Source organism: Centruroides sculpturatus, unplaced genomic scaffold (genome assembly GCF_000671375.1).
Source record: "Centruroides sculpturatus isolate CEXI.00-Female unplaced genomic scaffold, Cexi_2.0 scaffold268, whole genome shotgun sequence".
Classification (NCBI taxonomy): Eukaryota; Metazoa; Arthropoda; class Arachnida; order Scorpiones; family Buthidae; genus Centruroides; species Centruroides sculpturatus.
The window spans coordinates 122713-249276 of record NW_019384499.1 but is presented as its reverse complement, the minus strand read 5'-3'; the positions used below and the strand labels follow the sequence as shown (position 1 = coordinate 249276).

Here is a 126564-nt window from a genome sequence, read left to right as displayed (position 1 = left end):
AATGGACACTAAGAAGGGATTTTTCTAAATTCTCCCGCGGGGGGAGAGGGAGAGGATTAAGCTTAACCGGAAGAACGGCTTCTACTGTACTATTTTAGATGCGATTTTTTGTTTTCAACTACGTTTAGTCTTCATTGAGTACTTAGGTGTATTAAATTGATAACATTTCAGACATTGTTATAAGTATTTTTATCTATTTCAATTTTAAAAATGTTCGAACCGTTTTAAATTCGAATTTGTTATTGCATATTGGTTCGATTTTAAAACGATTGTAAACGTTCCAGAAAATTGATCAAATTGAAAATAGTTCGTTTGATTCTCGGCAATTCTCTTCAGCGGCAGGTGTTATATAACAATTACTATGGTTATTGAAATATTGAATGTAAATGGGATTTGCTTACAAAACCTCCGCGGACGAAGTCGCGGGTAACAGCTAGTGAACAGATAAAATTGTATTTGTTTTGAATGACAAAAAGCATAGTAGTATCCATAGGATGTGTAACAGGCTTTTAATATTTTTTTAACTTGGGATAATTTCAGAATAGTAGTTTCTTGTTATGGAAGTCGACATACACTTCACAAATTATTATAAATTCTGTCCATAAATAAACATTTCAGTAACATCGATAATTCGTAAATCAGCATTATTTGAATATAATTAAATTGCAATCAGTAAAGAACTACCGGCATATAATAAGATAAAATTAATAATAATAAGTCCATTTTGAATCATGTAGTAGAATAATATAACAAAGAGAACAGCAATTACATATTGTGACTTGTGTACCAAATATTTTCATTAAATAATAATTAAATATTGGATACACAGAGTGATCACAAAGTCACTATACATAAGACCCTGTTCTGATCTCGCAATTAGAGAATATTTTGACAAATTGATTAGAGAATAGATTGGACGTGAATCTGATATGGCTTCCTCCAAGTGGTGGTTCGTTTTGCGTATTGTAAAAGTGAAAATTTTTAACCCTCATCTGAAAACAGTCGAAACTCTAAAAAGAGCTTAAAAGAGAGAATAGTTTCCAGAAGTGAAACATTAGCATTTATTTAGAGAATGGAAAAATATAGGCCAGGGATGGAGAACGTTTTTGAGCCCGTGTGCCAAGTAGTAAGATGTTTATGCGTGCCAAAGTTTTAGACTTCATATAACAATATTGAAAGAAATTAAATGAATATGCTTTAATTAGAATAAATGTAAAAACTCTGATTGAAAAAAAAGGATAATCATGTGATAAACTAATAGGATGATTGAAAAAGACAGATGACAAATCGAAATCGTATGATATGTTATGTGCCAGATGATAAGTTCGCAACCCCTGATGCAGGTTATACAGATAACTTCAACATGAATTACTTTGTGGCATTTTGTAGAACGAGCGGAACGATTAAGGTGACAACAGACCCTCCCTAAACAGTCGCCCCATTATGGGCAGGGTCGAACTCATAATGGTCTTACTAAGAAAAAGCTCTCTTACTGCCCACAGGACAGAATTCAAAAAAGTATTCTGCCCCGATTATTTCGGATAATTGGCATTCTATTGTAATCCGATTTTGTACTAAGTTATTTATTTATTTATAAAAAAGTTATTTGTAGGATTAAATATTATAATAAATTCATTTTTGTTTTATATAAAACAAAAAAATTTTTAAATAATTTCTACTTTAAAACTTAATTGAACGAAATTATTTTTTATTTCGTATTTTAATATTCTTTAAGTATGAATTTTCATTTTATAACTTCTGAATGAAAGAAAATATAAAGTTATTATTTTTAACTCTAGATCAAGTAACGAAATTTATCGTCATATTAAATAAATTAAGTACATTTATACTGTACATGATTCCCTGTAAATGTATATTTGACATCAAATAATCCGTTTATTTTGTAATATTTTGAAGAAATACCGGGTGATTAATTAAGCCCTATTTGTCCCTATGTAGATCCGCCCCTGAACAAATGCAACTGTTTGTAAGTGTAATAAGTGATGAAAATGAAAACTGTAAATTCATAGTACTATAGCTTCAGGGGTGCTATGATGGCTACGCCTCTCAGCTTAGTAGCGCCCATATGTATATATAATATATACTTTATCTTTTATCACGTGAAATTAGGCTATTGTTATCTTTTTAACATTTGGACTGTAATAAGTCTAGTGCTGGCTGGAAAAGAGGAAAATAACAGTCGTAATTTTTTCAGCTTGCCCCTCTAGCACCCAATGTTTTACTTCTGCTGCAGGACTAATTTGTGTCATTTTCTCTCTAAAACACTTCAAATCTCACTTAAGTAATGATGGACACTAACTATATAAAAAGTAGTTAACTAGAATAATTAACTAATATAAAAGGTAATGTAGCTGATGTCCCAGAATACAAAGTTTTCAAATATTTTATCCGACATTCTTCATTGTATAGGTGTTAACATTTGTCCCGGCAAGGAAAACATGTTCCACTGCACTTCAATACTACTGCCCAGAGTAGTTATATTTTTGTATTTTAAATATCATTCTTTACGTGCAAGCAGTTGTGTAACATCCTGAAACATTAAGAATAGATTAGACTGATTGTTTAAGGCAACGCAACAAATGGACAATCAATCTGTCAAGAGCAGAATACCTCTCGGGAGGACGTTTATAATTAGACACGTGAAGAAAATCCGAAAAACTCCAGTGCCTTGGTGAAGCACGAATCTGCAACCGAGTGTTCACTGGTGGGTTGCACTCAAACTAAACATTGTTGTTTTCCACGACCATTGTTTTTTTTTTTTTTTTGGTCAAAAACAAGTTGTGCCTCTCTGTGTGGGGTCTGACTAAAAATCATAAATTTAGTTTTGTTTGCATTTATTTTGAGACCGGCATCAATTCCTGCTTAGTTAATTTTGTTTAGTAGTACCTGTAAGCCTTCTAGGCTGTCGCATATGATTAGTGTATCATCAGCATATCTAATGACGTTAAGAATTACGCCGTTGATTTTAATCCCATAATTTGAGTTTTCTAAGGCATTTTTGAAGATTTTGTCTGAGTACAGATTAAACAATAAGGGCGAAAGAATGCAGCCCTGCCGGACTCCTCTCTGTATTTCAATTTCTGCTGTTTTCATTGTTCCTAACTTGACTTCTGCTGTTTGACCCCAGTATAAATTTTGAATTATTCTGATGTCCTTGCCATCTAATTGAACTTGGTGTAGGATCTCTATTAATTTGGAGTGTTTCACACTATCGAAAGCCTTTTCATAGTCGATGAAACAAGCAAATATGTCTTTTTGTTGTTCACGACATCTCTGGAGAAGGACGTTGATACTAAACAACGCTTCTCTTGTTCCAAAAGCATTTCTGAATCCAAATTGAGTTTCCTCGAGATCAATTTCACATTTTTTATATATCCTGGCGTGTATAATATGTAGAAATATCTTCAGAACATGGCACATGAGACTAATGAGTCTGTAGTCGCTACAACTTTTAGGATGACTTGTTTTAGGGATTGTTACAAAGGTTGATTTTAACCAGTCTTTTGGTATTGTGCCAGTATTGTAGATCCGATTGAATAATCCAGTAATTAGTTTAATATGATTTGATGTACTGAATTGTAAAATTAAATTATATATTAACTTCTCTAATAATTGAAAACATTTACAACATTAAATCGATTATTCTTACTATTTTCGTATCGATTTTGAATATATAATTGAATATTCTTTTATTCGAAAAATCAATCGTACGTACGTTTTGATAGATTATTCTCGTTTACGCTAATTGAAAGTCGACAAGTTCAATACATCTATCAGAAGGACATTCGATCAATCATACGAACGAGCACAAAAAAGCAATTATCTCACAGTTTGCCAAGTTTCCTTTCTGAACTTTAGTCATAATTACTTTAATTCTTAAGTTTTATATTACTGTGAAATTTATAAAAATGGATTGAATGTTTTAAGGGATTTACAACGAGAAATTCTTTAGAACATCTTAAAATGTAAATTAGCTGCCAAATGTTTTTCCTCGAAATTTTCTTTTGAAAAATATATATATTCAATTCCTAATATAATAAAGGTAGACTACATTAAAAAATATATTTCGGATTTAAATTCAGTTGTGGAATTAAGTCCATTCTTGACTTAATTTCAATAAGTCAAAAATGACAGAATGGTCTATTTTCGCTTATTTCGGCCATTTTGTGTATATCTTGTGAATGTCTAGGTCTATCGGAATCAGAACTTTCAAGATTTATTGAGAATACATATATATAGTCCAAATTCTGATTGTCATGATTTATATTTCGAAAATTGAGTTGTGGAATTGTATTTCTACTGTTAAAAGTTAATTTTTAAAATTTATATTATATGTATAAGAAGTTTCCCTTCTACAATGAGAAAATTTCATTCGTACATGAATTCATTTTTAGGTGCATTCTAGTTGAAATTTCTAGGAACTTTTAAAGGACGGCAGATTGGGAATGATCACTCTACTAAGGAACCCAACGTCAAGTCTGGAAGAGCAATCTCAGGAATTTTTTGTGAGTGGTCCTTCCCAATTATATTGAGCTTTGTCTTTCACCACTCGGCCATCTCTGTTATGAGCCTATAGGAACCAATAATGGACATTGAAAAAGACCCTCTCAGTGTGCACGGGACGAAAAAAGTATGAAAAAAATGAACAATATATTTTATTTTATGATTATTATTAATTAAATGCATTTTAGTTTTCTATTTAAAACTCTTTAATTACGAATATTCATAACAAACTTTTTAAATAAATGGCGCCATTTATTTAAAAAATTGAAAAATCCGAATCACTTCTATCGAAAACATGATTTTTAACTATATTAATATCGTAACTTATTTTTATAATATTAAAATAATTAAACGAATATAAGAAAATTAATATTATTATATATAAAATATTCAGAAAAAAATATACAAAGACGGGACATGTGATTTTTATTAAAGCTCCACTCGACAGACGAAAATTAAAATAAAATTGTCATCGTTTTTGAGCATGCGCATTAGCCCCACCCCGACCGAGCAGCCATTTTGTTGTTGGTGCTATCTGTCACTGTTTGTGTTTGATTATAATCAGTTTTTCCCGTATAAATAAAAGGTATGTAAATATCTAACGTGTTCCTAATTACTCCTAATCGCTAAATATCTACGAATTATTAAATAATAAGTTAAAAATGTATTAATTAGTAATTTTAAATTATAAATGCCTTTAGTTGAATGAAAATTATATTAAGAAGAGAGTGTAATGAGTTTATATACAATTTATTAAATTCTATATAATATAATATTACAGAGGCTAATTGTCTTTGACCTGAAACTTTGATAATGAAGTTTTGTTTGCTGAGTTAATTAACTTTAAAGCTTTAAAACTAAATTATATTTCATTATTATTCTGTTTTAAATGTAAAGAAAGATGCTAGCGTTTGTGAAATTGTTTTAAATTATTATTTTCTACTATAATAGCAATTTTATAAAATAAATGTTTGTATAAATGAATAAATCTTTCTTACTTACTTTATTATTATTCTAGCAGAGTGTATATAATCTTGTTCTTCCATATTAAAAACAAATGCAATTTCAAACTAGACAATATAACTAAAAAAAAAACTGAAAGAATCTTTACAATCCGACATTTAATTTTCTCAAGAATCCAATGTTTTTGGCTAATTAGCAGACTTTGTGTTCTTTCTACAAATAACGATGGGATTCCAGAATGTTGGTTCAAAATAATTCCCACATAGTGCATGTTGTATTAAAAGTGTTATTTTTTGCACTTTTACACTTTAATAAATACATATGTGTCTCTTTATTAAAGTGTGTGTGTATATACAGTAATATCTCTGTTTTCATTGACTTTGGTTATTATCAGTTTCGGTTTTTTTTTTAATGGAAAATTTGTCACTGATTTCTTGGCACGACCAAGTCACCTCTTGCTAATTTTGCAAAAATATAGGAATACCCACGCATTTTCCTGCTTGGTGTGGTGCAGTTTCTCGTTGTGTGAGCATTAGCCCACTTATCTAGCCAAACAATTCCATTGCATTCCTTTTCTTTTAGCTCCATCGTGGGACTGAAGAAAGTTTCCAGAGCCAGCAGCCTAGGAATGCCATGTTAAATGCTACGTTTAATGTTCATTTATTCTTTACATCAGTTTGTAAAGAATAAATTATTTTGTATTCATTTTATATTAATTTCTTTATTTTTTGTATTAAATGCAATATTTATTCTCTATAAAATGTGATCTTGGTATTTTGGAGTGTCTAGAATGAATTAATTGGATTTGCATTGATTTGTATGGAAATAATTACCTCTGTTTTTGTCAGTTTCGGATTTTGCCAATTGTTTTTGGACGGATTATTGATGAAAACCGAAGTCTCGCTGTATAATGTAACTAATTATTTCTCTTGTTTCTCATGTTTTTGTTGACAGATTTGTTGATTCTTCCCGACTTTTTCGTATAAGATGGAAAGCGGCTTTATTGAACTATGATAAATCCGCTTTTCAACATAAAACACTTGCTAATATTAATTTTGTTTTTACAAGTTTATTTTGCCTACTTTTATTCTAAGTAGAGCCTTTAATTTTATTATTATATAATATAATTCAAAACTTAATGCTTTATATTATTAATTCAAAATAAGTACCATTATAATAAGTACATTCTAAAGAAATGTGATCAGTTTTTGAAGATGATTTTTTTCTCAAATGACTTTTTAAAGTAATTATTAAAGTGTATTAGAAAAAAATATATATTTATTGTAAATTTTATAAATTTGAATGAGTAATAAAATTTTATTTTTAATTTTAATTTAAAATTATTAGATATTTAAATAGCTAAAACAACAATAGAATTTATTTTCAACATATTTAGTTATGAATGATTAGAATGGCAACTGATTTTATAAGTTACATTTTCAATAATGTTATTTATCGATAAGTATTTTTAAAACACACATTAACATAAATAGAAAAATAGTAATTGTGTATAGCTTAATGCAAGATTATGAATTTATGGTTTTGAGAGTTAATTTTAGTACACTTTTAGTAATTATATTAATGAGTTAACATAAGTTTATTAAATTAAAATAAAATTACTTGTATTGTATTATAAATGCATTAATTAGATTGTTTATCCATTACAACTGCTTACATTTGTTTTATTCAAAATCTGATAAATATTTGAATTAAAAGGATCATATAATAGTAAAGTAGATATGATAGCTACATGTACTGTACTTTTAAGAAATACTTTATTAGAAATTTATTTGCAAAAATAATAAAATTCTCTCATTATATTTCTATGAAAGTTGCTGTTATAAATATAATTATCAAATAATAAAATATGTTAAGGAATTAAAAACTTTTATCATCATAATAAACACTAAATTTTAATAATTATATATAAAAATTTAAGATTTACATAAATTGGATAATGTATTATTGAAAGTGAACCAGAATAAAAATAAAATTTTCTGACTTTTTACTCCTAATTATCATGTTAAAATGTTTTTGCATATATTATCCTAAAAGTTTGAGGCAAAAAGATCTAAGATTTGTATCAAAATAAAATTCCTTCTTGTATGACAATTATTTAATTATATAATTTAAAAGTTTTTTTAATATTATGTATTATAACATAACTGAATAGACTGTGATTAAATCAGACTGAAATCTAAATTTATTATTTACATATTTGATATTTCATTTTTCAATAATCAAGAGTGGTTATGGTTAAAACTTCAATAATGCTAAAATAAAATATTACTAAATTAATGAAAGTGAGTTAGTGTTACTAATAAATTTTCATTTTTATGCAAAATGTTTAAAAGGAAAGTATTTTCATAAACAGTTTCCTTCAAATACAAGGATAGCGATTCAAATTTGTAATTAAATGATGATTTATACATGTAGGAAGTTTAATTTGTAGTTTTTTACAGAGAGAAACTACTATAAAAACTAAAAAAGGTATTGAATCTCTGCCAATTATATGGAAATATCTTATCAAATAACATTTTCATCATTTTATATATTAGAAGATATCCTAAACATTCATATTTTATTACTACTTTATTTGGTTTATTTTGTAATACTGTGTTGTTCATATTTTATATTCCTAACATTTTGTTTTATTCTTCTGAATTTTTGTTCAATTCTATTTAAATTTTTTCATTTCAAAACTTGATTATTGACATTTTTAGTTATATAATATATATCAAAACTTTCAACTGGTTTAAAAGGGTATGATTGATTATTAGGATTTTAAACTATTTAAAACTAATGAATTGTATAAAAGCATTTTTTAGAATAAAATACTATATTATGATGATATAAGTTTTGTTGCAACAAATATAATGATTTTTAGTGTTTAGAACTTTGTTCTTCTCTGTCTGTATACAGAACCAATTGTTAAACCAGTAATGATCATGCAGATGACCTTGATGGAGGCTACATAACCACTGATTTTTTAATTATAGAATATATGGGAAGAATTCAAATTAGAAGTTTTAAAATGAAATCATTTTTAAAATCAGTTATTCATCAAACCAGCATTTTCAAATGATTGAGTGTGATAAGAGAATAAAAAAATAGGAGTGATGTAATTCTATGAAATTTAAGTTTCTATTCAGTTTAACTCTGAGAAAAATAATTAAAATTCTGTTTGCGTCACTTGTGCTGTAGCAAAAATATGTATTGAAACAATAGCTAACTTTTTGGACAGTTTTACCAATTCTTGTTTACTATGATTTATAGAAGGAAACAAATCTAATATTAAAACTGTGCACCACATGACATTTTCTTATCACTAATTTTAGTTTAATTTTTAACTTTTTTTAAAGTAAGAGTAAAACCCAAAAAGTTCTGGCCACATTCGTTATCCGTCATCAGGTGTACATGTAGAACAAAAAATAAAATGAATGGTTGAATGTGTAAATTTGATTTAACATATGTTTCCATTTAAACTGAATGATTACTAAGAGTAATTGATAGCTTAACAAATATACAAAGCATGATTACATATCACAATATATATGTAACTGTTACATGTGCAATCGTTAAACTCATTTAGGCCAACTGTGTAATGATTATTTTTTTAACTTTGTATATTTATTAAATCATCAACTAGTTTTAGTAATTGTTTAAGTAAATGTAAACATTTTAAATTGGATATACATGTGATACTACATCCTGTAATCACTCATTGATTTTTGCTGTGTATTTAAACCCTAAAGACAGCTATTAAATGCAATTGAGTATATTTAAGTTTTAATTTCTTAATGCTTTGCAGGATTAAGGGTTGTTGATTTCTACATTCTAGACATCTATGTTTTACAGTCCTAGCTTTTTTTAAAAATTAGTTTAAGTATAATAAAAAGAACTGCCTAAAAAGTAAATAAGACACTTGTAACCTTTTCAAGCAGCAAAAACTATTTAATAGCTAATGTTTTTGGTCTTTTAATAAGACCAAAAATATTAGTTATGAAACTTTTTGCTGCTTAAAATTGTCTTTGCATAGCTTTTACATATTTTTGAAAATTTAACATTATTTGCATTTCATTTTTTTGCCTTCATAATTTTTATATAATTTTTTTCTATATATATATTTCCTACATATATGTACACATACACAATTTGTTAAACAGTTTCGTCTTACTGGTGAAGAATGACATTAAAATTTTTAAATGTTTGTCCCCTTTTAACTTTGTTTAAATGGTTTATTCTGTAGATGAAACCATGCTATTTTGGAAATGTTTAATTAAAAATATGGTTTTCAAAAGGTATTACAGTAGATCCCCCTATAAGACGGTAGATACGTNTAAGTTTCTACTTTCAGAAATAAATATAGTAGTAGTCAGTATTGTATATATGTGTAGTGTGGAGAAAAAATATACATCATTTAATAATGGAAAGGTTAGATGTAGTTCACAAGAAATAGGTAATTTATAAATTTTGGAAGAGAATTTCATTGACATAGTATTATTCTCTTAACTCCTGGAAACATCAGTTATAAACATTATCTGAAATTTGATTTTATAAATTGTCTTCCTTGAAAATTAATCATCTAAAAATAAGATAATTAGCAAAATGTTTCTTTGTACTTGTAGAAAAACTGAAACATTATCAAGAATACATCTTCTGCATGTATATTTTCAACTAGTTAGTTAGAATAGCTACATATTTATATAATATGTCAAGGCAATATATAAAAAAAAGTTTAATATTTATTGATTTTTGTGAAATCTTAAAGAGCAACCTAACTTTTAGAGGTTTATTTATAGCTAAAAAGTAAACGTTTTATGGAATGTGACAAGATAAGCAGTTAACAATGCAACGAACTAAATATTAAAGATTGTTAACTTTATAACGAATTATGACTTTTTCAATGATTATGAAATATTCAAGATCCTAGTTACATATAATTTTTTTTTATGATAGACTTACACTAAATAAATTGAAAGATCATTTATAGGGGGATCTACTGTATATAGAAAAAAAATTGTTGTCTTAACAATTTTTAATAAGTTTGGCTACCTATAAAAATAAATCAATTCTTATTCCAGTTTGTAGAATTTTGTAATTTAATTTTTATTATGTTTATTATGATTGAGAAGTTAGACTGCTTGACCTCTAAAAATTAGGTCAAGACGGTCATTATTGGATTTTGATTATTAAGTAAGTAATCACATTCACATTTTTGAATTTACATTTTTATAGATTTTGATCAATACAAAACCTTCCTCACTTATTTCTAGCCATTTATACACGAGTACATTTGTGGCACTGCTATATCATTACATCTGTGATAAGTTTGTATTTGGATTAAGAGTGTCATAGAATTTAGTTTTTTTTTCTTCCAGGAAATATGTTTTATTTTAATTATATATTTTCCTACAAATCCTGTTTTATCATATTTTATTGAAAAATTTGTAAGTAATTTCATAATTGTGCACTGTAGAGATCTGTTGTGTTCTGAGCTAAATGTAATAAAGACAAACATTAATATTAAAATCGTATTTAAAAGTTTGGCTATTTTAAGTTGGGCAGTTATGGGTGTATCTTCTAGTGTATATATATATATATATATAGGTTTAATCTAAAAATCTATCTGTATTATAATTTCATAGTATCTCTCACTTTTTGGCTAGTAGTAAACTGGCCTTGTCCTTTTGTCATTATGGTTTATTTTGTCCTGTTTTGTTCTAAATTTATTTGGTTTTCTTTATTCAGTTCTTGATCTTAGCTTCCTTCTTAGTTCTGTATTATTTATATTATTGATGCATTTGTGCCAAATTATCTAGTCTGATATTTTCTTTTATTCTTTATTCTCTTAGAGCAGAGAGCGATTCAAATCCTTTCTACTTCTCATTGAAGAAAGAAGAAGAAATTTTTTCACCTCACAAATTTTTATGATTTTTGGAAAAATTTATTTAAATAATTATCAATAAAATTTATAATAGTTCCTAAATGAGAGAGTTTTTAATTACAGTAGAACCTCCATTATCCGGACCTCCATTATCCGGATTTTCGATTATCCGGATTGTTCAAAATAAACAAAAATTTTACGAATTTGCTGATTTGCACTTGGCGAATTACGACACTGTTTATGTACGTGATGGAATGCATAACTTTTTTTGTTTCAACAACGTCTCACCCAGCACAGTGGTCGTAAACTCTTAAATATATTTTACGTAGTAATAAAAATATAACTTGACATACGTATTTATAAATAATTTATATTCAAATTACATCATTTCTATGACCAAGGGCGGCGTAAGGCATGGACGACGTGGGCCACCGCCTATGCCTCGCGGTCCGAAGGGCCTCGCGCCTCGAAGGTTTATGCATTACTTAAAAGCCGCGAACGCGACGAAAAAATTTTACTCGTCATAAAACGATAAATAGTTTGTCAAATTTTTATTCATAAAAATGCAGTTTCAACTGCTTTTTATTTTATAAAATCCGTCTTCTTGCGCCACCAGAGGGCCTTTTAAACAATAGGTAGTCTGTTAGCGTTGGTCAGTAGTAGTCCAAATTCAATACGAACGTTTGTTTCTTGAAAATTTGATCACGATTTAAATACAGTATTTACTTTTAATATTACCAATATGTCATCGAAAAGAAAACGTGTTGTATTATCATTAAAAGACAAATTAAAGTATCTATTTCGATTATCCGGATTTTTCCTTATCCGGACTACCTTCATCCCCAATTAGTCCGGATAATCGAGGTTCTACTGTATTTGAAATTAATTTTGAAAAGCTTTTCTAGACATTAATAAGTTTCTACTTTCAGAAATAAATATAGTAGTAGTCAGTATTGTATATATGTGTAGTGTGGAGAAAAAATATACATCATTTAATAATGGAAAGGTTAGATGTAGTTCACAAGAAATAGGTAATTTATAAATTATGGAAGAGAATTTCATTGACATAGTATTATTCTCTTAACTCCTGGAAACATCAGTTATAAACATTATCTGAAATTTGATTTATAAATTGTCTTCCTTGAAAATTAATCATCTAAAAATAAGATAATTAGCAAAATGTTTCTTTGTACTTGTAGAAAAACTGAAACATTATCAAGAATACATCTTCTGCATGTATATTTTCAACTAGTTAGTTAGAATAGCTACATATTTATATAATATGTCAAGGCAATATATAAAAAAAAGTTTAATATTTATTGATTTTTGTGAAATCTTAAAGAGCAACCTAACTTTTAGAGGTTTATTTATAGCTAAAAAGTAAACGTTTTATGGAATGTGACAAGATAAGCAGTTAACAATGCAACGAACTAAATATTAAAGATTGTTAACTTTATAACGAATTATGACTTTTTCAATGATTATGAAATATTCAAGATCCTAGTTACATATAATCTTTTTTTATGATAGACTTACACTAAATAAATTGAAAGATCATTCCTATAAATATAATATTTTTTATTGATATTTTATATATCATGCTTGCATTTAATTAATAAATCTTAAAAATTAGTTTTAACTTACATTTAAATTTTTTGTTAACCTTAAAGAATGTTTTTGTGGAAAATTTATGATTATTATCATTAAATTTGTGGCAGTTGATAAGAAATAACATGTTGATAAATAAAAAATTTAAAACTTCCGTGCATGAAGTTTTTAGAATGACAGTGATGATATAAAATTTTATTGCTGATTATTTAAAAAAAAAACTTGTAAATTACATTAAAATCTTGGCAAATTTTTAAAGTTGTTTTCATATTTGATAATGGTTGCTCTATTTACACACTACCTGCATTATGCAGAAATATGATATTGAGTGATTGAAGTTAATACAGAGTTTAAGCTTAAACAGTGTTTTTTTTTCCTTTATTTAATTGAAAATGTTTAACAAAGCTAATATTTATTAGAAATTGATAAAAATCATATTAGTGTATATATTACTTGATAAAGTATCAAAGTTAAAATAACATTATTTTTTTTTTCATTTTTGATAAAGAAAAAAAATAGCATTTTATAACTTATCAACTATTTCATGATTTATGTACATTTAGATATGTTTTAAATGAGTTTTTTATATAATAAACTTGTCAAGATTTAGATAATCTCAACATTGATAAAATGCCATATCATGATTATTTTACGAATTAATCTTCAAAATTTCAGATTCATTGTTAATTTATTGGGAAATACTTTGTATTTATCATAATTTTAATATTTATGAAGGAAGCCTTATTTCAGAAATTTTTTTAGACTTTTTTGTAAAGATAATTAGACTTGGATATGTTTATGAATATTTAATGCTTAAGTTGCTGAGCTTATCAAAATATGAATAGAAAAACTTAAATTTATTTTTGAAAAGTTGCAGTTATTCAGTACAGATTTTATGTTGCTATATAAATTTTAATTTTTAAATATTAGAGAAAAGGAACTAAAAATTTAATATTTATATGTGAAGTCACATTTTCACAAATATAAAATTTAAATATTTAAGTACTTTAGTCATTATAAGTGAATTATAAAGTATTCTATATTTTGGCTGAATTTTAATAAATACTTAAAAAATAATTTTATTTTATATAAAATAAAAGTTTCAGAAAGGAAAAATTACAAAAATAAGAATATTATTAAATTAACAAGTGATACTCACAGTATTTATATTTATACGATTGCCAAATATTGCACAAGTTGTATACGATATTGCCAAATATTGCACGAATCTAATGGTTAGATTCGTGCAATATTTGGCTTATCTACTTAACTTTGTATGCATTCTCTATGGAGAATTGGCTTAGACCTATCTATTTTAAATTTTATTTATCATACATATAAATTATAAAGATCCAAACAAAAACATCTGAGATGTAAAAAAATTTCAAAATGGTACCAAGATTTTACCTGATTAATGTTTTTTGCATTTTGCTTCAAAGTGCTAAGCTTACCTTTATCAAAGAAAAACTTCTAAAAAAAAAATTTGACTGTCATCTAAATCGTCATAATTTTTGACTGTCAAAAATTGTCATTATTTGGTGCAATTTTTTGTTTGGATATCAGTTGTTTTTTGATTAATTATTGTGTTATTACATCAAGACCATTAGGGATTTCTAACCTTTTTCAAATATCAGTTTCTTTAAGAAATTTTCTTTTTCCATCAATTATATTTGCAAAGTTTTATCAACTTCTAAGGATTCTATACTAATTCTGTTTGGGCAGCCCTGCCTAAGATGATGACATTGTACAGTTTGGCCAATGCTTGGCAATGTGATGGCTGCCAATCAAATGCTTTCAATACGCTATCAGTAAAATCATTATAAAAAGTTTTAACTTGCATAAATATGAGCTTTTGCTGTTCTGGATAACATTTTGAATGAAAATCATTTGTTTCAATCCATATGGGCATGAAATTAAGTGATAAAAGTAAAATTCAACTTGGAAGTTTCACCAGTCCCTCACTGATAACAAGAAATGCTTAAATTTAAAATTTGAGCTTTCTAGACCCAGTAGTTTTTTCATCTAGGAGTGTCTGCAGTGCCAGATGAAGAAAAGAAAAAAATACAGCTTTTTAGACAATCTTTCGACTTTTCAACTGCTTATACTTTTGGCAATTCTTTTATAGAAAAATTTAAAATTTTGTGCACTACCAAAGAAAAAGTCTGTTTCAAATGAGGTATTCATAATTCTGTAGGCATTTGGGGGCAGAGAAATCAACCCCTGAAAATTGGCAACTCTGATTCATGTATATGTAGTCAGTCAGTGACTTTTTTCATTTGGCACCTCCTCCTGTGACACTTAGAGCTTTTTTTTTTTCTTTTAAATGCCAATAATATGTGAAAATTCAATTTAAAAAAATTAAATAATTAGATTTTATAAAAAAAATTACAAGAATTTTATAAAAAATTAACTCAATAATATGGAGAGTTAGGTTCTATACTTCCATCTAAAATCAAAACACTGCATTTATTTTTATTTCCCTTACCCCCTTACACACACAAGCCTAAAAACATACCATTATTTACGCTATCATTTATTAAATGTATAGTAGTGCAAGGTCTAAACAAAGATTTAAAAGAAAAAGTAATAAAGCAAAACTCAACATCCCTTTTAAGAATAAGATAAGTGCTGAAAAATAATAAACATGAATATAATTGAAAAGTGCCATTTTAGTGAAGCACTGTAAATTGAATCATTTTAAACTGAGTTACACTTATAAGGCTAGTAAGATATTTACTAAAAATAATTTAAATTTTTTCATAGTGTATGATTTTTCTATTAAAATTTAACTTTTTTAGTAGTTTTATAGAAACTACATGCATACATAAAACATGCCAAATTTTACAAGTAAAAAAAATTTTTCTGAGTTAATTTTCTGAAATAACTGAGAAAACACAGAAATATATATATAATTAAAATCGTATTTGTTAGTACTTTCAATAGAGTTCCAAATTCATCTTCAGACAGAGAGAACAAATTGGATAAAGATTTTTTTTTTGTATATGAATAATGTAGCACCTAATTAAAATCAGAGATAGGAAAAAAACAAATAGATAATGGAGCACAAGCAAGTACTTTTAATAAAAATACATGAATATAAAAGTTGCAAGAAGTAGAACAGTAGAAATGGTATGAGAGAGAAATATATTCAATAGAAGTTAGATGAAACTTGGTTGAGATTTTGGAGGAGGATAAAAAAAAGTAATTGTTAGTAGAAACAGTTGAAGAGTTTTTGAAATGTAGGACTCTGGCAAGTTTTTCTAAATGAAATGAACAGCACTTAGAAATGAACAGCAAAAAAATCCAAAAATTTTTTTCTAATGAAGGAAAAGTTTTGGAAAAGATATTTAATGTAATTTTAAAATAAATTAATAAAAGTAAATATAACTTTATAAATGAATATTTGATATGTAGCTTCTTTTAAAGCTAAACTTGTAATTTCTTATTTGAATAAAAGTTTCATCTCCATGAAATTACTGGTATAAGGCAATAAAAATATGCAATTACTGACAAACCAGCATGGAGTAGATTTAATTAAATGAAAAACAAATGTTTTCTTCCGTTTTTAATGGTCATCCTCAGGTTTACACCAGGTAGAACTAATAGAATGCATGTTTTTAAAAAGAACAGAGATTTAAAAGTTTTTTGAATATTGTGTATTTTTTATTTGAAGAATTATATATTTTTCAAATAAAAAATAAATAATTTGTTAGTTTTTGAAGTCTCTAGTATATTTGTATTAATATACTAGAGACTTCAATTTGTATAATAATCCAAGTCATTTTAATAAGCATCAGTATGATAAGAATTATGAAATCTAATACTAATAGTAATAATGAGAATGATTAAAAAATTTAATTAGATATATGTGGTGGTTAAATTTTTAATTTGATGAAAAAAACTTTATCAGTTTCAGATAAACTAAAAATATTAAATTTGTATAGAAAATGAAATAAGATGAAACTCAAATATATGTAAGTTTTCAATTACCAGAATATAAATTCACACTTCAGAAATCAACTCCAGTGAAAAGTTTAATGAAACAAAAATGTTTTCACTCTAATTTGATTGGTCATTTACGGCAGTTGTGGGTGTATTTGCTTAATATATAGGGTTTTGATTGTGTATGTTTGATTTGGTCTTTGTCAGTATTTCACAATAGAACATATTTGAATTTTCTGACATTCCCTTCAATTTCTGTATTTTGTTACATTGCACTTACCAGATTGTAGAGAATTATACCATATGCTACTTATTATAATATTCACTGTAGTATATGACCCAAAAATATTTTAGAAACTATAAATCATAAGCCAGTGTGATTTTTAATCTTTCATCAATAAATGAGTTTGTTTATCTTAAAAAAAAAGCATAACAACTTTATTTTCTTCTTAACTCATTTGTACAAACCACTATTTTCTAATACAGTAAGACCCTGCTTGACATGTGATACATTCCTAGATGACAAAGTGCTGAATGAAACAGCATTAAACGAGACCATTTTAACATAGAGTAAATAGGGAAAGGGGAACATGAAACCAAAAATAAACAAATTTTACTTTAATTTTAAGTTATTGACAAGACTGTCTTGTTTATAAAATCATATTGCCTGCTGTGTTACCAGCTTAGAGGTATGAAGGAGTACATGTCGGGAGTTGCAATTTGGCACAGAGTATTAGGTGCCCAAATCATGCGCACATAAAAAATACCAGACTTGTAGGTACTCGGGACCGAGAACCGAGTCAAGATAAAGTACAAAATGGCGACACTCTACAAACAGGCAAACTGATTTCAGGTGGTGATAGTATCACCCATGGTTGTCCTAGGAAGTGGACTCTGTCCCTAGGACTGAACACGTATTTTCTTTGTTAAATAAAATTTGTAATCTAATTTTATAAAATTTGGGAGTGCTTCAAATATGACATTAAAACAGGGTTTTATGTTGTCACAGCAGGTTTTTTTAACATTATCTAGTGTAGTAAAATTACGGAATTGATTAAAATTTGACGTTATATTAGGGTTGTCATTACATCCGATACCGTTTATAATCAGGTTAAACTGTATATTGTTTGTGCAAAATAAAAAAATAATTTCGGAAGATACAATAGCCATGATTATTTTTTCAAATTAGGGAAATTTTCGTTATGCATTGACAAAAATTCAACTCGGGCCAACATGCAACGGAGAGAAATTTCGAAATTGGATAGGTTAATTTCATCAAAAATGCATCGCTTAGTAGTGAGTCTTCAAGACATAGTCTTGTCCCAAATATGGTTTTGTCGTTTTACTTGTTTTTGTATCAATTTGATGATAATGTGTGTTAAATAACTTCTTCCACACTTCATTTATGCATTTATCAGTTAATTCTTGTCAATATTACCTATTGCACACATAATGATATATCTTTCCCAAAAAAAAAAATTTTTTTTTAGGCTTTCAGCAGACTACATTATATAGAATCGGCATTAAGTGGGGACTTACTGTAAAACAATAAATTTTTTCATTAATTAGACTCTTGCTAATTTATAAAATGAATGTGTATCTTTATCTCCTAAACATGAGTTGTCATTTGTTTTAATGGTGAAGGAAGTTTCTTTTTAATAAAGGAATAATGATTAATCAAAATTTGATTGCTGAGATGTGATCAGAGTAATATTTATCTGTGATTCTAAACTATATCTATAAAACAAAAGACGATAATTGAGTTGTCTATTATAATTTTTAACAATCTGGATGTTATATTCTATATATTGTATTAACAAGCTTATCTCTATATTTTGTCAAACTTTAATTAACATTAATTCAAAATTCAAAGAACTTATTTTGAATTCATTTTGATATATATTAACACAATCTTTATTTTTTATTGGATTGTTTTCAGGCTATAATTAAGTTAACTATTAATTAGATTCAAATTTTATAATTAATGCTAGACCATTAGGCTGCCATCATTTGCTAGGAATGATAGTTATTTTCTGACTGGTTTTTTTCTATTTCCTATTGTAAATGTCTGAAATGATAATTTTAATATTATTAAAGATCTTGTGAAAAATGTATGTTTTTATTTTTTAATAAATTTGTTGTTGTTACCTTTAAAAGCTTCTATTAATCTTTGATATTCAGTAGTTTATTCAGTGTCTATTATGGTATTTTGTGTGTTCTTAAGATTTCACAATTTACTTAGTATGCATTTTATAACTTGCAGTTAAACAAAGCTATATTAAAATAAACATCCATGTCTATAGGTGTGATGGTAATGTCTTATGATGCAGAAAGTAAACAAAGCTATATGCTTTGACAATGGTTCTGAAGTTTTGTTGTCTTAAATATGTCTTTGTTGATTATAGTTATGAACAAAATCTAAGAAGAATTTAAGTGAACAGTACTGTCTGAAAAGACCAGAAATTTTTGTTAAGTTTACCTTTACTTCAATTGCTTATAGCAGGGATGCACAACCTTTTCTGAAGAAGGGCCAAATTAGGATTAAGTTTACTGACTGGGGGCCGGACCTCCAAGTGATTAATGCGATGTCTGATGCAATTTGCGAGATTCTTTGTTGTATCGTCATGTGGTTAAGACTGATTGTTTGAAAACACTGTCTTCTCAGGACACATCTCACTTGCGATGATAAGACACTTTTTTATCATATCGCCATCTGTGAAAGGTTTCCCATTCTTGGCTATTAAAGCAGATATTTCTAGGCTGGCTTCAACAGCCGCATCCAATTCTCCAGATTGTTTCTTGAACACATTTTGTTGGCTGATTAGTGATCGTCGTAACGATTCGATTTTCCGTTTGCGTTCCGTACCTTGCAGAAGGAAATCCTTGTGTTGGCTTTCATGATGTCGCTTCAGGTTGAATTCTTTTGGCACTGCTATTGTTCCATTGCACAAAAGGCAAATAATGCTGTTGTTCTGTTGCACAAAACAGTACTTGTTAGTCCACACTTCCACTTCTTGAAACTGATGATTCTCGCGATTGACCTTGCGTTTAATGCCCGGCGCCATACTGTTCACTCTGCAAAACAATGTCTCATTGTGCCGAAAATTCTGAGGCCCGCAACAAATCATGTTTGAGATAAGGCAAGCTAGACTACCACGTGCTTTGTTCTGTATCCACTCTGACCAAAGACTAAAGAGGCGGGGACAGAAGACTATTACGCACACGTGGCCAGGCAGGTCTTAATTCGTTCGACCCCTGTCCGGGCGTCTCCACCATTTCTCAGAATTTGTGAGTCAGATCGTCAACATGCCAGGTGCAGGACACTAATCCATCATAAATGTGGTTACCATTCTTACCTAAATTATATTTATGGCCCGTCAGTTTTACCCCCGTGTTCAGAAATGAATCAAAAGTGATTAACACAGTGCAGTGGAAAATCTGAATATTTTAAATATAATTATTAAAATTGCGATATCTCGTTTCAAATTGGCGCTAGAATCAATTTTTTTTTTTTTCTGTCCTAAATATATCACAGTTTACGACTGTTAAATTTCAAATAAAATAAAAATTAAAAATAATAATTTAATTTTAAATTTACGAAAAAAAGAATGTAAAAATAAAAGTAAATAAAAAGTTCCAATTAATTTACTACTTAAATAACCTAAATATATCTGTTTTCTTTCAAACAAAAAAAACCGCAGCTTTCTAGCTACACGGAATCATTTTACAACCCTCTTTGTTGACAAGTTTATGGCTTGACGCGGTTTGTAATAATTATTAAATCCAAAATATTTTAATGCAAATGGCTTCCTTTTAGTCGTAATGACTCTATTCCAACTACAGTATTAATTTTCTTGGTCCAACTTAATAATAATAAATTTGATGTGAAAAATTTTTTTTCTATTCTTTGTCTATGGAGAGATATTGTTGTAAATTATTGGTTTTATAGCTTTTTGTACATTCCTTTTTGAACTCTGGTTAGTTTTTTTCTAGTTTGAATGACATTAGGTTGACGAATAAGCGTCTTTTCAGAAAAGATTGATTCAAATTCGACTATACCAATCAGAATCTAGAATGTAAACAAATGCTAAAAAATCGTTATTTTCATGGTTTTTCAGCGCTATTTTCACTTATTTTTGTTATTTGACGCTATTTAGACGAATAGGCAAGTTTTCCGAAGCATAAAATTGAAGATTTCCCGCCAAAATAGAAACTTCCCGATAACATCGGAAATGACGTTCTAACATCATTTTAAAATATTCGATATCTAAACCAGAAAGTGTTAGCTAGAAATAGACTTATTTATAGAACAATCCCCCATTTCTCACCTCAGGGAAAGTCATAAAACAGTTGGGTGCTAATGACTTTGTGAAAGGGAAAAAGTTCTACACTTAGAAACTTCGAAAGAAGGGATTTGGCCTGTACCGTCCGCGGGCCGCATAAACATTGATAGGGGGCCGTATGTGGCCCGCGGGCCGCAGGTTGTGCACCCCTGCTTATAGTATGAAATATTAGTGGTTTATTTACCTTGGTGAATCACACTGTCAACTAATTAAAATGAACTTTATTCTTAAAAAATCCCATTTTTTAACTATATCTCCAACTGCACTTACTGCAATACGTCAAAAATGCTCCAACCAACCTTTAAAATTCAGCTTATTTTGCTAAAATACCGAATGTTTTTGGTCAGCTTCACTGACTTTCTTCAGGCTTGAACAAAAAAGTTTATTTCAAACTGAAAATTCTTTTGCCAGACTGAAATTCTAAATGCTTTTTTTAAAAGACAAACTATCATAGATTCGAATGCACAAGCCCAGTTTGCTCTTTTAAACTTGCAAAGCCGCTGTTTTCCATGTCAATAGTAGTTTATACTATTCCCGAAAATTTATAGATTGCCCTTTTTCATTGTACTTATTAATATCCCATGCTTCTGCACTTTAGATGCTGTCTGCTTGCAACTTTTTGTATAAGTTCTGCTTTATCCCAATTAACTGAAGCCTCCATTGGTTCTGCGATCACATAATTTGCTAACACCGTGACTGGTTGCTCATATCTAATATTCCTTTTGTGCTCTTTCAACCTTTCAGTAAGTGATTGTTTTGTGGCCCCTATATAATACATTTCCTTTTGGTACCTTTTATCATGTAATGGGTATTCTGTAAATCCCTGGAACCAATTTTTTGTCTAAGGGTGCTTTGTCATTTCTTAACATCTGAAATATTGTAGGGTTTCTCTTATAGGCTATTTTCTTATTACTTGCTATTCCTATTTTCTTGTATATGCTGGTTAACAGTGCCTTGTATTCCATTACGTGAACTCCTCCTCTTTCCTCTTCTCCTTGTGTTCAATATCTCTTTTTTTTTTGTGCTTTCTGTATTAAATCTTTTATTTTACTTTGCTTTATTCCTGTCTCTCTTGCTAGCTTTGCAATGTATTCAACTTTTCTTGTGTCTTGAATCTTGCTATAGTGCATGTATGCCCTTTTAAACAGTGTTCTAAATGCTGCTAGCTTGTAGTTTGCCAGGTTATGGGAGCCCAATGGTATCAGCTCCAGAACGTACGTTGGCTTTTGATATACATTATTAGCAATTTTTCCTTCTTCTATATCTTCCTCTATATTCAAGAAATGTATCCTTTTTTGGCCTTGCTGCTCCAGCTCTAGTTCCAGGCCATGTTTATTGCTGTTTATATCCCTTATGAATTTTATTGTGTCTAGCTTTTCCTTCCAGATAATAAATACGTCGTCTACATATCTTGTATACAATAGCATACTCCCTTCATATTTCTGCAATATGTTATTTTCTAGAGACCTTAATACCATCTCACATAATAACCCTGAAACCAGGCTTCCCATTGGTACACCATTTTTGTTTGAACCTGAAGGTGGTCAGTGAAACTGGCCAAAAACTTTTGGTATTTTAGCAAAATAAGCTGCATTTTAAAGGTTGGGATTTTTTAAGAATGAAGTTTTTTTATACACTTATTTCAATAAACCTATTTTGTTTAACCCCATAGTAGTTTGTCGCTTTCATCTTTTAAATTATTACTTCATAATTTTTTACAATTTTTAGTATCATATTATGGCACTATGCTGGACAGTTTGAGAACTTGTTTCTTAACTTTGTTTCTTAATGTCTAGAGCAGTGTTTCTCAAACTTTTTTGTCAGGTGGCACACTTGAAATTATTAAACAAAATTCACGGCACCCCTATTATTATTATTATTATTTATTATTTTGCTTTTTACGGTTAGTAAAGATATGAAGGATGAGAAGACTTTGAAAAAATTAAAAGTTTTTTATTAAAGTAAGTAAGTTTATTTCCAAACAACACAAAAGCATTCAAAACAAAAGTTGTTATTATAAAGGTATCTTTTAATTATTTATTTAATTTAATACTTTAATTCAATTATTTTAAGTAATTTTAATTTAATTATTTAAAAATTTCGCGGCGTTCTTGAGGCACCCTAAGGTGCCGCGGCACCCGCTTTGAGAACCACTGATCTAGAGCATAATAACAGTTTTAGTTAACAGAACGGAATACATTTATTTGCAAGTGCTCACGTGCAAATAAATGTATTCCATTCTGTTAGCAATTGTACTTCTTAATTTCAGGATATCCTATGTTTTTGGCAATGAAACTTTTGCTTTTTAAAATAGAAAACAGAATTCAACTGTTCATAGGGCACTAAAGATTTAGTTGCTGTTTCGTCGATGAGTTGGCAACTAAACAATCACCAGTGCACTAAATTTTGTATTTGAAGTCCAAATTTAAAAATTATCAGTAATAAAAAACAAATTTGCAACATTTATAAATAAATACAGTAGAGCATCGATTATCCGAATCAATTGGGGACTGGGGTTGTTCGGAAGATCGATGTTTCAGATAACCGATTATGTACGAAAAAATATATTAATTTATCCCATCTTGACATTTTTCTCCATTGCGTGTCGCTTCGCGTTGGATTTTCATCGATGTTAAGCCTAACGAAGATTATTGTATTGTTAAAAATTATTTATTTTGTACGAACAAAATAAATATATTGAAAAATATAAAAACAATAAAAAATTATACTTCAGAAATTAATTTAGTATCAAAACGTAAAATATTTGAGTAGCCCAAGACATAGCCAAAGATTGCAGCACCACAGCATTGGCGAAATTTAAATTTGCCAACTGGAATTCTTTTGGATGATTGACTTTCGGATAATCGACACTCTACTGTATTGAACAATTTTTGAATAGTTTATGTACACGTGCATACGTACAGACATACAAAATAATATATCTGAGCTGAAAATTCTTACAACACAACACTGTTTTCAGTCATGAGGGAAATAGAAATAGTGATTTGGGAATCAATGAATCATCATAGAATTTTTGTACAAGTGAGTGAGCAAAACATGAGAGTGCAGAAAAACAATTTTTTGATGACTGACTATACTGTATTTCTAACTAGAAAAACCCCGTCACGCGTTGTTATGGCTCAAAATGTATCTATTATAAATTTATAACACTTCCCCCGTGGGGGGGAATTTTTTGAAAAATTTCTACTTAGTGTACATTCTCTTGACGTATCCTATTAAAACGCAAAAACCCGCATCTAAAATAGTATAATAGAAGCCAAGTTCTTCACGGTAAGCCTTAATCCTGTCTCTCTCCCCCGTGGGGGGAATATCGAAAAATTTCTTCTTAGTGTACATTCTGTTGACATACCCTATTAAAACGCAATCAAAAATGCAAAAACCTGCATCTAAAATGATATAAATAGAAGCAAGAGTTTTTTACCGTAAGCCTTAATCCTAACCATCTCTTTTTAATGGGGTTGAATTTCAACATGTATATTATATAAAAACACGTGCGTATTCGAATGCAGCATTGTGTCAAAATTTCAAAGGAATCGGTAGGAACAAACGAACATTACATTTTTATTTATATAAATAGATAGAATATGATCTGCTTTAGTTCATTTTCACAGAAAAGCATAATGCCTCACAGAAAAGCAAACTTAGGGCATCATACTTGTAGTGCCATCTGTTGGACATAAAAGCCTTAACCTAGATTATATCTTTTAATTTATATGAATGTTTAACGGAATAATATACAGCCTATGTCCACCCTGAAGTTCCATTCTAAATATTGGTGAAAGAATTTTTGAAATTGGATGAGAGGTTTCGATTACCTTCTATGTCCAAACTTACTTACATACATACTTACAAACATTTCCTCTTTATAATATATTTCTAATTCTAATAACATTTGAATATATAATTTTATTAAACATTCAAATGTTATTAGATTGTTATGATCTAAATGTTAAATTGTTAAAAAAATACATAACTACCTTTTTAAGTGTTTTAATATTATATATATATAAATTGTATGAATAAAAAAAATGAGTAAAACTTAATAGATTAATGATAATGGAGTTGTAAATTTAAAAATAAAAGTTACTTTATTGCTGACATGATAAAATTATTTAATTGAATATTTTTATCTTTAATATCTATTCAATTTCATAATATAAAGAAATTACATTGAAAATTACAACACAATCAAATTATGGTACAATAATTAAAGTGGAATTTATCATTATATTGATGATGATATAGTTTTCTACACAATTTGTATTATCTTAACAAAACTTCTCCCAATTGAACAGTATCCTCTATTGCCATAAACCTTTGTTTAGCAATACTTTTCTTTTTACTGCTTGTAAAATATAGTATTTTTTTTCTCTATAACAATAATGCAGTAAATTAAGTTTTTATTTTGATCAGTAGGCCTGAGTACAGATGAGAGCAGAGTTGCCAGATTTAGCATGTTTTTTTTAATATTTTAGTGCTTAAGTTCATTTAACATAAAATTCTCTTAGAAAGTGTACAGAGATATCTTAGTGTTGCAATTTACACTTACTAAATATATTTAAAGCATTCTCTGTAAATTATATTTTAGAATTAGTTTAGTTTTACTTTAAAAATGACTTAACAAGAAAGTAACTGGGATGATTTAAGTTTTGACTGTGTTAGATTTTGATGTTTAACACAAACTGTAGAAATATCTTGTAATCTTATTATTTTCCTCCTCTAGTACATCATTTTTATGTTTTAATATTGTCTAACTTTGTAGAAATAGCTCTGCAGTCTAACAGTGTTAAATGAGAAAGAGGAAACTTTCTTAAAAAATTCTCTTTATAACAGTAAATCTCTCTAAAACAATACTTTTATTTTACTAAATATTGCTAAAGAAGGATTTGATTGTATATAAATGAGAAAATGTAGATAAAAGGAATTTTTAAGAAATATTAGAAATTAAAATTCTAAATTGCCAATTAATTAATTAAGAGATATATTAATATTAATAACCAATTTGAAGCTAGATTTTTAAAAATGAAAATAAAGTATTTGAGAATGGAATAACTTTTTAAAATTCTTGTTAATATACAGAAACTATATTAATAGTAACTTCCATAAATTCAGTTACAGTAGAATTTTCAAAGAAAATAAAGAAAAAAATTAGTGCTTATACATTTAATGTACTATATGATTAATGCATATATCAGGACTAAAATAACAAGAATATAGTATTTATTTTATGAGGAAAATAATTATCTACTGATTGACCTGTATTTTAATAATTTTTCTATAATTTTGGTATTTTTAAGTTACTTTTAACCTTGGTTAGATATTTTGAAATATGTTTATTATTGTGGTATAGTTAAACTTTATCAGCAAAATTGTTTTTAAAAACATTGAATTGTTTTGCAATATATAAGTTGTTTTCAATAACTCATTTAATAATTATAATTAATTGGATAAGCTATACAAATATGGCACATTTAAAAAATTTCATTTTTAAATAAATTTTTTTTGTTTCTTAATTTATCACAATGTAAATTATATAGCTTTATTTATTTATTAAATTATAAATTTTATAATACATTTTAATAGTTATTAAGAACTGTCTTAGAGCCATATTGTTATGCTTTCTCTTTGTATTAAATTGTTAAAAATATTTTAAATGTCAGTCAGTTTTATGGAATAAAACTATGAAACTTTTTAAAAGTATTTTATTGTAAAATTTTCTTGAAACTTCTTCAATAATAATCTAATTATAAATGAGTAGTATTTATAGATTGTATATTTATATCCAGATTTGGTGAGTTAGCTTATATTAGAACATGTATAAAATTCTAATTTTATAGTAATACTATTTTAAGCAATCCTAGTGTTAAACTTAAAAGTTCATCACATAAAACAATTCTTATCTAGATTTTAAACATAATAACAATAAAATTCATTATTAAATTTGTTTGACATATTCAAAAATGATATCTATTAATGGTATGTAGTTTATATTGAATTGTTATTTATACAGATAATTTTAATAAATACCAATTTTAAGTTTGTTTTTAACTATATTATAATGGGTGTTTTATGTCTAAAACATTGATTTGCTTTATAAAAAGTTAAAGAATGATATTAAATAAGTATTACTTATGAATTAAAGTTTTAAAATTAAAAGTTCAAAATAAGAGAGATATTGATCTTTAATTGCTTTGTCATACAATATATATTATATAAGTTTGTTATGAAAGAAATGTACCAGTATAGTAGAGCATCGATTATCCGAATCAATTGGGGACTGGGGTTGTTCGGATAACTGATTATGTAAGAAAAAATATATTAACCTATCCCATGTTGAAATTTTTCTCCGTTGCGTGTCACTTTGCGTTGAATTTTTGTCGATGTTAAGCCTAACGAAGACTATTGTATTGTTAAAAATTATTTTTTTATTTTGTACAAACAAAATAAATATATTGAAAAATATAAAAACAAAAAATTATACTTCATAAGTTAATTTAGTATCAAAAACGTAAAGTATTTGAGTAGCCCAAGACAGCCAAAGATTGCAGCACCAAAGCACTGGCAAAAATGTAAATTTGCCAACTGGAATTATTTCGGATAATTGACTCTCAGATAATCGATGCTCTACTGTTTATCTTCTGGTAAATCATAATTTATAAACAAATTTGATTTCAAAATTTGTTTTAAATATTTAAGTTTTATTTTATGTAATTTGGAAAAATTCGTTATTTTAAAGTATATTCGACTCACCAAATAAACCATATTCAGTTCATAATCCAGTAGAAAAATTCTTTTTACGAACGGCTAGTAGAATAGAATGTTTGAAAGGTCTTTCAAAAACATTCTATTCTACTAGCCGTTAGTTTGATATCGTTAATACCTAAGGATGTCTATTACATATAGACGAAAACGTTCGTAAAAAGAATTTTTCTACTGGATTATGAACTGGATATGGTTTATTTGGTGAGTCGAATATAATTAAAATTAAATAACCAGTTTTTTGAAATACAGTATATTATTTTAAAGTGTGAATAGAAGCTTTTCTTTTATTAATAATAATTTCATTCTTTTTTAATATTTCTACATTATAAAGCAAACAGGTTTTTGAAAACCCAAATTTTGTATAAAGGATATCATCAGAAAACTGTCTGAATTTATCTTATAAATCTATATTCAGAATAATTTCCTTTTATCTATTTAATAAAATGATAAACTTTTATCAAATAAGATTTATTTTAGAAGTTAATATTTAACAATTATAGTACAGCTGTAGATTAAGATTATCATTAATTATTTAATATTTTTCTAGTAGGAATTACCAGAATTTGTCAAGTTTTTCATAGAGTTAACCTTAATTTTTCAAAATGCCTAAACCAGTAAGTAAAATTTCAAATATTTTTTTTTTGTAATATAGTTTTTAAATTAAATTTGTATTTTGAAAATTTGATATTTTTTTTATGATAGTTCACTTTGTTTAAATTTTTTTTTTCCTCAAAGGTGTATTATAATACAATAGATCAGCAGAATTTTTACTTCCTATGTTTTGTGTTTCATCAAGGTCTTTTAACTTCCACTGATTCTTCATTTAGGAAAAAAAGCTGTTTTATCATGTGTAACTGAATTGCAGTTATCTGAAATAAAAAGATTGCAGTGATCATTGATCAAGGATATTAGTATGAATGACTTAGCATTGTTTTTGAAGATGATTGAGATATTCATAATATATCAGTTTTCAATAATAGACTCTTAAATCATAAATTTACAAAAAGGAAAAAAAAATTATATAAATTAAATGCATGTGAAATAACTTGTGTAATTTAATTACCTAAACTATAGCATCAATCTTACTTCTACTTTGTACATTTTTAATTTATTAAAGGGTATAATAATTATATGAATATGAATTCACTTGATAGTAGTAGTTGAATAAACTAAATACTAGATAGCACCTGAACATTTGTTCTGTAGACTTAACATTGTATATTTTTTTTACTCCACTATGTCTGAACCACTGACTTTTTCTCAAATCTTTCTTTGGTGGCATCATCTCCAGGGTAAGAGCTTTAATTTGGTACCTGAATCATATTTTTAGCCCAGCCATTTACTCAAACTAAGTTGGACAAACTGAAATCTCCTTTCAATTAATATATATAGAAGTTTATTTTATGACAAATTTTAGATAGTCAAATAATTTAGAATTTTAAAAGTGAAGTTTTGGATTATTTTATAAGGAATATTTCATAAATTATGGTAGTATAAAAAATTTAGTTTAGAGTATTTAATTAATTAATATATTTTATCCAGCTCATATTTACATATGTTGGTCATATATACAGATCTAGTCAAAGTAACTAAACTACATAGTTTAGTTACTTTGACTAGAGATTATAGTTATGTTTTTATACAGTAATATACTTTATTTTGGATACAGATATTTTATTTTCATTTAATTAACAGAAATAGAAGAAAATTAATTTATAATAATAAATATGAAGAAGCAAATTTTGTTTTAATCATGCTGACTGTATATTCTGAAAATATTTTTTGACATATGTCAATTAATGCAGTATTAATCCTCTAACTTCAAAGATTAAATGAAAACTTGGTTATTTTTGTTATAACATTTTTTGTCCTTTTCTTTTGAATACCATTTATTATATTGTGTACTGTCTATGATATACCGGAGTATATCTTAGTATAACGATAATGAATTGCACTGAGGACTTCACAATAAGAAAATCACAATTTGGACCGACACTATTAATTTAATTTACAATATATTTCACATGCGATGACAAACTAATATACCATGGAGGGTAGAAGACAAAATTACACAATTATTTACAGGATGATCCATAAAGTTGCTGTATTTTATTGTACTTCTTTACAATTTTCAATCCCGTTGTTCCTATAAGCAGTCCTTCCTTTTCTTCTTTCTATTCTTGGAACTGTCTGTAACGTCCTTTCTTTATCGAATTTCAGTATCACTGCTCTAAATCTCAGAACAACAGAACAAAACAAAAGGTCTACTCCATGTGGACGTGCTCCTTTTTATAACTTCCCTTCATCCGGGTTCTTCCCTTACCCAAGCGGCAGTTCGTGCAGCCAATCACAGTCACGATATGTACCTTATACAGGGTACTATATTTTTAGTCGCGGCGCACTACAATTGTCTTCATTTAATTTACACAAATTTGTTTTTGTTAATTGATATTATTGTTATTAAATTTGAATAAGTAAAAAATAAGAAAAAATCTTTAAATATGTAATCAGATTTTGTCAAAAATATTTGCAATTATTTCACTCGTATACTAATAGGATAATGTTCTCTATATATTTTATTAGAAAACTTTAATTGACTTTATACAGTCATATTAGGAAAATATGTTAATTAATTAATAATTAAACATACTTTAAATGTGTATAAAATGAAGTATGATGATTCATTTAAATTTTCGCAAATAAAATAATTTTACATCAGCATTCTTCTTAATTTAGTTAAATGAATAGACTGGTTTGGAAATTCTTATGGCTTCTTTTATCATTAGCTGCAACTGTAAAAAGCAGATCAAGTTAAATTTAACTTTACTATTATTTCTTACTTAAAAATTTAAAAATAAGTCAAAATTAAAATCAACTGTAATATTGATATTCTTTGATTAAATGTAGTTAATTTTATTTTTATATTTTTATTATATTAAAATAAAAGCTATAGCTTGTTTTTGCTTCTTTGAAAAATGCATTAAGGAAACTTGATTTATCTGGTTTCACTATTCAGCCTCATCTATTGTTGTTTTGTATTCTGTTTTTTTATACTGTGTAGGCATAATAATGTGTTTTTCAGATCATCTAATATTAGCTTATTAAATTGAATGCAATAAAATTAATTTGTAAATGAAATAAGAAAGTTTAAATTGATGATTGTTTTTATCATTTTATTTTGCATTTTTTTAAAACAGTTTATAATGCAATATATTTTATTAATCCAAAATTTAAAAACTTTTTATCTTTGAACTCTTTAATTTTGATATGAAAAATTATCAGCTTATATTGTTTATGTATATGTAGTGACAATTACAAATTAACAATGGAGTCTTAGACAAAGATCCATCTTTTAGGCTGGATTGTATTTTTTTCATTTGAAAATACTACTACGTAAATACTATATAAATTAATGTTTTCAAACCTTTTGGTTCAATTACAGCTACATCAAATAACTTTAGTTAAATTTATTTTTTCTCTTGTATATAATTATATTTCAAATTGTTCTTTTGGTATTTAAAATTATCAAATGTACTGAATTATATAAAAGTATAAATTGTTAAATGTCAATTATTAATTACAGATTAAAACGAACTATTAACATTATTCAGTAAATGTGTAAAAATTCTGCTGAAATGTTCCTATCCAATTAATAAATTTTGGTTATTATAACTGTCTTTTGTACTTATTTAACAGTTTCTCTCCCCTAAATTTTTACACTTTATTTTTAATGACTTATCATGAAATTAATATATAAATAGAAATATTTGTTTGCTATTTGTATTTTTATTTCTTAATAGACTAAACATTTTTAAAAAGATTTATCTGTACTTATTCTATTTTGTTGTATTTATTGAATAAATTAAAATAATAAATTTGGAATATATTTATTTTATGCAATATTTGAATAAATGCTTGTTGATTTCTTATTAATGAATTCTGATTGTACTTTTGTGCTCAAGTTTGTATGTGTTGAGGTGATTCAGTTCTTTTTAAAGAATATTAAACTTTCTGAAAGATGGCAAAAATATTAAGATTAACATATAAATTGTTTTATTTCTTTAAAATTTAGTTGTTGTTTATATTTTTGCACTCATGAACCTATTTACTAATTGTAAACTAAAGTAGGAGGACCTAATTACAAAATTAAAAATAGGAATTATGAAAAAACTTTAAACTTTTTATTTTTATTATAATCTTTTATATACAACTCTCTGACAATTACTGTTCAAACATGTTCAAACTCTTTAAAGAAGATAGCAGAGTAATGTCGATAATCTAAGATTATAAGTTATAAAAAATGCCTATATTAAATTACATTTGAACTTAAAAATGTTTATTAAACTACTGATCTTTGTGCTCCAAGATTTTCTGATATCCATAGTATTGGCCTTTTGATTGTAAAATGAGTTCCTTATACACTTCATAAATCATTGCATTAGCATTAATAGCATTGTAAGCAAAGTCTTTTGATTACAATGATGACAAACAATCTTGAGAGAGAGTTTTGCTGACTTCATTTTTGTAGCAACTAGAAGTTTCTATTTTAACCTCTGATTATAAGCAGTTTATTTTACAGGATCACATGCATAAGATGGCAGTTTTTTCTGAAGTTTTACGCACATTATGCTGCATGTAATTCCTCAGATTTGCTAATTTTGAAAAATTCTGTAATGTTCTCTCTGCAGACATTTCCTTGACCAGACTCCCATAGGGACCCTTTCAAACTTTATGATAGCATGGGCTAATGTGAAATGAGTTCAACCAGAAGTAAATGACATAAGGACTAAGGTGTTACTCAGAAGAACCAGAAAATGATTTTCTATATTTTTCAAGAACAGAGTAAACCTGTGAAAACATTTAAATTGTTGGAGGTTATAGTGCTCCAGGCTATCTTATGGAGAGGAGCATTCAAGGTCTTAGTGACTTGCGGACTGTGCATGTCTTTGTTATGAATAGTTGACAAACATTCATGATGTTATGACTATTACTACTACTGGCAATCATGTAGACTTCCATGGTGTCATTTTTGATAATGTCGGGCAGAAAATAGCTGTCTTATGCATGTGACAATAAAGAAAAATTGTATGCAATTACATGCATAGGTATGGCAGTTTTCTATGGTTGGTTTTTGAGGGCTCTGATAAGCATAAAACGTTGTTTGACAAATTTTTACACATATGGCTAGCATGTAGCATGACAATATCATGGAAGTCAGTTTGGTAAAAAATACCTGCAAAAATACTAGTAGGTGCAGAAAATTGTCACTTTTACATGTGATCACAGGTTAAATGTATTTTCTTACTTGACAGTAATTTATATTTATATTTTAAAAGTTTTTGGTACATTTGGTTATTGGACAGAAACTATGTCTGAGAATTGCATCTATAGAAAACATTTTTAAACAAAACAGCAATAAAATCTACTACTATTACCAAAATTATATTTTTAACTTGGCTAAATATCTGCAGAAAAATGGGAAATATTTCCAATGTATTTTTGAGTTATACATTATTCATTGTAGATAAGAAAATAATTACTTTTATTTTGGACCCATTATTTTCAGGATATATGTAATTAAAAAGGACACAATCAAAACTGTTTTTTTTTTTATAAATTGAAAACACTTAAAACATTTATTTAGATGCACATACAAATTACCATTTCTCATTCATTCATTAAAATATGAATTGAATATCATTTTACCGGTACAGAAACAGAATTTATCTTTTGTTTAATTTGAAAATTTAAGACTATATAAACAATGAGTCTTCTTTCCTATCCTTTTTAATTCCAATCCAGGAACCACAAACAGCAGGCAACATGAAGTAAAACTTCTAAAACAGACAAATACTATTAAAAAAAATTCACAATTAAAAATGATCTTGATATGATGATCTTTTTTTTTTTCTTTTTTTATATAATCACATTTAAGCTGAGAGTCCTCTGTGTATGATTATCTTTTGTTTCTTTATGGCAGCATTAATTATATCTGTGTGATACCTTTGTACACGTCTTGTGTTTGGATTTGTAGGGCTGAGTTTTGTCATTATTTCTCTCAACTGTATTGGGAAATCTTTCTATTTATACACTTTCCTACAAACCTCATTTATTATATTTTATAATAAAAAATATTCATAGAAGCCTACAAACTCCTTTCAAAAAATCATAACTGTTTTTATTTTATCAAATGAATCTGTAATGTCATTACCTACAGCCGTGGTTCTCAATCTGTGGTCCGTGTAACATGAGTGCTCCATGAAGCCATTTCAAGTGTTCTGCAAACAAATCAAATATACAATTAAAAATTGTTGCAAAAGAAAAAACAATACAATGTAAAATAATTTTTGTATGGGAATGTAATCAGCAAATGACAATGTCGTCACCTACTAGACCGAGTGTGCTTGATTTCAAAAAGGTTTGCCACCTCTGCCTTAAAGTTGATGTATTGTAAGTGCTCCACGGAAAAAAATGTCAAAGTTTAGTGTTCCCCAACTTCAAAAAGACTGAGAACCACTGGCCTACAGACCAGTCTATCATCAAAAGCTCCATAACATATTTTACTTTATATCAGTTGCTTTATTTTGGATATAGCAAATGACCATATCTAAAATTCCATTAATAAAACAATTTAAATATTAAGTACATCTGATCTAAATAATTATGTGCAATTGGCTAAAACTGGCTAAGCATGCGGGACATTCCAATTTTCAACGCGAGTGTTGAGTGTTGAAGTCAACAGTTTGACGTCATCAGCGACGTTCCAACTCGAGTACGAAGTGCTTAGTTCCCATAATTCCATTCTCAGCAAGATGGAGGACAAATGTATTATTTCGTGTGCTATTACAGCATTTTGTAATATTTTTAATGAGAACGCGATGATTTCATATAAAAGGAAAATGAAACACGACGACGATGACGACGACGAACTGCTACATGTAAATGTAGCAGCTATGGAAGAAAACATAAAGAGAAAGAAGGCCAAAATAGTAGGATATGTAGAAGAGATAGTTCCTATGTATTCCATGGAAGATTTTAAATCTCACTTTCGTTTGAGTCGTTCAACAATTGAGGTATGTTAAAGTGCTTAAATTATAATTATCTGTTTAGTTTGTCAAATATTTTACTGTATTTTACCTAAAATATTTCGTTTATGTATATTTCGTAATGAAACGATATTTAAGCAATAAATCATTTTAAGAAATTTTATTTTTATTTCAGCATTTGATGCAGATGATTATTTCGGAGCCCACTAAAAGAAAGCCAGCAATGAAAAGAGAAGATTCCATATTGTTATCATTATGGTTGATTGGCAACCAAGAATCTTTTCGAGGTGTTGCTGACAGATTTGGCATTGGACAGGGCCATGCCCACAGAGAATTTGTTGGATTCTGTAAGGATATAATGCAAATAGCAGAGAGAGTTATCCAGTGGCCTACAGGAAGAGAAATTGAAAAAACTGTTAAAGAATTTAATGAACTGAGAGGGTGCAACAGTTTTCCTGGAGTTTTAGGCTGTATTGATGGAACTCATATTCCATTTACAGCCTCCAAAAATGAAAAGGTTGCACATTTCAACAGAAAAAATTTCACTTCTGTCATTCTACAGGCTGTATGTGATGCGAAATTAAAATTTATAGATGTCTTTGCTGGTTGGCCAGGCTCATCAAATGATGCCAGAGTTTTCCAAAGAAGTCCTCTCTATCTAAAAATAAAACATAATCCTGAGATGATTTCAGAAAACTATCATTTATTAGGTGATAGTGCATATCCATTATCCAAAAAATTATTAACTCCTTATCGTGATAATGGACACTTAAACAATATTAAAAAATATTACAATAAAATTCTTAGTTCAACTAGAATTGTTATTGAACAAGCATTTGGACAATTATTTGGCAGGTTTAGAAGGCTGAAACATCTACATATGTTTCGAAGGGATTTGATTCCAGAAGTGATAATAACTGGCTGTGTATTGCATAATTTGTGCATTTTATATAATGATATACCTCCAGATGCTTGTGCTATAAATGGTAATTTGCAAAACAGTTCTCAGAATTTTGGAGAAGAGTATCAAGATGGAATTAGCAAAAGAGAGGAAATTGCTAATAAATTATATGCCAATCATAATGGTTAAAAAGTATCTATTGATACTTTTATTTTTTTTTCTATTAATACATTAAAATCAAGTTTGTAATTATTATTATTGTCTGCTGTTATGTTGTGAATTTTTAATCATAATGATGCCATGTTCATCTGCATTTATAATGTGTAATTTAAACAAAATTTTATTAAATATTTGAACCAGTTTCAGGAAAAGTATTAATCATGTATTTAACATTTTGTTATTACTTTTAGTTATTTGTAATTGTGAATTACATAATTCTAATAAACTTTGTTCATTATTGAAAGTGCTTTCGTTTTTTGAATAGATGTATTTTGGTAAATCTTAAATACATTTATGAGTCATTGAAACAAAAAAAATTTTATTAAAATATTGAAATAATTTACATTTTCTTATTTTCTGCCAATTTCAACAAAACATCCGTTAATTGTTTCATGGCGTTTAATTTCTCATCTTCTATTTTTTTTAAGTCAGTCCATCGTTTTTCTTCAATTTCTGCTTTTTTTTTGTCTTCTATTTTTTTTTCTTCTAAATATTTTTTAAACCACAATGGTGGTTCATCACTAGTTTTCTTCCTCTTTTGCGGTCTCTCGGTTTCTGTTTCCCTTTGAGAATTGGATGTACTTGGAGCAGAAATTAAATTCTGCTCCAATTCTGCTCCAGAAATTAAATTATTTTCATGTGGTTGACAGTTGTTTTGAGAGGTATATGACAAAGAACTTCTAAGATAGTTATTGGGGGGATCCACATTTGATCTATTTCCATACACTTCATGAAATGTATGAAAATATTCCCATTTTACAGCACCCCCACCAGACTCTTTTGTTCTGTCTACATTTTTTCTATAGGTACACATTAAATTTCGCCACTTAGCATGGCATTCTGTTGGCTGAAAAGTGTACCCATTTTTTTTCAGTGTGTCAGAAATCCTTAGCCATAATTTGGATTTCTGAATTGGCTTGAGGAATTCTTCTTCCATCTCTATCCTTGTGTTTATAAGTAGAAGGGTTGCTTGGCGAGTCCATTCATTAGCTTAAAAATTACAAAAAAAAAAATCTTTATTTTGCATTCTTATATAGTTTGCTATAATTTATTATTTACACAAAATCTCTGATATCTGATATAATATACATAATACTACATACTGTTTTGGTATTGTCAAGAAAATTTTTTTGAACTATTACATTTAAAAATAATTAATCAAAAAATTAATTAATGAACACTTATTCTATCAAATGTATATTGTCTATATTTAATATAAAGCTGCTATTTATGTTTATTTGGTCATGTATATTTATATATGTTTATTTGTTCAATTTGAATTGCATTAATTAAAAGAAAATCTCAATATATAATAATTACAAAGTATCCTTATTGTATATTATTATTTAATATATACTTACCAATTTTTTCTGTTTCTGAAAGTTGTACATTTGTTTTTTCTGACCTTTCAGATGATGATTGTTCTATCATTGAATATATATGTAAAAAATAAAATAGAGAAATTTCATTAAAATTTATGAAAACAATAATTATCTATTTGGTTAAATACAACATTCAATTTGTTATTAATATAAAATATGTACGGTACCTGTAGATGAACTCTTCTCGTTCTCACATCGATGTTTATTTATAAATGCCAGTAAATAATTGTGATCTGACAAAAACAATGAAAAATAAATTTATTGCTTACTTGAAATGATATTTAATTTTTTTTAAATCTTACCTTCCATCATCATTTTTCCAGTTTTTTCATCTACCACAAAGTTATAACTTTTTCCATCGACAATAACGTGCATCTCCTGCATGGTCGCCATTTTTCGTTCAAATGTCGCTCCAATTACCCACAATTCATTGTAAAGTAGCAGTCAACATATCTGTTGAGTGCTGAGTGTGTTGAGTCAGCGCTGACAACAGCGCTACCTCAACGTTGAAAAAAGGAACGAATTTTAACGAGCGTTGAGATCAGCGCTGAGTCAGCGTTGAAAATTGGAATGTCCCGATGTTGTTGCCATCTAGTGTCTTTTCACCCAAATATCTGTAAGTTATTATTTTTGATTTAAAACCTAATAATGCACACATTTTGAAAGTTTAATAATCTTGCTATTATTTTCCATCTACTTCCAATGTTTCTTTGAAATATAATTATTTCCTGTTAAAATGTAGCACTTTACATTTTGTTATACATTGCTCTACTAACGGTGAATTTGGCTAGCTGCTCTTCTGAACAGCAGTAGATTAATGACGTCATTACTCCAAAAGAGGGTAAGCAACTAATCACAGTAGGTAAGTGATACAAACAAATGCTTTATTCTTATAAGTTGTACAAGTATCATAGAGCAGCCATCTGAATTTTCCATAAGAATTACTTTCATCATTATTTGAGAGAAATTTTTAACCTTTGTGAATACTTCTGTAGAATACAATAAAACAAATCTATGCAAGATGCATAAATTAGTGATGTAATGAATATTCGGTTCTTATTCGGTATTCGGCCTATTTTTCACTATTCGACCGAATACCTAAAAACAGGAGTAATAAATAACAAAAACACAGTAAATTAATCATTTTGGTATTTAGCTTTAATGTTGTTGGGTTAGTGTTGTTTGTTTATATTTATTTATAACATGCACAAAATACAAAAGAAAATAATATTAGTCACATGTATTCACAATTTATAATTACAAAGATCAGCACACGTACACGCCTATCGTTGGAGAATCCTTGCACATCTGAGGGTCTGACCCTGCTTATCCTTCTTTCTAAGCGCTCGTCTTTGCTCTTCCCTTTCTCTTTCCTCTATCGCTCTAATCGTTCTATACGTGCTCACAATACTTTCAATTTGTCACTTCTCCGTTGTAGAGTTTCCATTTTACAATTACGTGACAGCCTGGTGATAATGGAGAAAAGAGACAGATAGGACGTCGGTATAAGACACAGTTATGATTTCACTGATTTGAGACAGCTTGGTAGCCTGAATGGCCCCAGGCTTTCGCCTGTGCACGCTAAGTGACTTTCATTACAAGCATTTAGCTTTCTGGAGTCTATGACAACAATTGTTTGGCATTGATGGCCGCGAATTTTGCGCCAATAAGCTCCCTCCACTTGTTCGAATATGTTATCAACTCAATTTCATATTTATTTTCACATTTTCACTTTGCAGTCCTTCTCTGTTCTTTTTCCATTATTTACATATGTAGGTCATTTCATTGTTATCCACATTTGATATCATATATCACATACTTCCACGACACTCTTGTCTTTCCACTACAAGTGCCAAGAATTAATGCGATTGGCAAAGCATAGTGACAGCGGGCCAATAGAGAACAGGATCCTTGCCATAATGCGGTTTGTGCGCCAATTTTCGTACGTGCGTTAATCAAGCCGAATAGTTTGGCCGGCTATTCGGCCACACTCCTGGCCGAATATTCGTTATTTGGCTTGAGGCCGAATATACTATTCGTTGCAACACTAGCATAAATAAAACAAAATTTATTCTAAGAGCAGACTGAAAGAACAATATTAATTTGTTGACAGTATTTAATGTTATAGTCATCAAGTAACAAATGTACTGTACTGTGCATATAATTTTTGAACCTGTTTGATTTTTTTTCTTAACCCTAGCATTACCAGGTATTGTACATCAGTTAATATTTATAATAATAAATTTTTTTTTAATTAGGTGAATGTCAGAGTTACAACAATGGATGCAGAGTTGGAGTTTACCATCCAACCTAGCACCACTGGGAAACAACTCTTTGATCAGGTAGGAATATTTTTCAAAATGTAATATTTTAGAAATGTATTATTTAAAAAATCTAATAATAAAATGAAATTTATGCAATTTATTACTCATTATTTTTATGACTAGCTAATTACAAAAAAATTTATACAATTCATATGTAATATATAACAATAAATAATGATGCTACATTAGTAGAACAAATATTTTCTTGTGATATTCTACAATGTTTGTGTAAATAGCTTATTTTACAAATAAGCAAAGGTAATTTGAATTATTTTGACCAAAGTTTGTAATTTAGCTTCAATTAAAATGGTTATATCATCTGATTACATAAATCCATGAATAAAATTTCATTAATTACTAAACAAGCTTTTGACTAAGTGACTTAACTTAGTTTTATGGCTGATTTATAGTTCTTTGACAATGTGGTGTTTCAAGATTCCTAGCCATCACTGGAGATAGAATATTATCTAGTTTATAGTTACACCATGCAGAGATGGTCAGAGCTTATTATTGACATCAAATATCAGAGATGAACAATGGTGATGATGCTAGACCAAAAGTCAGGGAACAGCAAGTGTAGTAGAACTCTATGAACCCCACTGTCATAGCATTATGCTGCTGTTCGATTGTAAACAGACCCTTATTCCACTCATCTCTCTCTGCATTTTTTAAGTTATATGAGAATGTGGTTCTTGTATTATTGTTTACATTAAGTCTTAATTCAAACCCATTAGTGAATCAGTGGATAAAACTACTGAACACTGGTAGTTGATTATATGTTTGTGCCTGATCAATGGGCTGGCCATATGGAGTCTTCTGTGCTTTCTTTGTATTTTTAACACCTAAGTAAATTCCAGTTTGTAGCATACTGCATGATGAAAATTAAATCCAAAAAAGCAGTTACACAAAATTAGGGTTCAATCAACCCTGGACTTCATTCATAGTGGGTTTATTCCTTGTGACTTAACAAAAAAATCAAATACGACGTGTATGTAAGCAAAAAAATCCCCGACAATATTTATTAAGTTTAACTATAATATATAAACAAGATTTTGATCAAGGAGTTAATAGTAAATATTATTTCAAATATTCAAAACAAGAAGTCAAAATCAATTATGTACAAGAAAAAAAAAATCAATAAAAAAATTTTTTTTTCTAACTCGGGTCATACAACTAATTTAATCTCCACCAGTATCAACTAAATTCAAAAAACAATACAATAATTCAATGATCGCCTCAATATTTTGGCTATAATGTGGCTATAATCAAATAATTAATACAAATAAATTTGGTACTAGTGGTAAGCATTAGATGCCATCTCTTATCTAAATTAACAATTATAATTTTAATACTTTAATGAATAATTTAGAACCTTCTGGAAGAAGAAAACTTACTTGGGGCTGGGCTTGAACCCACAGCCTCTGCTTGCTGTGCAGTGTGCTACCAATTGCACCACCTTTCCCAAGCCAGCCTTCGCTTCCAGAAGTATTTACATTTTGATATAACCATATTGAAATTTATCATTTGATTATAGCCATATTATAGCCCGAATATTTAGGCGATTGTTGGATTATTATATTAACTCATCGGGCTTTGAGATGTGTATTAAACAATACAAGTTAATTGCTTAACTGTCACCAAAATACTGCCAAAAAATTTGGTCCAGAAATAGATTGCCTTCAATACTCGTACACTCAAGTTTGCTTTTAGGAGCTATACACCTTCATTGAACTGGTCTTTTATCTGGCTTACAAAGTGTAATGCTGCACTATCCTATTTATGTACTTCTGAGCATTACAGGATCAGTTAAGTATGCAAGTAAATGTTTGTTTTTAATTTTGAATTTAGTTTATTTTGGGAGCTTCTACTTTTAAAAACATAATAAAATGCACCTGAAAAGAAAATAGTAATAACTAAAAACAATGCCCAAAATGTAAAATAACAATTGAACTTCAACAACTTATATAATCAACTTCTTAATTTTAAAGCTGAAATTTACACCTTCCTCTCACTTTCCAGCATTCACTGATTAAAAAGGAATGTTTTGGGCTACATTCACTGGCTTGCATCAGGTTAAGGAAGTCCTATATCAAATGTCTATAACAGGTTTGAAGTTTAGAATAACACCATTTTTCCAAACTTTGAAAAGGACAAATAATCAAGCTGATAAATAAGATTACATAGAAATTATACATTAAGATAGTTTTACACAAACGATATCAAATAGATATAGTCTGCATTTCATAAATTCATTGATCCTATTTGAGGTTAGTGCTGCTGATAGAATTTTTGTGCTAGTATATATGACTTAGTTGGATGCTCAAAATACTTGACTGTAATTTTTTTAAAGCTGTCTTTGCAAATGACTAACCTTAAACTAAAGAATTAACTATAAAAAACACTTTGATTTAAATAAAGAAAATATAATTAAAATTGTATACAAAATTATGTGAAAGTCATCTTAATACCTGAATCTTTATTTATGCCTATGCCATTTCATTTTATTGTCTTTTGAAAATTGCAAATTCATTTGCTTTCTTGACACACTAATCTTTAAACTAACATACATTATTTTTGTTTAAAGCCAATGATTATCTTCTACAATTGTGTAATTGTTTTCACAACTGTGTATAAATTGCCTGATTAAAATCTTAGTAATAGAAAAATTTATCCACAGCTTTTTTGGCATAAAGACTAAAATACATCAAATCACCATACCACCTAATGTTTGCTGAGCAAAACTTTATATACAGAATGATTATAATTAAAGTTCCACTTTGAAATGGCCGTAAAATGAAAACTACTGGACAGAATGTTATCAAACTTGGTAATTAGAAATTTAGGTATATTCAATTGGCTACAATGGTAATTAATATAAATATACCCTTTTAAAAAGTTAAAAATATGAATATAAAATTTTAATAAAAAATATATATAATTACAAAAAATACTGTATTGTTGACAGTAAAAAAATATATATATTCACACAAAATAAAAATAAATTTGATGCTATTTTTTGACATTACTTTTTTTATGATACTGTTAATATCTGCTTTTGTGGTACTTTTTTTTATAATGCTTTTCACCCTGTTGGCACTAAGAGGACCTCTTACAGCAAGCCCATTATGAGTTCAGCCAGGCCCACAATGGGGCAGCCAGGTGGTGAAGAATGGGGCTCAATATATTGGATCAGGGTTTCTCAAACAGGATCCTGGTTGTTTTTTTAACCTGGGAAATCTTGCAAATTTCTTAAAAGTTTACTTTTTTTCTTATTTTGTGTTAATGTTGAGGAAATTTTGCAAATAGAAAGTGTAATTAACTCATAAACTGTCATTTGTATTTATTAATTTTAAACCTACTTATTAGTTTTTTAAATTTTTGCTTATGGCATGTCACAAATAGTCAATAATCAATATGTAGCTTATTTGTTGCAGGACTGAAAATTCTTTACTTGTCAGAACCTGTAATATCTGGAATAATTTGCTTATGCTGTCTTAATTTTTAACCAATCCCAGTAGCTTCAATAACTGCTTAATGCCAGTTTGTGCAAATTGGGCAAGGATACAAATGATCTTCCAGGCTACAGGTGAAAAAACACACAACATTGTCTTCTCTTAAATGCATTAAACATGATTCCACTCACATCAATGAATCGGAACAGGCATTCTTGGTAGCAGGACTTTCCCTTACTACAATAAAAATCAGATTGAGTGATCGGGGTATTGACCATGTTTGCTTTTTAAAATTCTATTACAAAATATTATTGTAAATTTTTATATTATGTTTTATTTAAACCTTTAAGTTAGAGTTTAATCTAACCTTTTAAGTTAGAAGTTTGATCTAAGTTTTTTTTTTGTATGCAGTTTCCAGCAAACTTTAATAAATTTTTTTTCTATTTGTGAAAATTTCTACATAATTCAAAGATAATTTTTAATATATATCTTACACAGCATTATTAATATGATTTTGGAGGTTGTAGAACATTTTAAATTACTTTAAAAAATGAAATCAAATGATATAATTAGTTTTCAAGATATTTTGTATATCTTAAAAATAATTAATTCTATCCTGGAAACAGTTTACTTCAATCCTGAAATCTCGGGACAAGCAAAAGACCAGAAAATGAGAAACCCTAATCTGGATGCACCACCCCACAAAAAGTTCCTGGGGAGTTTTTCAAGCTGTCTGGATTTGATCCCAGGTCCCCAGAGCAGTAGGCTACTACCTTGACTGCTCGGCCATCTGGCTGCAGATTTTGTGGTACTGGTCTTAATTCTAAGAATGTTTGTTAAATGGGAATCACTCAACCTATGTCTTTCAGCAGCTTTGTTCTTCATGCACAAAAAAAAATTGTTCACAACAGTATGTACTCTACCCCATGTGCATAAGTTTTCTAGATAAATTGACAATTTTATCAAATTCATTAAAAGAATGAACTTTATAAAATTCGAGAATGGAATGTTCTCTTCGATAAGTTTTCAAAGATTTCCTGCTTTGAAAATTAATGAGTTCTAGCTGGTATTCAGCTGCTGCTTCCACATAATTAATTGAAAATGGATCACTAAACAATTTTAATTCAGTTTTTATTTTCTGAAGTCAGAAAATCTCATTGTTAAAGCTTTAAACAAAACTTCACATAATTTACTATAATTTTTAAAGTTTACAGGAAATTCTATTCTTTTTAATAAACTTGGAAAACGCACAATTTCACACAGCAATTTTATCTGATAAATAATGCAAATAATAATATTACATGTTTCAATTAAGAAATATTCTTCTGGCTAAAAAATAATGAATTTTCTCTTTTCTTCTGTTATTTTTCTTTTCTTAGAATTAGATGCCATGATCAAATGCTGGATTATTAAAAATATAAATTTAAAGTTGATAAAATAATTATGAATATAATTGGAGGTTGAAAATATTTAAATTATTAAGTTATTAAGTTAGCAAAAGAAATATATAGATAGACCTATGTCTGTATTATATACCTATAATTATTAAAAATGCTGAAGTGGTAGGGTCTAATTTATTCTTTATTTCTATAAAGAATAAATTAGCCCTTTCCAGTTTGGCATTAGGCCTAGCCTCGAGTCACTAAAAATGGATGACACAGAATTTCTCTTTTCAAAAGAGTGTCTTTTTCATCTGCCTGATAAAAGGTACCCATTCTTTATCACTAACAACATCACTTTATTACAAAAATCTTTGAAACTGTAACAATCAAAATGTATTCAGTGAAACGAGAATAATTTTTACAACATATTTTACCAAAATAAATGAAAATGTATCAAAAAAATTGAGGTTGCAGTGGGCCATACAAAAATATAGTGGGCCGCAGTGTGGCCCGCAGGTTGGACATCCCTGGTTTAGACTGTTTCTGTCAATACATACAAATTCATTTTATAGAAAATGGTAATATAATTAAGTAAAATTGTTCTTCATAAATGTAATTTAATAAAATTAAATCCAGAAGGCATTATATAGAATTGTATCTTTTGAAGCTATTTATAGAATTTGAATTTACAATATTTTAAAAAAAGAGTATAAATTCAGTAGTCAAGTTTTTTTATAATCCTAGCTAAATAGACATTTAGAATGCAGTAATTTATTCTAGTTAATATTATGTAACATTAACATTTAGATTTAAAATAAAAATTTTCAAATCCTCCTGAGAGGCATTTTCCATTGGCATATTGCCCAATGTGTTTCATTGCTGTCCTACCAGACTAATTTACACGACTGTTAAAAAAAAAAAAACCATTTTGCCAAATTATTTTTCTTGAAACTATATTAGTTAACAGTACACTTTTGACTTGCCTTTTGTTAATGAACTTTTATAAAAATGATACAGAAATAATTTTTGGAAAATTATTTTGATTAATTTGATTTTGAAATTTATCAATGATTTTTCTTTAATAATGGATTCAAATATAAGTATGGAAAGTTTATTTTTATGTAAAATTTCTAACAAGCACATGACTTCTAATGGGGAGAGAATTTTTTTTAAGTTTAATGATTTTAAAAATTTACATAATTAAAAAATTTTTTTCTTTGTAAAAATGGTTCTTCAAAGATTGAAAATAATAGTTTATTATAAAGCATATTCAAAATGATATTCAAAATGAAATGACAATACAATAACTAATAGACTAAATAACAAATATCTTCTAATCATTTTTAATAATTTTGCTTTCTAATGATATTTTGTTATGTAAGTATTTTTTTGAAGTATTTTAATTCTTATGCAAATATGTTAAAAACAAATTATTCATTTATGTTTGCTTAAGTATTTTATAAAAATTTATAACTCAAATAAACTATATAAGCCTTATTTTTATAGAATCTTATTGAACCTTATTAAATTTAACTCCATCCATTATTAAATATATTAATTTAATAAATTAAAAAGAAGAGAATAACTGATAAAATACAGAGGATCCTAACTTTTTGAATTTGTATAGTTTGATAAGTTTTTATTCAAATATAATGTGTTTCAAACATTTTCAAAAAACTTTTTAATCTATCATCATCAAAGTGCAAAGAATTGTGAGAGTGAAGCTTAGAGAAGTGGGAGAACATTCTTCTTTCACACTAAGGGAGAATGGAATTATAATAAGTAATAACTAGCACTCTTAAGTGAAATTAATGTTATTTCCTCTTGTCTCCTATTCTCTGTTTGAGTTGTCCTTTATAGACTGCTTTAGAGCATTGTTTCTTATTTTTTGAGAACTGCAGAACACTGTTTCCTCAGAATATCAATATGTGTGAGTAAGAGTACATAAATGTGTATATGTACGTAGGTATATTACAGATTAACTGAATTGAAAACAGTTGTTTTGTTATGTAGGCCTATGTTGTATTTATAATAGAAGATTTACTAATTAAAATTGATGATTATGAAAAAATGAATCATGCAGAACTTAGGTGATTAATATTAATTATCTTTAAATATATAATACTTGTTAACAAATTTGAAAAATCATTATTGAAACAGAAATATTTAAGAACAAGTTATATGCAAGCATTTGATGCTATTTTCATTATGAAATTAACTTAGCATCAAATGCTTATCAAAAGCATATAAATAATTCTTTTTGTGAAATGTGAGTTCATTTCACAAAAAGAATTATTTAACTCAAATAACTACTTAGAAACAAATCTTTTAAAATTTCTTTTTGTTATAGCCATTGTTTTTCTGACATAACATGATACTTGACTATATTAATGCTACTATTAATAATTAAATATTAAGTATCTATCTGTAGGCCAAATTACTTAACATTTAATTATTATTAGTAGCATTAATGTAGCATGATATAATCTGGCAATCATTTGGCTGTAAATTAATAATTGGGTTTTTAGATGTTTATATTTGTATTGGTAATCAGCTTGTTACATGCTAATGTCTAAGAATAATACAAAGTGTATTTTGTATTTCTGTTTATTTCTTTAAATTGTACTATTCTGTTATACCAGCTGAACCATCTGTGTATATTAAAATAAATTTTAAAATATATCTTCACTATCAAAATATTCAAATATTGTTAAGAATATTTTGGATCTAGTTATACTGTATATTCTGACAAATAAGAATAACTAATAAAAATTTTTCAGTATTTTTGTTGTCAGCAATTAATGCATTCAACATTCATCAATATATTGTGATTTCATGTGGATAATGTATGTATTAAAAGACTTTTTGTAAGTTAATGTGAGTGGGTTATCTACCAATTTTAACTCTCAAACAACTTTTGACGAGTTCAGTAAGTTATGAACGTCTTACTAACATTTTTTCTTCATCTAAACTAAGAATACTTTTAGAAAATGTGAAAAATATTTTGTTATAAGCATTTATCTGTTTGATTTTTTCCAAAACCTCCAAAAGGCATAAATGGCAAAACTGTGATGCATGCATATTTTCTAAGCATAGAATCCATGTTTTAGTTGCTATTACTTTACACTTCCACTTTAAAAAGAGGAAAATATGGAAATTTATCAGCCATCTCAGAAGTATTTAGAAACTAAGCAATCAACTTTTGAACCTGTGTCCAATGGATATCATCAAGATTTTTTTCTATTTTAGCATATACTATTATTTATAGTTTGTTTAACAGGAATGGTGCTAGGTGGGTAAGCAATGTAAACATTACACTGGGATGCCTTAGAATTATGAGAAATTTCTGTTTCAAAGAACTTTTAAGTTTGAGCTAACTTTTTTGTGTCTTTTAAAAAGTAAAAATTCTGTGAAGCATCACCTGTTAAGAAATTTTACAAAAATTAGTTTTTATATTATTAATTATAAAAATGGCAAAAGACTTACTTTTGATAGTAGAGACGAGTTTGTAAAAAAAATTGTAAATGCCCATAATGAGAAATTTTCATTGTCTAATCCCACCCAAGACACATGACTCCTCTATCTCCCCACTCCCTTGACAGCCAAATTTCATAGTGTCATTACCCTGTAATAAAAGAGTGCAGGAACACAAATACGATATCAATAATAAAAAGCACACCACTGCCCTATCCACTCGTGTGACCCCAGCATAAGAGCTGACCTACAGGATTCCAAACTGATCAAGATGTCTCACCGTGTGAAACACCTTCGAAACCTTGAGACACTTGAAATATACAAAGCTGGATTACATACCAATTGTATTAATTAACTCTAAGGATGCCATCAACATATCTCACACATGGAGGTACTGCTATGAAGGAACTGGTAACTCCTGCAGCAGCACTTAGAAACCACACCCCACCCTCCTTTCGTTGGTATATGTATGTAGTTATATCAAAGTTTGTACTACATATACCATTCTGCCACTGTGGTAATATGCATGCATAACTGTTTACACACAAGCTTAGAATGTTCCATGGTTTTAAAAACCTACTTGTGCTATTCCAGGTTTTTTGAAAACAATTTTGTAAGTTTTGTTCTTCGAATTCACTTGTTTGAATCTCACTGGTTTTTTTAAACTTGAAGAAGACTGAAAGTATGGTCAAAAACATTTGTTTTCTATTAAATATTTAGTACTGGACTGTTAAGGTTTTTTGAGTGTTAACTCTGTACATATTAGAAATAATAGAATACAATGGATGATCGGTTAACAAACCTTTCAGACTGCGAACAAATCGGATAACGAACACTTTCACAAAAGATTTTTATGTTTAGACAACAAACACACATTTGGATAACGAACACTTCACAGAACAAACAGAAAAAGAAGCGACATGAAATAGTGAATACCAATTAATCTTCCTTTGTCTCCAGGTGACAATTTGAAACCTTTCAGAGCTCTGAAGCGTCGACATTGACGCTCAACCTTATACTGATCGGATGGTATTCCTTCGAATTTTGAAACTTTCCCTTGTAATTTCATCTTTTTGTTTACCTTTCTGACAAGTAATTTTTTTATAGTCTTCACGAGACTGTTGGGCGGGTACTCGTTAAGTTTTGCATTGGTTTTTATTTACGAAAGGCGCGAGTTTAACTGTCCAATAGGATATTTGTTAACATTTTAATACAGAATTTTGAATTTTATCCGGGTCTTGCAATTAAATAATTTTTGTATGCTAGGTAATTTTTGTTCTCTGAATTTTTGTAAGTGCCTTTCTGAACTTTTTATTTAAGAAAATTGATAATATTGTGGGACCTAAAAAGAGTGGAGTGTCAAGAACTGTTCTCACTGTAGAAACCAAGCAAGAAATAATAGCCAAGGTAGAGAGTGGGAAGATGATGTCTGATGTTGCTAGGCAGTATGGCTTGAACAGGTCTACAGTAGGCACAGTCTTAGCTATGAAAGATATATCAAGAAGTCTTAAGCAGTTAAAGGAGTAATGAAAATCACATCTGAGAAATAAAGAGCATTGAAGATCTCGTAATGGAACCTGAAACTGATGTGACGATAGAAGAATTCCAAAAACTCTTAAATGAAGAACATCAAGAAACTCAGCAAGATGTGTTTTCTTTTGAAAAAGAGGAAGACGAAAGAGTACCAATGCCGACATTTGCTATTAAAGATCTTTTGAAGAAGTGGAAGGATGTCAGAACAACAGTCTTCCGAATGGCATCCAAACCAGAATGAGATTAATAGGCTTGGAGATCTGTACAATTACAATGCTATTAATTAATTCCAAAAAAATACTGAAGAAGACAGAAAATCAATCAACATTGGACAGATTCTTTAATCCCCACAAATGGAAAAAACATAACTAATAAAAATGCAAGACTGTGTATTTTTATTATTACATATAAATAAATGTAGTAAGAAAGTATATATATTTTATTTTTAATTTTTGGAGTCTCCAGAATGAATTAATCAAATTCCCATAAAAACCTATGGTAAATCGATAATAGGTTAACAAACAATTCGGATAGCATACAAAGTCTTGGAATGGATTATGTTTGTTAACAGATCACCCACTGTATATAGAAATGTTCCTTGCTTTGTTTGAAAATTTTTTATTTATTTAATTCTGAGATATAATGCAAAATAGATGCAGAGAGACAGAATTTTGTAAGTTCCTCCCCCCCCTCAGATGTTAAAATATTGAGAAATATGAAAAGTACAGGAGGTCAAAATTTGACCAATCACTATACTTTCTATGTTTTGTAACATCCAGGAAAGTAAAAAAAGGTTTTGTTTATGGTGATTAATTATAGTTAATATTTGTTACTAGATGTATAATTTTAAATATATGAATATTCTAATAATTTCATTTTATTTTCAGGTTGTAAAAACGATTGGATTAAGAGAAATTTGGTTTTTTGGATTACAGTATGTTGATAGTAAAGGTTACATTACTTGGTTAAAATTGAACAAGAAGGTAAATTTTTATACTTCATCTTATAATTTTAGTGAATAAACTATCTGACTCCAATTAATTTGTGACTTGCACATCTTAATGTTGTGTTTTGTCAATAATTCAAATTATTTGCAATTTTATTGACATACAGTAGAGCGTCGATTTTCCGAAAGTCAATCATCCAAAACGTCAATCATCTGAAAGAATTCCAGTCGGCAAATTTAAATTTTCGCCAGTGCTGTGGCACTTCAATTTTTGGCTATGTCTTGGGCTACTAAAATATTTTACGTTTTTGATACTAAATTAACATCTGAAGTATATTTTTTTATTGTTTTTATATTTTTCAATATATTTATTTTGTTTGTACAAAATAAAAAAATAATTTTTAACAATACAATAGTCTTCGTTAGGCTTAACATCGACGAAAATTCAACGCGAAGCGACAAGCAACGGAGAAAAATTTCAACATCGGTTATGTTAAACTATTTTTTCGTACATAAATCGGTTATCCGAAATATCAGTTATACGAACAACCCCAGTCCCCAATTGATTCAGAAAATCAACACTCTACTGTATTTGTATATTCAGATAAGATAAATGTAATAAACTACAAGAATAAAGTGATGATTATATAAATGTTTTTACATTTATCTAAGCTATAAAACTGATTGTTATTCATATAGTTTCATTTATACCAAAAGCCATAAAATAATTTTGGTATAAAACTTGTATTTTTTGTGTAAATTATTTTGCCTTTACAGTCACAAAAACATTACAATGAAATAAAATGCTACATTAAAAATTATTTTTTTATTTCTGAAATTACGTATTATATACAAATATTACAGTCTGTTTAGTTTCATAAAAACTACTCTATAGTTTTATTAGTTAGATTTTATATATGAAAAGTAATAATATTTAATTTACGTTCTCATTGATTATAACTTTATTTTCTTAGATTTTAACTTTAAAAATTGCATTTTATATGTAAGATATGTGATTTTTTTTAAGTACATAAATCGGTAATGACTTTAATATAGTATAACTTCAGCAAAATTTTCTTAAACACTAACATTTTCAGCTCTAATAAATGCCATTGAAATGCCCTTGTGTGGAATGTCACTTAAAGGTAATTTAATATGATGCAAAATTATTAGAATTAAAACTCCAGCAAAATTTTTCTTTAAGGTGTTAAAGTAATTAGTTGAGTCATCATCCAGTTCATTTATTTATTCTATATATATACGTAAATATGACTTTTTAGAACTAAGGAAATTTGAAATGGCCAAAAACAAACATAAGAAAAATACTAAAAATATTAACTTGTACTGGAACTAGAAGGAATTAAGCAAAATTATCATCTTTTTAAATATTCCAGAAAAATATTAATGCTATGACAATAATAGAATCAGATGAGATGGTGATAATTTATTAAATGATTTTGTGAGATTATTCTATTAAAAGAAAAGAAAATATCTCATTGATATATCTTAATAAAAATATAAAATATAAATTTTTAATTAGAATTAATGATTACAGTTAATTGCTTTAAAAAGACTATAGTATAACATCTTTTACCATTTAATACAATTCTATTACTATATTATTCATCAAGTAGTTAAATTGTATCATTTTATTTAATATTTTTTAAGTAATTTGTACTGTGTCTTAATTACTCTTTGTATTTTATTGCTTTCTTTGATGAATTCAGGTAACTTTTTCATCAAACTTACATAAAGTTAAATATGTCTTATTCAAGCAAAATGATATGGTAATGGAAATATATGTTGTGAAAATGTTTTATATATCTAAAGAATAAACATTAGACAATGAATATTCTATAATTATTATTTTAGTAATTGATACAATATTTAAAATTGTTGTTACTTGTGAAAATTTGAATTGATTTTTAATTTGATCTCATTGTATCAGTTTCATATAAAATTACTTAAAACTTTTCTTTAGTTTCTGTTCAGTTTAAATAAGAATTGATCTGATTAAAATTGATTTTTAATTATCTTACTTCAGTCTTTTTTTCTGTTAAGTCAAAATATTTACTTTAAAAATGAGGACAAAATTAGATTTTTTGATATTTGATACAGTCGTTATTGATGATCATTTTTCCTGTCATTAAGGACTGGTTGCATGCGTTTTAATCTCAGGTAAATGCACTTTAATCTGTAGAATTATCTTTGATAAAGCTTATCCTAATAGTAGCATAATACTTTTAAAAAAGATCAGATCCTAATATGTACATTGATTAAAATCAATTCAAGAAAATTTACTGTTAAGTAATTCTTATTTTATGAAACATAACTAATCATTTCTCATTATAAGGTATATACAGGTATCCCTTGTATAACACGATGGTTACATTTCAAAAAGTGCCATGTTATACGAATCTGTACGATACAAACATAGGGTTATGTTCCAGAAGTTAGCAAAAGTATACAATTCTTTTTTGTTAGTAAGAGAGAGATATGTTTATTAAAGAATTCAATAATTTATTTCCAATCAACAATTAATTAACAATTACAATTAAAAGTATTTTCTTATACATTAATATTAATTTTAGATAAACGAGGGTGTTTTCTTTTTACAAAGTATTGTCGTCATCTGAAGTGTTTTGTTAATCTTGATCAGAAGTATCAGCAACATATTCATATTTTTTATTTTACCATAGAAGAATTTTTATGGAAGAAATAAAAATAGAACAAATTTTCAATTAACATAACAGACTGCATTTGTTCAGTCGAGCACTGGGCAACACTTTCCAGAATTTGTGTTGGGGTATCGATACCCCAACACAAATTCTGTGCCATATTTCATTCGTTTTATGAATCAATGCTTGCTTACAGTTAAAACAAAGTTTAATAACACTTACCTAAAAATGTTTAAATAAACTCTACTAAATATGAAGATTAATCTATAAAAAGAAAAAACAGTGACAGAAGGGCTAAAGTCTGAATTCAATGATGACACCTGGTTGATAGGAAAATTAGTGCAATTTTTTCCTTTCTTGTCCTATCAGTTTAATTAAAGTAAACCTAATGAAAAGCACAAAATAATTTGAAAATTTCAATATTCTAATATCCATGGGCATATTTGAGACAATGTGAATGCTTACTTGAATAAAAAAAAATCAAATAATAAAGTTTGTACTTACGAATTGTGAATTTTTTATTTGGAAGATTTCCAAAAGTGTGTTAGACAAAACCAGAAGTTGTGCTGTATTGGGAATATCCCCAATTTTTAAGGTGTTGTAGAAGTACCATGTACGAGGGTTACCTGTATTTTAAAATATGTAGATATTTTCTATCAAATCTATTAATGCATATTTTCATTTACATGTCAATCTGTTCCATGCTTTTGCTTATTTGTTTTTGTTCTTCATAACATGACTGTGCAGTAAGAATTTTTCAACAAGCTGATCAACTGTTGTCTTGAGTCAAAGAAATTCTTGCAACAAACAAAGCTTATTTTTTTTACATTAGTGATGAGGCTAAATGTATTTGAGACAATTATTCTGTAGCTTAAATGGTAACTTGTGCAATTGACTTTAAAGTATGATACAAATTTTTAATATTTGTATCAGATAAGACAGTGTTTTCAGTTAAAATGTTTTGTTTTAAAAAAATGCTAAGTTTCATTAATAATTTTAAAAATTCAGAAATTGTTACACATGAATGAAGCAGCTATATTAATCATATAGACCAGGGGTCGCCAAAGTGTCGATATGGACCCCCAGTGGTCGATGCGGCTAAGGGGTCACAACCTTTTTTTTTTCCTTTTTTGCTTAGACAGAGACCACAACCCACAACGTTTTTTTTTTTTTGCTCATACACATACACTTGTAATAAAACTTTACAGTGGGGTCAATGTGAGGCTTTGAAAAGTGATTGGGGGTCGACAGTTAAAAAAGTTTGGCGACCCCTGATATAGACTAAATATTAAGTCAAATAAATTTAACTAAATTGTTTTTGGTTGATATATTAGACATTTCTAAGAATCTGATTTAACATAGTAGTAATAAGGATAATATTTTACATTAAAATTTGTTCATAATTTATAATTTTCTTTGATTATTTAAACTTACTTAATATTTTAGTTGGTCTATAATATCTGTCATTCCTGTCAGGAAAATATTTCCTGTTCAGATATGACATTACAAAAACAGAAGTATCATATCAAAAAATGAAATCTCAAGGATTTTTTTAATAGAATATTTACAATCAAATTTGAAAATAAATTAATAAGATAAATATTACTTCAAAATTTGCAATATACAGAAATTAACATAAAAATTTTCTTAATTTACTGTTATTTGAATTCAGAAGTTAGGTGAATAGACAGACAGTAATTTAGTACCAATTGTGCATATCATTTGTTTTGTCCTAGAGCAGGGGTCACCAAACTTTTTTCTCAATGGGCCAGATAACTGAGAGAATGACGAGCTTGGGTCACATAACCATTTTGTTCAATACAGTACACTGAATACACAAAAATTAAAAACAACCAACATATTTATTTACCAATACATAAACACGATTGCTGCAGCAAGCTCATAATCACTTTTCTTAGAAACTTCATTGTAGGTACTGTACTTACATAAAAAGCACTCTGATATCCACAGTCACAAAGTCACAATTTTTTATTTCACTGATTTTCCTAAAAATTTTATTACTATTAGATGCAAAAATTAGGTTGGACAAATTTTGGCATTTTTACTTACTTATTTTAATTTTTCTACATAGTAAGTTTCTCTACAATTTATGATATTTCCTTATTAATAATTATATTTTAGCTCATTTGTGGCACAGTGTGGCAGTGGGCTGGATGAACTGATCTCATGGACCTGATCCAGCCTGTGGGTCATAGTTTGGTGACCTGACCTAGAGGATCCATTTCTCATTATTCTTTAATTCAAGAAAGGGTTATTTTTGCTCTTCAAGAACCTGAACATTTTCTACTGTCTGTTTTCCTTGCTTGTCCAATTCAAGTAATCCATCTATCAAGCTTCTTTACTTTCCAATAATGGCATGTGGTTTAAAATTATCATTAGACTTGCATTAAATTGCAAGCTACATAATTTGAAGGCTTGAGTTTACTACCACCACCAATTTCCCAGAATCAAGATGTCTGTAGTCTTATACATGTTAGAGCAGTGTTTCTCAACCTGTAACGAATCATCGCCCCCCTTCAACATAGTATCGCCCCGTTCAATAAAACCATTATGTAGTATCGCCCCTTCACTTCAAAATTTCGATGCCGAGGGCCAAGGCTAATGCCAAATTCGTACTGCATTGAATAGACCAGTGGTTCCCAATTAGTTTTTCCTGCGTACCACTTCAAGAAAGAGCTCAAACTCGCATACCCCTTATAGTAAAAATTCATATTAATCTATACTAATAATATAAATTTGAAGGTAATCTGCCTGTCTGTTACATTTTCACGCCTAAACCTCTGAACAGGTTTTAATAAAATTTGGCACAGAGATAGCTTACATGTTGGAGATGGACATAGGTTACATTTTACTGCGAGAAAATATCTTACTCCCATGAGAAAATTTGATATAATGCGGGAGAAGCTGTGGGTAGTGATAGACAGCTAGTGATAAATGAAATAAGTTTTTTTTTTACATTTATTACCTTATATACTATTCTAATAATGAAAATAACATAAGGTTTTTGTCAGCTTCAGTCTCAAGTCATTTTCGAGTCGAAGTCGGTGATGATGTTTAGTTTTCATGTTTGTCATGGCCGAAAATCTGCTCTTGCAGAGGTATGTTGTGCAAAATGGTAGTAAATATTTTATTGCCGCTTCGCTGACATGATAAATGTCTTTTAGGTCAGCCCAAAAATTACCCAGTGATTGCTCTGCAAAACAACTTTTGAGTCTGCTGTTGCATGAAATGTCTATTAATTTAATTCCTCTTGGTCAGATATGGGAAGGTGGTTGGTGGTGTTATTCGCAACAGCGACAAAAATTTTCAAAATTAATTTTGCAAAAACAAATTGTGTTAATTGTACAATTTTTGTTTCTTGCGTAAGAATTTCATTTAGGTTATTGTCGCAAATTCATTTTTTGATGAAATTTCGATAATATTTTTAGTTATAAATAAATGAATTTGTGCATTTGACATCATGTTGTAAATTGCCGAATTTTTGATGGTCCACCCATTATTTTTTTATTGCTTCATCTCATGCATTTCAATTTTAAATCGACCGATTTTAGATTGCCGCGCGTACCCCTTCACACAATTTCATGTACCCCCCCCAAAGGTACGCGTGCCATTTGGGAACCATTACATTACATTTGGGAACCATTATTGGGAACCATTGGAATAGACTATTGACTAATATAATGTTATTTATTTAATTATTGTACAATATAACAAATAAAATATCTAATTATTCTTAATATAATGTTTTACTATATAGTTCAGAAAATTGTTTTTTGCCCCCAAAATATAAATTGTTACTAATCGCACCCTCAACATGGAAAAACGCCCACATGGGGCGATATTGCCCCCGTTGAGAAACACTGTGTTAGAGGCTGATGGCTTCAGTGTATTTTTTTTTGGTCCCTTCAGTAGCTTTATATTACCAAATACAGCATTAACATTACAAGTTGCCTCTGCTACATTGTGGCCTAGTTTGAACTCATATAGAAATTGCTCATAAATTGTGTTGAGACTTAAGATCATGTAGAAATGGCTCCACTGTGTATTCTTTTGTAATTCTTAATATATCTGATAACATAATCAATAAGTTATTTGATAAATAATAAATCAGCATTTGAAATTAGGCAACCAAAATTTTTTTGGACTACCAAATGTATTTCTGAAGTTGTCCAGTGGACACCCTAATTTATTTTTTTGTTTTTTTTTAACTTTTTTGTATTTTATGCATATTTTATTGCAATATGTAATTTTTAAATAATATAATAAATAATAATAACAATAAAAGTCCATTGGAGACATCAAACTCAATTATGATGACCAATATGGCCACCATAGAATATGAACATGTAAAATGAAAAAATTAAAAAATTTGACATTGGCAACGGAGGAAAAATATGACAATTTGTGAAGTAATAATCATTTGTGTAAACTGTAGAATACTTTTAAATTAATAATTTTTAAAGACTTATATGTTAAACAGTACTGTCTCATATTCATTAAGTTGACTCTGTTGCATTTAAATTATGAATTTGATTTAAACCAAAATAAAATATTTTTAAAAGCATGTTACTAAATTAAAATGACCTATTTAAAATTAATATTTTATGATATTAAATTAATTTACTCTCCCAAGTTTTATTAACTGCTATTATTTATCAGTAATACCAGACTTATTACACCAGTTGGAATTATTGCCTGTTTAAGAAATCATCATAATTTATTGACTTATTTTTACACAGGGATGATGATAACTGTTAATAAAACTTGGAGATAAACAACTTGAAACAATTGCAAGAAATGAATTTTATTTTTATGCAAAGTAAAATACATAATAAAAGGCCTATTTTTTCCAAAATTGGTAATTTTTCTAAAATAGACAAGGTTTTTGTTTTATATTTCAAATTGAACAAGTTGTACTGTGTTTAAGTACAAAAAAACTGTAGGCTTCATAAATAAGATCACATGTTAATCATTAAAACAAAACTAAACTAAATCAGGTTACCTCTTATTTGAATCATCTTGTATACTGTATATATTAAAGAACTTAACATTTAAAGTATTTTGTTTTTAGCAGTCTGGTTAAGAAAGAATATTTATTGATATAATAAAAACGTTTTAAAGATAGAATTTTACAATTGTGATGAAAATTTTCAGGTGTTAAGTCAAGATGTTAAAAAGGAAAATCCTATGCAGTTTAAATTTAGGGGAAAATTTTATCCAGAAGATGTTGCTGAAGAACTTATTCAAGACATTACAGTGGTATGTTAAATCTTGTTTTTATTGTAGTTATATATTAAGAGAGTATAATTTGTCTGAATTAATAAAATGTGGGATTAATAATAGTTGACTGTGTGAATTGCTTGAATAAGCTGTAAAAGAATTTTTAAAAAAGTTTCATAATTTGTTATAGCATTATAATTTGTGTGTTGAATGAGCCATTTTGTTGTAAAGTTTTTAGTAATAAGAAAGCTATTTAAGTTTAACTATGGTTAACTAGCTTTTGGGCCATTTTTTATATGAAAATTATAAGGACCATTGGAATTCTATTTAAATTATTATTATTATTATTAAACAAGCTATACACAAAAATAATTATTATTTTTAAAATAAGGTGAAATTGGTTAACTCAGTCATTTTCTTTCCCAAATCATCCAGCATAGGGATTTACATGTTAAATGAAACTCAAATTTGTCAAACTGTTTAACATGAATGGTATTTTGATATAGTATTTTCATAAACTGTCTGGAATTTTAATTTAAATAAAATAATTAAAATATATATTGTATATTTCAAATTTGTTTATTCAATATATGTTTATGTATTGTGAGAGTAGCCAAGGGTATAAGTAAATTACAGTGGAACCCCGGTTAACGAACGTCCTTGTTAACGACCAAATCGGTTAACGAACTTTTATTTTGCAAAAATTTTGTCTCGGATAGCGAACAAAATTCGGATAACGAATGGTATTTTGTGTCAAATTTTAGTTAGTGTTAGGCATGCGCGAGTTAAGCATTGCTTTTCCGAGTGTTTGTGCCATACTTCTTTTTTTTCAGTTTTGTGATTTATATATTTAATCAATATGGCATCAAAAAAAGAAAAAAGTCATAGTGGCAATAGAAAATGACAGCGCGCTATCGCATTTGAGAACGATTTTGCTTAAAAGAGTAAGACAATCAACTTTAGATCAATTTCTTGTTCCTTACGGAAAGAGTTTGTTTGTTTGTTAAGTTATGGCAATGCAACACTTAGGCGATCTGCCTAGGGAAATGCCTTCTGGGAGGTGTTTTTAAAGGAAACTGGCCCCTATTTAGGCGTTACAGACGTGGAGAAAACCCGGAAAACTCCACGTGGCCAGCCCGTTTGAACGAGGTGCGAACCCACGAACGAACTCCCCCGTGTTCAAGGTACGAAGACCACTTAGCCACTGGTGGGGGTTTTTTTTTTTACCGAAAGAGACTTCGACTGGAAGAATCTTCCAATGAAGTGCTACTCGTTATTTTTTGAAGGGGATTCCCCTTCTAAGCATTAAGGTTCGTACATCTCCACTTTTCTGCCACCAACTACAACAAATGAAATTATGTACAGTGCTATTTTATTAAACAAATTTTACATGTTTGTTGCTGTAACGATAGATACTACGTTTTCTTACATTTTCATCAAAGAAAATTACTGTATATTACAAATAAAATCACAAAAATTTTGGAGACTAAAACAGATTAATTGCATTTGCATTAATTTCTATGGGAAAAATTGCTTCGGTTAACGAACGGAGTCGCGGAATGGATTAAGTTCGTTAACCAGGGTTCCACTGTACCTATATCACTTACTGGCGCACGATCGTGAGATCGGCTCTCGGAACTTTTTATAGGAGGGCGGTAATATTTAGGAAAAGGGGATTCAAGACTGGGAAGTCTTTATCCCAAATTTGTCATGGTCCCGACACCAGTTAATCAATCTTATAACACGCGGATTAACACGCGTGAAGTATACTTATTACGATTCAGATTAGGAGACATTTAATAAAAAAACAAAATAATAAATTTAATAAAACAAGAAAATAAATCATACAAAAATCTCAATGAATGAGAGATAGAAATACCACAAATAACATACAAATCGAGAGATAGCTATACTTATCTTCTACACTATTCGCGATCGAGAGAGAGAGCTCACAAAAATCGTTATAAAACATACGACCTGTTTCAGTTGTCGTTCGTCTTCTTCTCTGTATGCAAGGGACGCTTTGGAGATAAAGTTCATTTACTTCTTCGTATGGGAGATCACTATGTGCACAAATATAAAGGTATCACTTCTATGTGCAGACTCTAGACTTATTCTGTATGTGACTCGTCTAAGGACGTTGGTCATCAGGAGGGAAACATATGTGGAGTTTGGACGCTTTCGGATCTGTCGCTGAACTCCCCGAATTCTGACAAGTTCCCTGTATATCTTCGGAATACCGACCAATCATCGGCCAGTAACTCTTTCATGAGAACGGATGAAAGGGGAATGAATGAGGGGTAACCATTTCCCATCTGAGCAGGATTTTAACCAGATAAGGGAAAGTCAGAGGATGTTCTCTTCTGTGAAAGGAAGTAACATCTGTTATCTGCCTTTTCCCATGTTAAAACAGTATTTTTCTCACCAAAAATGAAGTAATATTTGGTGACAATATTTAACATAATTAATAAAATTATTAGCTTAGACCCAGGGGCCTTTCGGGTCTCACATCAAAATACCATTCATGTTTAACATGAATGGTATTTTGATATAGTATTTTCATAAACTGTCTGGAATTTTAATTTAAATAAAATAATTAAAATATATATTGTATATTTCAAATTTGTTTATTCAATATATGTTTATGTATTGAATAAACCAATTAGAAATGTTCTATAAAGTGTGGGAACCATTTACAACTACAAATAAACATTGTGTTTAATGGCTTCCAGACAGCAGTGATCTAGATATTGTAACTGTCATTCAAACCTGTTTTCTTCTAAGCATTTTTATTTGATTGCTGATGGATTTCTTCAACTAGCTGATGTAATAAATAGAGGTTTGATAAATTTTAAAAAGTGATTATATTCCAATTCTAAGTAAAAATTTTAAAAATATAAAACTCGGAGTGTTTGTGATAAAAATAAAGGGGCAGTAAAAACTCTAGTCTACTTATTTCTACATTCAGGATGAAGCTGAATTGTGGAGCATGCTTCAGTTAAAGCAAAAAAATTTTTATTTGATAGAACCTATGAAATACTGATTAAGCATTGTGATCAAATGTGTTGTTTGGAATTATTCATTAAAAAATTATTGAAAAATTATTCCTATTTCTAAGTGACAGCTTAATATGTTACGTTTGCTTTCCAGATGCCAAACTGATAAGGCTATCAGTATTATTAAGTAAGTAAAACTGCTGGTAAGTAATTTGAAATGGCAAATAGAATTTAAAAACTGGCAAAATGGCAATTTTTTTAATTTTTTGGAGCCCTGCAAAACAAATTGATTCTAGATGCAAAACATTGCAATTAAAAAATAAATTTTACTAAACAGGAGTGAACAGCTAACCATTCAGGAAAGTATTTCTCACTGGTTTATTTAACTGTTCGGTTAAACATATTGGAGTTTCTGGACAACACAGAGGTTTACATTGACATAACAGTTCTATTAATGAGACCCACAGAAATATTGTATGGATAGTTTTTGGGTGACCAATAAAGCAATGCACAAAATCTTGAATTTTAGCCAATCCTCCATAACTTGAATTTTTTTAATTTGAAATCCAATCCAAAGTTTTTTACCCAACCAATTGAAGTTTACCAGGTTCCACTGTATTTAATTTTCAAAAATATTATGCATTTTTTACATTTACTGTTTTTTACATTTACAAGAGAACTTTTTACTCAGAAATAGAGAAATGCTTAAATTTTTCTGTATTATTTCCAGATTTAAATTTACTTAAACATGAAAATAAAATATGGAAATTTGTTGTTGTTTAAAAACTATAACATTGTCTACATTGTTATATAATTGCAGATAAACATTTTTGTGAACATAAAAGATTTTTGATATTTACTAAGCTTTAATCTTTTTATTCAATAAACTGTATATCCTATAGAATGAGTCAAATATACCATAAAATTGTGGCATCATTAAGATAAGAATTGTTTTGAATACTATTTAAAATATATCAAATGTGGTGAAGGTAAAATGAGAGAATAACCTATAATATTTAGCATTGTTTTTTAAACATTTCCATGTCATATTTTTCTCATGTAATGTTTCAATTTGACCTTTCACAATTAGGGTAGGTTTACATCTATTCATTAGGTATGTATCTTGAGTTATTCAGTTAATAACTTTAACACTTTCCAATCCATGGAGGAGTCTTATTTGTCACAGTAATTTTTCTGTAAAAATTCTGTAAAAACTGTGAATGAGTAAAACAGAGTAACAGATGACTTAGACTCGACTATAGTCAATGCGGGAAGCATATTTAACATCATATCTTACATTTAAAAAATAAATTTCATGCCTGTGAATATAATATTAATTCAAATATTTAAAGTTCTTGGCTGTAAAATTATTTTCGTATTAAAAAATATTTACAAGTTTATCAGCTATTTTCAATATAAAAATAAACATGTTGAATACAATGAATGTTCAAAAAATTAAAATTTTAGTATGTAAGTAATACATGAGCATTTTAACAATTGAGATTTAGTTGTAAATCTTAAATTTTTTTTATTATGCAGTCTTATATTAGTGTATAGTTAGGATTATTCTATACAAAATTTGCATGTTTATCTTGGACTATTTAAAAAGATAAGAAGGCCAATTAATTGTGATAAATTGAATTTCTTAGGCATAAATCCTTTTTAGTTTTGTATACATTATATAATTAATTAATTAGAATATATTCATAAAATTTAAACAGTAAACATATTTTTACTATAAATTATTGGCATATATTACAATAATTTCTGTAGTTTGATTTTATTTTTTAAATCTCTACAGCGTTTGTTTTATCTGCAAGTGAAAAATGCAATATTGAGTGATGAAATATATTGTCCTCCTGAAACATCTGTTTTGTTAGCATCCTATGCAGTTCAAGCAAAATATGGAGATTATTATTCTGAAATTCATAAATCTGGTTGCCTTGCTAATGATCGTCTCTTACCTCAAAGGTAAATTTACTCTAATAAAATATAATTTAAGACATGAATATAAAGAATTTAAATCATTTAAAGGAAAAATTATTTTATGTCAGAATTTTAAGTAAAGCACCACAAACATCAAAAATCAGCTAAATTATAAATTCTTTACTTTTAAAAATTAAGAATTTACAGTTCTTTTGGATTTTTGGTGTTTTTGTTTTGCTTATAGTTTTAACCAGTATCTCTTCATCTGACTGTCAGAATTACTAAGCTTATATTATTTTAAACTGGCATCATTTTGTTCTAATTTAATTATTGTTTTTAACAACCTTTCTTAGTAATTAAATAACTTGATATTCTTTTGAAATATTTAAAACTTTCATTTATCTTTGTTACTTAAATATGTAATTCTGTGAATCATTTCTCTGTAGAGACACAAAAAGTTACACACATGTATAACTGAACAGCTGTGATCATCATATATAAATCTTTGCACTAATCATAAAGGTTTAAAGAAAATAAAGACACTTAGAGGTCAAAGATTTAGATATTATTTTATCATGTATAAACTGTTTGGACACACAATAGAACCTTGCTAATCCAAATTAATTTGAGCTCAAACCTGTTTGGATTATCCAAAATTCTTTTTCCTGGGGTCTTTTTTTATGTCCATGTGGAAATTTCTCAGTAAAATATTGTTGGATGAGTTCATTTTCTACATCAAGATAACTGATATCTATCAGATTTTTGAGAACTGACAAACTTTGTTCATGTAGGTGAGGGGGATTTCTGCTTCCTAAGTATATGACCATATAAGGAGGAGTAAAGAAAAGACTTAGTCATTGTTTTCTATTCCAATCACAAATTTTTAGTTTATTTTGAAAATTTGTACATGTTGCATATTTTGGTTGGTATGAAGTAAGCATGACAACCATATATTTTGTTTGGAGAAGGATGGTGAGTTTTTTAATGGCATATTTATAACATATTTCACTGTATGCTTGATCAAGTACAGGTTTTTTTTAGTACAAGCATTTGTATGAAACAGTGAATTGTTGTAATAACTGAATTATGCTGTTTTGTTGTATTAATAAATTGTTTTAATTTTTCTAACATTACAGAACCACACAATTACAGGAATTTTGATATAGCATATTTTTATGATTATTCTTGTATTACTTAGAAAATAATGTGATCAGTTATTCTTTTATTCAAGTAGAAAGTTCTTTGCAACAAAAAAAATTATGTATAATTGTTATTTTTTATGAATCTGACAAATGCATTTTCAGTAATGTCTGTAGATTCATCTGCTTGCACTACAATCATCTACAATCCTTGATATGATGTACAGTACTTGTTCTTCAATATCATCTGCTAATTGTGCTATCAGAAATAAGTACTATTGCTGTTTCCAATTTTCTTCACTATGCATTTTATTATATTTCAATAAACTGTAAAATGACTTTCCACAATTTATTAAAAATGAGATGAGATTTTTCTCAACTTTTAATAAATCTGACTACTTGTGTTTTATCAGAAATTGTAAGCATATAAAAAATATTTCTTGCTTTTTAATACATACATACATGAAGTTTTAAAAATTTTTTAAAGCTAAATTTGTGTGTTTAGTGGAAAAATGATGATGGAATTATATGGAACCAGATTCATTTGCTAACTTTAAACAGTATGTTCTCTACCACTGTATAAGATAATCTTTTAGAGTACAGGACAAAGGTACTGGAATATGAAATTCCCCATTTGTTAAATAAATTGTCATATCTTCTGCAATCCCTCTGTTGTTTTCTCTTGTTGTATTATTTGTTTTTACTTTTCTTATTTTCTTCTGGCTGTGACATTACTAATTTTGGTTTTGCAAAAATGTATTTTTTTATTTTACTGTAATTGTCTGATGATGAATTATATTAATGTTGTTTCAGAAGTCTTGTAAACAAATTGAAAAGTTTGGTTTGTTGAATGAAATGAATTTCATGAGAGATGGCTTATGGTTTAAGAATATTATATATATTAGTGCATGATTCTTGTTCTTAGTTTTAGATACATTTAGGGTTCTTGTCTCATTGTTTCTAAAGTTTGAATGTGCTTAATATATTATAATTATTTAAATAGTAAATTTTTTTTCAGAGTAATGGATCAACATAAATTATCTAGAGATCAGTGGGAAGAAAGAATAACTAATTGGTGGGCTGAACATAAAGGAATGCCCAGGTATATTATGTATTACTATTATTAATTGTATTATATTAATATTGGTTTCAAAATTTCTGAAATAAATGTTAGCTCATTGAGTGTTATAGTCTATTTTTAATAATATAAAAGTACCTGTCATTGGCCGAGTGGCTAAAATCACTACACATTGGTAGTTGGTTGTAAATTTGCATTACTAACAGACTGCTATATGGAGTTTTCTTTGTTTTATTCACATCCCTAAACCTGAATAAAGGCCAGTTTTTCATTGAAAGACTTACTGTGAGGCATTCCCTTGGCAGATTACCCATGTGTTGCATTGCTTTATTCCATCAAAATCAAATTTTAATAATATAAACTTGTCAAAATACTTTATACTAATTAATGATTATACAAAATTTATAAATAACAGTATTAATTTACTTTTATGTTAATTAAATGTAGAACTTTAATATAAACATAATTAACTGTAAATTGTCGTGGTATATTATTGTGACTCATTAAAAATCTAAGAATTCTTAACATGTCAATCTCTGAAAAATTTGAATCTTTAAAGTTTGTGGTTTTTCTAGAACAGAGCTGAATAAAATTTATATATAAATTATTGTGCATTTTAATTTTTGTTGATTTATTATGATATAAATAATTACTCTTAAAAAGGAAATACTTTTTCCAGTTGTGTTGGAAGAAAGTAGGGAGTCGTTTTCTATATTTAAAAAAAAAACATGAAAAAGATTCAACAATATAAAAATCATAAAATGTAATGCAAGAGAATTTCTCTAAATTTCCAGAAATTTAAGATTTTAAACATTGAAAATATCACTGGAATATATACAATAGTTGCCACAAAAATTACACAATTACATCGCATGTGATACATACCAAAAAGTATATTTATGCTGTGACTACAGTTTTTAATGATGTATGTAGTACAGAGATAAACCAAAGAAGAATAAAAAATGCAATGTATTACCTATAATACTATATTGAACTTAGGTTGTTTGCATTACAACTTCACCAAAAATGTTAATGAGCACTGTTGCATAAACTTTCCATTAGCTTATGGAAACCAAAAAAGAGGGTTTAGCATGGAAAAAAGGGTTCTTGAGGGCTGAAAAATATATGATTAGTTATTATTATTATTTTCTTTTTTTTTAATTTCAAGTATAAAACTTATGGAAATTATGAAGAGTTGCCACTTTTATTTAGATTTTTTTATTACTAATTATTTGAGTTTAATATCTATCAGATACAACTTTTTGTGTGTACTAATTGTTTGAAAAAACAAAATTTTGCTTTCTTTTGAAAAATATGTAGCTGATTTTAAGATTAACACATTCAAATTGTAACTTTTTAAGAAAAGAATATTACATTTTTATTTCTATATAAAACCATAATAGTTTGTTTGAACTACAGTACAGTAAGATCCCATTTAGCACTGTCTCACTTAACACTGATTCGATATAACACAGTCTGCTTAAAACCTAAAAATATCTCAAAATTTATGCTGATTTAAATTATCGCAGCATTTTATTGATTTGAATATAATATGATTATTTACGAATCAGCAAAAGGCAAAAAGGTGTACTTTCTTTAAATCTGTTTGTTTGGTGCAATTTTGGAAAAAATATGACATTATGGATGCCGTAGGAAATATCGACTTTGCTTGGCAATAATTAACTGATAAATACACGAATGAAGTGTGGAAGAAGTTATGGCTAAAGGTATCAAAGAATTCTCAATGAGAATAGCCTATCGCTGTATTGTTAGGTTAACCGACTCAACCTAATCGATATAGCAGGACTAGGAGATATAGAAAAGCAGGATATTGAGGAGTTACCGCAAGTTTCTGGTGATAGCCTTACCAACGACGACCTACAAGAACTGGCGGAACATGGAATTCATGTGGAACTGGAAAACAGATATTCTGAAAACAAAGAAGCCAAAAAATTTCTGAACAGATTTCGTTAGTAAAAGTTTGGTAAGATAACTGAAATCTGTTTCTTTGCAGACACACTAAGGTGACATATATCAACACTTGGCAACTTATTGACTATTTATTCAGTTGGGACGCCTTTTACATTACGCGTTTCGGGCATTGGCCCCTCTTCATAACTGAAATCATTGATCAAATTGTAGCGAGTGATCTAAATTTTGGAAAGGAGTGCAAAAGCAAAATGAGGCATTTTGGATGCGATCTTCTGCTAGCAACATTCGCTTGAGGAAAGAAAAAAGCGACAAATGAAACTTCACAACTGTGAGAATCCTGAAGTGGAGAGAGATTCTTCTAAAGAATTTATTTGTGAAATAATGACATAATTTTTAATAGAAAATAATACTTTGTAAATTTTAACAAATTTTATTTCGAACAACGGATGTCAATACTTTTGTTATAGAAAGAAAGTTGATTTCCTTTTCTATGGCCGACTTGAAGTTGAGACAGAAGTGGCCGCACACGCGACTTGGCCGTCAGTTAGGCTGTTGACTCGTATAAAAGGGACATTTTTCCGCCACTCCTGGCAGTTCACGGGAGATCCTAAAGATAACTGAATTCACCATACTATTCAGAACAGTTCTACGAAGTCCAGATCTTAGAGGATAGAATTTGCCATACTAAGTGCTACACGAAGTAAGCATCCATAGATGATCCTCCTCAAGAATATATTAAAAGAATATATTTTTGAGAAAATATATTAAATGAATATATAAAATGATATCAAGAATATATTAAATGAAGAAAAGTAATAAGGTAGTATAACATGATAGATTGATGTAAACTCTCTCTCCGCGCATAAGGGTTGGATTTAGCGTAAATAGATTAAACGTAGCTTAAGGTAGGATAATCTAATTCCCCTACGAGATAAATCTTGGCTTGTATCATTGTGATTCCATTTATTATAATTTGTTTAATTGTATTATATTGGTATTCATTCTTTAGTTTAGTTTTATGAAATATTATTTGTTTATAATGAGATTGGTTTCCATTTGGTTTAATAAGCACTTTCACTTGCTCAACTGTTAACCCTCCTATGATCTATTCTGACATTGTCCCTTGAATGCCAGACATTTTTAAGAAGAAATATATGCGTGATAGCCTGCGTAATTGACTATCTGGTGTCAGGAATCCTGGATTATACAATTGTACGTCTCCATCCTTCTTAAACACTTTTAACACCCTCCTTAAAAGTTAGAGATCGGATTGCAAGATCTTGTGCAGTAAGTGGTCATTGGATTGCCCGCGACCCCCTGCTTATCTCACACAACTTTATTGCAAAAGAACAAAAATTTCAGAAAAGTAAGGACCTTCATCACAAAAAAATGAACTTTACATTTCTGTGTGCCTGTTTGTGTTATTTAGCATATATTATTATACAAATTAATATAAAAATAACTTAAAATTAAAGTAAAATTTGTTTATTGTTGGTTGCGTGTTTCCCCATCTCTATTTACTCTGTTAAAATGATCTCGTTTAATGCTGTTTCACTTATTGCTTTGTTGTCTAGGAACGCATCCTGTGTTAAGTGGGGTCTTACTGAAGTTGAAAAATATGCAATATATATATTGCATATTTTTCAACTACAGTAAGACCCCACTTAACACAGGATGCGTTCCTAGACAACAAAGCAATAAGTGAAACAGCATTAAACGAGATCATTTTAACAGAGTAAATAGAGATGGGGAAACACGCAACCAAAAATAAACAAATTTTACTTTAATTTTAAGTTATTTTTATATTAATTTGTATNTTGTTAAATTTTTTTTTTAATTATAGGGAAGATGCAATGATGGAATATTTAAAAATTGCTCAAGATCTTGAAATGTATGGAGTGAATTATTTTGATATCAAAAATAAAAAAGGAACTGATTTATGGCTAGGAGTCGATGCTTTAGGACTAAATATTTATGAGAAAGAAGATAAGTAGGTCTTATTTTTTATTTATTATAATAGTTTTTTTTTTTGTATTAAAAATTTAAGTTTTAAAATTAAACATTTAGATTAACTCCTAAAATTGGATTTCCTTGGAGTGAAATAAGAAATATATCCTTTAATGATAGAAAATTTGTCATAAAACCTATTGACAAAAAAGCTCCAGTAAGTAAATAATTTTGATTTGTCTAAAAATAATAATTTGTGTCTCAGCCTATAATTAGTACAATCAGCAATTAATATTAAATATTTGTTACAAGTTTTATAACTTCTAAATTCTGTTATGAGAATTGCATGAATTGCATTTATTAGTATAGTGTGTGATCGGTTAATGAACAAATCAGATAACGAACACTTTTGCGAAAGATTTTTATGTTCGTACAACGAACACCTCACAGAACAAACACAAGAAGAAGCAATGTAAAATAATGAATACCGATTGGTCTTCAGACAACAATTCGAAACTTTTTGGAGCATGGGAGACGTTGACATTGACGCTCAGCCTAGTATATACTGCTTGGATAGTATTTCTCTGAACTTTGAAACTTTCCCTTGTAATTCCAGCCTTTTATTTTTCTGACAGAAACAATTCTTTTATAATATTCGTGAGACTGTCATGCAGGCACTCATTAAGTTTTGCATGGGTATGTATTTTCAAAAGGTGAGAGTATAATAGCAAAGGTAGAGAGTGGGCAGATGTTTTATGTTGCTGGGCAGTATGGCTTGAACAGGTCTATAGTAGGCGGCAGTTTAATCTTATCTAAGAAAGGTACTGTATAATCAAAAAAACTCAATCAGATAAAGGAAGTAACAAAAATCACATCTGAGAAATAAAGAATATTGAAGAGCTCATAATGGAAACTGATCTGATGACAGAAGAATGCCAAGAACTCTTGAATGAAGAATACCAAGAAACTCGGTGAGATGTGTTTTTTTCTGAAAAACAGGATTAATGCCAATATCTGCCATTAAAGATCTTTTGAAGAAGTGGGATGATGTCAGAACAACGGTCTTAGAATGGCATCCAAACCAGGTTAATATGCTTGCAGATCTCTACAATTATAATGCTATTAATTACTTCTGAAAAATCTTGAAGAGAGAAAAGCAATCAAAATTAGACATTCTTTAACCCCCACAAATGGAAAAAAACACAACTAATAAAAATTCAAGACTGTGTATATATCTATTTTTATTATTACATATAAATAAACAAAAGTGTATTTTTTTGGGGTCTCCAGAATGAATTAATCAAATTCCCATAAAAACCATAGGTTTTTATGGGAATTTGAAATCGATAATCAGTTAACAAACAGTTCGGATAGCAAACAAAGACTTGGAGCATATTATGTTCATTAACCGATCACCCACTATATTTACATTTCTTAGTTTTAATTTAGTGATTAAATATTATATGAAATATAATTAATAAGTATAAGCTTGCCAGTGCTAGTTGGTGATACACCCTACCTCTTGTGTTTTAGCAATAGTTTCTTTCTGATTCAGGTTGATGTAAGAGGTAAATCATATCTGGATGGTGGTGGTTGATACAAAGACAAGACTTCTATTTACTGAGGTAACAAAAGGATGGCTTACAGATAACAGTTTCCTTGTATGTGAATAAGACAAGATCTAATCAGTCTGAGACTTGTGTGATGATATTTTACTTTGACTTGCATCTGTTGGCAATCCATATAGCTAGTTGGCCCCAGGTTTGTTGTTGTCAGTTAAATGATGTTCATGAAGGAAAGAATGAATTCAGTCTTTAGGAGAGAATTGGGAGTGATTCTTTCTCTTGGTGAATGATGGGATCTTTTTCAGTCCTCCATTCATGTTGGACCAAGTCTAGAACTGGTGGTTAGCATAGGAATGTTGATCTTTTTAGGGGAAATATCACGGATCTTCTTGGAGGAAAAAGATCCTACATCCTTGGAGAGACAGGCTTTTAAAGGATTCTGATCCATGCTCCAACATTCATATTGGTTCTCATCTACCTCCACATGCTTTCCAGTTGGTTCCTGATGATGATAGGGACCAAATCTGATTAAGGTTGGCATCCTCATCAAATTTGTTGGGTCTGATTTTCATATGAAGTTAATATTGAACTTCAAGATTGCTTGTCCATAATTTGCAATAATGTGTTTTCTTTCCTATCTCTAAAAGGTTGCAGCTATATCTAAAATGTTTCAACTGTCTCATGAGATAGTTATATAATAAGACACTTTCCTTTGTTTTTCCCATGACCATCAGAGTGACAGGTGAAAATTCTCTATTCACTGTTCTCTCCCTTTATCTTTTAATACAAAACTGTGTCTGTATCTCTTAATGCAAACCTGTGTCTTTTAATACAAAACACAATTTTTTTCTTTTCTCTAATGATGGTTGGTTTGATAAAAATGCTTTTATGTAACAAATTTCTTTTTTCAACATTCTAGTGAAAGGTTTGGACTTCACATAAGGCAATTTAAGCTGCTGTTGTAACTTTGAGGATTTACTTATGATCTCTGTATGATATAATGATAGATTTAAGATATTTAAAAATTTTTCCTCATTGCAGTTTGTCAAGAAAATTTATATTACAGTAATAATTATAATTATTAATTTAAGTTTTTTAATTAGTCATATAATGCAAACAGAAAAGTACATTATTTGTTTTTAACATGTATTTTTGTTGCATAATGTTTATCAACTTTTAATTTTTCTATGATGATGCTATTTTAGTCATTATAGGTATTTTAATATTGAAGATTTTTAAATGCTAAAGAGAGAACTTAAAATTTTAAAATTTATTAAAAGACTAACTTTTATAAACAGATCAACAGCATTAAATTAAGTTCTTAGTAAATATATATGGTTTATATATAATCAAGTTTTTATCCATTTTCTGAAGGAGATTATTGTAATTTTTATATTCCTATGAAAACAGGTTTAAAATTTTAATGAATTTTTTTAATAATAGATAGCATAACATGATTAGAGAGTTTGCTCATTGGTAATTTTTGCTATAAAATGGTTTATTATAAGCTTGCATTATAAAATAAGGTTGTAATGGTAGACAGAGTAGTCATTGACTTAAATCTGAACCAAAAAGATGTTGCAAGGCATTGACCTCACTTTATCAATCATTGTAAAACTAAGTAGTAGTTCTGATTTTCTAATACTGAAAGAATTACAATAATTTATGAATTGTTTAAATTAAATTAATAATGAGGTGCTTCAAATGATAAAAGTGAATTGTGAAGGAGTGTGTATTTGTTGTTATTTCAAAATATACAAAATAGTAAGAAAGAAACTACAGTAGAGCGTCATTTATCCGAATCATTTGGGGACTGAGGTTGTTCGGATAACTTATTTTTCGGATAATCAATTATATACGAAAAAATATATTAACCTATCCCATGTTGAAATTTTTCTCCGTTGTGTGTCGCTTTGTATTGAATTTTCATTGATGTTAAGCCTAAAGTAAACTTTTTAAAACAATAATTGTGGCTATTGTATTGTTAAAAATTATTTCTTTATTTTTTACAAACAAAATAAATATATTGAAAAATATAAAAACCAAAAAATATATACTTTAGAAATTGAACTAGTATCAAAAACGTTCGATTCAGCACGACACACAGTCTTTAGAAAACACTAAACAAAAATGCCAGGGCTGCCAGCTAAAACACACACACCGACAAAAAATATATTGGAGTAGCCCAAGATATAGCCAAAGATTGCAGCGCCACAGCACTAACGAAAATTTAAATTTGCCGACTGAAATGCTTTCGGCTAACCGACGTTTCGGATAACCGGCTTTCGGATAAACGACGCTCTACTGTATATTTTAAAGGCAAACAAGATAGTTCCTTAAACATTAATTGAATTAGATTTAACATAATTGTTATAAATTAAATTAAGAGAGAGAGAGAGAGAGAGAGAGAGTATTTTTTAATTATTTNAAATTATAAATTAAATATGCGTGGACAGATTCAAATTAAAAAAAGTTATTTCTTTTACCAAGATTACTAAAATTGAAGTTCATAATTAAGAATTAAATTATAGTGGTAGAAAATAATATAAAAGTATTTATATTATTTGTACTGTACAATTTCAAAACTATTTTGTGTAATAGACTCTGACTTAATGGCTATTTTGATATTATTGATGACAAAAGTTTAAAATCATTGATTTCCTTATCTGTCCAATATTTTTGTTTGACAGAGTTGAACTGTTTGGACCATGTGGCGTGAAAAAATTTTGTCGAGGTCCTCGTGAGAATGTGACACGCGTGAAATAGGACCACTGAGTCATAACATTTGCATGTGCAACTATCTGTATGTTGTTGATGTCGACCGATATACACCATGTGTATGTTGTGATTGGGTAAATCTAATTAGCAAGTGGTGACACTAGTGAGACTTTATTGAACTAATTTTTTCACATTTTTTTCGTTAAGGCATGTAATATTATTTTGTACCGTAAATAGTACTGAAATATTATAATGTAGTCAAAATGTACTAAAAATCTAAGTGTACTTTTAATGTGCTCGAAAGGGCAAAATGTACCCGAAAAGTACAAATGTACTAGGAATGGCAATGCTGCACAGTCCTCAGAAAAACACCACACAAAAGTGCCAGTGCTGCCAACTAAACCATGCACACCAACAAAAAAATATTGGAGTAGCCCAAGATATAGCCAAATATTGCAACGCCACAGCACTAGCGAAAATTTAAATTTGCCGACTGGAATGCTTTCGGATAACCGGCTTTTGGATAACCGATGCTCTACTGTACATTAAATGATGATGATGATCAGATTGATAGAAGCTGCTGTGTGTTTGTACTTTAGCATATCTTAACATATCAAATTTTATAAATATCTAAAAGGATCATATTCTCAGTTGGGTAAGGAAATTTATGAAATATGTTGATCTTATAGTTGTTGACAACAGTTGAACATTGCCAATGGTCTAGTTTTAAAATATAACTTTATATTAATTAAATTATTATGCAAACACTATGATGTACAATGCTAGACTATTTATAAACTTATAAACATAATGAAAAATAGCAATATACAAGCTTTGTTTTAAATTTATCTGTAGATTCTATTATAAATATGATTTTTGATTTTGAAGAATATCTTTATTATATTATTAAGCTGATAATTTTGTATGTTCTTTTTATAGGATTTTGTTTTTTTTGCTCCAAGATTAAGAATCAACAAACGTATTTTAGCACTTTGTATGGGAAATCACGAATTATATATGCGTCGCCGTAAACCAGATACTATTGAAGTACAGCAAATGAAAGCACAGGCTAGAGAGGAAAAATTGGCACGACAACAAGAAAGGTACTTAAACACTTCTTGTCAGCAGTAACTCGTAATGACTTTGTTTTTTCATTAATTTCATGATAGACTTGGTTAATTTTCAGAGAAAAGCTAAGGAAAGAAATGGAGGCACGTGAATTAGCAGAGAAAAAACAGCAGGAATATGCTGAAAGATTAAAACAAATGCAAGACGAAATGGAAAGAAGGCAGAGGGGTAAATCTTGAGCAAAATGACCAAAATCTTTGGACACCTTTATGATTTCAATTTTAGGAATTACAAATAAATTGAAAACTATTGCAATTTTTAACAAGAAAAAAGATTAAAAAAAACAAAAGTTTATTTGATAATATAGTTTCAGACTTAAAAAATAATTTTTGTATGTGTGTTTTTTTGTTAAATTTTAGAATTAGTCGAAGCACAGGACACCATACGTCGTCTAGAAGAACAATTACGAATAATGCAGCAAGCAAAAGAACATTTAGAGCAAAAACAAAATGAACTACAGGAAATGATGATGAAATTAGAACATGATAAAGCAATGGAGAGTGAAGAAAAACTTAAATTGGTAAGATTTTAAATTTAAAATACCAGTCGACCCCCCCCCATAACACTGTTGATAATTCTGTTTTATATGAATTTCATGTTGTGCGAGTCACTTAGATTTTACAAATATGTGTGCCGGACTGTGAACGGCTCACGTATTTGTAAAATCTAAGTGATTCGTACAACATGGAATTCATATAAAACGGAATTATCAACAGTGTTATAGGGGGGTCGACTGGTAGTTAAATTGTTCATTATAACAATTGCATACATCTTAGTAAAATTACTAATCTTAAAATTTTTGACAAGTTTTATTGTAAAGAAGGAAAAACAATTTGAATTCTAAAAGAGATACAGGTATACCTCGCCTTACGTCGGTAATTGGTTCCAGGAGAACGACTTAAGTCGAAAAACGACGTAAGTCGAGGTATACCTGTATATTCTTTATTATAATTATAATTAGACATTGAAATCTACAAGCTTATGGAACATAAATATATTGTTTTTATACACATGTACAAGTGCACACAGTAGCATCCATACTTGATCTATTCAAAAACTCAAATAATCTGCTGAATTATCTGTGTACTGATGTACTGTTTTTAAATAAAATTTGTTTAAGTCAGTTTATAGAAATAATTTATGATGATCCAGATTCTGCTAATATTTATTAAATTATGAAGTCTTTTTTGAAATTTTTTTCACTTGAAATGATATTGATTTTTGTGTAAATATTTTTGTACAAATATTACACAGTTCCATATTCATGGATTTCCAAGAGTATTATACAGTTATTTTTATTGCTCTTGTGGCCTTAAAAATTATGACCAAAAACTGTACTATCAATAACACTCCTTACGAGTTAGTTGAAGATAGCTTAATAGTTTTGTTATGTGAATATCTCCAAAAACATATCTGTAAGGTTTACAAGTACAGAAGCTGCTATCAAGTCTGTGTAGAACAGTTGTTTTCAAACTATTACCATTTAATATCAGATATACATGAAACACAATAAGTATGAAACATTCATTCAATAACTACATTTTACATTCATAATTTTTTTGCTATAGAAAGTTGTGATATCAGGGATGTCAAGTAATCATTATGACATCAAAAACTGTGATAGTGGTGTCAAAAATAGTGGTCTATGATTGTATTGAATTGTATCGGGTTTGACACTAAATGTTAGAGAGACAGCAAAAGCGATTCTGTATACACTGCACTCAACTTTATTTAGTCGTTGCTATACTCTCAAAGTTCAGAGATTTCAGAGTTAATATATGGATGTAATTTCTGTAAGAATACTTTTGAGTTCTGTAGATAATTTATCATAATTTACAGAATTGTATATACAAATACATTTTGTGTTTTAATAAGACAAAATCCAATTATCATTGCTCTGCAGAATTTGTATATAATCAATAATAAGTACTATGTATATAATTCGTCTCTGTAATCCAAAAGATTTTTGGTAGACGGACTCACAGAAAAACTTTTAGTTAGGAACTCACTTTTATTCTTTAAAAAATGACATATGCATTTCGGGTTGGTATACTCATCCAACCCCTCTTCAGTGTTACTCTTAAAGTAAAAGTTGTGTATGGGCTACCACTACATCTAAACACCAACCATTTGTTTTCCATTTAAAATTCACTTGAAGTGTTTGCATAACATCTCTTCTTTAAAATATAAATAGCATAAGAATACCACTTTGAACAGTCCAGATACAGAGAAATAATAGTCATCAGTCCAGATACAGAGAAATAATAAGTACAGTTTTGTAGAATACATGCAAAACAAATCATATACAAATCATCTAGTTTTTTATTAGGATTGTTCATCAATTATGTCTGCATTTTTCTTGAAACTTTTACTTCCCCTCGTTGAACATCCAGAAAAACCCAATCTCCTTTATAACCTGTACCACTTTATGAATGATGGATGCCATAAGTAGAAATAAAACATACAAGGAACTTTGAAATAAACAGATGTCCACTGAAGTTCGACAATTCTCCTTATCTGACTTGTCATAACTTCCTTCCTCCTTTCAGTGTGAACATCATTTATGGACAGCTCCTAAAGTATAACAGTTGTTTTATCACTAACAAACAGCTCGGTAAATAAATGATTCATAATTTAATAAAACTGGAATAATGAAATGAAATCTTATTACATTTTTGAATTTTGAAGAAAAAAAAAATATCCTATGTAGGACAAATATGCATTGATGCCTTCTACTTCCAACAATTCTAATCTCAAACTTTTCAGAGTTGTGGATAGTTCTGGTCAGAATTGCTTCAGAAACTACTAGAAACAGTTCCACATTGAGTGTGGAGACAATTTCAGTTTCTGCACTACCAGCATTCTTCATTTTGTAGTTTTATGAATACTGTACAGCTATTAATGGAACAGTTAACCCTTTATCTGGATTTGAACATAAAACTAATTGACAGCATTTCATGACTTTTAACAAATAATGAAATTAGTTTTGAGTATGTTGAATTTATAAATATATTTTAAAAATTTATACTTCTGTTAGAGTTCATAATTTCTTGTTTTCATTAGTAAACTACCAGATAATGTGCAACATTAACTGGCCAAAAAATAAGATGGATAAACGTTAAAATGAAAACTATATTACAAAATTTGGTTATTTCATCCTACCATTGTTATGTTTATTACAAAGTGTGAAGAAGATCAAATCGGGAGGAGAGTGGAGCATTCAAATTTCGTGGAAGTCTGTATTTTCCTCTGAGTCCCATGGAATAAATATAAAAAATTTGATACAGATCAGGGAAAAGGTTTAGGAGTTAATAAGGGTGATGAAATTAAGAGATGAGCCAGGTGTCCAGGTTTAATAGTAGTTTGTTTCCCTCAGAATCGTAGAGAATAAGCAAGAAAAATTTTGTGATGATCGACCAAAAAGCTAGGAATAGAGAGAGAGACAAATATTTTATTATATATGTAACTGATGATACTCGTAAACCGTTAATTCCAACAGCAATTCCGACAATGTATTGATTTCTTGGTAAACCTTTTTGAGCCTGCATGCTACGTAGTAAGCATATTTAGCTTTAAATTAAAGATGTTTATGTTTGCCAAAGTTTTAGACTTCGAATAATGATATTTAAATAAATTGAATGAATTAATTATTTTTTAATTAGAATAAATGTAAAAAAACTTGATTGAAGAAAAGGATAATCAGGTGATAAATCGAAAGGATGATTGAAAAAAAACAGATGATAAATCGAAATTTATAGTGCATTATGTACCAGATGATATCTCATTACGTGCCACAGGGTATGTAAGGAGATATCATCTGGTACATAACATAATAAGATATCACGTTTGCCACCCTTGGTGTAGTCCAACAGACTAAGCAGTTTTGAGAGATCGTTTGGTCAGAATAGTTCCACACTTGAATCATTTCCGACAGTTTCAATTCCAGAGGCAATAATGAAATGGATGAATGGATTTTTCCCATCTCTAATTTAGAGTTTGAACATTATATTAATATAACTAATATAATTTAAATAAGTTCAATATTGTGTTGTTTAAAAAAATTTCCAAAAAAAAATTAAAATGACGAACATAATGATGAGCGTGCCCTAGCAGACATTTCATGAAACGTAACTTTTTGACTGAAGGAGAAAAGAAGAATTTTGAAGTGGACAGAACTGGATGAAATTTGATACATAGATTGAAAAGCAGATGATGGTACTTGTATTTTGCCCGTACAAGACATATATCTAGTTTTTTAATAAAATGTGAATTGGGATAGACTGAAAATGTTCTAATTCCAGTATAGTAAGGTTTCCTTTGTTAAGCCATTCGTTTGTTCGTTCGCTTGCTCACTTACTTGACTGCTTCCCTCTACCAATGTAATAATATGTAATAAAAAAATGTAAATAGTATTGCTGAAGTGCAAGATAATTTGATGCGAGTAGTAGTTTGAATTATACTTTACATGAAATAAACTGAGACTTAGTTTTCAATTTTTTAATTAATTTTTTGTTTTGTTTTGAAGATGACTTCTGTACAATTAAATCTCGCTTGATATTTCAAACGCAATCTGTTGTTTCTGTCTGTGGAATTAACATTTGATGATTTAAGAGTTTTTAATAGCATTTATTTGAATGAGAGTGCTTACAAATTTGTATATCTTGTAATTGGATATAATGAATTTTAGGAAGAGGCGATAAGAGCCAAACAAGAAGAAGTATTACGCATTCAGGAGGAGGTAAACTTGAAAGACGAAGAAACACGTAAGCTTCAAGACGAAGTGGAAGATGCACGCCGCAGGCAAGAAGAGGCAACGGCAGCACTACTGGCCGCAACATCGACTCCCAATCACCATCACGTTCGGGAAGACGAACACGAAGAAAATGACGAATTAACAAATGGTGGTGAATATGGTAAGCAAGGTGAATATTCTTAATTAGACGTTGAAAGTAAACGAATAACTGTTCGACAAGGGGATTCTTATGATTTATTTTTCCGGTATCAAAAAATTATTTTTATCTAAGTTTTCATCCTTTTAATTATAGGAGCCGAATTATCTAGAGACGACAATATAAATTTACCCCGTCCGGAAGAAGAACGTAGCACTCAAGTATCAAAAGAAAAACATTTACAAGACCAACTAAAAGTAAGTGACTGGATTTAATTGAAAATTGTTATTTAATATCTCTCCTAAAATATCCATGCAGAAAAATGGAGTCTAATCATATATATAATACTTGAACTGTGTTAAGTCTTTCTAGGTAGTGTCACACTGATTGTTTTTCATTGGTGCACAATATGTTGTGTACATTTTGCAAATTCTCAAAATAGAAAGTAACAATGTTTTTATTAAAATTAAAAATATTCTTTCACGATTTATTTCAGATGCTTAGTAAAGAATTAGCTACAGCGAAGGACGATACAAAATTGACTCGTAACGATCTTCTTCATCAAGAAAACGTTAGACAAGGACGTGACAAATACAAGACGCTCCGCGAGATTCGCAAAGGAAATACCAAGAGAAGAGTCGATCAGTTCGAAAATATGTAATTTACTGTTACATTTTATCACGCATTTGCCGTCCTGTGATTTTTTTTCCATTCTCTACGTATTACCAAACACACCAGAGGGGGGAATTGCCGATAGAATTGTCATTATATTTGTAATTTTTTTTAAAGTAGTAGTAATGGGAAGAACGAACCCGTGACTTAGTCCGCCATCTTTTTGATAACTGTTAACTGAAGCATTCCACGTCAGCCTTTAGTAACGTCTTGTTTTGTTTTTTTTTTTTAGATTAACATTTCCGATTAACAATTTGTTGTTTGTGCACTTAATTTAGTCTTGGCGACTTTTTTGAATGATTGTTTTTTTTAGTAAATTTTATATCGGGAGCAATTATTTACTTACTTCGAGGCTGGTTTAAGAATGCTTCCGAATAACCGAGCCAGGTAGTAGTTGCAATCGTAAACAAGATCAAATAAAATATTAAAAAAAAAAAATGTGATTCCTTAGTTAGGAACTGTAAAATATATAAATGTATATTGTCTTAGAAGTGGTTTGCATATACACGTTTGAAAAGTAACTAAAAAAAAAAAAGGAAATTACATCTCGGTATCGCTATATCATAGTTTTTTATATACATTCAGACCAAAAATTTCTATTTTCTACAATCGACGATGGTATTGTCGCATCTACATTTTCAAATTTCACGTTCGTCTTCTTTTTTAGCGAAACAAAGAGGACTTCCAAACCGGCCATTTTTGCATTTATCCATTTCTCGATTCGATGCTGAAGATTTTTATATCATGGTTTTAGAATGTCTGTGCCTTCCGCAAAAAGAAAAACTTACGCCATGTTTACTGTAATGATTTTTTTTCCTAATCGATACCCACGGTTACCCCACACCTAATTGGAGTATTTCGCTCCGCTTTTGACTTTTCTTAATATTTTTGAAACGGTTGTTATATTACACAGACAGACTAACTGGTTTTTTGGTCTTTAACTAAACTGCAATTGCCCTTTATAAAGGTGCTAGATATATTGTTGTACTTGAACGATCACTGTTATTTGTTAAGACATTTTTAGAACTGCAACAACAGAAAATAAAATCACTGCTCTATTGTCTAACTGGTTGTTTGCCTTTCTTTTTTCTTCCGTGTTTTCGTAATTAGCCCGTTAATGGCACTTCAACGCGACTTAACAAGCCATGTGATTTACAAAGAATGATGAATTTTAACCTCCACTTTGAAAACGTTCACATTCAGTTTTTAAAAACAGGTTGTAGAGTATTTTTTACAGTTACAATTCGCAGTAAAGACGTGGACAAGTCAAAAACGGAAAATGAACCGAAAATCGCGACCAGAAAACTAAGGACCAGAGGGGCATCTGTGTTAGTATTACAGTATTTCGAAAATTATTTTAATTAACCTGTTTCATTTGTTTCTAATTATTACGGATCAGTTTTGGGTATTCTTGTCGTATGCGATCTATGTATAATCCGGAAACTACGGTTTCCGGATTATACATAGACCTGAAGATGATGTTTGATTCTTAAAGTTATCAACAGTGATAACTAACTAAGAATCAAACAATAAAAAAAAGCGCTTATATCAATTTAAAAACTTGAAAATGTAAGGGATAACAAGGACACGGCTCAATTCAATCTCCAAATGAGACTGTTGTGACTTTATCAAAGTTGTAGAGCATACTCGAGGAGCAAAGTCAAAGGAACCATATTTCTACGTGTGACCCTTAGCGAGATATCGTCCCCCAAAATTTGTCTGTTTATCAAAGTAAAGCCCTAATAAATTAAATGTACTAAAAATAAAAATAGGCTTATAGAGTAGACTCCACTTTTACGACCTTCATTGATGCCAGAGAAGAATGTCAAAGCGAACTATCCCATTTTTCATAATCACTGTCATAAATTGACATTCTTACAGGAAATGCACTGTATAAATACTACCAATCATGTGGCACTATAATTTGACCATATAAAACAGTATTTACATATCTATATTTTTATTGTATAACAGTCTCGATGTGGGATCTGCTTTAATTTAAAAAAAAAAAAATTCATATCAATACAGTAATACCTCGACTTACGCGAACCCGGAGTTACGCGATTTTCAAATCTCGTCGATTCGTCTTTTGTTTGAGCGCCACGCAGTTCTTGATTACTCACTCCCCCCCATACTATTGTTCAGCTTACATGTTCGGACGTGTAGCGCGGAATCGACACATAGCTACAATTTTTGTGTTATTGATTTCTGTGTTTGTTATATCTACGGAGACTTGAGAGACACTATATGGTGATTTCTTGTAACCGTGAACGAATCAAAAGACGAGATAAGATTAACGAGAACATTTATTAGCTTAAATACATCGTACAGTAGAACCTCCATTATCCGGACCTCTATTATCCGGATTTTCGATTATCCGGATTGTTCAAAATAAACAAAAATTTTACGAATTTGCTGATTTGCACTTGGCGAATTACGACACTGTTTATGTACGTGACGGAATGCATAACTTTTTTTGTTTCAACAACGTCTCACCCATCACAGTGGTCGTAAACTCTTAAATATATTTTACGTAGTAATAAAAATATAACTTGACATACGTATTTATAAATAATTTATATTCAAATTACATCATTTCTATGACCAAGGGCGGCGTAAGGCATAGACGACGTGGGCCACCGCCTATGCCTCGCGGTCTGAAGGGCCTCGCGCCTCGAAGGTTTACGCATTACCTAGAAGCCGTGAACGCGACGAAAAAATTTTACTCGTCATAAAACGATAAATAGTTTGTCAAATTTTTATTTATAAAAATGCAGTTTCAACTGCTTTTTATTTTATAAAATCCGTCTTCTTGCGCCACCAGAGGGCCTTTTAAACAATAGGTAGTCTGTTAGCGTTGGTCAGTAGTAGTCCAAATTCAATACGAACGTTTGTTTCTTGAAAATTTGACCACGATTTAAATACAGTATTTACTTTTAATATCACCGATATGTCATCGAAAAGAAAACGTGTTGTATTATCATTAAAAGAAAAATTGAAGTATTTGTTTTGATTATCCGGATTTTTCCTTATCCGGACTACCTTCATCCCCAATTAGTCCGGATAATCGAGGTTCTACTGTACTTGGATTTTACACAAATTGCGAATTTATACCCCGACTTACGCAGTTATCGCTCGGTCCCACCTATCGCGTAAGTTCGGGGTATTACTGTACCGATAAAAATTGAAAGTAACGAAAGAAAGGATAATTCTGTAATGCATCGATAAGATTATAAATTAGATTGTTTTTTCTGAAAAATAACAGATGTAAAACTACATTATCTTAAAAAATTGCAAGCGAATTATTAGTTGTAAATAATACGTTTAATCTGTTTAACCTTTCATGTTTTTTTAAGAGATATTGTAATTTGTGACGTCAATCTTTGAGTGGACAGGAATTTCGATTCATTGACTAATGATTTATTTTGAATATTTTTTTATATAGCAAAAATCAAAAACTGTATTTCTAATAATGCAATTTCGTAAAGTCAGTCTGAAATTTTCTATATTCTTGTATTATAAATTGAGCTGCTTTCTTGAAAATAGGGCTTAATTATGTGTTACACGACTGAACAGAGTTGATATAGACTGGCACTGAAATTGGCATTTAATACAATTAGAACAGAAAATTATTGCTGGTCGAAAAAGCAAGAGTTGTACATAAGTTAGAATGCTACTATTAATCATATAAAAGTAAAAAAAAAAAAAAAACGTCTAATTTTCGAGGGGGAAAGAGTTTTTAAAGAAATTGTAAATGCTAATAAATTCTGAACCCATTCGAGATATAACGCATGATCTCCACTGTACAAAATCCAGTAATATGTATATAAATTTTTGGCAATGTCATTACTGATGTAGACCAGAATGGAAAATCACGTTATAAGTGATTAGAAGCATACAAAATTAACACTCGAAGAATATATTTAGGTGTAACAAAATGTCTGTGTTACCATCAACGAGTTAGAGTGGCTGAAGCAACGCCATGTTTGAAGAAACTTGAATACATCCCATTTTTCGTTTTTGTCAAGGAGGCGTGGAATTTGTTATGTAAAGGCGATGAGCTGGAATATTTCCGTCGTTTCTACCAAGAGCGCTGTAACTATGGTCACAGCCACTTTGTGTAGTATATTCTAGCTTGGTTACCATATCGCTACTTTAGAAGAAAACCGGCATAACTCAAAGTGCGATTTTTCGATTGTCATAATCAACACGAAAATGTAGTAAATTTTTATGTGAAAATGTGTCACAAAAGTAACTTGTGTATTCGGACGGCCGGCCGGCCGGTAGGTAGGTAATGTTGAATTATCAAAGCCTGCTCTAGCCATTGGGGTAACAGTGTCACATTGTCTGTAGTTTGGCAAAGTTTGAACAGTTAACTGGCATAACAGAGGCTAAAAAGACCGGACTGTTGCAGTTAATTGATAAAAATGTAGTCCCAAAATATTACTTTGATTTTTATAATAATTTAAGAAAATAAACAATTCAAAAGAATTGCGCAGACCGATTTTTTGGTTCAAATAATTTTTTGTGTTATGTCGTGTTTATAAAATAAAATTATTTTCTTATAATTAATTATTGTTTGAATTAATTGCCCTTCATAGATATAAAAGCTAAAATTTATTTTTTTAAATGTCACAAGTCAAAGCCGTTTACTAAAAAAAAATTTCAATTTGAACTAAAGTGTTAAAGTCGAAACCATTGGAGTATTTTATTTTTCTTCTTATGTTTAGATTAAAATAGAAAAAATTATGGAAAAGTTAACTCTAAGAATGCACTTTAGCAATATCTTTTACGTTGTTTAATGTTATTTTATAGAGATAAGTGATATTCAGTTAAACGTTGGCTAAATCTTTGCATGGGATTTTCTCAAAACTAGTAAGTTTGAGTTGTGCCGGTTTTCTTCCAAAGTAGCGATATAATTATATAACGTAAACATAATTTAATTATCATCAGAAATATCAATTATTGGATTTGGTTAATGAGAGAAGAGGAGGTCATTTGGTTCTTTAATAAATAAGGAAGCATACGAAGGTAATATGTTGCATACTGATTTGAAGATTACCAAAGACAGGAAAGAAAGAATATCAACTTAAGATTGTACGACGATTAAAGTAATACCGTATTCTTCTTGTGGTCCGAATTAGGCCCGATTGATTCAAATTTTCGTGGGGTTAACCTGATTTATTGGACCCAGTAACTAAAATTCATTTTAAGAATAAACATAGAATGTTTTAAGTAAAAATAGTAAAATAAACTATGGCCGGCGTTAATTACATTTTTAAAAAATTGTATAAATACAAAAAGACATTCACAAAGGTAAAAACCTTGCTTCTGTCTATCTTTCCGCCGTTTCTACACCATTAGCAATCCTTAAAAACAATTCACAAGTTTCCGAGACGACCTTCCGAGGAAAAGGAAGGTCGTAGAAACGGCGGAAAGATAGAAGCAAGGTTTTTACCTTTGTGAATGTCTTTTCGTATTTATACAATTTTTTAAAAATAGAATGTTTTATTATTTCTCTGGCCTTGTTAGAACTGCAAAAGTTATTTTTTGTGTATAGGTTAGCATTTTTGCTAATTTTTTTTACTCTTTTTACTCTGTGGGCACTAAAAAGACCTCTTCTCCATACCCATCGTGAGTTCGGTCAGGCCCAGAATGGAGGTTGCGAGGGACGAGGCTGATTTCTAGAGGCTGAATCCTAGAGACTGTTATCTCGGATTTGATTCTGGATCCTCCAGAGAGGTAGGCTTACTCCTTAACTGCCTTCGTCTTCTTACAGTCTTCAAACAGGATAGGATTTTCGGATTGATGAAAGAAAGCAAAACAACACGTGCAGTGGCGTACCGTGGGTGTCAGCCGCCCGGGGCGGAGGGAAATTTCGCCCCCCTTATTTAGGTATTTCAATTTAAAAGACCAAAATTCAGTTTTGTCACAGAACAAGCAATGAAAAATTCGGTGGTAGTGTAGCGACCTGTTAATTTAAAATAGTTGTATTGGCTATTAATGGTGTATATGAACGCGAATGAATCGTACAAGTAAGAAAGAAAGAAAAAAAAGGTCAACAGGTTTCGCAGGAATTCCTCGGATGAAAAAGTTATTAGTTCACCCGGCGAGCCGATTCACTAGACGATACTATCGATACTTCGCCGGACGATAGCACTATCGTAGGCGCGATGAAAGTATAGATTAGGCTGTTTCAAATTTTTTCAAGATTTTATTATTATTTATTGTGAAATTTTGCCGCTCCCTAAAAAGTGCCGCCCGGGGCGGGCCGCCCCTGCCGCCCCCACTACGGTACGCCACTGAACACGTGGCAGATTTGCCAAGGGGGGAGTACCTCTCGGGAGAATTTTTCTATAGGAAACTAACCCCTCAGGTGTTAGACATGTGAAGAAAATCCGAAAAGCTGCACGCGGCCAGCCCGTTGGTGAGGCGCGAACCCGCAACCAATTACGGTGTTCAGTGGTGTTTTCCACTCAGTCACTGGTCAGCTTCTAAATACAGCAACTTGCTTAAGAGGAAAAAAATCTCGAAACGGATTTGCTACGTAAATTACAATTATAAGCCGGAAACCTGTCTAGCCTTAAACTGAAGATTGGAAACCGACTTCATGACATAACCCAAACCGACATACGAAATTTTTCGGTGTGACGTCAGCTAAATTTTAAGTCTTAATTAGTGTCGTAACATGCGAATTCGATTCATGTGATACAGCTTAACGCATTCATTCTTTGTTAAGAATTGTGTATTATCTTGGTACTTTCATTGTCTATAAAGACAATACACAATTGCCATTTCTCTCCAAGTCTCCAGACGAGTTAGTTAATAAAATAAAATTCTTTGTTAAACGGAAACCTGCCAAAACAGAGAAAATTCCCGTCCATCCCGTAATTCAGACACCGTCGCCTGGTCACTTCTCTATGGACTTGACCGAACCAATTCACTTCCAATTTTCAATTCAGCTTTAAAGTACAAAGCACATCGGTACGGGATAGTATAATCGGGTGATCCCAGTAATATAATATATTTATAGTTATATGAAAAATACAGAAAACATACCGTAAAGCTACGAAACTATGTACAGTAAGTTACATAGTTTCAAAGCTGAGAAAATCAAAAATGTGTTCACTATGTAAATGTTTGCATAAGAAGAATGCAATCAACAATGATATTAGACAATATATTGCGGCATACATTAGACAATATTTGAAATACACTACACAGAGATGTACAGTACATATAGCCTATAAATCATTTGCATATATCGTATAATCATTTGCAGTACAGATGACAATGGCAATAGGTCATGCCTAAAGTAACCAGATCGTTTACTATTTACCATACAATTAACATTACTGTGATACCTTATATATAATATATCCAAAATACCATTATTAAAAATGCAGTCAGAGAGATTTAACCTATACTGATAGGCTTGGCCGAATCACAATGAGCCTGAAAAAAGCCTTCGTACGCCTACTAGAAACACTAGTTTTATTCACTCGACTACGGTGGTACGTTATCCTCAGAACGAAGAGTTGGAAGAAATGACCTCAAAGTATATTTTAAAAAAATCATTCTTTGTATTTTAATTTAAAGTTTTTAAACTATATAGAACTAACAAGTGTTTTTTAGATATTATTTTACATTTAAAACAAACAAAATTATATACAGTTGCTTTTATTTTAGCAGCAGATGCTCTTTTCTCGTATCCTTCATAGATTACTCTCTCTTATCTTTTTTATCTTTGATGTTTTCACTGCGGAAAAGTATAAAAAGCGAATGAATTCCTTTCGTCATTCGTGTCTGAATTGTTGCGATTAAGGTAAAGTAATGTATTTTTTAATTAAAATCTCGTATTTAATTCTAAAATTTATAAAATAATTTTCAGACCGGCCATGAAATTCCTCGTTTTGATTCTGTTTTTCGGCTTAGCCGCCGCATTTCCCTACAATGGTAATTGTTTATTTATATAACATATTGTTATTTATATGGCAAATTGTTAAAAATTCATAATATTTTTGTAGTAGAAGAGTACATGGACGAAGATGATGAGGAGTAAGTATTTGTGTTTGTGTAAATTAAAAAATTCACTTTATAACGCTTCTTTAAAATAAAAATAATAATAATAATACAATGGGATATAAAGGCTGACCTTTTAGGGATTTTTTCATTTAGTGATACCAAGACTGAAATTGGAAAGCATTTGAAAGATACGTTACAAGACGTATTACAAAAGATCAAAGATGCTATAGAGCATGGAAAGACAGTTAAAGAAGATCTTATAATAAAGGTAAAATTAATTATAGTAATATTTTTAGTATACCCATCATTCGACAATATAAAAATTTGAAGCTTCTCTTTGTGCTACTTAGGCCAAAGAACTGAAAGAAAAGTTGAAAGAACTCCACGTTAAGGTCGGAGATAAACTCAAAGAATTAATAGAAAAAACAAAAGAAAGAGTAAGGGATTGGCTTAGAAAGATGATCGGAGGAGACGATGAGAAAAGAGATTTTTCAGGGATCAAAGATAAAATACAAGATATGATTACGAAAATGAAAGAAAAAGTAAGTCTACACAATTAACTTATTAGTAATCGAAGAAATCTTTTAGTTAAAAGTAAATGTTTATTACAGTTAAGAGAAATCACAGACGATGCTAAACTCAGTGAATGGATCAGACAAACCTTCCCAGATAACATGGTACGAAATTTTTAATAACCGAAATAGGTTAACGAATTTATATATTTGAATATTTAACGGACTTTTTAATTTTATTTATTTTTTTCCAGTTTCGTGAAATGGCCCTGAAGGCGTTGCAAAAAGGGCGCTCTGGTTTAGAAAAATTTCTTGACTTTATGGATAGAAGGAACAGTTTCTAATCCTTTCGCTGAATTACAAGACGTTAGAAAAAAATTTCGAATGTAATTTAACGAAAGAACTGTATTTCAATAAATTACTGACCAATATATAAAAGTTTCGTTTCGATTATTTAAGCATTTATTTGAATACTTCATGAATAGTATCAGTTTTTATATTCGTAATGCAATTAAAGAATTTACGACAGAATTCGAAGTACGAGTTTCGAATTTATGTGAATATTTTAGATTTTCCTAAATAAAAATTGAATTTTTTTTGCATATTCGTCACTATACAATTTATATATAATACTCGCGTATTTCTGATGTAATTTCAGCGTGATGCTCCTATTTATTAAACTCATACCCGTGCACGCAGGTTTTTAAAAGGTTAGGATTTAAGGAATAAACATTATTGTAAAAGTTAATAAACTATGTTTTGAAAAATTTAGGTATATAAAGCAGTATTTTCCAAATTTTTTCGGACTACCGCTTTCTTTTAGTGAGTATATTTCATTAGCGCCACGTAAAATCAGCCGAAAATGATATAAAAATGAACTTCTAAGTATTTATTTTATAAACAAAAAAATAATTGTCCACAAGTGTCTTAACCTGTTTGGTTGATTAATTAATATAAAAATCATTCGTGTGAAGGAAGGGCCTCGTGTGATACGGCTAATTTTCCACACCCAGGCAATATTAGTAAGCAGCATCCTTAAACTTCATAGGATGTTTCTTGAAAAAACTGTGACAAACTTCTAGTTAAGCAGACCAATGGAATAATCCGTTTCATATGTAATGGAGATGACATGGTTTGCTAACTTAACTGTTTACCATCTTCCTAATGAAAGACAATGGGCTGTTGAAAAATTAAAAATGCTGTATCTTTTGTGATTTAGCTAGATGCTATGTTTTAGGCTATACGAACTGATATTTGGCGATATATTGGGTTAATAAAATCTATACTTTGTTTATCATCTACCCAAAAGTTTGGTGTAAGAGTACATCATGCCTAAAAGTTTGAACTTCACCACACTGTTGTGGGCAAGTGGCAATGTTTTTTTTCTCTATGTGCTTGCTCACTCATAATCTTTATATTTTATGATTTATTTTATCGTGTTTATGATTTGTTCCTTGCTTATATTTATGTTTCTAATACAATGGAAATATAAGAAATAATTAACAGTTGTAAGTTACCATACTAAATGAGATTAAAATGCAAAAATCAATATATTATCATAGTTGTAATTATAAAATTATGGATAAGCGTGATGAATGTATAACATAAAAATAAAATGATAAGATAATAAGTTTAAATAATACTAAAATTAAATTGTGATACGAATTTAATCTTTTTATTCATCAAATTTAGATTTTTGTCATTCTTGGTGAAACAAAAACTGTTTAAAAAAATAATATAAATTGATTATTCGGTGGTTTGTATTGATCGTGGATTCGTTCCTGGCCACGTTTTTCACATGTCTAGCACTTAAATAAGGGCCAGTTTTTCCATAGAGTTTGTTTAGAGTAGGCAATGCAATCCAAAATTATATGTATTCTTGCTTATTTTCTATTAAAAATTATTGCATAAAATATAAATGTTATAATTTAAATATATTATTAACTTGCAGAACATTTCGCTTACTTTTTATTTTTAGTGTCCTGAATAGCTGTACTGCTCGATTATATCTAGAACTAGCCTTGATGAGACCTACAGCATGGCCAATCGTTATCTCAAGACCAGACATTCGATATATGATGTCATAAATGTCGTCCGAAGCTCCTACTTTAAATACGATTAAATCTTGACTTTAAGTTCATATATTAATGGCCACGTCTTTAGTCCATCACAGAGCAATAAAAATTCAAATAATTAAAAACAAAATTACTAATAATTCGAATTTAATAATGGATGAGGAAGAGGTTCCGACATAACCGAGCGAAAAATTCCTGGATTTTTCCAGAATTTCCGGATCCTATCATTTTCGATCCAAGATCCCCGAAAATGATAGGTTGCATCTTAACAGCTCAGCCATCCAGCTATATTTTCCAGCATCACGAGTCCCTTTCTATGGAGTAAGCACATGCTCTTTTGATAATGTACCGGAATTCAGCTGTAGTTTCAAATACAATTGGTTTCAAGGAGCACCATTTTTAAAATTTAGTCTAGGAGCCGTCAACTCCAGTTTCGCCTCTGTTGACCCCACTGAGGATCAACTTCCTGTGGGTATTACAATAATTTTTTTGCCATACTCATAAAGAGTTCGGTCAGGCCGATAATGGTTTTATTCGTTTACGGCAACGCGACATATGGGCAATCTGCCTCACAAGAAGTATTTTATAAGAAACCGGCCCCCATTTAGGTGTTACTAACGTGGAAATTTTAAATTAAAACGTACCAAACTAAGTTTAAAGAATATGGAAATCATTGCCACTTGTGATAGACCTAACATTTTCTTCTGATCCATCAGTTGTATGCAAAATTTACAAATCTAAAGAATGACTAAGAGAAATTACCGTTTTAAGCAAACGTCATAATAAGGCAGATGTATGGCCATGTAAAGTAGAAATTTTACGTGCTAAAAGTGCCAAAGCTAAAAATGTTCGCTCGGCACCATGCAAATTAGCGTTTTGTGGCCAACAATGGTTGAATAGATCGATGATAAAAGCGATATGGAATTGTTTTAATAATTGTGAACTTGACTATACTTCCGATAAATTCGTGGATATCGATAAAAATTCTGAATATGTCGAGTCATGAGTGAAGATGAGATCATTTCGACTACAGTGGCAGACAGATGTGCTACCGTTATCGTGACACGGAGGATATTAATGCAACAATAATAAGCACTTGTGTAACGCCGCTATTCGGGTAATACCATATTTACATTGAAAATTCTGAATACAATGAGTATGTGTAAGCCTTTTCACAATATACTGAAGTAGTGATTTTAAGACTTTTTTTTAAAACCCTTTCCGTCCTATGGGCACTAAGAGAGCCTTTTTTTGCAAGCCCATTATAGGTTCGGCCAGGCCCACAATGGGGCTGTCGGGTGATGAGAGACGGGGCCCGACATATCCAAACGGACCACCCCCGAAAATTCCTGGGAATTTTTCGACCCGTTCGGATTAGAACCCGGGTCCCCCAGAGCGGTAGGCTGCCACCTTGACCGCTCGGCCATCCGCCCGAAATTTTAAGGCATTCTGGTGACATTACCTGATGCGCAATCGGGCTACCACTGTAATCATATATGTTATCAAAGCCAAACTCGTAAACTCGTATACTAGCGGTGAGCAGTTTCTTGAAAAAATACCGAAAAGTTGTCGTATAATATGACGAAAAATAGTTTTCATATTTCTTTTAGTAATGAAGAAAACCAAAATAGATGGATTAATATGAAAAGAATTAAAGATGGTTCGTAGAGTAGTTGCCCACAAAATAAAAGTGTTCGTTAAATTTCAGGCGATTTAAACCATAATAATAATTATTATCATAAATTATCTTCTTTCTATATTTGTTTGTAAAGATAACAATTCAGGATTTATTTCGAATTCATGTCAATCTGAAATTAACCCCTCCATATCCACACAATATTTTCTCACAATTTTGTAGAGTTTTGGCATTAGCTGTTGAAGAAATTACTGTTCACTGTAGAATTATTAGTTCTTAAAACTATCACCGACTTTAAGCACAGTGATGTCGTGATCTTATTAATTAATATGTGGGGAAGATGGGTTAAGCTGGTGATGTTAAATCACCATCTTACTCCATCTTCCATTACATAATCATTCAATATCCATAAAACTTGCATCTTAATTATTTCGTTCAAAAGTTTTGTGTTGTGAAAGTGTTGTCAATCACTTCTCTTTCACGCGGTGCGGCGCCATTTGAAAGAATCTGACAACATATTATTTAGAATAATAAAACTTTTTCGTCTTACCTCAATGAGTTAATAACAGTTTAAATTGGTATAGAACAGCTGCATGTTTTGAAATGTATCTCAGTTAACTGACTTTTGGGTTTTTCTGGATACACATTAAACGATTTTAAAATATATTTTATGTTTAACAATGAATTTTTTAATGTTTTGTTCGGTAGTATAAATTCACATTTGATTTCTTTCAATTTTCTATTCCAAGTATTATGATGCACCCAGTTTACATTATATACACTCTGGTGATCCTTCGGTACAGTTTTACAGCACCTACACTTCACTGAAGAGCTGGCACCCATTTATCAACATGGGAATCAGTTAATATGTCACGAAAAAAGACATCGTATCCGTTTATAGATTCGGCATTTGCTGTTTTCTCACGACCTTCGAAGATTATTGTTACATTATCTACGATTTCTCAACGGAAGAAACGTATATAAAGTACAAGTTGCCACGTTCGTCACTCAGGGTCTTCGAGTTCCTAAACGAGTGAGGTAAGTGAACAATTGTCTTTTACATAGATTTTTATATTTCACGACTTTATAGATTATATTCTTCAAATAGATCATGAAGCTTTTCGTATTTTGCCTGCTTTTCGGCTTAGCCGTTGCTCTTCCCTACGGCGGTATGTTGTTTTATAAGTCAACACGAATTAGGACTGTAACTTCAACTAATATAATAATTTTATTGTATAGGTTATTACCGAGATGAAGGAGACGACGACGGGTAAGTAAACTTTGTGTGATGATGATGATGATGTGTAATTATTTAGATTATTTTAATAAAAATTATACTATTTCAGAGAAGATATTAGGACCGAACTTGGTCAAAAACTGAAAGATGCTCTTGAAAAAGTCTTGAATAAAATGAAAGATGCTATGGACCACGGAAAGGAAGTTAAACAAGATCTTGTTGAAAAGGTATTAGCTCTTATATGTAGCCATCATAAATAAATTTTCTTTAAGTTCTTTTTAATATTCGATAAACTATTATTTCACTGAAATAAAAATTTACGGAAATAGCAATTAAAATAAATCGGATGACTACTTTCGAATGATTACTTTTATTATATCGGATGATATATAAAAAGTAGTGGTCATAGAATAATTTAATAATTACTTTACATTTTTTATCGTTAATTATTCAAAAAATGTTTAATAAATTTAAAATAAAAGTTTTATTATTTTAGGCCAAAGAGCTCCGTGAGAAGCTGAAAGAACTTCGCATTAAAGTTTCAGATAAAGCCAAAGAGCTGATAGAAAAATTGAAAGACAAAGTTGCAGATTGGTTTAGAAAACTGTTGGATAAAGATGAGGATGATAATATCGAACGAAGAGACCTTGATATAAGAAACAAACTGATACAGTTTATCAGGAGATTGAAAGCTAAAGTGAGTTACGCTTAAATTCGTAAGAAAAATTAAGACAAAAATACAATAATATAGATATGTTTTTTTACTTTTATTCTGTTAAGCTCGACGAACTTGAGGATAAAGGAAAGATTCGCGAATTTATCGAAAACAACGTAAAAAGCAGCATGGTAAAATAATGCCTTATTACGTCTACGGTTATCATCATGGATATGACTGCTTACTTATCAAATTTAATTTTATAGATCCGCGAAAAGCTTCTTGAATGGTTAGACAAAGGAATTGAAAAATTCAGAGAATTTCTTGATAAGATGGATCGCAGCGAAAAGAGATCCGCCGAGAGCCTTTTGGACCATCTTATCGATGTTTTGAGTAAAGTTCGTCTTACCACCGGCGAAAAAATCGATTCGTTCGTTGAATTTCTAAAGGAGACTTACGATGGCGGCAAAGAAGTCTTGAAAGACAAAGCCACTTTCGTCAAAGATCTCGCTCGTCACGTATGTTAATTTGCTTGGTGCTCGGGCATTTTCCATTAATTTAACGTATCTTACAGCAAATGATTCTTTACAGTTCTTGGAACGTGCCGAACATTCCGGCAAAGAAGTAGCTCAACAGGCTCTTAAATTCTTCCGTATGTACAAAGAAGATTTAGGCAAACTGTACGAAGATGTGGAAGAAAAAGTGAAGGAAATAGTCAGGCAATAAATATTGCATTCTCTGTATTCTTTCATCAGTAAATAAATGAAACATTTAATTTTAAAATAACTTTTACGCTTCTGTCTACTTCCATACTCTAATTTCTAATACAAGAAATTGGAATTGTTTTTCATTAATTGCATTTGCGAACTCTCGACAAACTACCGGTGTTCAGTGGCCACTCTCTCGGCTCTTTTCGCTCTGTGGGCATTACGGGGAATTTTTGCACATCCGTAGGGGGATTCGGCCATGTCCACAATGATGGTGATGAACATGTAGTGTTGCCAAGTCTTGTGAAATTTTACCAGACCTGGCGATTTAATTTTATCATTCATAGAATGCGAAAAAAGAGGAAAATAGTAAAGTTTGAACTTTACTATTTTCCTCTTTTTTCGCATTGTAACTCACAGTGTGGGAGAAGTTTGTGATGATGTAATGACGGTGTGAAAACGGCACGGGTTAAACAATCTTTAAAAGTATATAATAAATTTATGTCTATAATCGAAAACTATACACATTTCTATACAATTGTATAATTAAGAAATGAAAATCTCTTTTTCTCAAATGAACAATGAAATAAACTATAACACAACTGTAAATCACTCTTACATCACATCCCATCACGGATATTTGTAAATTACTGAACTAATTGTATATTATTGTAACATTGTCACAATGCAGGGATGCAATTTTTAATCATATTTTAATTTAAAAATTCTCGTGACTTCCGGTCCAGACCGGAAATTCGTATGTAGTTAATCGGAGCTTTATGTATCTAGATTTTAATTTATCTAACCCTGTTCTCGAGACGACAGTGGGAATCTAGAGATCTGCGATTTGAAAACTGCAGCCCAATAAAAGAAGGAATTGTTACAGTAAAGAAGCATTCTTAATGTAGGCTAATTGTAAAAACACTGATTTAATAATTAACATATAATACCGTGAGTGTTTTATTCATTTAAAAGCTGTTGGAAAAAAAGTTAAATAACCAGGAAATTTGAAATTTCACTTGATTGCATCCTGATTGCAGGATCCTTCAATTGCTACCTTTTGTGTTGAATTTAATTAAGGAAGTACTGTATATGAGTAGATTTTAATATTTATATTAAATCAAATCTAAGGAATCCTTTAAATGCATAAATGTAAGGAAATGTAAATTATTAAGTAAAGGAAGAGGACAAATACCTGTGAAGGGATGTGATGTAAGGAGCGCTTTATATTTATGTAAGAGTTTATTTCATTGTTTACTCGGAAATGAGCAATTTTTAGGTTTTCGATTTCTTAATTATGTAATAAATCACATAGTAAGGAAAGGACGGCTAGAGTGGCTTTCTTTTTAAATTATTGAACATTTCGCAATTTTCATTTCATGATAAATTTAACTAATAAATCACATCTTTATTATATTAAGTTCCAAGTAATAAAGTATATATATAATAATTTTTATTGTCTTTGTATTAGAAGTGTAGAAATTAAGTGATTTCTCAATGCTTAGTTACTTTTCATCCGCCATGTATAGCTGGCCGGATGGCCAAGCGGTCAAGGTGACAGCATACCGTTTTGAGAACCCGAATTCGAATCCGGACGGGTCGACAAATCCCCAGGAATTTTTCGGGGGATGGTCAGTCGGATATGTCGGGACCCGTCCCTCACCACCCGGCAGCCCCATTGTAGGCCTGGCCGAACCCACAATAGGCTTGCTATAAGAGGCCCTCTTAGTGCCCACAGAGCGAAAAGAGTTAAAAAAACTGCCATGTATATCAACCTTAACTACATTGGCCATCCAGCCAGTTTTTAAACCAAGGCTTACTACGTAGATTTTTCGAATTTCTTTCATAGATTACTCATAATTTCTAAATAGAGCCGAGTTTTTCACAAAGTCCTTTCGGGATGCACCATTGTGTGTTACTTTATTCCATCAAGTCAGGCCAATCTTTAGCCTGCTTTAGCAATCCGCATTATTTCCAGATAGTAAACGATTGAGCCCGGTATACAACATATCCGTGAAAATTTCTTAGTCGATTCTCGTGCCGCAGACTAATGTCATTAATATATCGATTATCCAGGTGATACCCCAGGACAAAGTTATATAATACTAAAAATTATTTTAAAAATATTAATATACCGGTTTTATCATCACAAAAATAGACCAATGGAGCATGAATAAGACAAAGTATCCGTTAACGTATCGACATTTGATACGTTCCCACGTCTTATAAGATTAACTTATCTACGATTTATCCACAGAAAAATTTATATAAAGGTACAAATTACCTAGCTATTTTCACACTTAGGGCCTACGAAGTTTCTAAACAGGCCAGGTAAGCAAATAATTTTTTACATAGGTATCGTTGATGTAATTTATTTCTACGAGAACTTATACAATATGTTCAAACAGAATATGAAGCTTTTCGTTTTTTCTCTGCTTGTTGGCTTGGCTGTTGCATTTCCATACAACGGTATGTTCTAGACTCTTACATTAAAAATATTTTTGTAGTTATAAAAACGTTTGGGCAAATTTTAATTTAGGTTTCTGCAACGATAAAAGAGGCGTCGAGTAAGTGGACTTTATGTGATAATTATAATTTAAATCTATTATTTTCATCTTAAGTTTGATATTTTAGTAACGATGTTAGATCCGAACTTGAACATCTTTTGAAAAGGATCGACGATGCCCTTGAACACGGAAAAACAATTGAACCAGATGAACTGGATAAAGTAAGAATAAGCACCAAAAAATTTCTGACTGATGATTATTGAATTTTTAATAAGACAATAAAAAATCAGTTATAAGAATTATATAGATTACGTAATAACTTACAAGTTAGATACATAAAAATAATCATTATGAAATAAGTTGATATACTTTCTGCTTCAAACTTTTTCTTATTATTATTTTAAGATACGTGCTTAAAATTCTAAGCAAAATTTTGATTATTTAGTTGCTACACCTCCTACAAAAAGTGAAAGATGATCATGTTGAGATGACGGATAAATCCAAACAGATTATAGAAAAGTATAGAAAAATACTTAAAGAGTTCTTCAGAAGATTAATAGGTCTTCACGGAAGTAATGTACACAGCGAAAAGAGATCCGCCGAGAGCTTTCTGGACAGTCTTATCGACGTTTTGAATAAAGTTCGTCTCACCCCCGGAGAAAAAATCGATTCGTTCGTTGAATTTCTAAAGGAGACTTACGATGGCGGCAAAGAAGTTTTGAAAGACAAAGCCACTTTCATCAGAGATCTCGCTCGTCACGTACGTTCATTTGCCTGGTCCTCGGGAATTTTTCACTAACGTATCTTATAACAAATGATTTTTTACAGTTCTTGGAACGTGCCGAACATTCCGGCAAAGATGTAGCCGAAGAGGCCCTTAAATTCTTCCGTCCGTACAAAGAAGATTTAGGCAAACTGTACGAAGAAGTGGAAGAAAAGGTGAAGGAAATCGTCAGGCAATAAATATTATATTTTCTGTATTCTTTCATCAGTAAATAAATGAAACGGTTCATTTTTAAAATATTTCTAAGTGTCTCGTTACATTCGTATACGAATTTTTAACAGGGAAAATTGAAATAAAATATATGGCAGTTTTAGTGTAATTAGATTTATAAATATAATTAAATTGATGAATTGATATTTCTGTACAATATGAAATTCATTAAAGAATAATAATAATAATAGAAAACTGAAATATTTCAAGAAACGTGTAGGCTACAGTAGACTTTACTTTACACCCTCCCATTTTAATAAAAGTAAAGTTATTATTGATTGTTAAAGACACTGAGTATACAGTCATACCACATCAGTCATACCACACATCAGTCATACCACACAGAATCATTTACATCTTGAGCATTTATTTACTAAGGATAACATTTCAAATTCTTGATAAATAAATAAAATACTCGTTGTCGTAGGGCTGAAGTGTGATTCTCTGTTTAGCAGTATAAAGAGAATCGTAAGATTATCCACTTTCTTGAGATAAATACCTTTTAAATCAATTGCACTAGATACGACACAATTGCAGATGACACTGTTGGTACCTTAACAGAGCTGCAGAGCATGTCCATAGGAGCAAAACAGCTAAAGGAACTATACTTCTACATGTGATCATTCCCGAGATGTAGCCTACACCACGAAATCAGACTACTTTCAGGAACGATCGGGAATGATATTGCGTACTTCGCTAAGATAATCGTGTGCTGAGGTGCAAGCGATAGCGAGCATAATGGACTTTTTATTCTTTAACGATAAATATCGTTAAAATGTCTGACCACCGTGCTGGGCTGTTTGTTAAACAGCCGCAGTGTGACCCCCGATCGCTTCTCATTTACGATATCTCGACCTTAAAATGTCGAGATATGTAAAAGAGTCGGTTTTTTCTGTATGTATGGATGTTAGACTGTGGGGGAGGGGACGATTTTGTTCACCCTGTTTGAAGCCTAATAACTTCTGAGGTTTTTAATTCGGAGTCGGATGGTTTAACACAGGAGTTATTAAACTTCAAAGTGGTTGAACTAAATCGTGCTCCCATACACATTCTAATATCTTAGGCGAAAACATCTTAACGGGTTTACTGTACTATTATAAAATGCAAAAGGCTTAATTTTGAGAGTAGAGACGAGTTTTATTTTTTTTTTAATTTGTGAACGCTAATAACGAGCAAAATATTCATTAAGTTCAACCGCACTGGAGATATGACACATGACTTCTGTCTTCCATCCTGTCGACCTTTAATTAAGAACCAAAATTTAATAGCATTAATACCCCTTTGTAAACAAGCTTCAGTACCAAATTTCGTTTCTTAAACTTTACTCATTCTGAGAACAGAGAATAAAGAAATTAAACAAATTAGACGCCAACACGCACACGCACGCGGGAATTTTTTCCCTTTAATTGACATTTTTTTATTCAGGAGGTCTCCAAACGCGTAGATTTACAAAAAACTTGGAGGGTCAAGTTTGACACGATTTCTTTTCCGTTTTATATACTCGTACATAACAAGGTGGGATGTAAAAAGGAGTCGGAGTCGGCGAATTTTTTAGCGACTCCGACTCCACATCCCTGAATTCTATACATTAAATTTTGAGACTAAAACTCGTGCACTGGCCCTAAAGAATTTTGTGTTACTCTCTTGTAATTGAGACTCAATACGTCTTTTCTCAGATAAATTTTGTTGTGGTAAACAATAACACACCTTCATACTCACTCCACGAACCACCACATGTTACAGTAGAAACTTTCTAACATAAACCTTTTTAAACGCAGGATTTCAATAATCTCACATAAGCAATCTTCCTAATTTTTGATAACTCCTCTTTGTATAACTTTCGCTATAAAAATTCCATGCTTGGGTATCGTGAGTTATCACACTACCAAAGCTCCAGTTATCACACCATTGATTTAGACAACAGTTTCGAGCTAGCGCTACGTTTTAAAATAGGTAACGTATCAGTCAGGCTCTATCGACTTGCACTACTTGTGGAGGGTCCTGTTTTCGTTTCTTCTACCGGCACTAGAATTACACGCAAACCAAAAATAAAGCGTATTAACTTTGGCAATGATTTGTAAAGTGTATAAGCATTTGATTTGATATGAAAACCACTTTTAAAAGAGAAATAAAAATAAAAAAATATACACGTCTGCCGAAACCCGGGATTGAACCAGGGACCTTTAGATCTTCAGTCTAACGCTCTCCCAACTGAGCTATTTCGGCCACGTATAATTTGCCTTCCATTTATTTATTTGTACATTGTTGCGCTTATCTCCACTGTCTTTACTAGTAATTTTTNCTAAACAGAGAGTGGCGTTAAATCGAAGAATACGAATTATATAGGAGTGAGATAATGTCATTTACAGTTCAAAATCGTCCACAGACACAGGGCTTATCTATATTTAACAACTGCTCCACTATTCGTCGACACTACGAGAATGGCTCTATTAAAAAGAACGTTATATCGAGGTTTAACTGTAGTTTTGATCAGATTTGATATTCTGATATTCCCAATAACGTTTAGGAAGAGTCGAGTGAAGTTAGACGAGATCTGAATCAATTAAAAGGTCCTCTTCCTTTCCGAAAGACAGAAGAATATAGGATTAAAATCAATAAAATTAAAAGAAATTTTTATGCTTTTTTCCTATATAGGCCTATATATAAAGTATTAAATTCTAGGGAGGCCTCCACGTATCCTAGATACGAGTTTCTCTCACCCCCTGTCTACTTCAACGATAAAATAGTGTAAAAATAACTTTAAAAAATTTTAATTGGATTTATATATTATTACTTGATATTTTTAACGTAATTTGTGAAAAGATTTATAGATTTTTCCAGATTATAATTACAAAATTACATCTCGAAAATTGACAATTTATCTTAACGACAATAACACAATTACATGATAACATATCATTATTGGCCATTACATGACGACGTTTCAAGAGGTTTTATAGCACAGACAGACATGACATCCAATAATTTTACTAGTTCTTTTATATATATATAGACAATTCTATAAACTGCTTCTTTCATAAACATTATAAAAATTGAATGATTGGTTCTTTATTCTTGATTTAATTTATTAACAGTCTATTGATAGACTATACGAGTTTTTTCCTTGATTTTTTAAATATTATAATAAAATTATTTTAAATTAAATTACTTCGAGGAGAAGATTTAAAGATATAAATTGTATTTATATAAAAGTTTAATGTTTTTTATTATAAAAAGTATTTTAAAAACTTGAATGAAGTTGGGCTTTGTTCGGAGAGGTTCGTGCTGGATACTTCACTCGTTTTCGCTTAATTATCTATTTATAAATACTTTAAAATTAACTTTAAAATATATTTATAAGGTAATTATGTTATTAATTTCAAATTTTTAATTGTATAATCTTTAAATAAATGCTTTTAAACTTAAAATTTGAGTAGATTTGCCATACGTTTCACGCATGAATATCGTAATGTATCTGCATCTATGGAATCGTTTTCGTGACTAGTTAAGTAAGATGCATATCTTAGGGAATAACTGAAAAAATAGCGTAATTTTTACTTGAATTTTTCAAATAATACTGAAGTATTTTACTGATTAGTCAGTAGTTTAGATAATACGTGCGATATTCACGATGGTTGATAGATAAGTTAATATCTGCATGAATATCTCATAAAATATAATAAAAGCGAAATATAAACTTGTTGGAGTAATCGTGTGATAGTCTTCGAAGATTTAGGTGAAAAAATTGATTATTACGTGATTTTAAGAGGCAAATTTTATGTAAAATGCATCGAGAGCGGGTAGCAGATGTTTGACACAACGATTTGTAAGTGAAAAATTTAAAAATTTCGTGCTTTTCCAAAGTGTTTTTCCATAATTTTTGAATATAATTTCGATTTTTCTTCCGATTATCCGACTCTGACTAGAAAAAATCGATCACACTCAGATAACCGAGAGAGTAAAGGTATCAGTCTCCCTTGCTCCAGATTCGAGTTCAGGACAACATAATTTATAATATATAATACAATAATAGGGATAATAAGGATAACATAAAATGCAATTTCAGATTTTTCACTCGATTATCCGTCTCTGAGTAGCAAAAATCTATCACAACCTGGCGGCGGAGGGAATAAAGGTATCAGTCTCCTTCCGCTCTGTGGATCCGGGTTCGAATTCGGGTCGAATCAAAAATTTTCATGAATGTTTAACCCTGATATGTTGGAGCCCATCCTTCACATCCTATCGTCCCATTATGGGCCTTATCGAAAACATGATAGCATGGAAAAGACCTTTTCAGTGCTCTCGGGATCGAAGGAGTTAATTATTGAATTAGAAGATATTTAATTATAATTTAAAATAAATAAAATAATATTGAAGAAAGTGGCTTATATATTTACTTACGAGAAAATGGAATTTCTTATCATTTAATTATCAGAATTGCAGAAACGTCGAGGAGTAAGATAGGATCCGGTCTAGTCACAAAGTGGAACACCAACCCTCTACAAAGGCCATAAAAATATATGAGTAAAATACACTTTTTATGGAAAGAAATCGTAATTTACAACACTTTCGTATGTATTTTACATTAAACAATTAAATTTGGGGCTTTTTTTGTGCTGGGCCCTACCAAATGGCCCTTCTGACCCTCTAAAGTTGTATGTGTGAATAAAATGGTTACTTCATGCATAAACTTAAACTTTAATTTCCAAATATACAGTATATGTAGTCCTTGTATACATTTTAATTTAAATTTATTAAAAGTATGCATAATACATAGGCCTCTTAAAAGTCAATAGAGATACGTGCCTTTTAGGCTACTTTTTACAATATATTACAGAAAAACACAGACACAAAAAACCATATTATACAATATTAAAATTTTTCAATATCCCTCCTCCCTGTGATAGGGCCTAAATATGCAAAGATTATATGCAGTTTTCTAAGACCTTTTTATATATAGGTAAATAAATCGGTCTGGAAGCATAGGAAGTGTTTAAAACGGCCCCGAACACGGTTAACGAATTCTTGGACCACCCTCTATAGGCACGTAAAAGTTCAAGTTGCTTATATGCAATAAAATATATGAAAAATAAAAATTATCGGCACTTCAAAGATGTCCAAAAAACCCATTCATAAAGAAATTTGAGTCTCTAATTAACAGTATAAAAACTGTATAACTGTACATAGAATATGCAGGCAGCCATCATAGAAGTATTTGTTTTTTTTTTTTTAGTCTCATTATTAAATAAATTGTCCAATTTATATCTCGAGTGTTAAATTAAGAACCTTCAATTTAATTTCTAAACTAATGCATATTATTGTCTGTACCATTGCTTAAACACTGCGAGTCTTCCTTCTTTCGTTCTCTGTATTAATTTCAAATTTTTAATTGTATAATCTTTAAATAAATGCTTTTAAACTTAAAATTTGAGTAGATTTGCCATACGTTTCACGCATGAATATCGTAATGTATCTGCATCTATGGAATCGTTTTCGTGACTAGTTAAGTAAGATGCATATCTTAGGGAATAACTGAAAAAATAGCGTAATTTTTACTTGAATTTTTCAAATAATACTGAAGTATTTTACTGATTAGTCAGTAGTTTAGATAATACGTGCGATATTCACGATGGTTGACAGATAAGTTAATATCTGCATGAATATCTCATAAAATATAATAAAAGCGAAATATAAACTTGTTGGAGTAATCGTGTGATAGTCTTCGAAGATTTAGGTGAAAAAATTGATTATTACGTGATTTTAAGAGGCAAATTTTATGTAAAATGCATCGAGAGCGGGTAGCAGATGTTTGACACAACGATTTGTAAGTGAAAAATTTAAAAATTTCGTGCTTTTCCAAAGTGTTTTTCCATAATTTTTGAATATAATTTCGATTTTTCTTCCGATTATCCGACTCTGACTAGAAAAAGTCGATCACACTCAGATAACCGAGAGAGTAAAGGTATCAGTCTCCCTTGCTCCAGATTCGAGTTCAGGACAACATAATTTATAATATATAATACAATAATAGGGATAATAAGGATAACATAAAATGCAATTTCAGATTTTTCACTCGATTATCCGTCTCTGAGTAGCAAAAATCTATCACAACCTGGCGGCGGAGGGAATAAAGGTATCAGTCTCCTTCCGCTCTGTGGATCCGGGTTCGAATTCGGGTCGAATCAAAAATTTTCATGAATGTTTAACCCTGATATGTTGGAGCCCATCCTTCACATCCTATCGTCCCATTATGGGCCTTATCGAAAACATGATAGCATGGAAAAGACCTTTTCAGTGCTCTCGGGATCGAAGGAGTTAATTATTGAATTAGAAGATATTTAATTATAATTTAAAATAAATAAAATAATATTGAAGAAAGTGGCTTATATATTTACTTACGAGAAAATGGAATTTCTTATCATTTAATTATCAGAATTGCAGAAACGTCGAGGAGTAAGATAGGATCCGGTCTAGTCACAAAGTGGAACACCAACCCTCTACAAAGGCCATAAAAATATATGAGTAAAATACACTTTTTATGGAAAGAAATCGTAATTTACAACACTTTCGTATGTATTTTACATTAAACAATTAAATTTGGGGCTTTTTTGTGCTGGGCCCTACCAAATGGCCCTTCTGACCCTCTAAAGTTGTATGTGTGAATAAAATGGTTACTTCATGCATAAACTTAAACTTTAATTTCCAAATATACAGTATATGTAGTCCTTGTATACATTTTAATTTAAATTTATTAAAAGTATGCATAATACATAGGCCTCTTAAAAGTCAATAGAGATACGTGCCTTTTAGGCTACTTTTTACAATATATTACAGAAAAACACAAAGACACAAAAAACCATATTATACAATATTAAAATTTTTCAATATCCCTCCTCCCTGTGATAGGGCCTAAATATGCAAAGATTATATGCAGTTTTCTAAGACCTTTTTATATATAGGTAAATAAATCGGTCTGGAAGCATAGGAAGTGTTTAAAACGGCCCCGAACACGGTTAACGAATTTTTGGACCACCCTCTATAGGCACGTAAAAGTTCAAGTTGCTTATATGCAATAAAATATATGAAAAATAAAAATTATCGGCACTTCAAAGATGTCCAAAAAACCCATTCATAAAGAAATTTGAGTCTCTAATTAACAGTATAAAAACTGTATAACTGTACATAGAATATGCAGGCAGCCATCATAGAAGTATTTGTTTTTTTTTTTTTAGTCTCATTATTAAATAAATTGTCCAATTTATATCTCGAGTGTTAAATTAAGAACCTTCAATTTAATTTCTAAACTAATGCATATTATTGTCTGTACCATTGCTTAAACACTGCGAGTCTTCCTTCTTTCGTTCTCTGTTTTCTCTTTGTTTTTTTTTCTTTTCTATTATTTATAAAAATGCTTATATTAAAAATTTAACCAGCTTTTTTAAAGCGATTATAACACAATAAGCATCCTTCGAGGCTGGCATCGAAGCGAAATTAATTTATTAGTTCCACTTCTCACCGTGTTAGGTTTGTTAAGAGCAGCTGTCACTGGCGGTGACGTAAATAATTATTTTCGATTATCTTAATTTCCGTACGGGACGAAAATAACAGTTAATTCCCGGGAAATGACGTCAGACGTACGAGTAAAAATGTACAAGGAATGGTTTTCCCTTGAATTAAGTAAACACCAAGCAGTTCATTGAACCGTTAGGTCGTGGGAATACGATATTTGTGGGAAGGTCGTTCGTTGCTTAAACATTACTCGAACGGTATCGTCTAGTATGATTTTTTTTACAAAGTACCAGAGGTTTTATTGCTATTTTTTCTGTTTTTTTTCTCTCCGGTATTATGTGCATTATTTTNTATATTACTAATAAACAATATTTCTTTTTTACGTCTCGAGTTATTTCAAAAGTGTTATCATCCTGTTATCGGCCAGCTTATTATTTGTAGTCTTCATTTCATCATGCAGATACTGTTTTTATACATGTTTAAAAACTATTTTAAAGCATTTTAGTAATAAATATATTTCATCTGTAATCATATTCTGTAATTTCTATAGAACGAAGTGTAAAGACTACAACAAAATATCAAACGACTCTAGGAACAATTTTGTTACTTCCGTACAATTTTTATCGGTATAATTATATTTAATAATATTAATAACAGTAGATCTATTCACCTTCGAAGATGAACAGTCTAAAAACTCTTAACAAAGTAAGGAATCTGACAGGAGTGACTAAAACGACCGTATGAGGTAACCCTTCTAGAGGAAGGTGGAGCAGGATGAGGACGTTAATGTTTGAAAAGTCATAAGATGGCAACTACTTTAATGAAAACAATAATTTTTTTATTCTCAGCAACTACAACATTTGGTAATATATAACACAAAATTTAATTTTTGAAAAACCTTTTTAAAAACAAGAAAATTTAATATTTTAAAATTATACGTAAACGCGCCATCTTGCTCCACCCGTGGGATAAGATGGAGATATTATTTTTATACACAAGAAAGACAAATTAAAATGATTAAACTGTCGTTTTTTTCAATATTTGCATAAGAACAATGTACCTATTTATCACAGCGGTTACATTTATTATTGTTTTCCGAATAAATAAATAAATATAAAAGTTTGAACTTACTCGTATTTACTTTACCAGACGATATTGTCACTTCGCGCACGCTCAGTTTCGCTATTTTGTAAGCAGACGATATTTTTTTTCGTGGAAAACATTTTTATTTCGATTGTTATCTCACATTTTATTTCTTGTTAAGACAGTATTTAAATTTTAAAAATGTTTTCATAAATAAAATAAAACGTAAAAACATAAATAACAAAGTAATACAGTACTGTATATACTGTATAAATTTATTACAGTTAGATATGATTTAAAAGTGGAATATTTCATTTTCTATAAAAAGATCATTTTTAAACTTATTATTTTATATATTCGAAAAAATGATATAGAATTATTAATGACAACGAAGTTAAATCTAGTTCGTTGCTCTATATTGCAGTGCCTCTAGCCAACAGCAGAATTCATGGCCAACCTTGGGCAAGATGGGGTACCACCATCTTGCCCCAACGTGCACTTTTCATACTGACTGCGAACACGGGCAACTTTATTTCAAAACTAAACAATTTTAGTCTTAAAGGTTACTTCGAATACAATAATATCTTCATCTAAAACAGTGTTTATCAACGGGTGCTATGTCGCTCCCATGTGGGCGTTTTTTCCATGTTCAGGGGGCGATTAGTAACAATTTATATTTTGGGGGGCGAAAAACAGTTTTCTGGGCGATATAGTAAAACATTACATTAAGAACAATTAGATATTTTATTCGTTATATCGCACAATAATTAAACAAATAACATTATACTATTCACTAGTCTATTCAATGTAATACGAATTTGGCGTTAGCCTTGGCCCTCGGCATCGGAATTTTGAAGCGAAGGGGGCGATACTACGTTGAAGGGGGCGACGATTCGTTAGAGGTTGAGAAACACTGATCTAAAAGGTAATGTAAAAGTTTACAATGATGCTTACTTTGTCGAAACTTTGTAGCGGGCGTAAAATTAGATAAAGCATTGCTGAAACGTGGAAAACGGTCTTACTTCCAAACAAAGAGAGCGATTCGGACGTTCTCTCGTCCCGTGATCCTTTTTGAGGTTGACATTTAGTTCCCGAAATAACAGCTAGATGAAAGCGCGTTAACCACGAATAAACAGACGTCCCCGTCTTACCCCATGACCCCATCTTGCACCACCTTCCCCTATTCTGGGACCTTGGGTTCTGCCAAGCTTACAATTCCTACAGTGCTATGTTGCCATTTTGTGGAAAATTTTACCTCCAAATATAGAGCATAGACGTCCGGATGGCCGAGCGGTCAAGGCTACAGCCTACCTCTCTGCTAAACTAGGGATCAAAATCCGGACGGTGTCGAAAAATCACCAGGAATTTTTCTAGGGTGGATGTGTCGGATCCCATCCCTCACCATACGGCAGCCCCATTGTGGGCCTCGCAGAACTCATAATGAGCTTGCTAAAAGAGGTCTTCTTAGTACTCACAGGGCGGAAAGAATTAAAAACAAAACAAAACACAAGGCGCATGTTACTTTTAAAAACCTCTATGTATCATTGAAAATACCTTAAGAAACCAATAAATTCTTATCCGGACGGTCGGAAAATTCACGGAACTTTCGGGGTTGGTCTGTCCCAAATACATCGAGCTGCATCCACCTTCATTATGGGCAGACACGAACTCGCATTATGATTAAAAAGGCAGTCTAAGTGCCCACAGAGCAAAATGGGCAAAAATAAAAACTCTTCCTGCTCTGTAGGGAATAAGGAACCCTATTATTTTAAATCTATCACAATTCAGTCGTTATTATGTTTGCCTCAGACTCTCAAATTATAAGAAAAAACTTCAAAAATTAATAATTAAATTTTCTTTCATTTTAATTTAAAGCGTAACAAATGAAATCAACAATCGACCGTTGCTGGTTTGCTCTTATTGTTGGAAAGAGTGCGATTTCTAAGATTTGGAAAATGAATTTTGATTTTGCTGGGTATCGTCCCTTGGATGATCCCTTCGGGTGAGAGATTTTTAACATTTTATTCTTATTTATTCAAATGACAATTTACAGAAAAATTATAAGCTTTAAAGTGAAATTTTCCAATGAAATCATAATTAATTAACAACAATTCTCTTAATTAAATCTAGAGCTTTTTATCCTTGGATATTTCTAAAGATAGATTTTAATAGGTTTTAAATACTTAAAATATTCATAATTATAAACAAATATTCTCAATAACCGGCAAAATAACTGTATTGGCTTTAAGAATTTAAGAACTTAGATCCAGCCTAATTTTATCGTGTTTTGATGTGAACGTGATTATACTCTTTGTCTGTAAACATTTTGGTTGTCTAATAAATGCTTTTATTCAATTTCTCGTGAGTTTATTTCAAAATCGCAAGAAATTCATAATGTTTTTGCTGTTTTTAAAATGCAAAATAACCTTAATTATGATTCAAATCTGTACATTACGTTATTTCGTCGAATAATTCGGAGTGACTTGGGCCTACTTAACTTTACTGCACTTGATAATGGCTGATGACACAGTATTGGAATATAAAGATAAAGATAGTTCACAGCAAAATTTTAAAATCTGTTTTTAAAACTTTATTTAAAGTCATTATAAAAATCAAAAAGACATATTTATAAAGAGTTTACAAGGAACTAATACAGTAAACAACGTATTTAATGCACCATTATTTTGTTATGCATGCTTAATAGTCATTATTCATCTTTATTTTTATCAGAAGGAACCAGTTTGTGAGGATAATAAACATCAATTCATCTCCATCTTATATTAAAGTCAATTACAGGTTAACTATTATAAAATTAAGTAAATTAATTTAAATAAATAAGTCGATCTAAATAATAATAATAATAATAATAATAATAATAAACTTAATATTTTTAACTACAGTTAAACCTCGATATAGAGCACTTCTAAATAGCATCATTCCCCTCATTTCATGACTAAACTTATTTTAAAAAATTACAAAAAATTCAAGTTTTAACAAACAGACAAACCTCGGTTTAGCATTATTTCTTCGCCTCAGAAAGTGACACTAAACAGAGAGTGGCGTTAAATCGAAGAATACGAATTATATAGGAGTGAGATAATGTCATTTACAGTTCAAAATCGTCCACAGACACAGGGCTTATCTATATTTAACAACTGCTCCACTATTCGTCGACACTACGAGAATGGCTCTATTAAAAAGAACGTTATATCGAGGTTTAACTGTAGTTTTGATCAGATTTGATATTCTGATATTCCCAATAACGTTTAGGAAGAGTCGAGTGAAGTTAGACGAGATCTGAATCAATTAAAAGGTCCTTTCCTTTCCGAAAGACAGAAGAATATAGGATTAAAATCAATAAAATTAAAAGAAATTTTTATGCTTTTTTCCTATATAGGCCTATATATAAAGTATTAAATTCTAGGGAGGCCTCCACGTATCCTAGATACGAGTTTCTCTCACCCCCTGTCTACTTCAACGATAAAATAGTGTAAAAATAACTTTAAAAAATTTTAATTGGATTTATATATTATTACTTGATATTTTTAACGTAATTTGTGAAAAGATTTATAGATTTTTCCAGATTATAATTACAAAATTACATCTCGAAAATTGACAATTTATCTTAACGACAATAACACAATTACATGATAACATATCATTATTGGCCATTACATGACGACGTTTCAAGAGGTTTTATAGCACAGACAGACATGACATCCAATAATTTTACTAGTTCTTTTATATATATATAGACAATTCTATAAACTGCTTCTTTCATAAACATTATAAAAATTGAATGATTGGTTCTTTATTCTTGATTTAATTTATTAACAGTCTATTGATAGACTATACGAGTTTTTTCCTTGATTTTTTAAATATTATAATAAAATTATTTTAAATTAAATTACTTCGAGGAGAAGATTTAAAGATATAAATTGTATTTATATAAAAGTTTAATGTTTTTTATTATAAAAAGTATTTTAAAAACTTGAATGAAGTTGGGCTTTGTTCGGAGAGGTTCGTGCTGGATACTTCACTCGTTTTCGCTTAATTATCTATTTATAAATACTTTAAAATTAACTTTAAAATATATTTATAAGGTAATTATGTTATTAATTTCAAATTTTTAATTGTATAATCTTTAAATAAATGCTTTTAAACTTAAAATTTGAGTAGATTTGCCATACGTTTCACGCATGAATATCGTAATGTATCTGCATCTATGGAATCGTTTTCGTGACTAGTTAAGTAAGATGCATATCTTAGGGAATAACTGAAAAAATAGCGTAATTTTTACTTGAATTTTTCAAATAATACTGAAGTATTTTACTGATTAGTCAGTAGTTTAGATAATACGTGCGATATTCACGATGGTTGATAGATAAGTTAATATCTGCATGAATATCTCATAAAATATAATAAAAGCGAAATATAAACTTGTTGGAGTAATCGTGTGATAGTCTTCGAAGATTTAGGTGAAAAAATTGATTATTACGTGATTTTAAGAGGCAAATTTTATGTAAAATGCATCGAGAGCGGGTAGCAGATGTTTGACACAACGATTTGTAAGTGAAAAATTTAAAAATTTCGTGCTTTTCCAAAGTGTTTTTCCATAATTTTTGAATATAATTTCGATTTTTCTTCCGATTATCCGACTCTGACTAGAAAAAATCGATCACACTCAGATAACCGAGAGAGTAAAGGTATCAGTCTCCCTTGCTCCAGATTCGAGTTCAGGACAACATAATTTATAATATATAATACAATAATAGGGATAATAAGGATAACATAAAATGCAATTTCAGATTTTTCACTCGATTATCCGTCTCTGAGTAGCAAAAATCTATCACAACCTGGCGGCGGAGGGAATAAAGGTATCAGTCTCCTTCCGCTCTGTGGATCCGGGTTCGAATTCGGGTCGAATCAAAAATTTTCATGAATGTTTAACCCTGATATGTTGGAGCCCATCCTTCACATCCTATCGTCCCATTATGGGCCTTATCGAAAACATGATAGCATGGAAAAGACCTTTTCAGTGCTCTCGGGATCGAAGGAGTTAATTATTGAATTAGAAGATATTTAATTATAATTTAAAATAAATAAAATAATATTGAAGAAAGTGGCTTATATATTTACTTACGAGAAAATGGAATTTCTTATCATTTAATTATCAGAATTGCAGAAACGTCGAGGAGTAAGATAGGATCCGGTCTAGTCACAAAGTGGAACACCAACCCTCTACAAAGGCCATAAAAATATATGAGTAAAATACACTTTTTATGGAAAGAAATCGTAATTTACAACACTTTCGTATGTATTTTACATTAAACAATTAAATTTGGGGCTTTTTTGTGCTGGGCCCTACCAAATGGCCCTTCTGACCCTCTAAAGTTGTATGTGTGAATAAAATGGTTACTTCATGCATAAACTTAAACTTTAATTTCCAAATATACAGTATATGTAGTCCTTGTATACATTTTAATTTAAATTTATTAAAAGTATGCATAATACATAGGCCTCTTAAAAGTCAATAGAGATACGTGCCTTTTAGGCTACTTTTTACAATATATTACAGAAAAACACAAAGACACAAAAAACCATATTATACAATATTAAAATTTTTCAATATCCCTCCTCCCTGTGATAGGGCCTAAATATGCAAAGATTATATGCAGTTTTCTAAGACCTTTTTATATATAGGTAAATAAATCGGTCTGGAAGCATAGGAAGTGTTTAAAACGGCCCCGAACACGGTTAACGAATTTTTGGACCACCCTCTATAGGCACGTAAAAGTTCAAGTTGCTTATATGCAATAAAATATATGAAAAATAAAAATTATCGGCACTTCAAAGATGTCCAAAAAACCCATTCATAAAGAAATTTGAGTCTCTAATTAACAGTATAAAAACTGTATAACTGTACATAGAATATGCAGGCAGCCATCATAGAAGTATTTGTTTTTTTTTTTTTAGTCTCATTATTAAATAAATTGTCCAATTTATATCTCGAGTGTTAAATTAAGAACCTTCAATTTAATTTCTAAACTAATGCATATTATTGTCTGTACCATTGCTTAAACACTGCGAGTCTTCCTTCTTTCGTTCTCTGTTTTCTCTTTGTTTTTTTTTCTTTTCTATTATTTATAAAAATGCTTATATTAAAAATTTAACCAGCTTTTTTAAAGCGATTATAACACAATAAGCATCCTTCGAGGCTGGCATCGAAGCGAAATTAATTTATTAGTTCCACTTCTCACCGTGTTAGGTTTGTTAAGAGCAGCTGTCACTGGCGGTGACGTAAATAATTATTTTCGATTATCTTAATTTCCGTACGGGACGAAAATAACAGTTAATTCCCGGGAAATGACGTCAGACGTACGAGTAAAAATGTACAAGGAATGGTTTTCCCTTGAATTAAGTAAACACCAAGCAGTTCATTGAACCGTTAGGTCGTGGGAATACGATATTTGTGGGAAGGTCGTTCGTTGCTTAAACATTACTCGAACGGTATCGTCTAGTATGATTTTTTTTACAAAGTACCAGAGGTTTTATTGCTATTTTTTCTGTTTTTTTCTCTCCGGTATTATGTGCATTATTTTTGCAAGGGGTAATTAAAGTTTTTGTAGAAATTACTGGTTCTACCGCGAGATGGCGCGACATTAAACCCGTGTGATATGAGTTACAATGCGACGTAACCCGAAGATATTTCAATGCAGGCAACCAGTGGCGTAACTAAGATTTTACTCTGTAAAAACTACAATCAGAATGAAGAAATATTAAAGCCTGTGAGGGGAATCCTAAATTGGTTTGCCTGATAGGGATACACCATATCAGGCAAACCAATGAGTACTTTTACATTTCACTTTCGTGTAACTGACGAAGGAGTAGCTCGTTAGTCATGGTTCCATAGTTAAGGCCTACTACCATCTTTTTATCTCTCTTGGAAGATCGTGACCAGAGCAAATCAGTCAACTTGCGTTTTTAAACCATCCGTAACCTCTTCTTGCCATTTATTGGGGAGGGTTGAACTTGGACTTTCCTGTTGCCGATAAAACAGCGATTGAAAACCCCCTGCAACAAACTGAGGTTCCGTAACAATTTGCTAGGGGCCAATTAAGTAATTCTAAAACTATGGCTGGCCTCTTGTTTAAGGTATGCCGTTATAATATAAGCTAATTACACGGGAACCTCTATGGCAGATAAGAATGACAAATTAACCCGCACACGAATGATCATTAAGCACGCGGCTATCCACTTAAAACATTCGTCATCCACAGCAATTGGAGCACCGACAGGTTATCGTAGCAGGCCCGATGTTAGTAAAATAAAAAAAAATAAAAAAGGCAACTATAAACGGAGACCACAAAGCTCACGACTTCTCTTTACACCCCCTCCCATCCAGATTCCGGAGGAGGGAGAACGGCAATGAATATTGAAAGTAGTTGTCGTCCCGACCCCTCTAATCACCACTACCTGAAAACCCCAAAATTGTGCCCCCGTGCCTCTTGCCATTGATGGATCTGCTAGCTAGGAGGTGGGTGGGACCGACAATGACGACCAGTAATTATTTGAGTAAATAGCTGCGAGCAGTTCGAGACGAAGGACTCTATAGATAGCAGACTAGATAAAAAATAAATAAAAAATTAGATCCGTTTGGCATTGCCCTTTTTTTTTATTTTGCTTTTATTTTTTGGATGATGATTATGCTGCGGTTTGGTGGACCAAGATGGGATTGTGACAGCTGTTTGGTTAAAGTTTATCTGCAACGATCATATGATGGCGCCGAAGAGATCAAGGACGCAATAACAATTTAAGAGTGGAGAATTCCCGAAAGTGCACCTCAAAGATTTCTTTTATAGTTAAATAAAAACAACCGGCACGCTTTGTTTACTACGATTTTATGAATAATCCTATTATCTTGATATACACGAAAAGAATTTTACTGATACTCGACTGGCTGAATTACTACTCGTGGGGTACTTGACATCAATTAGAAATAATCTTAAGCAGTTATTAACATACCAATTTAAGCAATAATAAATATATTTACGTGGGTATCTTTATGGATACGAAATTATTACGTTTCTAATTATCGAGAAGATATACATTACGTAAACTGATACCAAGTCCATAGCTTAGTAATGTCTTTTGAAGGATCAAATTAAGCGCGACTTCTCCTGAAAATCGACACTGCTCTACTTTTTTTTAATGTCTGCGATAATATAAATCCTGATTTTCTTTTTAAAATTCTAACTAAATTTCTACACGCGATGACCTATATATGATTATTTATCGTCATTAGAATAACAAATATATATAATTCGTTGAGGGATTAGAGGAGGATGGTTGACATCTGCCGACACGACTCGCCTCTAATTTTTAAGAGCTTCCATTAGTTTGCACCTAGTTTTCGCTTCGAGACGTAAAGACATGTCAGAGGTCAGGACTACTTGAATGAGGCGCCATTTCGACTTTAAATCTTTCTTATCTACAATATTCCCTTAGAAGAGACAGAGCTTCTTCTCATAGTCCTTTATCTAAACATTGGACGATTCGAGACGTCACGCTGATAAACTTATTCGAGGTCGCAACGAGGTTAACCCTCCTCACAAAGGATCCAAAATACTCTCAAACGCTTATTATTTTTAGAAATACAAAACATCCCGACATATTTTTTTTTCTTTTCCAACCGAAAAGGGGGTGAGCGAGGAGAGGAAACTTAATTAAATTCTGAGTTCCTTATTTCTGTTTCAAAATGAATCGTTGTTTAATAAAGAAAAAGCTGTTGCACAATACCATCGAGATGCTATTTTGGAAGGGATAAAAATCACGTCTTGCTAAATTCTCTCATCTAGACATTGACTGAACACTTATTGCTTACTCGAGTCGTTAAGAAAGGCGGCTGGCATCAAAAAGAGTCACCCCCCTACTAGTAGCTACCCAGGGAGCTGCTGCTAGGGTTCTTTCTAAGAAATTTAAAGAGAAAAACATTCAGAAGAACGTAACATTTTTTTCGTCTGACGTCTCATCAATTTGCACTTAACAGGTTTTTACGTCACAGATGAAATAACTCTTTGAAATACTTTATGTAACGGCATAAAGGACGGAGATTTTTTTCTTTTCCAGCGAATTGTTTCAAATTTTTACTTCGTTTAACGATAATTTACAGGAAATTTACCGCTTTGAAGGATTATTTTTGCAAGGAAACGTTTAACAAAGAACAGAAACGACACCAGAAAGGAGAATAAAAGTATATTAAACGTCGAAAAAGATTACAAAGTGGAACTGACAGCGCTATAAAGATAAATACAATCTGTTCTATAAAAGTTATTTTTCATCTCGTTCCCATTTTTTCAATTTATTCTTTCAGCTTTAAAGAGTAAAAATGGAAATTTTATTATAAAACATATAATTTATTATTGTTTCAACACCATTTTAGGATATTTTAATGTTTTCTTGATAAAATATAGTGAAAATCAACAAGAAAAAATTACAATAAATTATAAAAAATAGTAATAAAGTTCCACATAATAAACAAAAAGAGAGAATGTTTTCAGTCAGAAGAAATGACAGAAACCAGGAAACTAAATAAAAATAGTAAGAAGAAACTCGTGTTTACATCCTCTCTACATTAACTCATTTAATTAAAACTCACGCGATGTAAGATTAATTTACAATTGCGAAATAAATTACAAGAAAAATTACACGTTTAATCGTCGATAGAAGCATAAAAATATCAAAAGCCCACATAAAAGAACTTATAAAAAGTGTGTTAATCCTTCAATCCCATCAACACGCAAATGGTCCGAGTTGAATTTCCTGTTTCGACCCCGTTAAATTACACGGCCTACACCTCTATTCATCTCTTTTTTTTTTAAGCTTTCTTTTGTTCTGATCCGCGTCCAGTTCTCCTGCTAAACTTATTAACATTCTTTCCTACTTTGCAGATAAGTTTGACAGGTTATCCTTCACCTCTTCTGACAGACTGCGTCTCTGGAGTGTGATGAAGTGAACTCGAGATACATTGCCGGATATCAGTTGCTGCTGCACATGTGCTTTGCACAGTTCAACTGTCCTTTGTTGATTGTTACTGACTTCACGGGGTGGAATTTCGTGTTGTAATAATCGAAATTTTCAGAGTTTTTCGATAGAAATTGAGAATTTATCGATATATTTTTTTTAAAGAAACATTCGCGTGGATCGGGAGCATGTATCCTGATTACGTTTCCAGGAAGAATTTACCCGGAGCGATGTTTAAAAGAATAACAACTTTCTCACCCCCTGTTGCGTTTTTCAACTCGTTAAGAATTCATAGAACCAGTTCATTTTTTTGCTGTTTTAGAAAGGCGTAACTGACAAATGATATTGGGTTTTACTGTAATCTCCACAGAGCCACATTGTTTATGATGTGTATGAACCCAAAAGGTTAAATTGTTACCAATTGGAATTCGTCACGAGAAAAAAGAAATATATATATAGTATAATAATAAATGAATTAAACTAGACAAGGGATTTAATCTTTATCTTTTACTACAGAATAATTTATTTTAATAATTAAATCCTATTTACAATGTTTATTCACCTGTTCGTTCTGTGATGAGAATCACAAAAGAGGGGAACGAGCAACGAACTTCATTTAAAAAAGGAAGACGGAGGAAGGAATAAAAAAGAAAACAAATGTTTAACTTCTGTCGAGTTTGCAATTTCTTTATTAGCGTGTCCTTCACAATTTAGAACGTAATCCTATTGGTTTCAGTAGGATTAAATATGTAAATTTGGCAAGAGAAATATTTTCATAATGGTTAAATCGATATGGAGCAGGTGTTGCGACATTAAAGAGACACACGACCTAATGCAAACGGAGCAAAAACTCGATAAGAATTACGGACAGACAGCTTATGACGGTTACACAATCGTATTTCACAGCATTAAAGTCGGCTTGTCTCGTGTGACTTGAAATATGATTATTGCACGACTGCGAATATTACAACTCGGATGATGAACGGTCAGAAAGTGTTTTTACTACTTCATTTTTTTTCTTTTTTATGGTTTTTTAGGCCCGGGGCTAAACTCTAAACTTTGTTTTTCTTCTTGTGTTTGCCGTTACATCTTTTGCTTTATGATTTATAACGTGGATGTCGTTTAGTGTTTTGCATGTCCTCTCGTTAGTAACAGGAATTTTTATTAATTTTAAAGAAAAAAAAATGGTGTTTACATGATTTATAACGTGGATGTCGTTTAGTGTTTTGCATGTCCTCTCGTTAGTAACAGGAATTTTTATTAATTTTAAAGAAAAAAAAAATGTCACGCGCAAACGACTTGTTTCTATAAATAGAAACACGCGACAAACGGCGCCAGACACGTGAACGTCTGCTCGTGATTCTTTCAAGGTTGTTTATCCGCGTGCGTTACTATAACAACCGCGCGCGCGTTTACGTTAACAGCGTGCATTCGAATTCAAATGTTTTTTAAAAAAAATCGTTAAGCTCGAACAATTCTCGAACGCTCTTCGAGCAAATTTCCGAACGCCGTTAATTAACAAAATAAGTTATTATTATTATTATTTTTTTANTAATTTTTAAGAAAAAAAAAATGGTGTTTACATGTTTTAAAATTTAAATTTTATAACATTTTTAATGTAGATATTCTCTAAACATTTCGATAAACCTTTATAAATAGTACAGACTTCGATATCTTAGAAGGGGGTTTTAATTAACAACACATGCCACTTCCTTTAAGTAAATATGTGTTTTAAAAATAATTTTCAAGCCGTTAACATCTCTTAAATTTTAAATTAAGCTAATTTGCTAGATATACTCCTAAATCTCCATATCTATGCCACTACAGCGACAAATTAGTGTAGTTAAACACACTCGACCAAAAGGATCCGTTTACAAGTGAATTTTTAATTAAAAAAAAATTACATTGACGTAAGGACAAAATGTAAATTTTTGGCTAAATTAGTGGTGTTTTTAACACACAAAAAGAGACTATTAAGTCGTCATTAGCGTGGTGTTAAAATGCATGATGATAAACACGTGCGCATAGTTTTATGTGGTGTTAAGTGGTAGAGTTACATTAACAACTCTCTTAAGTAATTATCTTCTTAATTTAATCATCTGAGTTAAAGGCCATCGAGATAATGCAATAACATTATTCCCATGGATTTTTCTACCTGAGAGTAGGGAGGAATAAACGTTTCGGTTCTGTTATGTCACCTTATCTATACTAGACACAATGGCGACAGTTGACAAGTCCCATTAAATCAAGGTGATTTACTAGCCAACGGTACATCAGCAACACACTTCTAGATAACTACTTCGGAACAGATCGATGTTTTACTACCCACAACTTATATTTTCACTCTTAGATATTATCTCTTCAACTGGGTAAACACTGTGGAATTTAAAAAAGAAAAAAGGTATTTCTTTTAACAATCAAACCGCACCGGTCACTCGACGCCATCTTGGAATGCCAATCTAACGGCTCAATTGTAACTTAACGAGTATTATTTATAGCTTCCTAGAAGCGCGCGAGGGACGAAGTGGTCGAGAATATTAATTTATTTAAGTGTGCGAAAAAAAAACTAAAGCACAAAAGGAACGCGTCCGGATGACTTAAAAGGGTCGACTCTTCTCTTTTTAATGCCACTCTAAAGGGGTGATTAATCCAAGTAGAGAAAAATCGAGCCATTTTTGAAGTGTTATCCGTGTTAACGCGCCCTGTCACATCTTGGCATGTAAACACCTCGCTCTAAAGGATTTCAAATGTGAAAAATGAAGTGTCACGCATCAAACGTGAGAAGACTTTATGCTATTGGATCCACCTTTCCCCCTTTCCAGGCATTAATCAGGAGAAGAACACAGCGGTTGTTAAAGAGGAGAAAAATCAGGAAATGTGATCGTGTTTCCAGCCAGATTTTTGTCAAAAAATGGACATAATCCGTTTTGAAAAATTCATTGTTCTTTGGCGCCGTGTTCAATGGAGCGCGCGTTAGACAAGATGTAATCTTAAACACCATCTGTGCAGCTTCGACCCGATCTAAAGTCAACCAATGACTCATTTAAATTCCGACATTGGCTCTGATAAGATGTTTGATGAAGTGGAAACGATCCGAACAACCATTTTTTTTCTTTTCGAGCCGTTCAGAAAAGCTTAACTTTCACTTGCACTTTCCAGCAATGACTTAGGAGAATTTATTTGCTCGTACGTCTGCGTAATTATTTGCGTGTTTGAATTAATTTACACGCTTGGAAAATATTATTAAGACATTTTTATTTATTATTTTTTCATTTTTGGACGTTAAGCTTCTAACTTCGCTGGTGATAATTTTCGTTTTAATTTTGAAATAAATTATTAAGGGAATTTAACTTTATGAACAGAATTCTTCTTATAACCTGTTAATGGTGTCGTGCACTTAACGAATTAGGAAATTGCTTATTTATGCGAAAGATTACTTATCTTTATAGGAAAATAAAATGAAAAATGTACAGTAACTTTGAAGTAATGTTAATGTTTAGTTTAATTAAAGGTAAAGCTAAACTTCCACTTCTTGTCTCTCAGTATGAGTATGTTTTCACTATCGCTACTGCTTCTGTAGTAGTAGTGGTGGTTGTTGTTGTTGCTTCTTCAGTTTTTTTCTTGTTGCTTCTTCGTTTGCTTGTTGCTGTTGCTGCTGCTACTGCTGATTATAATAATTGCTCTTTGTTATTATTGTTGTTTACAAGGTATAATTATTATTATTTCAGTTACTAATAATTAAAAACGAAATTTTTGATATAAGTCTTAAACTCTGAATTAACATCTACTGGACACTTTTTGTCTAAATAAAATGATTGAGGTGATTTGATTATATCAACGTAATTATTGGACTGTTCTCTTCAAGCCATTTAACACACGATAGGAACACATCTTTAATTGCACTTTAATTCATCTGCAATTTTCTCTACTCGAAATAAAGTTATTCGTGATATTTAATAACACCATTCCTGTTACATTCCAGTTTTTTTGCACTCGGCAATAAAATTAATAAGTAAAGAAAAGGCGATATTTTTTCTTGCCATCGCATCTTTGTTCGTCTTCGTGAAAGTTAATGGATAAAACGACAAGTTTGTGTCATATAATCGGCAATTTTCCTAAATTATCTCTTCGTAAACCGGTCCATTCCTAGTTTATAACTAACTGGAAGTATTTTATTATTATTTGAGTGAATAATTTTCTTATCGATACCATCGAGTAATAAAGATAATTTGATTAATTGGCAACATTCTTTCTTATAAATCCTTATCGATAGAATTTATATTAAGGCGTTCTTCTTCCATTATAATCAGATAAAAATGGTGGCCATTTCCGGCAGCCGAGTTAAACTATTCAAAGTGGCGTCAGCGGGACTGCTTGGGTTGTTTGCCACTCTCACATCTGTCACAACACAAGAGAAGCTGCGACAAGTGACAACCCCCGTCATGTGATCGATAGTGGCTTCCAACAGGATTATAGATTGCCTCCAGGCACTGAAACGATTGTCACTTGTCGACCATCTTGTACCGAATTCTATATCATTTTATAAGGAATTTTTGTAAAATAATTAATGGGATACGGTATGTAAGAAATGTTGGAGACGTTTCACTTTCTATTCTTATGTTTGGTATTTCGTTTGTCACATTTCTTGTGCCCTCCAATTTCTATTTTTCTTGAAACTAGTCCCATTCCACTGTGCTCTTGCCTTTTGTTTGCCTTTTCTAAAATTCCTTTCTGTTTTCTTCTTTGTTTACGCTTTCCTTTACCTAAATTTATACTTTATACTGATTTATATACCGAGCATTTATCTATTTTTTTTTTATTGTATCGAACTTTTACGCGCATTGCCTTCATTTTGTTTTCTCTGCATCACTTCTATTGTTATCTTTATTATTATTATTATTCATCCTTGTTCCATTTAATTCTATTTTACGACTATTTTCGGGTGGCCAATTCTTTATTCATTTATACGCTACGAAAAATCGCACATTTACCAATTCACATTAGCCGAAGTTTAATTAAGAGGAAGTTCCGTACGTGAGCGGCGTTATACCGGGGGTGGCATTATACAGGAAGCGCTATATCGAGGTTTGACCTTTTTTATCGTTTCAAAAATTAATTAAATTTGTGTTAAATTAATAAATCCTGAAATGTTTGCTACAGAATTAGTCTTTTTCTTCAGATAATGTTCGCTGGAAGTTGGAAAAATTAACCTCTAATGTTTCTAAAACCATTTCAGTTACACCAACCTGGGCGACTTTTTCCTCCTTTTCCCTATTTATTACGATATTTCCCCCCTTTTTCACTCTTATCACCTATTTAGTAGCGAATATCGCTACGCCAGCCTCCTGACTCGAACGTATGCCTCGTCATTCACAATAATTATAAACCGAAAAACCATAAACTAGTAGTGAAAAACCTCATAAAAACCTTCGTTATGAAGGGAACAGGGGGGAAACCCGACACCACTTTCGGGTGAAGAATGGTGTCAATTCTAGTGTCACTCGTAGGTTTGATATTTCCGGTGCGGTTTGACAACCGGTATTATTCAGCGGATTAATGTATAGCATCTACCGTTCTCTACCCTCTTGCAGACGTGACACTCGATTTAAAAAAAAGGGAGATCTTTTCGCGGTCTGCCGTGTCACGTGACGCACTTTTCGAAGCTTTCCTCACGTGGTACTCGTCCAAAACTCTGCTATCTTCTACACGTGACTTAATTAAATCTGCTCACGTACCCCCCACGTGATAAATCACTCCATCCATAACGCTTTCTGTGTAATGAGGATGCATGATTTTCTGTCACGTAACGCTTCGTTTTACGTGTCGTGTACACGTGTTCCGAGTTTATAAAAATCAATAAATGAATTCCTCCTTTCATCAATTTTAATAATTCGACATTTATAATCCGTGTGTTACACCATCGTCGCCGAAAATTCTGCGACACGCGATCCGCTCTTATCGAATGTCACGTGTGCCGAGGAGGGAGGTCACGGGGGTTAATTAATTCGCGCTTCCGATGGAATTCCACACCGGTGACTAAGCTACTAACCGAGTGATTTGACATTAAGGCCATCACGTGATGTAGAGATGTGACTTTCTCGTGTACAGTACGTGACGCGTAGAGAAAAGCTAGTGAAGGATTAGTGTCGGCACACGAGAAAGCACACAAGGAAAAGTAAGAGACAGCGCGGAGGAGACATTGAAAAAGAGGGGTGAACCGTAAAGACCGTAAACGTGACACCGGACCATGTACGTGACGAATACTGTAACTTCAATTATTCGCGGGTCTCCCGTATACAACTGGCAAGGGACTTTCGACCACCGTACGTAGTCGATACGGGGTTAGAAGAAGTGCAAAAACAAAGATCCAAGTCATTTTCGTTAGTGTGACCGAAATGCTCTCTGCATGGCGCCACGCAACATTGGAAACTTCTGAGAAAGTTGAAACACGAGATGCCTCTTGCCCCGAATCTTTAACTTACTAATAAGTTCCCGCCACGAGATATCCCCAAATGGGTCATCCGACGCTAACTTTCTTTTTTTCGTTTCTTTCATCCCCTCTCAAGGATTTTTTTCGTCACGTGTTTGTCGTTAATGACCATTAAAAATGCCGCTTTGAAAATTTAACAAGTGCTTAAAAACTAGTAAATTTATTATTTTTTTTTAAATTATCGTATTATAATCGCGCCCACTTCACTCCCCAATGCGCTGTTTTCCGCACGTGATTTTCGACTGTCCTAATTAAGCGCGTCACGTGTTTCTCGTGTAATTCGATTTGTCGAAACGGTGTCGCTCACGTGACCAAGCAAGGTACTTTTGAAAATTTTCCAGTCACGTGATTACAGTTATTTTATTTAAATTGCGTCACGAGATCCGTACAAGTGTTTTATTGGGGTATTAAGTACGCATTCCCCTAGGCTTCTCTCGTATTTTCTCCACCGAAACGGGTCACTGGGTTACGTAAGGAGGAAAATGCCATCCACGTGATCGTACACTTATCTTTTTCGATCACGTGCGTATTGGCGCCACATTTTCCTTTCCAAGTAACCCAGTGACATGTCCGGTCGAGTGATTAGCATTTAAATTGTTTCGCCGTTAACCTAACGAAGTTACGCTCCGGTAGACAATATCTACCATCTAATACCCACGTGCGTTGGCAATTATACGTCAGCGTGACGTCTCTGTAGTCAAATGATTGTTACGATGATAAATGTGTCTTAACATGATAACGAACGTAATTAACTCCACGGGAGTAACGTTTTCAATTATTCAAATACACCAGAAAGATGCTCATTTTAACACCAAAACGTCACTAGAGTAGTGTTTAAAAAACATATGCCAGAAAGAAAGACAATTTTGCGTAACGTTACGGCCGTGTAGATCCACTTTAGGATCACTGGCGACAACAATTCACAAAATGCAGTTATAGGAGAGGGATGTTAACAAAACGAACTGTTTCGCTAACAGCTGTCGAGTGTGTTAAAGTCAACACGGTTAATGCCGACTCTGTATTTCGACACCCGAATTTTGAAATGTTACACAAAAGTAACATTGTTTCTGCTACTGAATAGCTATGATTGTAAGGTCGGGGCGATTATCTCTTCGTTCATCTTCTTCTCTCCTGGTCAGCTCAACCTCGACTGTGACACCTTACTATTGGCTAATGTAAAAGTAGAAGTGGACATCGTGGCTTTCTATTTGTTCAAATTAAAAAAATATATATGGCGTAACTTTCTGTGTTTTCGAATGTAACGCCTTGTATAATTACAAGTGAATTTTTTCCTTATAAATTGGGAAGGATAGCTGCAATCTGGAGGAGGAAAATGATTTTTTTTTACTGTTTTTTTAAAATAAAAACTCATTATTTTTGCCTTCTTGACAGCTCTTCATCATCTGGATTATAGGAAAAAAAGCTCTTCTATCAATTTTCTTACAAAAAACCTCGCGTATAGCAACTTTTTATAAATTTAAAATGGCATAAGGACAAAAAAAGTGGGGCGCGACACTAAGTGTCATTAACAATATCTTTCTTTTTTTCTCCCTCAGACTTTTTTTAATTACTTTAGATAGCACTTCAACATTGAGAACGTTCCCTCATATTCGGGTCTAGATAGAAATTTTGCCAGGCCCTATAAACGGAAGGGCCTCAAATTTAGTCTCTTACGCACGCGACATAAATTAAAATTTCTCTTGATGAGTGTGAGTGATGATAAAATTCTGTTTTATTCGTATATTTTTATGGCTTTCAGAGAGGGGTGAGGCTCTACATTTATGACTTTTCTGGGCCTCATCGCTTCTCCCTCGGAGTGTATCAGCTAATATTGAGTGATATATAGATTTTGACATGAAAAAAATATTGTATATCTCTGGAAATTTTATATTATTTTATATATATAAAAAGCATTTTTATCTGGTTATATTTGATATCAAGAAGGGGTTAATGACAGTTACAATGTGTTTCTGTGTAATGGAGAATAATGATAAGCATTTATTGTCTAAGAAAATAAAGAATAAAATAGCTTTTGAACATCTGGAAGTATCATCACTCATCATCTCGTCAGTATCAGCAATTAAAATGTATAAAACCTATCATTAGTATCAGTTACTAACGAACAGTAATGGATGCATTCCATCACTCTAACGAAATTTAATTGTTTCTAGTTAAATTGTTCTAATAATTAGCAGAAAATTGCTTTTTTTATACTCAATAAAGTTGAAATAAATGCAACTAAATATTTTTTTAATAATTAGAAGTATTAAATTAAAGAAATTGGACCTTAAAAAGTAAGAAAATTGCTTCAATCTGGATCACGTGTGAGCTAGTATCTGTGAATTCTGTGCCATTCTATCACCTTGTTTCTATAATATATATATACACTGTTTGCACATAAAAACACTAATTTTTAAAATTAATTAATTAATAGATTAAGTGGGTCATCACATTGTTTTCGTACTTTAGAAGAAAATGAGAAGTGCTGAATTT

General features: G+C 30.3%; 5 protein-coding genes and 1 non-coding gene across 10 annotated transcripts; 4 read left to right on the top strand and 2 right to left on the bottom strand.

The window, feature by feature from the left end:
• Nucleotides 1-4972: 4972 nt before the first annotated feature.
• Nucleotides 4973-81684, top strand: LOC111622000 (moesin/ezrin/radixin homolog 1-like). 3 transcript variants are annotated; one of them, XM_023364297.1, is made up of 15 exons: nt 4973-5110; nt 28601-28664; nt 39857-39940; nt 50651-50746; nt 58563-58667; nt 63426-63595; nt 65708-65791; nt 69543-69689; nt 69767-69863; nt 74869-75032; nt 75116-75225; nt 75417-75577; nt 79745-79970; nt 80103-80203; nt 80443-81684. In XM_023364297.1, exons 2-15 carry the CDS (start codon nt 28653-28655, stop codon nt 80605-80607), a joined length of 1722 nt encoding a protein of 573 aa, XP_023220065.1. In that variant the 5' UTR covers nt 4973-5110; nt 28601-28652; the 3' UTR covers nt 80608-81684. The 3 variants fall into 3 exon arrangements, with proteins under 3 accessions (XP_023220065.1, XP_023220063.1, XP_023220064.1); XM_023364295.1 differs by having other exon boundaries at nt 79745-79979; XM_023364296.1 differs by having other exon boundaries at nt 4989-5110; nt 28598-28664; nt 79745-79979.
• Nucleotides 34136-36475, top strand: LOC111622001 (putative nuclease HARBI1). Its single transcript, XM_023364298.1, has 2 exons — nt 34136-35123; nt 35272-36475. The coding sequence occupies exons 1-2, from the start codon at nt 34863-34865 to the stop codon at nt 36184-36186; spliced, it is 1176 nt and encodes a 391-aa protein (XP_023220066.1). The 5' UTR covers nt 34136-34862; the 3' UTR covers nt 36187-36475.
• Nucleotides 36516-38078, bottom strand: LOC111622002 (trihelix transcription factor PTL-like). Its single transcript, XM_023364299.1, has 4 exons — nt 37901-38078; nt 37766-37831; nt 37578-37640; nt 36516-37206 (listed from the first exon to the last, which is right to left on the bottom strand). Exons 1-4 carry the CDS (start codon nt 37989-37991, stop codon nt 36557-36559), a joined length of 870 nt encoding a protein of 289 aa, XP_023220067.1. The 5' UTR covers nt 37992-38078; the 3' UTR covers nt 36516-36556.
• A 6688-nt stretch (nt 81685-88372) lies between the features above and the next one.
• Nucleotides 88373-95544, top strand: LOC111621998. 3 transcript variants are annotated; one of them, XM_023364292.1, is made up of 10 exons: nt 88373-88443; nt 88510-88574; nt 88646-88676; nt 88797-88911; nt 88994-89140; nt 94205-94330; nt 94600-94800; nt 94884-94949; nt 95025-95276; nt 95350-95544. In XM_023364292.1, the coding sequence occupies exons 2-10, from the start codon at nt 88517-88519 to the stop codon at nt 95482-95484; spliced, it is 1131 nt and encodes a 376-aa protein (XP_023220060.1). In that variant the 5' UTR covers nt 88373-88443; nt 88510-88516; the 3' UTR covers nt 95485-95544. The 3 variants fall into 3 exon arrangements, with proteins under 3 accessions (XP_023220060.1, XP_023220058.1, XP_023220059.1); XM_023364290.1 differs by lacking the exons at nt 88373-88443; nt 88510-88574; nt 88646-88676; nt 88797-88911; nt 88994-89140 and adding exons at nt 93859-93904; nt 93975-94035; nt 94106-94136 and having other exon boundaries at nt 94213-94330; XM_023364291.1 differs by lacking the exons at nt 88373-88443; nt 88510-88574; nt 88646-88676; nt 88797-88911; nt 88994-89140 and adding exons at nt 93957-94035; nt 94106-94136 and having other exon boundaries at nt 94213-94330.
• Nucleotides 95545-97753: 2209 nt separating this feature from the next.
• LOC111621999 lies at nt 97754-98997 on the top strand. The gene is made up of 6 exons (XM_023364294.1): nt 97754-97796; nt 97874-97934; nt 98005-98032; nt 98100-98193; nt 98418-98732; nt 98801-98997. Exons 2-6 carry the CDS (start codon nt 97877-97879, stop codon nt 98933-98935), a joined length of 630 nt encoding a protein of 209 aa, XP_023220062.1. The 5' UTR covers nt 97754-97796; nt 97874-97876; the 3' UTR covers nt 98936-98997.
• A 2122-nt stretch (nt 98998-101119) lies between these two features.
• Trnaf-gaa lies at nt 101120-101192 on the bottom strand. Its single transcript has one exon. It is a non-coding gene; the product is annotated as a tRNA-Phe (tRNA).
• Between the last annotated feature and the right edge of the window lie 25372 nt (nt 101193-126564).

Excerpts from the sequence above, each read along its gene's own strand:
- LOC111622002 (XM_023364299.1), bottom strand. The coding sequence starts at position 37,991 with ATGGCGACCATGCAGGAGATGCACGTTATTGTCGATGGAAAAAGTTAT. Across the intron at positions 37,832-37,900 it reads TGGAAAAATGATGATGGAAG|ATCACAATTATTTACTGGCA; the intron begins GTAAGATTTAAA and ends TGTTTTTGTCAG. Across the intron at positions 37,207-37,577 it reads TTCAGAAACAGAAAAAATTG|CTAATGAATGGACTCGCCAA; the intron begins GTAAGTATATAT and ends GTAATTTTTAAG.
- LOC111622000 (XM_023364295.1), top strand. Across the intron at positions 63,596-65,707 it reads GATCGTCTCTTACCTCAAAG|AGTAATGGATCAACATAAAT; the intron begins GTAAATTTACTC and ends ATTTTTTTTCAG. Across the intron at positions 75,226-75,416 it reads AATGGAAAGAAGGCAGAGGG|AATTAGTCGAAGCACAGGAC; the intron begins GTAAATCTTGAG and ends GTTAAATTTTAG.
- LOC111622001 (XM_023364298.1), top strand. The coding sequence starts at position 34,863 with ATGGAGGACAAATGTATTATTTCGTGTGCTATTACAGCATTTTGTAAT. Across the intron at positions 35,124-35,271 it reads TGAGTCGTTCAACAATTGAG|CATTTGATGCAGATGATTAT; the intron begins GTATGTTAAAGT and ends TTTTTATTTCAG.
- LOC111621999 (XM_023364294.1), top strand. The coding sequence starts at position 97,877 with ATGAAGCTTTTCGTTTTTTCTCTGCTTGTTGGCTTGGCTGTTGCATTT. Across the intron at positions 98,194-98,417 it reads AACCAGATGAACTGGATAAA|TTGCTACACCTCCTACAAAA; the intron begins GTAAGAATAAGC and ends TTGATTATTTAG. Across the intron at positions 98,733-98,800 it reads TCAGAGATCTCGCTCGTCAC|TTCTTGGAACGTGCCGAACA; the intron begins GTACGTTCATTT and ends GATTTTTTACAG.
- LOC111621998 (XM_023364292.1), top strand. The coding sequence starts at position 88,517 with ATGAAATTCCTCGTTTTGATTCTGTTTTTCGGCTTAGCCGCCGCATTT. Across the intron at positions 94,331-94,599 it reads AACAAGATCTTGTTGAAAAG|GCCAAAGAGCTCCGTGAGAA; the intron begins GTATTAGCTCTT and ends TTATTATTTTAG. Across the intron at positions 94,950-95,024 it reads ACAACGTAAAAAGCAGCATG|ATCCGCGAAAAGCTTCTTGA; the intron begins GTAAAATAATGC and ends TTAATTTTATAG.